This window comes from Aphelocoma coerulescens, chromosome 5 (assembly GCF_041296385.1).
Source record: "Aphelocoma coerulescens isolate FSJ_1873_10779 chromosome 5, UR_Acoe_1.0, whole genome shotgun sequence".
NCBI classification, from domain to species: Eukaryota; Metazoa; Chordata; class Aves; order Passeriformes; family Corvidae; genus Aphelocoma; species Aphelocoma coerulescens.
This window is the reverse complement of record NC_091019.1, coordinates 43,679,967-43,803,076: the sequence shown is the minus strand read 5'-3', so window position 1 is coordinate 43,803,076 and position 123,110 is coordinate 43,679,967. Positions and strand designations below refer to the sequence as shown.

Below are 123,110 nucleotides of genomic sequence, written 5' to 3'. Positions count from 1 at the left end.
ATTATTGTTATTGTTAGAGCGCTGTCACATCTAGTGCTGTTTATCAACAGCAATTCCAAGTCTGTGTTTCTGTTGTTTCAATACACCAAACTATGTGTGCTATGTGTGAATCTGGGACAGTGAAGGTTCTTACTGAGCACAGCTTGACCTGTAGTTTTGGATTGGTAAATTGCACTATTTTGAATCTGTGCTTGTGAAAGTTCTTATTGAACACAACCAGACCTATAGTGCCAAATTGATTATAATCATAAATCAAGCCCAGCCACATTCAGACCCTCTGATCTCCAAGGACCAGCTGGAAGGGATGGGCTGTTATTTTCTGTCAAATTGATAGATGAACTATCAATTTTATGCTTATATTGATTTGCATTAATGCTAGCATAGCTACTGACAGTTTTCCAGCTTTTATTTTTTGTTGTCTCTTTAATAAACTATTTTTTTCTGTGCACTGATATGTTTTACATAATTTATAGCTGGTCATTGGGAACTTAGACCAGAAATTTTTTCCACATACTCTTTTGGAGCTTTCTCATGCACTAGATCTAAGTACAATCCATCCTTTAGTGTGGGGAATGCTTACTTAGCTCCAATGTCTTAAATGTGCCTGGCAGTTTTCAGGCTTGTAAGACAACTAGGAAATCCATATGCTATCTCTGCATCATATATCACAGAGCAGTATAGCAAAGCTAAGCAAATGACATGCCCTGCTTTTTAAAGAATACTCTGTTTCTTAGCAACCTATTATCCATTATGTAGTTATAAATAATTTTTTCTCAAATATGTTATGCTTTAAAGTAGTAAAGTTATGCAGGGAGATGTACAATAGTTATACAGGCATGAAGTTGTATAAATGAAAACCTGTAGAGAATCAGAATACCAGCTTGGGAGGGGACCTTAAAGTTCATCTCGTCCAACTTTTATTGGTAAAAGCATAGTCTAGACAAAATGGTCCACATGAATCTTAGAAGTGCCAAAACATTTGGGCATCTGCCACTTTATGCAGAGATTGTTCCAATGGCCAATTGCTCTCATTGTGAAATATTTTCCTCTTCTGTCTAATCAGAATCTCCTCTGGATTAACTCGTACTGATTGTCTTTTACATGTGACTATTTGTAAAAAAAGTCTCCATCTTCTGTGTTTGCATTAGAAGCAGGCTTTGCTTCAAAGGTTTCACATCATTGTCCCACACTTCTTTGATGACCTAAATGCAATATATCTTACTAACCTATAAAAAAAGCTTCACTTTTCCTTTCCCACTGTCCTGCGTGAGGGAGCCTCTACTCCCTGCCTTCTTGATAGCACCCCAAGAATCTGCATTCCTTCCCAACCTGATCTTTGCAGTCATATGGTTCCTAGTAAGCCTGCCCCTCCTTCAGTCCTGAGTATGACTCATGCAGAAGTCACTGTATTCTCTTTCCACAAACCTAGGCTGTATCCTACGTGCAGCATAGTTTCCCCTTCTTTCTGCTCCACAACTCAAACCTACCAGACACTGGTGCTTAGCCCGATCTACAGAGCCAGCAAAGAAAGGGCACAAAGTGCGCCAGGGTCACCTTAGCCAGCAGTGGCCTGCAAACAAAAACTTCACAGAGACGACATGTCCCCCAGTTGCAATCTAACGCTTTGGCCCCTTCCTTTGCCACATGACCGGATAGTCAGGCAGCCTATCCTATGACCTGTTACACCAGCTGTCTCTGCTGTTAGGTAATCCACCGCAGAGCACCAAGAAATACACTACAGATCGGCACCCCCTTTCACTCCTGACTAACGCTGCCCCATTTTTTTTCATTCCCAAGTCTCTACAAAACAGATTGGTGAGAAGCAATATACAAGTAATTTATATCAGAAGGAGACTCTATATACTAAATGTTGTACAAAATGAAAACAGAAAAGAAAAATAAAGGAAAAAAAGGACATTTTTATCCAACTATTTAGAAGCTTCACAGTGTTGCACACCAACCACAGAAATGAGACAAAACCTAACAATGGGTCTATAAAGGTTAACAGTCCCTTTTTGAGCCTGGCAACATGGAGCCCATTCACCTAAAAATGGAAAAGTGAGCTATTCTGACATCTAAGTTTATGTACTTATGTAGGTTTGTGGGGGAGAACAATCAGGCCCACATCTTGAGGTCTGTACATTATTACTGTATTTCTGAAAATAGCTCTGAAAATGGCTCTGACTTCAGTTTCATATAGATACCAAACAGTCCAAGTCTTTACATGGAGGTAAAATAAATATCTCAGTTACTCAGTTGAAACTGCATTTGAAATTTTCATGTTATTCTGGGCACTGCTCATTGTGTTGCTTAGTCTCAACAAGCATTCTTCAAGCTTAAGTGCTGACAAACACTGCTCTGATCTCTGTTGTTATTTGTTCCTCCAGTAACTTCAATAATAAATCATATTCATACCAAATATTCTTTTCCTTTGGGTGCAAATCCTATACATAGCATATGCTATACAAGCATAACTTCTAATCACCTTTGAACTGAAGTCAAAGATTCATGGAGTTAATTATAGCTAGATTCCAAAGGACAAAGTTGAAAGCTTTATAGCAGATAGAGTGAGACTTCAGTTAATTTCTGTTCTGCAGAACTGAAGCAATGAATGTGACTACTACAAAGACAAACAATAATGAAAAAGATCTATTTCCAGTAACTTTCATTAGAATGAAGCTATTTTTGTTTGAATGACACCTTAGTAACTGTGACTACTGAAGTAGAAAGGCAGACATCTCTTAAAGCATACTAGAATTCAAAGAAGGATCAGAATTAATTGAATTAATTGAGTAGTAACTGAAATAATCTGAGTAGTATGGCACACTGGATGGTTCTTTTAAGACATGGCTTTGTAGAAGTGAAGATGTTGCATTTCCTAGACCATTCAGTATCTGCATTAATAACAAAGATCAAAGCAAATCAGAAATTGGTAAAAGTTCTCCTAATATCTATTTCATAGCAAGAACAGAACAGTTTTGGCCATACTCTTTTGAAAGCACCAAAGGACACCACACAGAATGTAGAGCTTTACAGTGTAGAATATTGCACAATATGTGGAAGAATATAGTCCATGACAAAAGCACTTTTAACAATACAGTTCTCTTGACTTTGGATGTTTGGATGAAAATACAGATCAGCTTTTATACTGAATCAAATGTCATGCCAGGAAAATACTATTTTTTAAAACAAGACTCTTTTAAGAAATAAGTCAAAGGAAGAAAAGTTACACTAATTTCCTCTTCCAGTTAGACAAATCGAAGCAGGGAACAGTCATTCATCACCCAGAGGTAAACCAGCTTTTTCAACCAGGATAACAAGTAGCAAGAAAAAGCCACTATTGCTTCTCTATTACAAGAACAGTTACAAACATGACAACTGACAGTGCATTTCTAAAAAATCATGAAGTTGTGACTTTTATTACTTTGCATCTTGAGGATAAATTTACAAGCTTTGTACACCTCACATTTTGCCATATAATAGAACACTCTCACCTAATAACAACTGCCTGAACCAGGAGAAAAAACCCCAAGACTGAAATAGCAAAGCTATATCCTCCATAACACAGATGTCTATATGTTACTAATGCAGCACTGCTGCAGCATTTGAACCCATCACAAATACACATAGTCTCAGAGAAATTCTTCTTTGACTAGGCAAACTCATTTTAAAGATCTTGGACATACATTGAAAGAGTATGTTTACCCTGTTGTAAAACAGTAATTACTATAAAATCAGCAGCTGAACCCAAACCTTATATCTGGGACCTAACCACAAGACCATTACTTTCCAGAGAAATAAAAGATGTCCCAGAAATCTATTTGTAAATTTACTGGGTTTGAAATTAAGTTTGCTGGAGGAGGGTGTTCAGTTCTCCAATACCTACTGCCTGCAGAAAAATTATGTTACGGTTTCTGCTTTCTTAAATTATACTTAAAGCTAGAAGGGACCATGTGATGGAAACACTTCAAAAGACAGGCATAGACTATACATGGTATTGTTCCCTAATCACATAAAGCATCTCTACTTCATTCTTGGAAAAAGGGAAAAACTATCATTCCTTTGTCCACTTTACTTGAGTGAAAAGAGAACAAGGCATTCCTCCTTTGATCCCCACTCACCATTGTGGGGAAGGGACAAAAGAAAATGTTTCAATCATTTCCTACTCCTATGCTATCTGCACTAAATGCTCAGAAAATACTAACTGTTCCATCAAATTTAGTCTTGAAGTTGCAGCTATTTTCATGGTCTCATTCCTATCCACAGGTCTGATATTGTTTCAGGATAAGAGGAGGAAATTTTGAAGGAAAATGTAACAATTACTAAAAGCACTACTGCTTTATGGTGCTAATAGTACACTACTGTCTTACACTATTTCTGTAGAGGAATATTGGTTGGAATATCTTTTTGAAAACCTCAGTCTTACAAAGTTATCGCACACTGATGTTTATGTTACACTGAGCTGCTTAGATCTAGGAATGCTAACAATTAATGGCACTGCTTAACCATGGTAGCAAGTTGCTTCTAATATTAAACTATCAATTACATCACCAGCTTTTTATTCAGCAACAAAGCCCCTGTATTTTCACAGTAAAAAACACCTTGCTGCCAGGAATACAATCTGAAACAACGTAATTGATCCAGTCCCTGGTTCAGCTGCCAGGACCCACCATCCTGTTGTTTTCATAAACCCTGTTGACATGCTGCTCTGAAAGCGGTCAGAAGCTTTGCACACTGACTCCAGTATCAGCCATTTAAACCTGTGCAGTAAATGCACTGCAGCAGTGAATCACACAAGCTCAAAATAAGAAACATTACAACTACTCAACACTTAATTGACAAAACTAAAATGGCTTCCAAAGGCACTTTGAAACCTGAAATTACTCAAAACATGTAAACCAGTAACATTTACTCAGTTACTCAGTATTAGAGGTTATTTTTAAAACATTGTTTAACATCTTCAATAAGGCATTTGAACTTTCGTTTGTCCTTCAAAAAACACAGCACATTAAACCACATTCTCTGAAGGAAAGGAAACATTGCTGGAAACTCCTGACAAAATAAAAATTACTCCGTTGTAGAGGCAGGGGCAGATAGGATATTGAAGTCGCAAATGGACTTAAGAACCTGAACTCCTTGAGAAAGGGGGAGCCTGCGTTTCCCACTGTCTATTTGTGCTGCACTCTATCCCCTACTAGACACATTTCTTGAAGTCATGACATTCAGCATTTCAGAACACATAAATCTGTCACTACTCTTGAGTTCAGATGAAAACTGACACACTCCAAGCTAGAACTTGGCAACTATGTTCCAGAAAAATGGGGTGTATATGGCATTTCATACACTAAACCAAGCTTACGTGTCCTTCCATACTGAAATCTTTCTAGGATTTCCTGGTCTGTGATTTGGCGTATCAGATAACAGAATTCTGTTCCTGTCAAGACAGCGTGGATTACAGCACTATAGTTTCATACTCAGTTAATTGACAATTAAGGCCCTTAAGAATAATTTTGGATACAGAGCTTGTAAGGTACAGCCACCTGCAATTGCAATTCATACTTTAAATGTAGAAAGACTAAGGTAATACACCTGTTAATAGAAAAGATCATAGGCATCGAGAGTAATCTACAAAGCCACATTTATTTGCACATGTACAGAACAAAGCAACAGATGTTACTATTTTCCATACAAAATTATATAAAAACAGTATTCACCTTCATAGATAACACTATACCACCTTTTTATTAAATACATTCAGAAAGCATTCTTGCACGCACACAACATTAGTATTAGGTAGTCCCAGGTAACTCCAACACTGCAATGTAATTATTCCTGGTGGTATGAAGGGATCAAAGATTAGTCTGCAACTAAAATAAAAATCCTGGTTGAGAAGCAAGCCACTGGCCACTTCCACTGGCCACCAAAACAAGGATCATCATTGAACAGATTAACTATATCTAGAACATAGATGTAAATAATACCAAAGCATCTGCAGAAAGCAGGTAAGAGTGGTTTTCCAGACTGATCGAGCTATCTTGGCCAGTGTTAACATTCCCATTTTATCACTGCCTGCCTAAGGATAGGAAATTTTTATAAAGCTGGAAGATAGACAGAATTGACTAAGAGCTTGCAGTTACAGAAGAAAACAAAAAGTATAGATTCAAATCAATTACTTTCCCTTCCTACCCAGCACTAGAGAGATTACTTGCTTTACTAGGTCTTAAAATTCCCATTCTTGCAAGGAATAGAGGGGAAAGGCAAAATTTTGTATTTCCCGTAATACTGCCTTCCTACATATAATCTAAAAAGGGGAATTTAATTGTCAACAGGACATCTCAAACAATTTATTTAAAATGCACATTTATTTCTACAAAAAAAAAGTGTATGATACAGAGAAATTATCACATCTACTTTAAAGGTTTACCTATTAAAATATACAGAGGATCTTAATGAGTACAGGATATTTAAAAAAAAGATGCAAAGGAGTGTTAATCTTTTATTTTTACATTTTCAGGAACTTCACATAATTTTGGTAAGTAACCTTTTACAAAATTATGTAAAAAGTACAAGAATGCCTGGTAAACAGTCTGCATTTTTCCAAAAGATTTTTTACAGCATGCAATTCTTAAGGCAGCCTTCTCTTCCTCCTTACAAGGAATCCTTTCACTCAAATAATCTTCTGCTGCAAAGATTAGGCTAAGGAAGCTTGGTCTCTTCTGTTAACGCCTTTTGTCTTTCCTGTCTGATTTACGGTCTCTTTCACTCCGTGAAGTTCTCTTGCCTGACCGACTACTTTCTGATATAGATCTCTTTCTGTCAGACCTCAAACTTTTATCCTTTGAGCTTTTGGTATCTCTGCTACCACCTTTTGAGGACTTGTGACTTCTGTCTACTCCTGAAGCATCCCTTCGCTTCCTGTCTGTGCTCCTTCTGCGTTTTCTATCTCTGTTATGCCCTCTTCCTCGGCTTCTACTTCTACTTTCACTACTGCTAGAGCTACTGCTGCTACTGTCCCTGCTGGTACTTCCACTTGTAGTGCTGCTGCTGGTGGAACTGCTCCGACTGGTACTGCTGCCAGTACTGGAACTACTTGCACTGGTAGTACTGCTTGAAGTACTACTGCTACTACTGCTGCTGCTACGGTTATGACCAGTTTTGTTTCCTGCCCTACCCCTGCTTCTACTCCTAGTCTTACTCTTGCTTTCTGCACTTGGTGTCTGATTCTGCTCTGCCTGGGCTTCAACCACCTTTACAGATACCGCTGCATTTTCATCCTTGTCTGCCTGGGGCTCTGTATCCTGAGTGGACTGAGACAACTGAGGTGACCGTGCTAGTGGCACAGACTGTGGCTGAGACAGAGCCTCAGCCACAGATTCTGTCTGAGCTTCAGGTGTTTTCTCCTGTGTTTCTTCAAGTTCAGCTTTATTTTCTATTTTGATACCTTTCTCCTTCTTGGGAGAAGGAACATTACACACTTTTTCTGGCTGAACATCACACTCTGTTTCTGGTTCTATTTCTCTGCCATTTTCATTTTCTATACGTTCTACACTACCTGCCTCATTCATTTCAGCCACATCCTGCTCATTATCCACTGGCTGAACATTTTCACTTTCTTCTTTTACAACTGTGACCTCCTCATGCTGACTATCCTGTTGCTTGTCATTCTCCCTCACCTCAATAGGCTCTTCTACTTTCATCTCTACATCATGTTTCTGTTCATCCTCTTCCTGTTCTTTTTCTGCATCACTCTGCCCTGAACCTGAACCTATTTTTCCCTTTTCCTCCCCTACCTCCTCCATTTCTACATCATTGTGCTGATTACCTGTCTCCATCTCTTCCACCTGCTGAGCCACCTTACCCTCTTCCTGCTCCTTGTTCTGTTCTTCCTTCTTTTCTTCATTCTGCACCTCCTGATGTTCTTTTTCCTTCACAGATTGTCTTCTGGGCCTGGCCTCCATTTTGTTAATCTGCTCTGCAAATTCATTTCTCCTGCTTTCAAAGAGTGCTAGGGAATAAATGCATAAATAATAGTGAAGATAATCTACAGACACTGAAGTCTATTTACCCTTTAACTATGAGCTAGTAATTTATCCAATTGTTCAACTTAGAAACACTGCATCCTTATTCTTTCTGAAGTAGCAAGCCATTCATGCATAATGAAAAAGACTGCTAGTTACCATAAGGAAACAAAGCAAAGGGGAGAGTAAGCTCAGCTGAGTATTAGAACAGTAAAGCCCTAAATCTAAGCTAACAAAAAGTTTTTGACTTCATTAAAATCAAACCAACCAACAGTATATCAAAGTAATACCTTCATTTCCTGGTATTTATCTATTAAGGTTATACTTCCTAAGGTAAACAAAAGATAGTAAAAATAAGCAAAAAGCTGGTTAGGTATTAAGAAAGCTTAATTACTGTAGGCTATCCAGACAGGTGAGCTACCTTCTCTTATCCCCCAACCCCACAAAATGAAGAAAAGCTCCTAAGAAAAAAACAAACCAATACATTCTTAGTTTAATAAAAAAAGAACAGTAAGACTACCATCAATCGGAGTATTTTAAATTGTTTTCCAAAAGAAAAATATAGTCATCCTGTGAAACAGAAATGAACACACATTGAGGTAAAAAAATCATCATAGAGTTCTAATGCTATGCTTAAGAAAATACTTCTCAAATCCTTGTAAACAGCTGCATTTCCTTGAGCCTTCACAGAATCTGGCCCTTCAAATAAATTGCTGCACTTGGATACATTTGGGTACTAAATAATATAAAGGACTATTTTAAACACGTAGCTCTGAAATTATGCATACATATCTTTTGAATTCTTGTGAGAGAATCAAATCTCATTCAATATAAAAATAAGTCACTGAAAGAGTAACGTCCACTTATGATGAACACCCATGTAAGAATATAGTTCGTCCTAAGCATGAAATTCATGTATTTAAGCAGAGACTTAAAAGAAATTTGTACACCAAACAAAGGGAGGCAAGAACAAGGGCCTCTGTATCACAAAGACCACTTACCATTCATCTTTTTCTGTGACTCTTCCATCAGCTTCTGCGTAGCAGGACACATTCTGCCAGGTATGTAGAATAAATGAGGTTTTGTCTTTGTTCTTATGTATTTAATTATTTTAGCATTATGTTCATTCCATTCTTCTTGCTGAGAAATGAAAGAAAATAACCCTGAGATACACAAGAATAGTTTAAACATGAGAAAGATCAAGAACAAAACAAAAACTCACCAACTGGGCAAGCTCAACCTTTTGCTCCAATAACCGCAGCTCTGTCTGTTTAGCACGTCTTTCTTCAAACAGTTCTCGCCTCTCGTTTTCAACTTGCTTTCTCTCCTCCTCTGCCTGCACTTCAAGTTTTTGTTCAATTTCTTGTCGTCTCTTTTGCTAAAATAAATGAAGTAGCATCTTAATTTTTTTCTACATCAAAAGAAAGTGTTCTAGTTCAATCCACTTAAAAATTTTGAATTATTTACACCATTAAAGGCATTCCTAAAAACACATTAGGAAATACCTCCTAAACTACAGGTAATGGAAGAAAAGAGTGTCACTGCTTGCTGGCACCTAATTTTTTGTTAGTTTAACTATATAGTTATGAGGCCCTGTGAAATTTCTGTCTGCTTTACTCTCTTCCAGTCTGGATTTAAATTTTCAGTATAAGCTTTAACAAGTTAGGCTTTTTCCCCTAACGGCAGAAAAATAAAAGAAATATATTTGAGGTATTAGGGAAATCAGGTATATTTCCCACTTGAGAGAGAAAAAAGTCAACTCCTCCAGAAACAAATGAAGGACTGCTGACTGGTGTTTGTACCAACAAAAATTAGATTGTGAATACTTCCAGTATATTAATTGCTAATTAGATATATTACTACAATGCAGGAATGCCCTGTTTGTATGTCCTAGACTGCCATGTGCTCAGATTGTACAACAGTTGTCAATAAAAAAATAGAATTTACTGCCAGGACAACAAAATGGCTGTGTCATAAAACTCCTCAGGCCTCTACTTTGATTTACAGCAAGTTTATATGTATGAAGAAGGAAATCTCTGTATGGATTCTCAGAACAATTTTGCAAGGAGCAGTAACTCCTCAAAGTCTCTCTGTGCAAAGACATACTACTATAAATTAGCCAGGGACTCCATGTTTCTAGACCATCCTGATAAATAGTTTTTTGTTCTAAAGCAAGCAGGCAAAAGTGAACTTTGGTCTTATGTACCATATGACAAGTTAGCTAAACCACTCAAATACTGAATCTGAAAGTAATCAATACCAGCACTGTGAGTCAGCTCTGCTGACACTATACAGAAAAGGCTTTTAAGTTTAAATATTTCTATCTGCTTCAACTGGACGGCTGAAATTACAACTTTCAAACACTGTTTTTAATCTAAAGGTTATTAGTATTAACTAAATAACCCATTTAGAGCAACAGTAAACAAATACCATAGCCTTCACAAATTAAAAGGGTATACTAGGAATAAAGTTACCACCATCCCATATACAAGTTTTTTTAAGTAATCACTACTAAGCTATGCAAAGCCTTTGCTTCAGTACAGTCACACACTCATTTATTAGAATCAGAAATTCTGGTTATCTGTACTGGAAGGGGAAAGGCATTTTTAGACAGATAGCATAACCAACCATAGATTTCTGTATATTTGGTTATAATTTAAACATCTGGAACACACCAGGATAGGCACTGCTTCAACAATACTGCATCACTATTATTTCCAGAAATAGCCTGGTGACTTCTTAAATAGTTACCTGATTAAATTCCATTTAACATTGCCTTTTTGCTTCTACAAAGATCAGAAATAGTGTTACAAAGTCACTGTAAGAACCTCTTTCTTGCCTCCCACCCTCATTCCCCTGCATTGAGAGAAACAAAAACCTACATGCACTCTCACCAATCTGCTGCACCTACAACTTACACTGTAGGGAATTTTCATTCTTACTTGAAACAGCTTAACCACACAATTTTGCTTTATTATTTACAATCTCATAGAATTTAAAATAAGTACCCTCTCAGTAGCAATAGCAACTGTGGACTCCTGTTTAAATTTTTGAAGAGTGCCCATCAACAAGCCAAATATACGTCGATTCCTGGAAAAAAATAATACAACAAAAAGAAATTTGATATTCAGTTCAAGTACTAAGTTTTTTATTTGCATAAACAATCAGAGAAACTTTCCACTGTTGTAGTGAGCATGCCACCTTATTTTCAAAGGCTCAGTAATACCCAAGGCCATTAGCAATAGAAGACATACTGACTGTGCCAATGGTCCAGGATATAATTTATAGTGACATATCATTTTGCTTATGAGTAAGACAGAGCTCTTGTCCATAACACAGAACAGCTAGCACTGGCAAAATTGGAAGCCTGCACATTTCTCATCTGGAAATAGTAACACTAAGGAAATATTTTTAAAAATCTTAAAGCAGAGAGTACTGAAGAAAAAACAGTCAAGTAAATACAGTATGAGCTATCAATAAGGCAGCAAACTGGGTTTTCTGAAAAGCATACACTTCCCTCTCCACAATCTGCTTAGACTATTAAGGAGAAATGGAGCCACAGGGGAGTGAAAGCTTATCTATCACGGTTGCCCAACAATGGGAAACTGCACTGTGGGATGAAACCAGAACTACTCTCATCCAATTAGGTGTTGTTTTGAGAAAAGTAAGTAAAATTCTTCAACAAATTCCCTTCTTCTGAGCAAGAACTAGTTTCTTGACTTTCACCTTTTCTTTCTTTTCATCCAATCCCAAATTAAGCCTTTACAACAAGAGGCAGACTCTCTTATTAGCCTTGAACATTTACCTGATTAAGAGAGAAAGGAAATGCTACTGTCTCCCTAAAGTACTACTCTATGACACTGGCACAAACCTCACATGGAAAGATAAAAGTATATTAAATACTAGAAACAGGAACACAAAAAAATTTGAAATCCAGAGATCACTGAAAGTGCATTTGTATATGAATGACATCCCAGAAGACACTGAGCAAAATCAGTTCAGTGGATGTTGTCCTCTTAAAGAATCTTCTTCTACCACAGGTCACAGAGACAAATACTGGTTTTCTCATCTCCCTAGAGACTACTGAACCAAAAAGCAGTAAAACTACAATCCTGAAGGAACAAACGTTTAGTGCCTGAAGCTCTATGAAGTTCAGTAAGAATTCTGGAAGTCTCCTTGTGAGGGAAGCGATTAGAACCTAGGAATGGAAGCAAGAGCAGACTATAAGTGGGGTTATAACTAAAAGAAGCAAGCAAAGTGCCAGTTTTCTGTGCCAGTTGATCTGTGGGGACTTATAAGAGAAGCTTTCTATAGTTCCTTATTCCAGTTCTCATTCTTCTGTTTATTTGAGGTATAATTATTATTGTACCAGGTGACTTGCAGTCTGAAGTGAATGGAGTCCAAGAGGTCAAACACAGTTGCAAATTCGATTTTCCAACACCTCTTACCAATAGAGCTGCATTTCAGCTAGAATTTTAATGAGCAACCCCTGAGACAAATAAAATACAGGAAAAAGGAGATATACATGGGAGGAATCTAAAAAGCAGCAGGCAAAATGAAGGTAAGGCTGTACACAAAACATGAAGTCAAAGTAGTAAGAGAAAAGAAACACGATGGAACTATTGTGCTTAAAAAAAAGAGGCAGAGGGAGTGAGGAACCATACCCAAAACCCTCCTTCAACCAACAAAAGAAATGATGAGCCAAGACAGCTGTAATAATCCAAGACATTAAGCTACCAATGAAGCTACAGATATTTCTGTCTTACACCAAAGATGTTAAAACAGCACTAGCAAACCTGTTCCTGTAGGCGGCCCGAGAAGTAGAATCCCTGTCAGTTATGTGAACAATGCACACATTGCTGCTTGTGAAGTATTTTGAGAGAGTATTTTTTAAATTAAATTTTATACCATTATAATAACTCTTCAACATAATCTTTAATACACAACAACCTGTGTGCAATACTTTTTAAATCTAAAGCTACTTCCTATGGTAGAACTCCAAAGTATCACATTAGTGTAAAAGAGATTTCTGCATACCTTTGTTTTCCTTTCTCATCCATATTTTGGTCTTGTATAAGGTCTCGACGTGTTCGCTCTTTGGAGGTAGCAACAACAGAAGATGGCAACGCTGGCTACAACAAAGAAAAACAAACTACTTTGTTCATCATGTTGCAGGTAGGCTTCTTGCACAGCTCCATCTACTATATGTTACCTTTTTAATATCATCATCCTCTGCGTCGCTTTCTTGGCGTGATTCTCTTCTTGTCCGACGTTCTCCACCCAGCCTGAGGAACAAAGTTAATGGTCATTAGAGAACATGTATTTAGGAGAGAATCTCTTCCAGCATGAGAAAAATACAAGCATATCTAGTCAGAAGAACCAACACTTTCAACAAAAATCTCCCCACTGTTCCAACAACTGGTAAATAACATTTTATAGACAGAATCTATTGTTGGTGAAAACCAGTGAGACAGAACAGTTTAAATTTTAATACAACTTGCAGAGTAATAAAACCAGAAGAATCTGTGTAACTACCTATTTCACTTTTTAAAATACATTTGGAATTTATTTCTTCTTTTAAATGTTTGTGCTTTTCCAGAACCTCTAAAATGGCTACTGGTATAAAGGGTCACTAGACAGATTTACATGCACTGACATAGAAAGGCTGGTACAATTTCTCAAATGGGAAATGCTATTTAAGTTACCTACTGAATACCTACGGGAGAGAGGCAGAGGGCTTACCACTTGAGACATAAATGAACTAAGGCTTTAACAAAGAACAACTTAAAATAAATAATTTAAGTAATATAAATCCTACAATAAATAATTTAAGTTGAAGTTATTTTCAGCCTTCATTTTCAGCTTTGTGGCACAGCACTTTCCCATTTCCCAGCTTCATTTTCCGCTAATTCAAAAATTCCAAAGCAAGCTTTGCTATGGTCAAGAACTACCATTGCACATTAAGTGCCCACAGCACTCAAGCTCACTATTATCAGTCACATCTGATGGATTTACATCCAGATGTGAAAGCTCAAACCCCAAGTCCATTGTCACATTGCCTATATTCAATTTACTGAACAGGAGATCTCAGTCATAATTCAATTTGTGTTCACTGCAAACAAATGTGACTACTAAGAAGAATGCAATATAGCAGACTGTACACCAAATAAAACAGAAAATTCTGAGTATCTCTGTATTGCTATATCTTTTTATTATTGCTACCATCTTTATATCACTCTAAGGTATGAAGATTTCACTGCAGTCATTTATTAACACCCAAATTATTTCCAACAAGTTTTGAATATGAAATCTCCAAAGAAGACAGTGGAAGTCACCAGTTATTAGCAGTTACTGGTTTACTGTTACAAATTTTCATTTGGAAAAGCAAGTTTGCTACATCAATTTTTGTACTCACCGACTGGATGCACCTTCAAGATCCCTCTGTTTGGCTGGGGGTCCTCCTCCACTATCTGAGAATCCACGCCTAAAAAGCAAGCACTTGTGGTCTTAGAACATGTGTAGGTTAATCCCTGGCCCACCTTAAGTTTGCACAATTGAACTATAATTTGGCTTTATGGTCATGATTAAACATAAATTTTACTCAGCACTATCACCATTTACTGTTAGTACTGCAGTGAAGTATTCAAACATACTGCTTGTGAACCGACTAATTTCACCTTGAATTTCTGCACTTATTTAACTCAGCAGCTACACTGAAACAAGGATCCCATTATGTTCAAATGATCTCATCTGCAGTTATTTTCAAGATGTGGTTTTATCTACATGTATTTTAAAATCCCTCCTGGAGCACCTACCCGTTTCATAATCACCAAGAGACTGATCTTCACCGATGTCAAAGACAAGGTCCCAGCCACCACACAGTATCTCCCTTCATTTTAACGGTACCCCTTATTTTTCAGCCAAACAGCTGAGAAGGTTAGGGAAAGCCACCCATTTCAACTTGTTGCAACTCAGAATGAAAAGGCACTTTAAATTTAACCCCCAAGGCCCTGTAGGGAAGCTCTGATGCTCATTCAAACAGCACCGCAGCGAGCAGCGGAGGCAAACGAGAAACACGACACCGAGCGCAATGGCACGAACCACTGCCAGAGAAAGGATGGATGAAACTCCACTGCCCGTTCCGCGCCTCCTTACCTTAGCAATAAACTCCCGCGCCCTCTACCTCCACCGGGGCCTGTGAGGGCTAACAGCCTGTTTTGAGGGGGCCTGAAAGAGACGGAAGGCGCTGTTAGTGGCGCCTGCCCGGCCCCCAGGGCTTTGCTGCCCGCCCGGCCCGACATGCCCGCGGCCCTTCCGCCCCGCGCTCCGCGACCGTGCGCCCCGCCACAGGCAGAGCTCCCCCATCGCCGCACCAGCGGAGTGGGGACGGCCCGCTGAGGGACGCGGGGACCCGCGGCCAGCTCTGCGCCGCCCGCCCTGCAGGCCCGACGCGCGCCCCCTCCCCCCGGCCGGCCCTTCCTTCGCGGGACAGCGGCGCGCCTGGCGCTCCTCGCCTCACCTCACATCATTGGGGTCCCGGCCCGTGAGCTTGCGGATATTCTCGTCCACGTGCTTGAGGCTTTCCTTGGCTTTCTCCAGCTGCTCCTGCAGCGCGCGCACCGCCACCGCCATCCCGCTCGCCGCGCGGCCTGGCCGGGCCCTGCGCGAGGCACCGCTGGGAAACGGGGGGGTCAGGCCCCGCCCACTCCGGTGGCCGCGGGCCGGGACGGTGCAGCCAATCGCAGCCTGGCGGCCCCCTCTGACCGCCAATCATCGGGCACGAAAGGAAAGGACACGCCCCCCGGGGATCGCCGAAAGCGCTCACCAATCACAGCGCCCAGAGGCAGACTGGCATCCCGGCCGCCCAATTAGTGGAACGCTCTGCCGACGAATCAAGGAAAGGGGCCGCCGGAGTGACATGACACAGAGTTAATAAGAACTTAAACGTCATTTCCTTCTAGCCCAATCAGAAAGCCGCTTCGAAGCCGCTTGTTCCCGCCCACCTGGGACCCATCCTGCTTTCCCACTCTCAATGGGGCCGAGGAGCCGGCACGCTCGGGCCTCGGGCGGGGGCCAATCACCGCGGCGCTACCAGAGGGGGCTGTGCTCGGCGAGCCAATAGGCGGGGGCGTTACTTGACGCTGGCTGGGGTGGCGGGTGGCGCTCCTGCCCTCGCATCCCGCCCGGAGCGGCGTGGCAGGGAAGCACCGTACTGCGCGTTATCCATGGCGCCCGGGGCAGCGGCGAGGCTTTAAACCACGCTCTTCCGCCGCAGTAGCCGGCGCCGCTCTGTGGCTCCCTGCGGCGGGCAGGGGAAGGCACGGGCGCTCTTGAAGGCAGTGACACACGCTCCAGCAGTAGGGTGGGCGGGACAGCTCCGCAGGAGGGGCACGTTCGGTTCCCGGCTCTGGCCCTCGCTCAGGACCCTGGGCTGGCTGCGCCGCCCAACTCCGCGGACTCTGCAGAGCCTTAACGCGCGAGCCCCTTTCCCAGCACTTCCCCGGCAGGGAGAACCGGCCCGGCCGGTATTGCTGAGCAGCCGCGCCTCGGCCGGGAGCTTCCGCGGGTGTCTGGTCCCGCCCGGAAGGGGCGGTGGCCCCGGCGATGGCGGACGAGGCGCTGTTCCTGCTGCTGCACAGCGAGATGGTGGCGGGGCTGTACCGCGCCGCAGAGCAGGGCGAAGGGGTGAGTGGGGCCGGGGCCGCCCCGGGGCCGCCCGGCAGCGGCCGGGACTGACGCTGCGGCGGCGGCGCCTTATGTCTTGCAGGAGAACGGGCGCTGCACCACCAAGCTGGAGAGCATGGGCTTCCGCGTCGGGCAGGGGCTCATCGAGAGGTGAGTCCCCGCCGGGCCCTGGCAGCGCCCCCGTCCCGCTCCCGCAGCCGGCGGGCGCTGCTCGTTCTCGGGGCTTTCACCTCGCCGGTAAAGCAGAGCTGCCCGGGCAAAGTGTGGTGCTTTGGGTGGACAGAGTGCGTTCCTCCTATCATCAGTTGTTCTGGCATCTCCTCTTTTCGTATCTCATTCTTGTGGCGACTTGTGTTTGCGTATCACGGGACAGTTTTAGAGTGTGTTGTTTTCCTAGTGCTTCCCGTCATGAAAACCGAGTCAGGGTGTATGGTTACTTTTAATACTTAAAATTGTCTTTAATTCTGCTTTGTGTAGGCTTTTGCATGTTTCTTGCTTCTGGTAAGAAGACTTAATTCTCTTTCTGATTTACTACTTAAGCATAATTTTATGATTGGCTGTTACTCTATTTCGGTTTTGTGACGTGCTCTCAGTCCTTGCAACGTCGCGACTGAGCAGCTCGGGCCCTTGTTTATCTTCTATTTAGATATTTTGTTGAAGATAAAACTGATGTAGCACTTTCCACCTTTCTGTATGTCAATTGTGTTTAATAATCATGGAATTAAAAGAATTTATTCTGCTATCATACTGCAGGTACAAAGATAATACCGTGTTGCTCTTAAGTTAAAATACTTGATGAATGCACAGGGAAGCTAGAATGATACTGTATGATGGTTGGAAAACTAATTTCTATAATAACCTCAAAAATTATGTTGTACGGTACCATTTAAAATTATTTCTCTGTTTAATTGGTCAGGTTATGTTATTGATATATTTCTCACTTATCTCTTAGGTTTACAAAAGACACTGCCAGGTTCAAGGATGAATTAGATATTATGAAGTTCATTTGCAAAGATTTTTGGACAACTGTATTCAAAAAACAAATAGATAACCTAAGGACTAATCACCAGGTACTGATGATGCGGAATAATATTTAACTTAGAAGATCGGTGAGAGTTTTGAGTTGCTAGTGCATTTTTTGTTTTTCTTGGTCTAGAATTACTAGATAAGAAACCCAAAATATTCCATACTTGTTTTGTTTAAAAAGTGTGGTTTTCAATATTCATATTATCATGTAGCTTTAGAATACAGTTTAGTAATTGCCTGCGATGTCTTTATTGCCACCCTGTTTGAAAAGAGTAAATGCTTTGAATTTCATATGCACTGTTGCAGAATTACAGAAAGGACGGGAATGATTACAGTTGATTAACATTTAAACAAGAACTTTTTAATCTATCTCCTAATAAATGTTAGTAAAAAAATTAGTGGAAAAGTGATGTTACTGTCTTAACATCTAAATAGAATGGCTGCCATGATTTTTTTACTTTGAAGAATAGTAAGTTTTCAGCAGTTGAGACCGTTGTACTCTATTGAAAATATTTGTGTTAAGAAACAGCTGAGAAACTTCTCAAATTTGCTTGTTGGTGACATTGTGCTGTATCCATGTGTTTTCCTATATCAACAGCCACAGTTCTTAAAGCCAGATCAAAATAACTTAAGGAGCCATTTTACTAGAGTAAAAAATCTTTTTCCTATTGAATGACTTGGTTTTCTTATGGCCATTTTCCTCTTGTGTCAAATTAAGAAAAAGAGAATTTGTACAAGGATTGTGCCAAATAAAATAGGTTTTATTTTTCAATGACTTGTTTATCAAGTAATAATAATTACCTTAGAAATCTGGGGTTTTGATTCAAAGAAAGCTGCAGTGTTGAGCTTAAGGTCTTAATTGTATATACAGCCTTAATTTAAGTTCAAGGCTTACGAAATTCCAAAGTAGCACAGTCAGTAGCAGGGAAATTACAATGGCAGGTGTAGATAAAGCTATACTGTATTTATACTTAATTTATTAAGATGCCTATTGTTGCACAAAATTGTATTGTAGAAAAAGCCACACTTTTACTTTGATTGTCTGCTGGGTGTTGTTGCCTGTACTGCTATTAAGAAAAATAATTCCCACTGAATTTCAGAATCAGAATAGAGGCTTGCAAAACCCTATGAAGACTGAGATTTGAATGTAAAAATCAGGATGCATTTGATATATTATTAAAGACTTTCTAGTATGGAGCTATTTTTTCTGATCACCAGAAGGACTCTTCCAATAAGAAATGTGCATAACCATTTTTTAGGGTTAACTGCTCATATTATCATCTAGGGGGTTTTTTGTATACTCACAGTCACGTATATTTTCTTTTGATATTTCTTGTAAGTAAAGAATCCAATTTAAACTTAAATTACATATGCCTTAATCTAAAATTTTGTTTTTCAGCATGAGATCATATATATTTTATCTACAAGTCAAATCCATTCACAGAAAATGTTGATTCTATGTTACTGCACGTTTAACTAAAACCCCCAATTGTTTTTTTAAACAGGGTATTTATGTCCTTCAAGACAATAAATTTCGTCTCTTGACACAAATGTCTGCAGGAAAGCAGTATTTAGAACATGCACCAAAGGTACCCTTCTATTTCATATGTGGGGGGGGGGGGTCTACCAGTTTGATTTGAATTACCTTGATCTATTAATAATAAACTTAAATTTTGTAATTTAATAGATACAAACTCTTCAAAAGGGCAGCTAAAGATAAGTCTTCAAAACCTGTGTGCTTTTTAGAAAGGCACCTTGTTTCAGAACAGTGGATTTGATTTATAGTTTTTATAGTTGGAAAAATGGTTGTGGTTGTTGTGAGACTTGCTGCTGTTACATTTGAGTTACTTCATGGTAAAAGCTTGTTTGCCACTGTCGCACAAATTCTTTCTCTTCGGAGAGCATGTGTTTTCAGAAACTTTGTTTGAAATTCCCAAAACACATTTGGAAGATGCTATTTGTTACCTAAAACAAGCTCCTGAGATGATGTGAATGTTCAGAAAGATAGTCCACCAATTAAAAATAGTTTTCAGTGCAGATGCTGAGTTAGGGTAATAGTTCAGGTAAGTAAAATCAGTGCCTCTGCAGAACCCATCATAGAGCACTTTGGTTCAGGTGGATTAAGAAATGGGACTCAGTTCTATTTTGTGGTTTCTTAATTCTTGATCTTAGTCCTTGCAATTGGCTACTGTCCTTGGGATTTTTTTTTTTTGTGTTTGGTGAAATGTTCCTTCTGTTTTGCAACGCACATTTTAAATATCTGTGGGCCTTTTTATTCTAAGGGATGGCCTGTGCAAGAATGCTGCCTTGGACTGTTTCTCCTTTGTTGACTTTAGTACCAGTTGCTAATTTCAGCCAAGTCTTGGGAATAATTGTTTTAAGGATATTAAGTTCCTACAGGTTTAATGGAAATAGAAAGTGACTCAGAATAGTGCCTCTAATGAGAACAATCTGTGTAGTGAGCTCCACTCTACCAAATATGGGAGCTTTCATCTACTAGAGACCTGACAAAGTCTCTCAAGCATGGTAACAAAACCTCCATGGTTTTCTGTTGTCCAAGTCTCAAGTTGTGTTCTTGAGTACTTAGTTTTAATCTTTATCAACAAGCTTCACTGTTGACACTTATTTGAAGTGCAACTTTGTATTTAGTATTTAGCATTCACCTGTGGACTAATCAGAGGAGGGCTATCAAATCTGGGAATAAAGAGTATTGTAACAGCTGAAGTTTCATCAATGCCTGCATGTAAGTATAATATATATATATAATAAGTAATGAATACTTGGAGTATTCAATTATTAGCTCACTTGGTAACTTTCCTGAGTTAGTTGCTGTTATAAGCATTTTTCAAGGTGGGATTTGTTTGAACTTTCAGACTTTCACTTTTAAAAGGATTTAGGTTAAGTACAAATAGTCACACATTTATGGTGGACATGCATTACTGGTTGAGGTGTATAATTTGTATTACCTGCTAACTAAGCAGATAATCAAGTTCAGAGCTGAGTCCATGTGAACTTCAGGATATGGCTTGCCACTAAATCCTTCAGTATTTAGAAAATGCTGACAGAGGATAAGCCTCCATGATGTTGAGTGGAAAGCAAAATGAAAAAGTTGTACTTATATTTGGAAGCATCAAATGCATAAGGATGTGTGTCCAGAAGGTTATTTGCACAAGTGAAGATCTCTCTCTATAGGAGTCATTAAAAATGTTAGTAAGTGAAGACCATTGTAACTACCTAAGCTGCTCAATTAAAAATTTTCCACAGACTGCACAAATTTTAGGTTTAGCTGAAAAAACTTCTGTGACCTGGGGCGTGTTTAACTTACCAAAAAAAAAAGAAAAGAGAAAACCTGTTCAGTGTGGAGTTAAAATTTAAATGCTAAATTTAAATAATGGCTCAACGGCTTACAATTAAATCGTAAGATTGAAATGTTCCTTACCATTTATTTGAAAAAAATTATTACAAGAAAATAATTACTTGGAGAAATAACTCTAATGGTAATAATGTGATCTTATGCTGCTTTTCTTGCAGGTAAATTTCAGGTGATGATACAGAAGATGTAGAGCACATTCATATCTGGGTATCTACTTTAAAAAGCCTTTGTGTGTGGATTCAGTATCTTGCCTCAGTCTTGTATATAAATGTAAATTATAGCAGTGTGCAGCACAATTCCAAAATATATAATAAATGCTCATCAAAATAACACTATGCTTGTGTCTTGGTATGAATTTTATTCTATACCAAAGTAATAATGTCCACATGGTAAAAACTGTGTGCTCTCTAAGTTTTCAGCTAAACATTTCAATTACCAAGAGAGCCTGGAAGACCAGAGGTGGAGTTTGAGAACAGAGAAAAATCCTGACCAAGACTAAATTTGAATAAGAAACTAATGTGTGTTGTGTTGCCCAAAATGAATGGCCAACTGCTACCTTTCCCCATTCACTGTGAACTGGGAGGAAGTGACTGCTTTTGTATTTCTTTGATGGAGCCATTAGCACGTGAGCCAACAGTTCGGTGGAGATCTTTGTAGGAATGTAGTCCTGGGCAGTACAAGAGAACTTGTTTTTACATAGTTTGACGGTTTCTCCTAAGTCCCTAAAATTAGCAGCTGTTCCTTGTGTCAGAATGATTTTATGCTTGAGGTTGTCTATACTGGGCAAAGAAGGAAGCTTGTTCTACCACGTTGTGCATAAACTCAATATTAATGTAATTGTTTTTAATTGCTAGCTACGGTTCACTTCTGTAATGAGTGTGTGAAGGAAGATCGTTAGGCCTCCAAGAAGCTATAAAGAATCTCCTCAGGACACTGGGATTTGCTAGATACTACTCGTTACAAGATTTGCATAACAATACATATCTTGCTTTAGGTAAGCATGAAAGCATCTTGTTAAAACTTCTAATAAGTTTTGCCATAAGACTTTTTTGTTGGCAGGTTCAGGCCTTTTACTTATCTTCAAATGCATCATAATAGAAACTTACAGTGTTTATTCAGAAGTGTGAGAATGCCTTGTGGTAGATTGGGTTTCTGTTTTTGAGACCAGTAACTAATGGGCTGAAAAATTAGAAAAGCTGGTTTGTTAAAATAGCACCTTTGATATAAATTTACCTTCTATGATTGGAGAAGTGTATGTTGTACAGTTGCATGGTGGGCAAGAACAGTGGAAACTGTTTTCCTAAGTTCTAGGAAAAATGTGAAGCTTATTGTGGCTCAAGCCTTTTCTAGAAAGCTGTCACAAGCTGTCTAGCTAGAGATTATAAATATGATAACCAGGGTTTTATTATGCTTGATCTTAAGGTTGTGACTAAGTTCTTATCTTTTCAGGTACTGTGAATGCTAGTTCAGATTAGCTGTAGCTGAATAATTTAACAGTTCTTGGAAACATGTAGAGCAAAATTTGAACCAGCCAAATGCTGTCCAACTTTTTACAGGACTAGCAGAGGTAAAATTAACTACAGTAGTATGGTACTCAGTGGGGATTTGCAGTTTGATTGGAAACCCTGGTTCTTATCTTGACAATTCAGAGGATGGTGGTTATTCACCTATATAAGTTTTGTTTGGAGTTGTAGGACTGGAGAAGTAGCTAGGTAGTATTCTTGCATTTCATAGGTTCTTCAGCTGCCAATTCATCCTGCTTTTAACATGTTGAAAATGTTACTAAAGAGACTAGAAATAATTCACACTGTATGTTTAGTAGATGGACATTTCAATGTCATCCTGTTTAGGCATTTGCAGTGGGGTAGACACTCAACTATCAACCTGTGCAAAATCTGTTACTTGCATCTCCAGAATTAACATTCTGTTATTGTCATTCACTTTGGTTGTTCACTTGATGCCTAAGATTACCATTCCACATGCAAGAATGCCAATCATTCAAAGACATATTAAAGATGTATCAATAACTGGTTATGGCTAATTATTATTTTAAATTGTGAGGAGGGGGATTTTAATTCTACAATGCACAGAAATCAGATGTCATTTAATACTGTTAATACTGCTACTATCAGCTGAATGCATAGTTCTTTTAATTGTTGAAGACTATTGGAACTAGAGGGTCATGTATGTACCAGTTAGATGTTGATCCTCTTGGCAAAGCACTCAGTATTAAATATATATAAATAAGCAAGGCAATGTATTTGACAAGATAACCATAGAGAAAATAAATTTGTTCATTCTGTTAATAAATGTTTCTAAAAGCATTGAATACAGGTGTGTAATTTTCACTGGTTTCTGCAACTGTTTACTAAAAATGGTATTACTACTCAAGAAGTAGTAATGTTTACATTTTACTGAAACAATTGTTTCAGTAACCTGCTGGCTATAGTTGAGCTGCTAAGCAGTGCTAGACCTCAGGCACCAAAACTTGAAAAAACACATTCAGCCCTAACTGTACAGATTTCTATAGTAAGGTTGCTGTTAAATAATACAGAGTGAGAAAACGCACAATGCTTAGGAACAGTCTTTAAAATCCTTTAGTTTTATTAAAAAAGCCCTCAATAAGTCTGTTAGAAAAAGAAGAATAATTTGTAATGTAATCTCAGACTTCACCTAATAGCAGTGTGCATAGATTACTCAGATTGTAGAAATTCCTAACCAAGAATGTAGTTTACAAAGACAAGAGCTTGAGAGATGATGCTGGACACCTCAATTACCACTTTACAATGATGGTGGTGATGGTATTGGAGACACTTGACAATCTCAGCTAAAACTCAGCTTAAGTTATTCACAGCTGTCCCAAATGCATTAGCATGGGGGTGTTCTGAAGGGACTGTGTAGTACTTCAGGTCTGAGCAGTGCAGTGTCTTGCTGCTAACTCTGATAATGCTGTTTGTACTTTGGCAATGCAAAATACTGGATGTTCCCAAAACAGCCTAGGAAGGCTCGTCAGCCAGGTCACGTTGATCAAAGTACCTAGGAATGAAGTGGAATATGGTAAGAAATCTCCAATATGCAACATATTCCTCACTTCAAGTTGTCTGACCCATTGCTTTCTAGCTCATCTTTTAGTGTCGCTATCATAATTATGGCTTTATGGCTCAGGGGCTCATCTGAAGAAAGGAATAAGCTTACTTTACTCTTAGGTTTATCTTAAGTCATTTTAGCTAAGTATATTTGCTGCATTGGCCCAGAGTACTTATAGACTTTCACTTTTAAAAGGATTTAGGTTAAGTACAAATAATCACACATTTATGCTGGACATACATTACTGGTTGAGGTGTATAATTTGTATTACCTGCTAACTAAGCAGATGATCAAGTTCAGAGCTGATATTTGTTCTTCATTCTTGCTCTCCTGGAAAAGAGATTAATATTACAACAATTCTTTTGTTACCTGTGTCAAATAGAAAAGCTATTACATGCCAATTATATGTATTTGTAGTCTTCCCTTCATTCTCAAGCAAACTTAGGACATGAAAAATAAATTATTAAGACTTCTGAAAAATGATCTTCCTTACCTGCTAAACTCACCAAGTTCTTTGCACAGTTATATTAAATCTTTACCTCCAGTACCCTGACTTCTGAGCATCGTCTTGCCAGCTGTCGAATAAGAGAGTGAGCTTCAGGTAGCAAAGGTTTTTCAAGGCATGCCAACAGTGCATAAAGCCATCTACCCTGTGAGGATTCAAGTAACAAAATTTTAATTCTAAGCATTTCCTTGAAGATTCAAACAATTCATGTTATACAGAGCAGGACTGGAGTGCAGGTCTCAAAACAAAATTACATTCAAGTGCTATATGCCATAATTGAATTTTGAAAACTGCATTAGACACTACTTGGTAGAGAGTTTTGTGTCTCTAGGTAAGATTCTTGTGAGTACTACTGGGTTCCTGGCATTTTTTTTGAATGCTGGCCAAGGTATAAATTATTACAGCTGCCACTATTACAGTCTGAAGGAAGGATTATTTTAGTAATATCTAAACATTATTACTTGGCTATTAATTTTTAACTTCACAATCAGTGAAAAAACATTCCTGAAGACTGAATGTATGAACTCAGATCATTGTGGAATTAGTGGTTAGATCTGCTTTAAGATTTGCACTGTGAAAACGTGTCCTTTTGAGTTTTACATCACTGAATTCAACTGCATTCTTACAAACTTAATTTCTGCTACCAGTCTAATTTCTTAATTTAATTGCAGTGTCTAGTGGCCTTCATTGTGGGACTAAACTAAAGGTCAATGTGCACATCCTCTGCAACATACTGGTTAAAAAGAAAACAGTCCTACACAGGAAAGAACAGAACATGAAAGGCCTTGAAGTGACTGAAAAAAAATAGTGAAACTATGCTAAGCGTCATGTAATTTTTCATTACTCTTTTGCTTTGTGGTACTGAAGGAGATGAGCTGCATCCACCAAGGTCTTCTGTAGATATGATGCCATTACACAGATAGTCAGTCTAGTTGTGGCCAAACTCCATGCCAATGTAGCCTGTCACTCAGGAGTTCTTAGTAGGTTTCATTTGTCACCACATGAATGCAGCTAAGCTTTCTGGTCTGTGCTGCATGTGGAAAGATTCAATGTGTCTTTGCCAGCACACTGTAATTGGAGGTGTTGGTAAATAGTGTGCAGCACCCTGACAGAACCAAAACTGCTGTGGTCTTTCTCCTCTCCTAAATGTTGATACTCATTGAGTCTTGTGGCTTAAGTTAGTGCAGCAAGTGATACAAATGGGAGGGGGTTTGGGCAGTACTTTCTGTGTCTGTATCTGTTACGTTTTGTAATTTTAGCCTTCCAAAAACAACTGTGAATACTCATGTTAGTATCTAATCAAGAATGTTTTGAAAGTAAGAATATGATACAACCATCTAGAGAACTCTTTAGAAAATTAAAATAATAGAAAACTGCAAACAATTTATTCTTTGTTTAATGCATTCATGTGCAAGTAGTTAGAATAAATTAAAAATTACCAGTTCTGGAGTAAATTTTTTCTCTCCAAACCAGCTTATCAGGTATTCTAAGACACTGGTTACTGTTGCCTTCAAAAGAGGAACAGAAAGAGACAATACAGTATCTGCAATGTTTTGTTTTGCTGCCCTTCTACCTGAAGGATTTTATTATAGAAAAAGTATTTCTACTCTACAGTATTTATTCCAGGTTGAAGTTACATATAAGAGTAAAGTAAGTGCTAAAGTACCACTTTTTGGAAAGAATTTTATATGAAATGAAGTAATTTTCTGTGTAAGCAAAAAGTTATGGGTAAGTAGCTACAGATTAGGAAAGAGACATTGGACTGACTGGTTGGTTGTGTATAATGGTGGCAAGTAGGAAATGTAGTAAAGGAAAGGTGTGATTCTTCTAGATTTGCAATGTACATAGAATTTCTCAAACAAATTGAAGAACTGCACTTAAAACACTAAATGAGAAATTTTAAAACATTGTAAAGCACCTGTTGGGGCATTCAGCAAAAATTTAAACATTAAATGTGCTATAGAGAAATTACAACAACAAAATACCTTCAGAACTAGTCATGAAAAATCTTTGCTAGTAAAGTTATTTGTAGCTGAATGTGAGATAATGAATACGTGTTTTCTTTCTAAGTGTACAATTAATAGAATTTGTAATAAAGAATTGTCTACTCTAGGCAAAGAAAAATAGATAAGCCTTCTGCAACAGACAGAATATGAGAAATAATGATTTAGGCAATGCCACGATATGATTCTAAAAGGTAGGCTTACCTGATTCATCCTGCTTACAATACTTAGCAAAGGGGGAAAGCCGACCTGAAAGAAATCAAGTTGGAAAATGTAAACATTATCACAAACATTTTTGTTCTAATTTAGAACATACTAAGATTTTAATTTGATGTTCAGACACTTGCAGTGATTTTGAAGTCTGTTCTGAGCTTTGAAATTTATTAGAAGAGTATCTTCAAGAAAGTTGAAGGTCCAGTGAAGTATCAGAGCACCTTGCTTCTACTGTTATTTGTTAAAGTTTTGTTTTTTCAAAATGATGCAGTGAAGAACATGTTTGTAGGGTAACACGTATGAGGAGGGTAACCACGTATCACTGTGCAACAAAACACTAAAGCAGACTATGAAGAAAGCTTCCATTCAGTTCAGTGAGAACAAAGTAGTGACTTAAGCGGATAACGGATGAAGAAATGCTTCAAATTTTGACTGAAGACATAGACTTATTTTTTGCTTCACTTAGTGTCTGCTTAAAAAGAATGTAAAATGGGACTTGCTGGGCTCACCAGAGCCTACTTTCTATTTAGCACAAAGTGGTAATAAACAAGAGGATTGTTTCTGGCAGTTAGTCTAGAAAATAGCTGCTGAAAATTAAATAGAAGCCCTATACTCACCTTCATGTAATCAATTCCTAAATTTTCATTATCAGATAGTGCATCTATTTCTGAGTATACTCTTTCACCCAAGCAGAACTTCTTCCAGCCTTCTTCATCCTCTGGTTTTGGCTGAAGTAAATAAAAATAAATTGAAACTGTGTGATACTGTTACCTTGAAGACACTGGAGAAAAGACTTGATAATACTCATAAATTGTTACATGAAACTATAAAGCAAGATTAACTGTGGATTTAATAACTGGGAAAGCAAACCACAGAGCGCTGGTGTGAATTCTACTCACCATAGTAACATTGCTGTCCAAATGTTGTGACCGCCAGTGATTCCTGTGCTTGTTCAGGCTCTGAGTAATTAAAACAAAGCCAAATCAGTTTAACTCTGCAGTTATTTTATCCTAACCATAAAAGCTTTTCGTTATTCTTAAAATGTATGAAAAGTATATTTTATGACTTTTTATAAATTAGTGGATTTATAGCCAGCACAACTGGCTAAGTATTTCCCATGCCTCTTAGCAGAAATGTAATTAAGATGCTCATGCTGGGTTTTTGGAAGTTAAGTTAAAGCTGAAGGCATTTTGAAGTCTGTTACATAAGGTTAAGCTGAGGTAGTAAGCTTTAATAGTCTTCTAGACTTTTCTGGATAGAACAATCTTAAGAAACAACCCACTTTGATTTAATCCAAAAGCACACATAAAGGCAATGTCCTATTTCCAGCAGTGGTCTGTATCTGTATTGGAGGTCTACAGAATTGTTTTAATGAAGGCAAATGTGCTTTCTTAGCACATTTCTTCTACCTGGCAGGAATCCTGTGTTAAGACAGATTGGCCTGCTTGACAGTTACTTGTAGAGAGCTGTAACTGTTCTGTAGAAATTTTTCTCCCACTCCAGTTGTTACTGTAGCTGTATAAAAGACCACTAAATATGCTCTAAGAAACAGCAGCTGATGCAGTGGTTGAACAAGTGAATTCTGATGCTCTCTTCTGGTTTTAAATACTTTTTAGGATAGTCTCATCTTCACAGTGTTAATTCTGGCACAGATGAGAAAACAATTGATTTGAGCATAAAAGAATACCTATACAGTGAATAAGCCTTTAGATGTCACTCTCCTTAGGTTTGCTAAAACCTTAGATTATGCCTAATATACAGGATGCAATGTGATCCCTTGCAGAAATGGGCTAGCTCAGTTACTGTTTACAATGTAGATGCAGTAGTACAGATCTCCTCCTTCACTAATTTTCCTCCCTGAAAAAGACATGGTACATGAGCTCATGCAGAGTTCAGTGCTAGAGCAGCTCCAGCTCAGTTGGTCCCACCTCAGATAGTCCTACAATGCAGCACCAATGTACTGTAAACATGCTGTCTGCAGCACTGAAATAACAAATGATCGCTACCTACATCTTTATTATATTTTCCATTTCACCCTGTTTGAACTACGCATAGAGAATAGTAGAATCATAAAAAGATTTGGGTTGGAAGGTACCTTCACAGGCCATCTAGTCCAACCCCTCATCCATGGGCAGGGACATCTTCAACTAGATCAGGCTCAGTGCCCCATCCAACCTGACCTTTAGTGTTTTGAGGAATGGGGCATCCACCCCTCTTCTGGGCAACCTGTGCCAGTGTTTCACCACCCTCAGTGTAAAAAAATTCTTCTGTATATCTAATCTAATTCGACCCTTCTTCAGTTTAAAACTTTAGTAAGTCTTAGCTGAACTTACAACCTTTACCCTTTGAAACTGCTTAATTTTCTGTTCTTGTGTTATTTCGAGCAGGGTGCAAATGTGTCATGAAAGATTAAACTCTGTGCTAACTCTACAACCTTACAAATATGTTTTACCAAATCAGTATTTCTCCTCATAATGGGTTGCCACCTCTATCAACAGATTCCTAAATGGACTGTGTAAATGGGCTTTATGAATCTCCTGATGGGTTAGAATCCACTTGGTTCTCAGTTAATGTTGAGTTTGGCAGAACATTTCCTGCTAGCACTACATTTTAATATAACTGCATAACATCATAGGGGTTTTTGTCCTTCCTCAACTATGCCATATCATTTAATCTAAATACTGACACATTTTTGTTGAAGGATTTCTTAAACATGACTCTCAAGAGTTTTATCAGAGGTTTAAAAGCCACACAGTATATGATCAATTAGCTTTCAAGAACTTAAAACTTGCCTGTAAACATCTATCCTGCTACAAAATCATAACATTTCTATACCAGATGTAAAGTTGTCCCCTGTAAAGCACAAGTATGTTCTATCTAGACCGTGCCAGACCCCTCACAGACTATCTTGTACCTGACGAACAGCTGAGAAATTGGCCACTTGCTGCTGCTGCCACTTCAGCGATGGAGAGTATCCTTCAGGAGCAGGCTGACATCCATAAATCTGAGAAAACACTGGCAATAATTATAATGTAAAGAGAGCTTTATAAGAAGAATCCTTAAGAACAAGAGAATCAGTAAATGTTTACTGTCAGCTAAACAATATCCATTCATTTAAGAAAGGTAATTTCATGACCACATCCAAGACTGAGTTAAGAATTTGGTTTAGACAAAACATATTCTGTTTGACTCTTCTCATATGTACATAAGAAGAAAAACTAAGTGTTCAAAATACATTGTCAAAGAATTACTTAAGGTCTTCCTTTCAGCAACTTATCTGCTTTTATCTCCCTGCTCATAAAGAGCAGGATGCTGTTGCCTTATCTGGGACAGACGGGATCAATCTTAGGCATTCTGCTTGTCAAGATAGTAAGTTGAGGAAGACAGAAGACCACAAAACCATCTAGGAAATTTAAGTCTGATAGTTAAGTAGATATAACCTCTTTAAAGATTAGCATGAAAGAATTATTAAACAAATCAAATATTTCTACTAGTGTTTAAGAATACCACTACACAGATGAGACAGATGAAGAGAATGGCTACAGAAGTTACAAGGTCATGTCAGTACTAGAAAGTTTCTTTGAGCAATCTAGTAGTGAAATCTCAGATTACATCGTTTTCATTGGTGAAAGGCAAACTTGGTCTCTTGAACTATTTGAAAGCAGATTAAAAACCAAGCTGGCAGGGCAATGCAACAACAGAAAAATCTGCTTCAACAGTAAGGAAGTTCCAATAAAATATTCCTTCCAAAAGGAAAGAAGTGGTGCTAGAATTTCATCTAACTTAAGTAAAGCTTAGCTGCACTTACTACCCTTATGCTAGATAGAGACTTAAACCCAAACACAGGTATGGAGATACCTTTCTTCTAAAATTTATGCAGGTTTTATGATAAAATAATTGTAAAATTCAATGCAACATTTGATTTCCTCAGACAGTAAAATAGTCTGCTGTATATCAAATAGTATGGGGATTATCAATTTAATCAGTTAGAAAGACTACTGTTACCCAGCAGCTGAGCAGGGGTTTCTTCAAACACAGACATTTAATTCTGTAGATGCTTTTAGAATCTAGCAGTGCTATTTAGTTATGCCAATGACTCCCCAAAATTAATACAAACATCATTATAGTAACACCTTTCTCTTTTTTTTTCCCCTCTCAAAACGTGTAAAAGCTCTCAAACTTACTGAAATGTTTACTGTCTGCTTCTTTTTCAATTTTCTTGGATCTATCTGTGCCACGACCACGTCAGGACATCGAGCTGCTTCAATCCTACAAGACAGAATCAAGTGGGCTGCATTTTTTCTTTCCTGTAACAGGTCAATATATGCCGGATGTCTCTGAAATACTCATAAAATCATGGAGGGACCAATTGAGTCCAAATCCTTGCACAGGACATCCCAGAAATCACACCCTGTGCTCGAGAGCGCTATCCAAATGTTTCTCGAACTGTCAGGCTTGGTGCTGTGACCACTTCCCTGGGGAGCCTGTTCCGGTGCTCAACCACCCTCTGGGTGAAGAACCTTTCCCTGATATGCAGCCTAAACCTCCCCTGACACGGCTTCATGCCGTTTCCTCGAGTCCTGTCACCGGTCACGAGAGGAAAGAGATCGGTACGTGCCCCTCCTGCAGGTGTGTACAGCACCGACTATACCGGCCGAGGGCAGCACCTCACGGCCGCCCCGGCGCGCCCCGACACGAAGCCCGGCCCGGGCAGCACCGGCGGCCGCGCCGCTCTCGCGGGGAGGTGACGGGCCGGCCCCGGCCCGTCCGCCCCGCCACTCACTGGACGCGCTTCAGATACTCCTGGGGCGTTCTGGGAGGCACGGTGGGGTCGAAGTCCTCGGCCAGGTCACAGTCGCCCACAGGCAGCAGCCGCGGCATCAACTCCTCCACGCCCGAGTCCATGGCCGCGCCGCCCCGGCGGCACAGCCCGCCCGGCTGCCGCAGCTCTCGCGAGAGCGGCGGGGCGGGGCCGCGCGGGGCCGGGCAGCGCGCGGGCGGCGGGCGGGCCGCGCGCCCCGATCGGGGAGCCCTGGCCTTGCGCTCTGGTGTGCCGCGACCTGCTCTGGGCATCTTGGCTGCCCTGGAAACCACCGGAGGGGAATGAAAGAAATTTGGCCAAAGAGCAGTGGCAGAAAGGGGCTTGCCAATTCACTGCCTATCAAACTAGGCCTATTTTTGTGGTGAAGAGGTGTAAATCTTTAATAACTTCTTTCATTAGGCCCTGTGCCATTATTCTAATACAAGAGGTTCTTTAAAGCTCACCCATTAGTACTCTCTTATTTTACCTGTGAATACCCAGTATTCATAATACTTGTCCCTTCCTTGAAATGCTTTGAGATCTGTGGTTAAAGTCAGTTACATAAAAGTTAATGGTTATAAATTTACATGGAGTTCCGATTCTGGAAGGGTCAATGCCTGAATTGTTGCTGTATTGGTTTATCTGAAAACTATTATGTGGGAGCACCCACATGCCAGAAAGCAATGTAGCATTTCCACAAAGGGGCATTGTTTTTCACGTAGGATAAAAAAGTGGAAGGATGATGCTGTAATCATTTACATTGTGTATTATTCCTATTACACAAAATGTCAATTAGTATATTATCTTTCCTATTAGTTCTGCAGCAAAGTCAGTTTAGATCTACTATATCAGAGTAGTTTTAGATACTTCTAAAGTAAGTTCAAAAAAAAGCAATGCCTTTTTTTTTTAATCCCCTGCACACCTGTATTTTAGCAGTTCTAAATAAACACCTACCTTAACTCCTCCTCTCCAATGGCTTTTGTTTGTTTTAAGGTGTTTCCAAAAGCACCTACGTGTACCAGGGAGTTTTCTTTCTGAAACCCGGATCTAATGTCCAAGTTGAGTATGCAGCAATTGCAGACACCACTAGAAATAAAACCTGCTTAAGACTACAGTGATAACTCTGGAAAGGCTGACTGATGATCAAGATAAAAACTTTGGTGAGTCCAGCTATAAAAAGTTAATTTCTCATACTTTAGTAATATTCAGAACTTATTTTTCCTTTTTGTTGTAAAGTCAAGAACTATGAACAGAAAGAGAATCCACAGATATAAATACACTTTAAATAATTAAATTTCTATGTTTAGATTACTTTTTCTGGAACTTTCTGTTGATACTTTTTAAATAAAGCAACATATTTTTAATTATTACAGATAGTCTTCCCCAGGTAATAAAATTGTTCCTAACATGTCTTACCAACAATGCTGATGCAATGGTAGCAAATATGACTCAGTGGAGAAAGAAGAAGATGAAACTGGAAATGTATATTCTTTCTCCTCAACTGCTTAAGGAAGAGTACTTTTCCAAAGAAAGGGTGAGCTGCATTAATGGATATGCCCTGTTGGCTAAAAAACCCAAGCAAACCTCCACATAAATTCTGCATTATGAAAAATTAAAATGCTTTCAATCTACATTCTAATGGTATGGTATGGGCAGCTAACAAAATATTTTCTTATAATGAATATATATGTATTTTCTGTTCTACTTTTTTCTTTCTCCTTGATTTTCTCTGTGGTTTGCATCATCGTAACAGCTGCAAGACTTTTCTTTAAGTTTAGAGCACTGGATTGAGTTCTTATGTAATGAAATTTAATTGTGCTAAAGACTAATTAAAAATACTGAATATCTTTTATTCGTAGTGAACTTTCAGAGTAATATACTTTCCTGTTTTCCCTTCTTGCCCTTTTGAGTGTCTTTACATGTCAGTTGCCTCTTTTTCTCTTACTTATAGAGTTCATCCTGCAGTCCTACTTCAGGACTTGCCTCTTTTCAAGGTAATTTTCTGAAAATATTTCACAAGGTATTTGAATACTTTTGAAGTTATAACACTGAGTCACTTTCTGTGCATCTGTTTGATGTTCACCGTGTTCTGGGGTTGGTCTTTTTTTTTTTTTCTTTTGTGTTCAGAGTAAGGATGTTACATGTCATTGGCAAGCTCCTGCTTAACACTCCCACAAACGGCAGTGAGTTTTGTGGATGAGGAAATTAAAAATCCCTCCCATAAATTCCGCTGTTGTTTACCTATTCATGTTTTTAGACTGAAGAGGACTGGTAAACCATACTGGAGATAGTAATGGCAAAGAAATTCTATCATAATCACATTTGACATATAAGGAAAGAGAATAAGGTTGTTTTAGTCATTTATATTTGGTTGGTGGTCACAGAATGTTTTCCAAGTTGCATTGAAGGAGGATATGGCAGTCAGTCAGCAGAATGTTTTTCAGTCCTCCCCCATGTCTGAATTAGTTGCACTAAGATGTATCAGGAAAGATAGAAGTTACTGTTCTGGCCTCTCACGACCGGCTTACTAAAAACAATTCCTGAAACCGAAGAGTCACTGTAACTTGCGTTTGGGATAAAAAGGTCACCACACTAACAAAAAACCCGGACAAACCCATACAGTAATGGCTATGTGATAGTTATTGTACAGACAGTAAACAAACATGTATTAAATATTTATAAATACGAGATACAGGATTGTTTCAGGCTAAAACACACCAGGAATATAATTTCAATGTATTTTTTTTTTCCCAGGCACTCAGAAGAAACAGGCAAACAATCTTCCAGATTAAAAAGTTGCCCTAAGTACACATGCTGGAAGATGGGTACAAGCAGGGTGAGCTCAAGGACTCCCGGAAGCGCGGCTGTTTCGGCCCGGAGAAATTCCATGCCGGACAGGGCAGCGGCGGACAGAGCAGCAGCGGACAGGGCAGCGCAACTACTGGCGGGGTCGCAGGCAGCTCCGGTACCCGCGGGCACAGGCGCAGCACGGGGGAGCCGAGCGCTGCCGGCGGGGAGAGAAAGCAAAACTGCTCCCCGTGGTCGGGATGCCTTTTCTCCTGAACGGATTTGGGATCGAGATGCAGACGACCGACCTTTAGAAGAAAGCCAAACAGGGCAGAGAACACACACACGCGAGCAGGAACCGTCAAGGCGGCGAAGCGACGGTCAGAGCTGTGCGATGGCTGAGGCCGGCCCCGCCGCGCTGGCCGGGGAGGCCCGTCGGGCGCCGGCGGGGTGCCCCGGGGGCGGGGGAGCGGCGGAGCTCAGCCCGCCCCCGCTCTCTGCCCTTTGACGTGGCGCGGACTCTCCCATCAGCCATGTTGATGCGTCGGCAGCGCCGGGGCGGCTGCGAGCGGGCGGGCGGGGAGAGCGAGCACAGCGGGAGCGGCGGCGGCGGCCGGGACGCGGGTGAGCGGGCAGGGCAGGGCAGGGCTGAGGCGGCAGCGCAGGGCGCGGGGAGCCCGAGCCGGCGGAGCTGGGGTGCCGTGGCGAGGAGAGGCGGCAGCCCCGCTCCCCGCGCTGGGAGGCACGGGGGGCACCCCGGGCCGCGGGGCCCCGCACGGCTGCCGGGCCTGGAGCGAGCGTGGTGGGAGCTCCCCGCGTCCCCTTCATGGCAGCGGGGTATCCCCGGGTGCCCGAAACTGCTCTTGGGGCCCCCGGCGGCCTGAGGGTCCGGGGCTACCGCCGGCGGCTGATTAACACTGTCCGCGGCCTCCCGGGCCGGGGGTACGAGCACCCTTCCCGTGCGGCGGGGAGCGCCCGCCCGGTCGGGGCTGGGCGAGCGGCCGCCAGCAGCCCCCAGCTCGGCCGGGGCTGCCGGCGCTCGGATAGGGCCGGCGCGGCACGGCCTTTGCACGGCCGGGGCTAAAGGGCGGCTCTCGCCGGAGCGCCTGTGGTGCTCCTGTCCCGGAGCTCTGCTGTACCTACGCCGCTGTGCCACTGACGGGGGTGCCTTGTCGTGTAGATAAAGCTACAAGAAATGCAGGCCCTACTGCTTTTGAATACGTGTTTATTTTTTAATTTAGGTAGGTTATGATACACCCCGTTTTTTAAAAAAAAAAAGTTCTCAGCGAGAGGTCTGGGAAAGAAGATTTGGAGGATGACTGCGTTTGAATGGTGAAAATGTTGTCAGCACCTTACTTTAGATAACTATTTAAACCATTCTACTCGTATATTTTAGTTCCTCCTTGGAACTGAAATAGGTTTATATCTGATATGTGATTTGGGCATAAAAAATTAATTAAAGGTTTATTATTAATCTCTTTTACCGGGCTGTTAATGCATAATAAACTGAAAGAATAGGTGTGTTGTAAGAAAAGTGTGCAATGAACTGTACTCATTTAGTGGTATTTAAACACATGGTCCTATGGGGGACTTCAGTCTGTCTGTGCTGGAACTCTTACGATGCTGTAGAGAGAAATGTTTTGATTTTATTTGTATATGCATGCAAAGATTAGGGGATATTATTTCTGGGATATTCTATATTGGGACACATTTACCTGTGATGTATAAATGTTTAAAGGTGCTGATAGTCAACCAGTGGCTCTCAATGCAATTCAAGAGTGGCTTCTTTTGTGAGACACAGTTGAGATTGTCATGGTGCAGGGTTGCGAGGTACATTCAGCCTTAGTAGTGGGAGGGAGGAAGCAAGCCAGAAAGGACTTCTGTTTTTTTCTGGATGTCATAATCTGCAGCAAAAGTAAAGCAGTGCCACCCCAATGTGGGAACTATGCAGCTGCTATTCAGCTGTTCCGAAAATCCCTTCTCTGTGGTTTCCTGAGGTGGGCAGTGTGTATTTTGTGGCATTCAGGTGTCCAAAATTTGGTGTGTACCCTATAGGCCAGGAGGGTTTGCTGTTCTTGTATAATGCAATACATCTCCACACCCATCCTAGAAAATGTGTCTGCATAGCTATAACAATGCTACTGAATGTAATTTGTCAGACCAAGAGTTCCACATTTGATGAATCATTAAATAGGTAAACATTATTGGCTCTTGAAAAGGATAGAAGAAAAGGTGGAGAACTTGATTATTAGCCACTTTTGCCTTCTTAATAGGAAATCCATACTTTACTAGAAAATAACAGTATTTAACTCGGTAAATCCAACAAATCGTTTATGTATGTGTGTGCACGTGATTAGTCAGTGCACACAGGTGTTTGTACATTGCCCTTTAAGGAGCAGTAATTGAGTGCTAAAAGTAATATCCATGTACAGCCATTTCAAACATAGAGTAAAATGTGGAGAAAATGCTTTGAAGTCCAGTACAGAAAGTGTGACATGTTGCAGTGTTTGGAGCTGGATTTGGCAAGCTCTATAGCTGATGCCAGTGAATGGCTGAAATAGCCTTAACTTGCAGTTTTCTCTGTCTTCTCAGGAAATAATTTTTAGATGGACAGATTGTTTAGTTTGTGGTTGTAGTGGAGATAGTTGCCTCATGCAGACTCTTCCATCAGTACCCCATTTTTCAGAGATAATATTCCTTCAACTTTTTTACAAAACATGGATGGATTTTGATTTATTAGGAGAGGAATTTCTTAAATTCTATATTCTCTTCAAATGCCAGGCTGTTCTTTCCTCTCTTAGCTGAGTTAATTTCTGTCTCTGATTTTTCTGTAGTAATTACAACTTTTAGATATTTTCTCTTTTGCTCAGTTTTGTCCCCTGCCCAATGGCTTTGCAGAAGTTTGAGTAAAAGCAATGGTGGAAGTGCTCTTATGCACAAAGTCCCTCATGCTCCCTACGTTGTAATTGCCATGACATGTCTAGATAGGAGCAGATTTGCTCCTAAGATCAGTAAGACATGCCCATTAAAATATTGGCAGTTGGTTATTTCCTAAGGATATTAACTGTGAAATGCAGCACTTCCCTTTGCTTTGTGTATTTTGTTAATCTGTTTTCTTAAAAGTCAGGATTAAAATAAAACCATTAAGTTAGCCTATAATTTAAAATAACTTGGAAAGTTTTTAGCTGTCATAGAAACTAAAGGTGCAATGCCACTGTAATTTTGATAGAGGTAGGTTTTGATAAATTGAGAGTTTCTAGGAGTCTCTTGTAGTGTCTGTAATGGCAGGACTAAGAATGTCAATGGGCTTGTGAGAATTCCTGATTTAAATCCCAGTTCAGGAGGGTTCCAGTGTTTCTAATAGCTGTTCATTAACTTTGTACAGTATAAATTGAGACCAAGGAGTATTACTACTTCCTCTTAGGTGTTTCATGTAGGCTTAAATCCTTAATTATTAGGCAGTGTGAGTTTAGATATTGTAGTTCTTGGAAAAACCTGTGCTATGTGTACTATAAAAGGTACTAGCATGCAGCAGATAGTCAGGTACAGTGTGTCTATAGCTGGGGAGTTTGGGATTGGGGGGAGGGAGTGCTCCTTGCTAACTTTCCCAGATATTCACGGGTACCTGTTGAGCTTTTCAGATGTGTCTGTGTTCCCCCGTCCTCAGCTTGTAAATAATCGTAGCAGAAGATTTTGAAAGCCTTAGGTCAATGCCCAAAATGGTAAATTTGAATTCAAAGAATTGTTGAAAAGTGCTTCTTTGTAGATAATGTGTCGGAATATGGCACTTGTATTTCTTACAAAGTTATTTGCTAGCTTTGCTGTAGGAATATCATGTTGTTATTTCTTTATGTTTGCATGTAGACTGCATCATGAGATAGCAAAAATATAGTTAGAAAACAAATTTTATACAGCAGTATTTTGTTTTCCCTTAGAATTCTGCTCATTGCTTTTAGGATTTAAGAAGCTCTACTCAGTGTTTTATTGACTGTAACTCAGTTACTGTATTTGAATATGTGACTGTCATTAAATGCATTCAGCATTTAGTGGATAAAAATATTTGCATGTCAACATTCTGTTAACAGTTATGATTTTATTTTAGTGATAAAGGGAGAAGTTGACCATGACAACCTTCCTGGAATTTATCCAGCAGAATGAGGACAGAGATGGAGTTAGATTCAGCTGGAATGTTTGGCCTTCAAGTCGTCTTGAAGCTACAAGAATGGTAGTCCCGGTGGCTGCACTCTTCACGCCACTGAAGGAACGGCCAGACTTGCCTCCTATCCAGTATGAGCCAGTGTTGTGCAGTAGGACCACGTGCCGAGCTGTTCTGAATCCCTTATGGTAAACCTAATGCATATGTTACTGCAGTACTTTGCCTTAGTATCTTGAGAACACTGATAGCTGAACTGTGTGAAAGATCTGGTGTATGGAAGTTCAAGTACTCCTCACATCATTATACAGCACAGACTTACAGATGTTAGAAGGTTCTGCACATAGCTTTGCATATGTAACATATATACCTAAAACATAGCTTTCATTTAGTGAGTAGTTTCAGTGTTCTTACTATTGATTAGGTATGTCATTTTTCTGGAACTATACATCTTGGGAGTTAGTATACTCTTTCATTTTGCCTCTTGAAAATGACTTGGGTAAAAAGTTACAATACTGTATCTTTTGAACGGTTGGACCCTGATATTTAATTTCCAAGTGAAATAAACTACATTTATTACTGACCTTAGTTCATTTGTGGACCAAAGCAGGTTATCTGGTTTAATTTACCAAAGCAGAAGGTGATAAACAGATAACATCAGAAGTAGGCACGAAAGAGGGTGGAAAGCTGTTTAAGCTTGAGTGATATTGGCACAAGCTCAAATGATTGTGGACTAGTCATGGGTAAGTTTGGGTTGGAAGCAGAGGAGGTGTTTCATATGTCATTCCTGTCATAGAAGTATGGAAAAGAAACAGAATGATTTCTGAGTTGGAGTTTGATAGGCATGGGAAGGGTCCTGAATGATAGAGATTAGACATGATGTCAGAGAACCTGTAGAGCAAATTTAATGTTATGAATGACTTGTCCCTGCTTGGGAGAAAAAACAACTTCAAAGCAGATGTATAATTGTGTTTCAGTATTAAACAGCTGCAGTGGCTAGTTACAGTTAACTTTTTCAGAAGCATTATCTTTTATTGAGGGCTGGAAGAAAACCAGTGAGAAGACAAACTGGTAAAGGGTCAGACAGATGCCAACATTACAGGGAACTGTGTACATTTTTTTGGTATTGTGTATGCAAGTCGTGACTGGATTTTATTTCCCCCTGAAAGGGTGATTAGAGACTCAATTTGGGGAGACTTGAAGCCTTTGTGGCACTTTGGGCTAGGTAATTTGCAGCCTCTATAACTGGTAAAGATAATTAGATAGCAATAGATTTATGTTTTGTTTACAGCATGCTGGGACTTATCTGAAGATTTGCTCTTGTGCAGGAGAAGATGTAATAGCAGGAAGTGTATATTGAGAACTATTAAATTGACTTTCCCTTAAGATGTCATTAGGATTTTGTTAAGATATCTCTGTGGCATGAAGATAGAATTTACATTTTTTATTTAAACTATCTGAATACTACTAAAAATGTAGGCAAAAGGAGGTAGACTCATCAATTGAAAACAATGTTTTTGTTATAGAGATAACTGTTATGTTGGAACCTGTTTTTTTAGGGCATAGTGTATATTCAGGATAGTCCCACACCGTGACAACTAATAGACAGAGGCAGAAAAAGATGAAAAATACAAAAGTAGAGTTAACAAGATTTGCTAAAACCATGGAGGAAGGCTCTAAGATAGGTGTGAAGCCTGTATTTTTACATTCTTATTTGCATCTTTTTCCTGAAGACCATTCCTTTTCCCTAAACACAGTAATTTGGCTGATACATCTGTGTAACGCTCCACTTATTTTCAGTTTGTAATGTGGGTATTTAGGAGAAAGTATATTAGAAGGAAGCTTTTTCAAAGTCAATGTGTTTTTTAAAATTTTAAAGAAAAGTATTGTAGGAACAGTGGAGGAAAATGAATTGATCATGCTATATAAACTTTTCCTATTGTATTTTTATAGCCAAGTGGATTATCGAGCAAAACTCTGGGCTTGCAACTTTTGTTACCAGAGAAACCAGGTAAGAAAATAAAACATTCAACATATAGAAAATACTTTTCACAAGGTGAAATGAAAATCTTGATTTTTCAAATTATATTTGCAAACTGAAATTGACAGCAAAAGCAGGAGTGTGCAACTGTATCTTCAGACACTGCATTGAGATTTTTTTAATCACAGCAATAGTGAATATCTGTTGAAAAGAAGTCCTTTTTTCACTTTTGTAGAAATTGTAATCTTTTATTTATATTTAATTTCTGTGTTTTTATTTGCAGTTTCCCCCTACTTATGCTGGCATATCTGAAATGAATCAGCCAGCTGAACTTTTGCCTCAATTCTCCAGCATTGAATATGTAGTACAGGTAAAATCATTAAATAGAATCTTGAACATCTATTGCCTTGCAGTGTACAAAAAGAATAAATTTCGGTTTTACTTCTCCACTGTACTTTAGTGACTGTGAGTATATGTGTGCTTGTTAGTAGATTGAACATTGATGCCATCAGCTGGAAAAGGAAAACATTTGAGCATTAGGGTGGCTAATAAGACTGGTTTAAAAAACAGAGAAAAAGAGAGTTCTCTAAAGGTGATACTTCTATTAGGTCTGTTTCTTTACAATGAGTTTAATTGATGTTTGTGTCAGGAGGCTGCTTACCTCTGTTGCTTGCTGAAGTAATGTCGTTCAGATTTGACTGTTCATTCACCCATCATTAATCATTTGAATTTAGGTTTGTATTTGAATGATGAGTAGTTTTAGTGCTGTCTGGTTTAGAGACAACAGCTAATACATATTCAATTCAGGTGTTTGAATTTTAGTATTCATCCTTTTTCAGGATAGAGGTTGCTTTTTATAGAAATAAAAAATAGACCTAAACCTCTAAATTGCAAAAATTTGCAATTGCAAATTTTTAATCTCCAAATTCCATTTTTGAGGATTAAAATTTTTAAGACTTCAGTGAGACAAATTGTAATCTGAATCCTCACTGGAGCCTTACAAATTTTAATCGAAGGAAGAACGAATACTTTTTGCCAACTCTTGTAATGCAAAGTAAATAGAATGTTTGCTCATAGTACAGCAAAATTAGTTTATCTAGAATAAAAAGTACAGATGGTGTCTAGAAAAAAATTCTGAGGTGAAATGCCATGGAATGTCATCAGGCTAGAATATTTTATAATTGTGAATAGCTTTATGATTGTTATGTTCACTTGGAGCAATAAAAGCTCGTTGTATATTAAAAGAGGTATGTAATTGGCTCATGCTTCAAAACTGTCTCAACTCCTGAAAGGACTTTTTCTTTTCTTGTGTAGTAAGCATTTCCTTTTTGTACAGAGTTCCCTTTGGTAGGGTATTTTTTCTGGATCCTGATTACTAATTGAGAGGGAGTTAAATTAGATGGAACATTCACATTACTGGTATGATTTAAATTAAAACTTTTACAAGATGCATCTTACTTGTTCATTTTTGATCCTTTAAATACTCCAAAAATACTGGTTTTCATATGATTATAATTATGTTTCTCAAAGCGTGGTCCTCAGATGCCGTTGATATTTCTTTATGTTGTGGATACATGCATGGAAGATGAAGACTTGCAAGCTCTGAAGGAATCCATGCAAATGTCCCTTAGTCTTCTGCCACCAACAGCATTAGTTGGTCTCATTACCTTTGGCCGAATGGTGCAAGTTCATGAGCTTGGCTGTGAAGGAATTTCCAAAAGTTATGTCTTCAGAGGAACAAAGGACCTCTCTGCAAAACAGCTTCAGGTAATGAACAGAGGCAAACAAAAGTAAATCCTTAGGATGCTAATGGTGAGATAGTCTGTAAACAAATTTTGTAATAAAATCTTATTTGACTACAGGAAATGCTGGGGCTTACAAAAGTAGCTGTTGCACAAGTTGGTCGGGGTCCTCAAGTGCAGCAGCCACCACCTTCTAACAGGTAATCAATCTTTAAACATCTTAAAATGTACCTTGACTACACTGATGTACTGGAAAACCTAGGTTTTATGACCATGAGAACAGTAAACTGACAGCCAAAGTTCTTGGTCAGGCACAAATTTACTAGTAGACTGTTCTTTCCTACAATTTATACTGGGAAGAAATTACTCAATGGGTAATAGTAATACTATCTGGATGATTTTTGGAAGTGTTATGAGAGGCATGTTATAGATACATAAATAGTAATAATGATACTTCTGTTGACTGGTGTGCTGGAAAGTGTTAATAGATGCTTTAGTGACCCTTTCTTATGCAGATATCCAGTTGTGCCTTCCCTTTTTCTCCCTCCTCTAGTCCTCTTCCCTCCCCTTTGGTCTCTCATTCAGCAATTACAGGATTTTCTTGTGTATTTCACTGTGACATAGAAGGAATTTATAAAATTACGAGAAAGGAAGACAGTTTTGCCATCTCTGCCTTGCAAAAATTAGCTGCATATGTAGATTTCCTGCAACAGCATGAAAGAGATCTTACATGTTAATTTTCCTCCTGATCTTTGATTGTCACTGAAGTAGTGAAATGTGTTTCTTTTTGAGATTCATAGGTCATCACCTGCTCTGTTCTTTTGACTAGGTAGGGTTCTTTCTGGATAGTGGTGGTATCTCTAAGTCTGCAAGTTTCAATTTTGCAAGCTCTTTGCTGAACTTCTTAAGCTGAGTGTGTATGTAGTAATTCCAAACTGCTTTATTTTGATGAAGCAGAGACATTGTTCTGAATTCAGACTAGAATCTAGAACTAGACATTTCAAATACATGTCTAATATATTGCTAGTGAGCAATTGATAAAATTTTTATTTAATAATTTAAGTCTAAACTACTTCCACATATTTGTTTCTAGATTTTTGCAACCAGTGCAGAAAATTGATATGAATCTTACTGATCTGTTGGGTGAACTGCAGCGGGATCCTTGGCCTGTTCCACAAGGAAAACGGCCCTTACGTTCTTCTGGAGTGGCCCTGTCTATAGCTGTAGGACTCCTTGAGGTAATAGCTTTAACTACAGCTGTGCTAAAATGTAGATAATTTTCTTGCAGAAAAGCTGCCACAATCAGTATGTAAAAACCTTACTAACTGATGTGTATTAGATTTGTAGGATGATTCTGATGGATATCATCCCTTACGTTAATAGAATATCATAGACATTTACACATTTTAATATGGCAAAATTGGGAATTGAATTATTGGCAGATTTAACTTTTTGGAGTGAAAAAATGCAGTTATTGTTACAATCCTAGCAGTGTGATAAATACCCATGTATCTACTTATTTTGTTCAGCTTGTAGCAAAACCCAAGGGTTTTATTTGTCTTTAATTCCTGCAGTGCACTTTCCCTAATACTGGTGCACGCATAATGATGTTCATTGGAGGACCAGCTACGCAGGGACCTGGCATGGTTGTTGGGGATGAATTGAAGTTACCTATAAGATCATGGCATGACATCGAAAAAGACAATGCAAAATATGTTAAAAAGGGTACTAAGGTAAGAGATGATCATGGGATTTCATACATATTCCCAGTAAGTAAGCATTTAAATTGCTTGGCACTGTAAAATGCTGTTAGCTATAGCAAATGTGTAAAGAGGTGAGAATTTTGAGGTTTTGTTTAGCTGGCTCTGAATAGTGATATGTCTCAAGAATTTCTTCAGAAATTTCAATATATTGAGTTAGGACTTGTCTAGATCACATTAAAGTTCTTTGGAGCGTTTCTCTTGTTTAATTCAGAAAAAAATTTTTGTGACCAAATGGTAATATCTAGTGTTGTAAGCTGGTGCTTTTAAGACAGGTGCTCAAAACTGTCTCTAGCTAGGAGAGGATTAGGCTGTAGAGTTTAGTCATAGTTAATTTGATTTAGTACATTTGGGTTGATGAACTGCATCCAAAACCTGTTGAATTCATCTTGACTGATAATGGGATCTTAAACAATTAGCTCAGTTGCAGGCACCTCTCATTGTAGACACTTGAGATTAGAATAGTAAATTCAGTTTTGTGCTGGATTTAGTACTAACTACAAATTTTAAAAGGAGGAAGATCAAAGTAATTTTCTAATTTAAATAGCAACCACAGTTCTCTTTAATGTGAGTCAGGCTCTCAGCTGATCAGAAAAAAACCCCAAGTGTTGAAAATTCCAGTCTTAGTTTTAACTTTAGGAAAAAAATACACTTTTATGTGAATAAAGTCTGATAATGTTGTTTTAGAAAAATTTTGTAAGTCTAGGATTTAATATGAAGATGAGGAGAGTTCACATTGTAAATTGCTATGAACTGTATTTTCATCTTGTATTTAGCATTTTGAAGCCCTGGCTAATCGAGCTGCAACAAATGGTCATGTTATTGACATATATGCATGTGCATTAGATCAGACTGGTCTACTGGAGATGAAGTGTTGTCCCAACTACACTGGGTATGTGTCCCATTTGTTTTTTAGTAGTATATGAAGCAGTTTTTTAGTTTTTTAAATTGTTTAACAGGAAGCACTTGCAAAAAACATTCTGCTGTTTAAAAAAAAAAAAGCATAAACACACTGATAAATTGTGATTGTTGCATTTATGCTGGAATTTTGGAATATCTTGGTCTCTGGCAGATTTGTCACCACAATTCTGAGTTTAATCAGAAGTGGGTTTGCTGTTTTCTTTTAATGTGATCTTTTTGAGGCTTGAATAACATGGATATCTTTTAAACAGAATATTTATCAGATATGCTGTTGCTGTTTTTCTGTGTGTATTTGTGTAAGTGGCAGGTTTCAGTAACGATAAGGACCTGTCATCGTTATTTTTCTTGTTCTTCAGAGTGGTACAAAACCCTCTGTTATTCTTTCTGTCTTGTTTATGCTGTTCTTTTATATATTGTTGTTTATAGGTTCAGCTAGTGGTTTAGATGACTATCAAGTACAGCTCCTGAGTTTCAGGCCAGCTTGGTCATGCTAATCGCTGCTTCTCTTCAGAGCTGTATATATAGCCTTAGCTTGGGAGCCTTCACTGTTCAGGCTATTTATGTTTAAATTTGACTTTACCTGCATATTTGACACCTATTCCTTTTCTGCATCACACTCAAGTTATGTTTTTGTTTATACTGTTTTGCTCTTTCTGTCTGCTCATGTGACTCACCCTATTTCTGTAGCCTTAATGTATAGTTTATTTCTCATACAGCTGTTCTATTTTGGTTCTGGTTACATCCTGCATTAAGGGGAGGAATTTCTGATTCTATCCATATCTATTTTCTTCTATTTTTGAGTATCCACCTGGAAACTTCTTTTGGGTGTAATGTTTGACCTACTAAAAGGTTTCAATTAACATTTTTTGATGACTGAAAATAATATCTCCCATTACTGTTTTCTAAAGGCAGGGTATGATATTTCATGACAAGTGGCAACTGTTGCAGTTACATCCACAGAGTACTGCTAAGCATAAAAATAAATCATGCTTCTGGAGCATAGATTTAACCCTGAAATAATGAGTGAACTACACAAAATACTGTAATTTGGAATAATAAATATTAAAAGTAAACTGACTTTGTGTGACAGGATCTTGAGACATCCTTAGTGTTGAAAGTCCAGTATAGTATTTTCCCAGTGAAAGATTTTGTTACATGACCTTAAGATGCCTAGGGCAAAGAGCTCACTTAAAAATTTTATCCTTAACATTGTAGCAAGTACAAATTTAACATTAGTCTGTTTTATGAAGGTAAAAATATGTCTCACAATGAACTGTCTTCAGTTTTAGTCTTTAATAAAAATGAGCTGTATAAATAATCTATTTTAACTCATGGGTTTTGTTTGTTTTGTTGTTGTCTAGAGGCTACATGGTAATGGGAGACTCTTTCAATACCTCATTATTCAAACAAACTTTTCAGAGAGTGTTCACTAAAGATATGCAAGGACAGTTTAAAATGGGATTTGGCGGCACATTAGAAATAAAGGTAAGCATACAAAAATGCAGTCTGTTAGTGAAACAGTGGAATAGGATTGCTACAAACTGTGGAATCTTTGCTCTTTTAAGGAAATCTTTAGGAAGATGCTCAACAGATGTATTAAGATTGGCCTGTACATAGCTGTTACTGCCTAGCTATCTTTCTGCAGTTCTGTGATTCTGTAAATGCGAGTTAGGTATAATGGTAGTTCCTTCTCACTTTACATTCAGTGACAGCCAAAAGAGAGACTAAAGTAAAATAAGTATCTCCATTAGAAACTAACGATGCTGTGAGCTTAGATTTTGGTATCAGTGGTTTCTTGGTTTTAGGTAGGTCAGTTTCTCTGCATAGTCCAGGACAAATTTTCTTTCATTTTCCATCCTTACCAAATCCACTCTGGCATTTTAACAGTGTCGTTTTTTACCTCCCCCATTGTGAGAAGCTTAGAGCCGAATATGCTGTAGGTTCAGGCACTGTCTTCTTTGATGTTTCTTGAAAAGTATTACTGTACCACTTTGTAGAAGAATATGAGACTATTTTCATATTTGGTAAAATTCTGTTTAAATTTTTAGTACTAGGACAAATAGTTGCACCCTCTTCTTTTTGTACACATATTCATGGGGATTTTGTTGAAAGATCCTGGAAAATGTAAAAAGGGAACTCCAGTTCTAGAGGGACGTACAGGTCACTTCAAACAGGACGGTGACATTGGAAGAATGTAAATAACTGGATCTTGCTTTTAGCTAACTATGTTTAGGACATAGAGTATAAATTCCTTGTCAGGTGTGTGTAAGCTTATCTTACTAGTCTTCAGTTTTAATCTTACCTTTGAATATTTTAATCCTTTCATTAGAAAGGAAACATTACCCAGTATACTTTATAGGCTCTTATGTTTATGAATAAAGCAGCCTTTCTCAATGTTTTAATTTATGTTCACGCTGTTGTTTAAGATACACTAGTTGGTATAGCAAACAAACGTAATTAAGAGTAGAAACTGAAAAGTGTCTCCAAATGTATCAAGTCTTATTATATGTGTAACCTTCCCTAAAGGTATCAGTCATCTGTGTTGAGGTTTCAATTATCTAATGATAAAATGAGACTGAATTATTTAGCTATGTCATGTTAATGTATATTTTTATTTAAAATATGAAGACTTCAAGAGAAGTAAAGATTTCTGGAGCGATTGGACCCTGTGTCTCTCTCAACTCTAAGGGACCATGTGTCTCAGAAAATGTAAGTAAACTTCGCTAAAAATGAAGGTAATATTCTGCTATGGAAAAATAGGATTTTAGATTTCTGGACTTAATGAGAGGCTGAAACTTTTCCATAAATGGAACAAAGTGTTCACTTTTTACTGATTTTTAAACTAAATACGTGCAAGCTCACATTCATTACTAGGTCAGATTCAATTGTATTAGACCTTGCAGATCCCTTGTTACTTGATTAGGTATGTCCACTTGTTTAGATTGTTTAAATTTGATTGCTTTAAACTTATTATACAGAAGTTACATGATGATGTAGCAGAAACCGAGTAGAAAGTGAGTTAGCATGCTGTATTGTTAAAATCAGAGCTGTCTCCTTTTATCCAAAGTGAACCATGAAAACAAATTTTTTAGGAAGAATTGACAGAACAGGAAGGCACCAGAGTTTGGAAACATCCCTTTTATCTTGACTCTGTCTTCCCATTTTTGTAGCTGTTTCACCAAATGCACATTTAATTAATTGATTGGAAGATCCAACCATTGTGGGCTCCTGAAGTAATGCCTTTAAATTATATTAGACTTAAATCATCAATTATTTTCTTATCAGATAATATTATTAACATTTGATTACCAATAAAAAAAAACAATTCCTGCAAGTGACCAAAATGTCTTGTGTTTGAGAAGTCTCACTTTTGTTCCTAACAATCTGCATAACTGAGCACTTCCCAGTTTGAAAATGCTCACAAATGGCCTGCTTTAATAAGCACATTTATTCCATAACTTATTTATGTTTGGATCTTTGTGAATTTAAAAATTTCAATATAATCAGCCTTTTTTTTTAGTGATCTGGTACTGATTTTTCTCATTTCATTGGCTGAAGAGATTGCATATATTTCAATAAAAGTTAAAAACACCAAAAATAAGTTAAAGGTACATCTCATTTAAGCTACATATCTATTTCATAGAAGGTAATAGGAAATTCGGTTGTGAGATTGTTGCTTTGCAATTATATAATGATTAATTTATATTCCAACCCTCTTTTTGTTGAAATTATCTGAATTAAAATTTGAATATGAATAAAATGAGAGTGCATGTAGCTCATTTCAGTGATAACTGGACAATTCCTCTAGCTATAATGCTTTCAAGTGAATACAGGTGCAGTGGCAATATTGTCAGTGTAGTTTTCCTTAAATGTTTTATTTGGCTTCACTGTGTCCATTATGGACGATGGATTACTTTAATTGGTTTTGCTGGATATTTATGTTGCTTTGATGCCAAAAAGGAATTGTCAGTTGAAATACATTGCTGTCTGAGTAGTTACCTTGTTAGTTACTTGAGAGTGTGTTACTACATGAAATACAGCGTGTAAGCTTGCTTTCAGTTTTACTGCTGTGCCTTAGAAGAGTCATTCCACTTACATGTGCTTTTTGCCTCTTTTGTGACTGTATAAGCAAAGTCTGGTACTTTTTCCTGTTTCTTGCATTTTCAATTTTTTTGTAATGCCAGCTCCTGATCTTTCTAATGTATTAATTGTTTAAAACAGCAGTCTCTTTTCTTTATTATTCCTACATTCAGCACTGCAGTTGTTCTGCAGGAGTGTTTGTCTGAGAAGATGGCAGAGTGACCAGGGAGAAAGCTTGTGACAGAGTAGTTGCAAACAGTTACCTATAATGGCTAGATGCTGTATTTCACAAACCAGGAAATACTTCTGGTTTATAAAAGTATTACAAAATCTTTCTGCAGGAGATTGGAACAGGAGGCACTTGTCAGTGGAAGATTTGTGGTCTTAATCCTACTACAACACTTGCACTGTACTTTGAGGTGGTAAACCAGGTAATAAATATTTGTCTACTTGTCTGCTAAATACAGTAATTTTATTCTATGTGACTGTTGAAGCTTGTATTTTTGTGTGATTTCCCCAAGCACAGTAGCAGGGATAAAAATGATGTTGCCATTTTGTGTTGTCAAAGTTTAGAGGTGGACACTAACTGCTTAATGATGGGCTAATCTTCTTGTAAGTGATAATGAGAACTGAGGAACCTACTTATTTTGGATAGAGTTTATAGTCTCTAACTCCAAGTTTTTCTTTCACTGTGTTACTTATTAAATGTATTTTAATTGCATTATATGAAAATGCTGTAATGGGTATATTTAAAAGTTCTTTTCAGTATTTCTCTGATGTTTTAGTTACAAGGTAATTACTACATAGTGATACATTTTAATTTATTGCTCAGTATTTGCAAGCAAAGATTGGTTTCATTGAAATGCATCAGGGGCAAAACAGGTTTCCTGTTTCCCTGGGGGGCTACTAGAAAAGAGGATGAAAACATGAGGAGCAAGTGTGCTACTCATTCTCACACCATTTCTTGTTCCAAGAAGCAGCTGACTATAGTTTCTATATGTTTGGTATGCTGTATTTCATAGTTTGTTATCTATGCAGAGGTTTGAAAACTTGGAACTTACCTTAGCCAAGTTTCAATTCTACTTTTTTGCATATTTATGTTGGGCTTGTTTTATTAGTAGCTCTAAAACCGGCCTAGTCACAGTGTGTAATAGTTGATTTCAACTCCTCTCCTCTTCTGAATTGCTTACATAGTGTGTAAATCTGTATTTTCACTGAGCAGAGTTTTGAAATTTCAGTTTATACCTGGATTTCAATCTTTGTTTTGATAATACTATTGCAGATTCATTAGTGAACATTTTAGACTAGTATCAGTTTTCTTATCCTGTAATTCCAGTGAATCATATGGTGTTCAAATAGAATGTGATGGAACCAGGAATTACAAGGCCCCTTGGGAAAATGTTGTCTCTGTAAGGAGAGAGCATTGGTTGCTTTAAGGATATCTGGTGAAGCCAGCAAGTGCTTCTAACACCCCTTAACAATCTCCAAGTTGATTATCTGTGTTTAATAAAGGTACTCAGCATAATAAAAACACCAGACAATGCATTTAAATAACTGGGGCTGCCTATTGCAAAGAATGTTAGGATTTTCTAGTAATTAGTTACAAGTTTTCAAATTGTACTGTAAAATCTTGAGATTCCCTTTCATTTATTTTCCTTTTGTACTTAGCACAATGCTCCCATTCCTCAAGGAGGGCGTGGTGCAATCCAGTTTGTGACTCAGTACCAGCATTCCAGTGGACAGAGACGTATCAGAGTGACCACAGTTGCCAGAAAGTATGTTTCACTTGTGAATACTTTTCAAAAAGTCACGGTATATATATGCCTTTTACTTTGTAGATTTTGTAAGCAGTCTCTTGTTTGAGACAGTTGCCTCTTTTGTTCTGTGGACTGTTTCTTCTCTGAGAGGTTACAGTGGCTGTATAATGTTATTATAGCAGTGCTCTGAAGAAAGCCAAGTGATTTTAGACGAAGGGGAAGCTTTGAGTGAAATTCTGTGGCCTGAACTGAAGAGATGTTTGGAATGGCAAAAATCAGTTCATAACTTAACTTGAGAGTGCTAACTGCAGTTCATTGGGATGTAAATACCTGGTATTCTGTGTATAACCTTTACCTGCAGTTTCCTTGATTCAATATACTTCACAATTTTAGGAAATGGTGTTTAATATCTTGAAGACATTTTTCAATGTCCAGTGACATTTATTTACTCTAAGTTGAAGGAGATCATTGCTTGGTTAATTTGATGGAAAATTCAGTTTATTGAAAAAAGCATTGCCCTAACTGTTGATATGACTGTGTTGTTAACATAATTAGTTGTATTAGTAAAATCTTGGTGACTGATGAAATGGCTGATGAATAGTTTACTCTGTAAGTTAAAAAGAACTGGCAAAGTGCGCAAGAAAATTTCTTATGTGGGAATATCGATTAGATTCGTGGACGGTGTTTTCTGTAATAACCAATTAATTATTTAAAAAATATGATAGCTGTTCTATTAGTGACATTATATTTTATTTCACTGGTTGCATGATATCTGTACAAATAAGGAACATTTCTAATTAAAGAATGGTTAACTGGGAGGCTGCTTGTTTAATCTACCCAGTAGATTTTTTGAAGCTTCAGCATGAGTTTATTAAACTGCTAACTGTTAAACTTTCTTTGCCTTAATTTTGAAGGAATATTTTGAGGTTGGATTTTTTCCTTTCACTGTGATGCAAATCCTTGTATTTTTATTTTGCAGCTGGGCAGATGCACAGACCCAGATTCAAAACATTGCTGCATCTTTTGACCAGGAAGCTGCTGCAATTCTCATGGCTAGATTGGCAGTGTACAGGGCAGAGACAGAGGAGGGGCCTGATGTGCTGAGGTGGCTGGACAGACAACTTATACGACTGGTAAAACGAGCTGTATTGAAAGAGTCAGATTGGTTTCTTGTTTGCAGACACATAAATGACTGCTGTTCAGTGATGGTTTCTTTTAAAATAAAAGCAAAAAATGAACTGAATGCTTAATTTCTACATGAGGCTATACAGAATTAACTAAGATTTTCTATTTTAAATTAGAAAAAGAGCAGGTGTGTTTGATTTTTTTTGGTGTTTCCTCAGCACATGATAATTAAGAAGAATTTAGAGAAATTATAGCATGTGATTAGCAGAAATGAAAGTTTTCTCTACTTTCTGCTGCTTATAATGATATTGTAGAGTAAATATTTTTAGCAGAAAAAAAAGGCGAAGTATCTAGAAAAACCATATGGAATTTTTTTTATTTTCAAAAGTTCAATTTTCTGCTTGGTTTTTTAAAAATTTATTTTTTATTTGTAAGTAAGCATTTATTAATAATTTAATTTTGAACAATGTCTTCTGGGCTGTTTAATCACCTAACTCTGCTTAGTGATTTTAGAGGGGAAAACAACCAACACACAAAGTTGTTGAAGGCTTGTATTCAAGAAAACGGCTGCCTGTTAAAGAGAGAACTTGTTGTCAGTGTTTTTGCTAGGTTTCTGTTTGTTTACAAAGTTGTAAGCACTACAAGTCACGTGTCTCTTAAAACCCAACTTCCAGTAATGGCATGACCAAGCAAAGCATATTTCTTAATATAGATTTTCTTTCTCATTTCCTCCAGTGTCAGAAATTTGGAGAATATCACAAGGATGATCCAAGCTCTTTCAGATTTTCAGAAACATTTTCACTTTATCCACAGGTGAGTTTGTCTATAGGAAGGTTTGTCTATAGGGATAAAAGAGAATGCTCAGTGAAGAAAGAGTCCTTGTAGCACTGAGTACAATAAGGTATATCAGGATGAACAGAACCCCTGCCCCCAACTACTGTCTGGCATGTGACATTAGGAAAATCACTTCTGTTGTCTGTGCTGCTGTGTCCCCTTTTGTCCTCTGCCCTTAAAGTTAAATGTCTAACTATGTAAATTTTTTGTTTCTCCTACAATGCAATCCTTATCTCACCTGAATTTGTAATTCATTTAATGGCACTTTTTAAAGGGATGTTCTAATCAAGAAATTCAGAAAACATAAGAAAATAAATGGGTTTGCTTTTTTGTTTCTCTCCCATGTGATTTGATACTGAAAAGAAACACTTTTCTGTGAACTTGACCTTGACAGTATCAAACTTTGAATAGTTTCTTTGCTAATAATCCATTCTGATAAATTTCTCCATTCTGATAGCTCCAGACACTTCACTTTTGGACTCTTCATACACTCCCATGATATTTCTGTTTCAGTTCCCTACCAGTCTGTCTGTAGGTGTTAGGTGTTGCGTAGAGATTGAGTCAGCATGTGGAGAATTTCTTTCAGCAATGAAATCATATGCTTTTACTAGCAAAGTTTGACTTTGCTATGGTTAATGTTTCTTTTTCTGTTCACGTGCTATAACTTACTTCATTCCAGAACATCCACCTCCCTCATAGGAACAGTAGAACTTACAGTAAAGGAAGGATTTCAAAGCTGCTTTGTAGGTTTTCCCATTCTGATGCCTCTCTTACTGTCATGGGAGTGTGTAAAAACTGGCAAACGTGCATATACAAATTAGAAATGTTAAAGGAGTTGGAATTCAGTTTTGTTGTGGCATTGGTCTCATGTAGTTTGTGGAAAATACCTCCTCCTTGTAGAACTGTCCTTTTTATCTGTCAAAGTTCAAACCAATGGTTCTTGTTTTGCAGTTCATGTTTCACTTGAGAAGATCTCCTTTCTTACAAGTTTTTAACAACAGTCCGGATGAGAGCTCCTACTATCGTCATCATTTTATGCGTCAGGATCTGACCCAGTCTCTTATCATGGTTCAGCCAATTCTTTATGCCTACTCTTTCAATGGACCTCCAGAGGTATCAGTAAAATAACTCCATAGTGGTTTAAAAGGCGCTTTGTTGAGAAAGAGGTGATTGCTGTCTTCACCGTTACATGTTACAAAATGTATTGGTTTAAAATTTATTGTATGAGAAAGAACATTCATTTAATTTAAAACAGCTATGAACAAGGTGTATCTCAGAATTCTGATGTAGCAGTCTTGAGAACAAAAGTCACTTTGTAAAGACGTTATGTTTTAAACTAAAGGATGGTACTTTTTTTTTAGTTTTTGAGAGCATTTTTTGGTTTTGTGGTGCCAGAATGTAAATGTAAACAAAAATAGTTTTACTTAAAAATGTACTTTTGCTGTTGCCTGAAAGAAAAGTTGAGGTTTTTTTAAATGTACAAAATTTCCTCTATTTTAATGCCTTAATCCAAAGCTTCTAATTTTGATATGGTTCCCATTATGTGTAGATTTAGTACAGAACCTTCCAGGTGACCTTGTCATGGCACATTCTGTATAAACCTAAAAAAAAAAGCTGGTCTTCCAAGAAGCTTCTGGAAGAAGTCTCGGACAGCAGATAACAAAAGTTGTCTGTTACTTAAAAGAGAGTGAGGCAGTGAAAACAAATGTAGTAGTCAAGGATCTTGGCAGGTTGGATTTCTAACTTTTTTTTAGGAATTTTTTTTTTTTTTAGTATATTTATGAGGATATAAAAAAAGACTTTTAGAAGTGGCGTTTAAATTAAAGTAATAAGGTGGTTTGTGAAGAGCAGCTTGCAAGTGTAAGATCACTCTCCCATGTATGAAAAACAAGTAGTTCCAATGGTGGTTGAAAGAGAAATATGATTAAACAGGAGCTGATGTCTCAGTGTATAATGAATAATAATATTTTTTCTTGATTCTTGGAATAGTTAATATTTTTGTTATCTCTAGTAATACTGATTCAATTAAATCATACAGCACCGATTCAGTGTCTCCACCCTTAAAAAGGTGATTTAAAACCTTAAATATTACATTAAATTTCATAAATCATGAGTATTTACTATATAGAGTATTGGGGGATATATATGCACAGTAATAATATGCTGCAAGAACAAGACTAAAAAAATCCCAAACAACTCACAAACCCCAAATCTTGTATTTGAATAACTGCTGAATCCTTATGCATTGAAATACAATTCAAATTAATGGCATTGTGTGGGTAAATAGGGAGGTACTTGAAAGACTAGAAAAGTGCATGATAATGAAAGGGGTTTCAGCTCTTGAATACATTTTTTATTACTTTCATGAACTTTTATATATAGAATCAGGCAAGATAACTTCAGAATGAGATTCTGTGGGTTGCAGATGTGTAACATGAAAAGGAGCAAATACGGAGCTTTAGTAAGTGATTGAAAAAGTTCCGAAGATTCAGTTACTGATTAAAAAATCTGGCAGTGCCATCTAATTGCTCAGTTCATCCATTGATGATTTTTAAATTTATTTTTAAATCTTAGCCTGTTCTTCTGGATAGCAGCAGCATTTTACCAGATCGCATTCTCCTTATGGACACATTTTTCCAAATCCTTATTTATCATGGAGAGGTAAGAGTTGTCATTTCTTACATAAATACTTTTTTTCTGGAGGAGTGCTACATTATGGAAATCACTAGAAGTCAGGCTCCAATTCTAATGGACCTCAGTGCTTGACCTTTCTTCTGCATGGCTGGCAGCAGAGTCCCAGTTTGTGTTTGTAGTTTGGTAGTTTAACACGTCTATAGGCAAATACCTGACATGACTTGATGTTTTGGTCCTGTTTCTTATGATGAGTTTGAGATTAATTAGCTTCAATATGCAGAGTATTTGTTTAGATCAATATTTTTCCTACTTTAGAGTGTTATAGCCTGCCTCGCCCTCCTCCCCACTTTTCACTATTTTAGATTGGTTTAAGTTGGTTCTTCAGGGACAGGAAGTCAGAACAGCAAGTTCTATAGTCACCCTTTATCTATGTCTGTCCTGGAGGAATGGAACTGCACCTGGCAGTTAGGCAGGTAGACATTCCTTACTAATATAAGTTAAAGTGCTTGTGACTTGCTAGTGCTCTGCCTTCCTGGAGGAATTGAGCTACTGCTTTTTACTACTTTGCAACTGTAAATGGTTTGCAGCTGAGAATTTGAAAAATACTGTTCTGGATCATGTGCTTGTAGCTGCACTGATAAAAAGATTTACTAAACTTCAACACTTCTTAAGTAGCAGAATGTTATCTCATTTTTGTAAGGTGCTGTCAGTAAGCAGCAGTGGTGGGCTGCTCCCTGAGGGAACGAGAACAGGGAGCGAGCATCATTGCAAGGCAGGCAGGGTCTTATCACTGAGGACCTATCCCCACTGTACCTGAGCAAAGCAAGCAGAGCAGTTTTGAGCAGTAGCCAGACTAAGCCTTCAGTCCAGATCACCAGACAAGTTGATGGGGATGAGGGAGGTCCAAGTTCTGGCTATGAAGTCAAGTTCCTGAGTGCGGGTCCAGATCAGTAGGGTACATGGCCTGGTACAGGCATGTGGCTCAGACAGGAGCCAGGAATGAGACCTTCAGTTTAAAAGCAGCTGCCAAGCAGAGGAGGGAGGACCCTGCTGAGGGTCCCTCCAGGTCTTTCCTAACAACTGCCTGTATCAGTGAGCTGACCTTGAGCAGCCAGCTTCAATCCTAGAGGGTGGGGAGGTTGTGCTACAGACTGTGAAAGATACCAGTGTAAATACTTCTCATATATCATAGACATGCATATGAGAGAAGTGTAAACAATATCATTGACCTCCTCCAAACAAAATATTTGGCATATAAAAGATGACAAAAAAGAGTAAATACAAATGGACCACAAATTGTTAAGAGTTTGAAAAAAAAAAATATAGTAGCGTGTTACTTGCACATCTTGGCTTTTAAAAATTAACTTACTATAGAGCAGAAAGGGATGAGTGATAGAAAAGAGGCCAGCAATGGCACATTCTCCTCTGAAAAGACCTGTGTATTCTCTAAGAAAGTTGGGTGAATCAGTTCTAAACTTCTGTCTTTCCCCTGTCCCCAGACCATAGCGCAGTGGCGTAAGTCGGGGTACCAGGATATGCCAGAATATGAGAATTTCCACCACTTGCTGCAAGCTCCAATAGACGATGCCCAAGAAATTCTCCATTCCAGATTTCCAATGCCCAGATACATTGATACAGAACATGGAGGAAGCCAGGTATGGTGAAGTATATATTATATAATCTGGGAAATGATGTGTTAATTATGTTGTGATATATTTTTGGTAGTAAGCATGCATTTCTGTGCTAAAATATACATAAATTGCAAATCAATGTTTTGAATTTTAAAGCTTTTATAGAGCAAGATATTTAAGAGTAGGTTTTCCCCTAATTTATGAATCCTGCTATTTATTATTATTTCAACCGTACTGACTTGGACTCTGATTCTTTGAGTAAGGTGTGTAGGGCAGAAAATACAGTACTTGTCTGGGTCTTTGAACCAATACCAGAATTACTCTTTTGTGTTATTTTTTTAAAACTTACTAATTAATGTCTTGTTGATACTCACATTTGCTTGTTAGCGCTTGAAAAAGACAAAAGCTTGTTTTCAGCTGCATCAGAAAGTTGTTAGCAGTTCTTCATTACAGCTGTGGAGTCCAGTGAGTGGCTTTGTTTACAGAGGTGCTGTTTGCAATGTCTGTATCTCCAGATAATAGAAATGACATATTTCATACATACACAACTTTTTTCTGAGTCCAGGAAAATTCTATTTGAGAAGATTAATTTATTGTCTATATTTTTTTAAAGGCTCGTTTCCTGCTTTCAAAAGTAAATCCCTCACAGACTCATAACAATATGTATGCGTGGGGACAGGTGAGTATGAATCTGCTGATCAAGCTTGTATGCATGAATTTTTCCCTCCTATTTCAGAAGGCAAGTGGCACATTATGTACATATAAGTAATAATTCGAAGTTTTGAAACTAAAAAAAAAAAAATGCAGTTTTGGTCTGATGTGACCAAAATTACAAAAGCTAAGAAAAATGGGCTTTATTTCTTCAGACAGAAATGATCTGGTTTACTATTTTAAGCTTCTGTTAGGCTGCTTTCATGTCTAGCCTAATTTATTAGACAGTGTTGTCTTAAGACTGGGTTTGATGTTTGCCTGATAGAGCCCCTCCAAGGACTTTTTTGCGAAGTCAAAAGTAGAGAGTTTATTGAGGCAACAGATAAAAAGATTTGGAATAGTCACTGATAAGTGCACTTACTGCCTTAGCACTAAATATACTAAGGCTAGACAATGATTGAGTAAGCTAAGTTTACAATTTACAATTCATTAAGCTTAACTTCACCAGTAATTAAGTTTAGTTTCATTCTGCTAAGTAGCAGAGAAGCAAATCTTACCAAAGAGTATTCCTGCTTTGGAGGGAGAGGGGAGCAAAACCCATCAACCTGTCTGAGAGGTAGAATCATATTCTTGTCCACACCATGGAGGTCTTAAAATACCAGTTTTATACCTGCTGTAGTGAAATAGGATTGGTTCCCTGTTGCTGCCGTAAAAGATTTTCATATTGGTGGGTGTGTTTTTTCTTAAATAAACAAGTGACAGTGAGGGCTTCGGTAGCTTTGGCCAGGCTGAGCCGTCTTGTGGATGAAAATGTGCGTGTATTGCTTGAGGGCAGAAGAGAACTGTAACACTTCTGTGTTGCTTCTTCCTCCACCTGGCTGAGCCATTAATAAGGCTGCTTGACCTTTGCCTGGTGGCCTCCTCTTCAAGTCAGCATGTTGCAGCCTTGTATTGTTATCTCCTTGTCCACCTGTCTCACAGAGCTTTAGATCTCATCCCTGTAAATACCTTCAAAATACTGGAAATGAGACTGCTTACCACACATAAAGGCTAAGGGACTTTCTTGCAATAGGGGAAATAAGTGTTGAAGGTAGTTATAAGCAAGAACTGGAAAATACACCAGTGCCAGTGTACTGACATTTTCCAGAATTTCTGTGGCCTGTTTGACCAGGAATCAGATTTCAAGCCTTGTCTTTAGGAAGGAAGTTATGTTCAGAAGTTAAACATTCTGTAGCAGCTTGTATTCTTGAATGTTGCATCTCTGTTCCATGTTCCTCTTCCACATTCAGCTTCTATAGCGGGAGGAGAAACACTGCTGTGGGTGCTAGTGCAGTGTCATCTTCTCATGCAAATGTAATGGCATCAGACATTTGAAGCTATGTATTAACTGTGCTCTTAGAGTACTCTGCTAAATGGTGTACAGTGTTGAAGTCATGAGTGAGAAAGCTCTGTAGTAGTTTTATGGCAGTCATCTTTGTCAATAACTTTTATCAGGGTACATTTTCATAGGAATGAATTTGTTTAATGAGGCTTCTGGCAGTGAACAGCACTGAGCTCCAGAGTGAAAATACTTGAAAATTCTTTACTGAGTCAGGTCCAGCACAATTTGAACACAAATCCCAAATTCTTTTGCTTCCAAAGTTGGTAATCTAACCAGCAGTTTGTTAGTGCTTCTCTTCATCATGTTTCCCCTTGACATACACACAAATCTTGTAGTTTGGAAGATCTTATTTTTAATCTAAGCATTACCTGGAATTTTTAAAGTTTTCACATTTCCAGCAGTACAGGACAACTGTTTACTGCTTGTTTAATTAATAAGCAAATGAAACAGTATTCTAAATGTGAGTACAAGAAAATTCTTTAACTGATCTGTAAGATAATTTTTCATGCTGGACAGATGAGACTCTGATACATCTTACAAAAGATAGTTGTCCGTTTTAATGCTGAAAAGAATTCAGTTCTAGGGTAACATAAAAAATGGTGTACTAACCACCCGGGGGCATTGCAGTGTGTGTGCTCAAGATAATATGCTCTTGTATTTGCAGGTTTTTTGTGAAAAAAGTTGAATCAAGTACTAATTATGAAATGAGAAATGTGATGTCTGGGAGAAATTTCAAACTGTTTTGCATCTTGCTCTTTTTTTCTCATGACCTTTATGATTGTTTCATATTTTATTTTTTGAACAACTGAAAGTCACATTGACCTGAAGAGGGCACCCACACACCACTGAAAATGTATTACAGGAGCTGATGAATTGCCTAGTTTGGTTTTTAATATTTCAAGTAAAGGTTTTCTGTAAACTTTAGCAGGCAGGTAGGTGCCTTAGTAGTATAGAAAGCATTTCCAGAAAACAACGATACACTTTTTGTGCATTTCCATTATGTGGTTGGTGTTTGAAGGTGCAGTTGAAATTTTCAAAAAGGACCTGTGAATGCTGTTTGACAGCTGCTGAACATGAGCCAGTGTGTGCCCAGGTGGCCAAGAAGGCCACTGGCACTCTGGCTTGGATCAAGAATATTGTGTCTAGCAGGACCAGGGGAGGGATCATCCTCCTGTACTCAGCGCTGGTGAGGTCACACCTCGAGTCCTGTGTTCTGTTCTGGGCTTCTCACTGCAAGAAGGGCGTTGAGGTGCTGGAGTGTGTCCAGAAAAAGGAAACGGAGCTGGTGAAGGCTCTGGAGCACAAGTGTCGTGAGGAGCAGGTGAGGGAGCTGGGGGTGCTTAGTTTGGAGAAAAGGAGATTCGGGGGAGTCCTTATCACTCTCTACAACTACCACAAAGGAGCCAGGTAGGGGTTGGTCTCTTCTCACAGGTAACAAGCAATAGGAAAAGAAAAAATGGCCTCAAGATACCAGAGGACATTTAGATTGGGTGTTAGAAAAAATTTCTTCATAGGAAGGATTGTCAAGCATTGGAATGGACTGCCCAGGGAAGTGGTAGAGTCACCGTTCCTGGAGGTATTTAAGAGATGTGTAGATGTGGCACTTAGGGACATGGTTTAGTAGTGGGTTTGGCAGTGCTGGATTAGTGGTTGGACTTGATGACCTTAGAGGTCTTTTCTACCTAAATGATTCTGTGATTCTTAAATAAGAGATCTCAGACATGGCATTTGACAGGCTTGGAAGTAGAGCATCCTTTAATCTCATATTGCTGCCATCAGATGATAGATAATTTAGTGTGCCTTCCCTGAGAGTGGCTGTGTATTGTAGTGGTCCAAGAAATCTTGCTGTACTTGATCATTAACTGAGAACTGTTTCCGGCCAGCTCTCAGGAAACAGCACCAGTTCTGAGCATCCTTGTTAAGACTTTTATGTCTGTCTTTTGGAAGACTTTACAAGAGTTCTGACAGCTCTGGTTTAATTTGGAGATATGAATTCTTAGTACCTTTGAAAACATTGAATTGTTGAGATTTATAGGAATTCTTCTTACATCTGTAAATGGAAGTAGTGGTAGACTGCTCTCAAAAAACTTAAGGGAGTTACTATGTAATATTTGCAGAGTTGCCAACTGCTGGCTTATTTTGAGTGTAAATTTGTTCAAAAATAGTAATTAAAACATGACCATTTTGAACTTCTTGGATTTGTGAAAATACTTCTGAGGTCAAAAAGTAAATTGCAAGAATCCACCCAAAAGGTTTTTTCATATCTTTTGTGATCTGATTGCTTGTGACTTTCAGATGCTTTTGGTCTTTCTCTGAGGTGGTACAGAGCTACAGGAGAGAATAGGCCCAGTTCTCTTTGGGAAAGCCAGATGACCTCCCCTTGGTGTCAAATCAGACCCTTAGGGGATCTGTTTCCTCCTTTCACCGTTTTGTTATGTCTGAGCTTCACTGAGTGATACTGATTTGTTGGTTGTGTCACTTGCATATTACTGTTTCTCTCCCTTTTGCTCTACTGAGGTAGGAATGATGCAGGAACTGTCCCATGGAAAGTTTGTAAGTTAATATTTGGCAGCTGTCAAAAAACTCTAGAGTTGTGTATGGCTGATGTAAAGATCCTGTGATACAGCAAGTCATTGCTGTATGTGTTAATATGTAAGAGAATGTAGTTGTGGTTTATGCTTGAATTCATGTAATGTATGAAAATTTATGTAAATGTACAGTCTGCTGGGATTTTTTGTCAGAGAATTTCAACAATGATACGCTTCTTAGGTCTTGCTAAATTTATAAAATGTTTATTCAGTGGAACATACTGTGCCTTAAAATGCTTTTTCTTCACAATGTGTATAATCAGTTGTCCTTTTTTCCCTTCTTTCGTAGGAGTCTGGAGCACCCATTCTTACTGATGATGTCAGCTTACAAGTATTTATGGATCATCTGAAGAAACTCGCTGTTTCTAGTGCTGCCTGAGATTCTGCAGTGTGTGGAAGACAAACTGCGGCCATATTTCAGCTTTTTCCTCCTTTACCCTTTTCTGTGTCTCTCTTGACAGAATGCTCTGATATGCACAAGCTGCCTGACTAGATGTAAAGCAGTGTTGTTTTCAAAGAAAAGCTTTTGTTATCAGCAAATGTTTTAATGTGAACTGCAGTTTTTAAAAATCACAGGTAGTAGATTAAGTTATTGGCAAATAACTTCAGGAAAAAACCAGTCATTTTGGTTACTGTGGTACTAAAATTACTTTGAGATCATTTGCAACAACTTCGAGATGTGATTTCAGTTTCTTGTTTAAATGGTTGGGGTTGATTATGCTCTGCAGTACAAAGGCCTATTGAACAATAAAGGAAATCTTTGGTGATGTCTGGCTTTCCAGACTGCCATATAATTACTTTTGCTTACTCAATTTGAGCATGAAGTGAACAAAGCTACAACAAAAAGCATATAAGAATAGTATTAACTCAATCTTTTGATTCAGGCTTAGGAACTTTTATTTCCTGCAGAGATATTATTGTTCATGTATTGTTTATTTTAGGGGTATTTAATTTCAAGTATTTCTTCCCATTTACCCTATTTGATTCTTTGGGAACAGAGTTTTTCTTTATTTCAACATAAAGAATTTGAACTGAAAAGGTATAAAATCCACTGTTGCACAAAATTTAAATCCACATGTATTGTGACCAAAGTATCTATTATCAAACACAGTAACAGGTGAATATGCTCCAAAGTTAACACTTTCTGTTTGAGCTAAGAAGAAATCCTACACTACCAAAATGAACTAAGAGTACAGCCTTGATTTTTGTCTTGGTGAGTATACTTAAAAATAAAATTTACCTTTTTTATTGTTGCCTTATAATGTTATTACACTAATGCATGACACTGCACATCTGCTTTTTGTTTCTGCATCCTTTTTGTTAGGAATTCAACAGGCTATAGTTCTTGTTGAAACAGTATTACGTAGAATATGATGTAATTAATTTGATATTAAGTTCACACTTGATTTTTTTGGGGGTGGATAAATTAGTAGGCTTTCCCATTTACTTGTTGAAGTTTACACATAAAACAGATGTTTACATAGGTAATACAACATTTTGACAAGCAAAGATGTGAAGTGTGGTAGTGGGCAATAAAAAACTGTGCCAAGTCTAAAGGAATAGAGAGTTCATACGAAATTCAGTTGTTTATTGGTATGATAGACATGAGGGTGGTTTTTCTGTTTTCTGTAAATTCTTAAAAATTTGATTGAATCATTTGCTCTCCATTTCTTTGATCTAAATGAGATGAGCTCCTTTTGCCACAATGCAAATAAAATACGTTTTTCTCTCACTTCTTGTATTTATTGCGCTGGTTTATGTCAGTTCTTGAAATAAAATGTGGAAATAAAGGTAGTAGTGATAAAATTTAGAATAACTTCACCTTTTTTGTTCATGTAGTAATTGGTATCAAACTAATTTAACTTCCAGAGGTACTGAACAGTTTATGCTAGTGGCAGTTTAGAAAGTGATAATTCAGTAGCCTTTTTGACTTTCTTTTATTTTAGCTAATAAACAGCCTAAATTTTATTGTAACACCAAATATGTCCAGTTTATTTGATAGTTAGGTACAGTTTGCCTAATAAATCAAGTCATCACCAAGTCATGATAATGAATGGGGTTTTTTGTGCTTTCATTCCTATCCTTTAACCAGCTTTCACCTTGTAATGGCTTTTTAAAAATTTCTTAGCAATATTAGCTTATCAAGTATTTAACATTGTCAAAGACTTTTTGGAAATCCAAGTATGTCTGATGTATCACCTTTATCCTCCTGCTTATTCACCTATTCTGAAGACTCTGTGGTTAGTGAGACAGGATTTTCCTTCCTAAGAAGCATGCTGATTCTTTCCAAAATGTCGAGTGGTCTGCCAGTCATCTGGCACAGTGACTGTCTGTAATTGTAGTTAAAAGTGTTCAGTGGCACATCTGCCCTTCCATGTCTCACTTCCTTTAGAACTCCTTAGTGAAGGCCATACAGTCCTGTTAACTTGCAACATCTCATTCATCTACTTAATCTAATACCTGCACATTGGCATAGGTCAGGTGAGCTACAGGAGGGGACGGAAGCCATTTGTTCACTGAGAATTGATCAACATTTAAAATAATGCATTGTAGGGTTGCGCTACAGGAGAAAGTGGTTTAAAAAAGATAAATTGCTACAATTTGAAGTCCTTGCTAATGTCTGTATTACTGGGTTTCTTGGTGAAGAGTTTCTACCAGTCTCCAATATCTGTGACACTCAGGGTTGGTCTGATTGCTTTGAACATTTGCTTTTGGCTGGAAACAGATCAGAAATCAGAGGAAGAGTTGGTCAAATGTTTTTGAGAAAAAGACTTGGAAGATATAGCCTTCTGCAGAATAAGGGATAAAACAGTTCCTGACTGTTAAGGACTGGCAAGTTAAAGACTGAAAATTATCCTTGGGAGTCAGAGGTAAAGGAACAAGCAGATAGGTGCTGCTTTCTCCACACTGTTAGGCAGGCTGTGATTAGAACAGTGCGAGATCTGTTCTAGATCTAAAGTTCCTCACTGGACATACATAGGCCTGAAGCATTGCCATCTGGGAAATACGTTTGTCTCAGAGAGCAACATGGGAGATTCTGAAGTTAAAGGTTTGCCAGGGTCATAAAATCAGATGGAGCTCATAGCAATGCAACAGCTGTTGGTGTTCTTTGATATTCTTGTGTCTGGTGTTAGGACATACAGAAAAGCACATTGTGATTGACAGTGCTTACATAGTGCCTGGTCTATAAGGTGCTTAGTTATAACCTGCTGCCTTTTTCTCTGCACACCTTTACAGGCTGTACATGCTACAAAACCATCTATATTTTTCTTCTCTTTCCAGTGCCTTAAGTCCTGAACTTGAGTCTGTTTATTATATATCTATATGCCATTGATGTGTTTAGATCAGCCCACAACACAAAGCTCCTACAGTCAGTGTCTTAAGAGATTAGATACCAGTTTCCTGGACCTTTTAAGTGTGAGAGCTACCCTTCATTCAGGAAGAGAAATGGTGGTTAATTATTTTGAAACAAGCCATTTTGAGCAATAGAAGCCATTCTCTAAAATGTGGATGATAATTTAATATATATAAAAACCTTTAAACTCTGAAGTATTTCTGACTGGACCTCAAAACGAGAATTGTTGCCATCCACATAGGTATTTAAGTATGCTGGAAGGAAGGTCAGAACATCCTTGACAGTGCTCTGCTCTTTCACTAGCCAGAGATCAAGCCTCTGCTGTTTGGTTTCTTGCTGACTCTAAGCTGTTGTGATAAAGAGCCTGGCTTGGCCAAGAGGCTGCCCCTGCTTTACAGGACTGTGACTGGAACAGTCAGTGTGTTAAGAACCTTTGGAAATACTTGACAGTAATTTAATCTGTTACAATATAGCTCCAGGGTCTCTTTTTTTTGGAGAGTCTAGGATTGGGATTTTTTTAGCTACTCTCAGTTTCACATTTTCTGTTTTTTTTTTTTAATACCAACCATTAATAATTTTATTTCCTTTTCCTGGGATAAAAAGGAGTGGATTGTTAACTGTAGACTGTCTTCTCATGCTTGGATGGGATAACTCACAGGTTTAGGCACAGATTTAACAAGCTCAACCAAAATTTGAAGTTAAGTTGCTTAAAGGCAAGTGGATTTGCCTAGAAATAAAAATACTGTCAAATTCCTAGAACTTCACATCTTGGTCTGTGGAACTGTGACATCAATGAGTGGTCCTATGGCTGCCATCAATGTTAGGAAAATTGCATTTTCCAGTGTTCCCTCTTTTCCTTGGTTGAACAGAATAGTTGGTGAACAGTGATGAGAAGCCTATCCTGTTCAACCACATCTGAGGCAAATGACTATGTTACCTCCTGTCAGATTGTGAAGCACAATAGAATTGAGCTCAGTTTAGCTTTCGGCATTTTGTGTTCATACAAAAGTTAAATGTTACATGAAAGCCAACAAGCCTGAACAGAACAGATGGAAAAATTAATGAAGCTGTTTCTCTGCTCTGAATTTAATCTGAAATCTTGGTTAAAAGAGCAGATTGTTCCTAATAGTGTAAGCTTTTGTCTGAAGGAAGAACTGTGATGCTAAAAGATAAACAATTGGATCAATGTCCATAAATTGATTTTTTGGCAAAAATTAAGCAAAATAATCACTGCATGCTTTAACAAGGGAGGCTGTCTCCAGATCCTACAGATTGTCCATTTTGTGTGTCTTTCCGTCCTTTTCTATGACTGCCTGGAGGTATCTAGCTGTGTGGTACACTAGCCATGAAGGGGGGTAAGACTTTGCTTGCCAGCTAATGTGTGTGGAACAAGCAGTAGACTGTTCTTTGGCTTTCCTGGGGAGAAATATGTATGTTGTGTCATGGTCTGAAGTCAGCTTAATGCATTGGAACTGTGCACATTTTGGGAATGGTTCTCTGGCTAGAGAATGGCCAAAGACCAATATACCTTACTAGAAAAAGAACCTGTGTCTCACAAAGTCCTGGCATGGCAACCCTGTCCTGTTCTCTCTTCCTGAATACTGGGAACAGACAACCACTCACTCAAGGGATTAACAACTTTCAAAGCATGTGTATAAATTACATGATCAGGGTAACTTGGAACCATAATGGTTGTTGAAGTGGGGCCAAAATAAAATTGGGATGGCCTCTGATCTCCCTGAACATGTACTTCCCTCTGGGTTAGCACTTGCCTCTTTGTGGTTACCAACCTTTCAACCTCAGGAGAGGTGCCAGTGACTCATGTACCAGAGTTCATAGTCTACAGATAGCATATGGAACTGCGTTGCTTTTACAGGGTTGTTAGTAAAAGTTTAGCAAGGGATCATAGCTATGTGTCACAAATTGAAGCTGGGCAGAGACATAGATGGCACTAGATTGGTATGAAGTAGCCCTTGCATTTAATAAGTACCAAAGAAGAGGATTTTATGTTTTTAGCATTCAACTGTGAGCTCCTTTTCAGTTGCATACCATGAGCTGGTGTGGATTTTGCTGTTTTCTCGAGCAGCACAGACATGTTTGAGTCTTGGCTCTGCATTGTTGTGAACATTTTAAGGCCCTATCCTGTGTGATCTGAAGCAAGTGCTTCCATGGGGGACGGGTTGTTTTTTCCTTTTTTTATTGTGTTTCTTTCTGCTACATATATCAGCATAGCAGGATAGCTTGAATTACTAATTGAAACATGAACAGTTTAAACTGAGCTATCCTAATCTGCAGACATGTCACACCTGGCTAACGAAGTAGTTTTATAAGGAATTTATAGCACTGCTGGTCTTTGTTCATCCTTGAGTGTACTTTTGTTATCCCTGTTTTTTAAAAGGACTTGAATTGGATTTTTTCCAGAAAACTCACAGCAACTTTATAGGTGGGCAAAATACTACTTGGCTGTGTTTTTCTGGCATGCTGTGAAAAGAGCATGCCAGAAAGAAAAGAGCAGCGAATGACCCTCAGATCTCTTCTTGCTACCACAGTTGCTGTCTGCATGGAAGCCCAGCTGCTGACAAACTCCTGTTTGTCCAAGAGCAGATGTGAAGGACAATCTGCAAGGGGAGACACTGACAGCTGGCCAAGCTGGGGCTGTTGGTGTGGCTCATGGTTTCAGGCAATGCTGCCAGTCTAGTTGGGATCAAAATGTGACCCTCCCACACAAATTGCTATAATATTTCCTTCTACTCTAGGTTTACACCCTGCACTGAGGAGGAAATAGCCCAGATGTGGTGTGAGCAGTGCTTGAGCATGGGGGGGATATAATTTCTCATTTCAGACTTGCTCCCACTCACTTGCTAGAGGAGGAGATAAATGGAGATGACACCCTTCAAATGATGGCATTGAACCAGACAAATGGAACTGTTCTTCATTTTTGGCCCTGTAAAAGCAGAAAATGAGAAAGCTAACTTACTGCAGAACTCTGAAGAATGCATATTTTGTCATTTAGAAGCTGAGGGTTTTATCACAGTCTCCTTGAAATTAAAACCATTTGCAGAATATCTAGTGTTTTCTCACTGGAGTGCAGATGGGTCTGGAAAAAAGGATTGCCATCAGCTAAGTCCCCACAGCCATACTTGCATAACAGAGCCTTTGCTCAGGCGGGTCTATGTTTTGCTGTTTCCTCTGTGAATGTCAGCCACAAAAGATGTTTTAACATCTATTGAAAAACTAACTTTTCTCACAAAAATGTAAGATAAAGTTTGCTCTGTGATATGGCAGAAAAAGCAGCTGAGATCAAAAGCATGTGAGAATGTCTGGGGTTCTCTGCAATAGCAAAGAATTTTAAGTGAAATGCCTAGGTGACAGAACAAGTTAGCCATGTGAAATGCAGTACCTTGGAGGTCCCTGCCAGTCTAACCAGAGCAGAAAAATCCTTGCTATGTTCCAATCGGGAAGCTAATTTAATGTGAAATGCTAGCAAGACACCCTGGAGCTTTCATTTGATTATGAGCACCAGTTTGGCATCCTAGAGCAAGCAGTTGTTAGTGGCTGTTTCCAAAGGAAGGCAAAAAGGCCCCAGAAGCACAGCTGTGCCATGAATGGGTGGTGGAGCAGACTACTGCAGCCCTTGCAGAATAGGTTATACAGTATGTTCATGGCAAAAAGATCTTTACTCAGTTCTGTTTTCTGATTTTTGGCCCATCAAAAGCAAATTGAGCCAAGTGCACTGTGATTGCTATTTTTATAATTTGGCTGACTACAAAGAAAAGATGGTTGTGCTGAAATTTTACTGCATAAATGTTCTGCTGTTACTTCCTTTCCTTTGTGAATAACTGAAATTGCTTTACTTTGTACTTATGAGATGTGTTAGTCACATGTTGACAGGATACTTTTGATCATAGGTGCACAAACTGATGGCTGCAGCTTCCAGATCAAAGTGATTAAGTGATTTACTAACCTAATATCCTCTTTCTGGCTGAGGGATGTGAATGAATTTTCCTTGAGAAAGGAAGAATACAATCCTGATAGATAGCTGTAGAAAAAGGATGGATTTGGTAATTACATGTGATCTGCTACAGGATAGAGAGTCCTTTTACTGTATATGGTACTTTTCACAGAATCACAGGAAGGTGAAGGTTGGAAAGCACCTCTGGAAAAGACCTTCTTGTCCAACCTGTTCAAGTAGGCCCACCTACAGCTGGTTGCCCAGGATCTTGTATAGAGGGCTTTTTTTGACTTGAGAAGGAGTTGAAAATTTACAAATTTAAAGACAAGTCTTTGCACAGGCTCCTGTTATCCAGCATAATTGTAGCCCAAATGGAAATAGTCCCACAAACTGCAGGAGGTGGACCAGAAGCTCTCTGCTTCCTGTGCTCTTTTTGGCGTGGTGCAAAACTACATGTATAAACACACAGGGAGTATTTTTTGAAAGATGATTTTAACTGAAAAGGTAACACATGGGCAGGACACTTTCAAAGGCTTAATCCATCTTAATCAGTAGACTGAAAGCAGATTAAACAAAAAATTAAATTGTTCCATGTAAGTATCTGAAATACATGAAGTGACAGGTCCTCAGAGTAGGCCAGTATCATCTGTATGAAAAATTATACTTTGTCCTAGTTAAGTAATGTATATAAATAAATCTGGATTTATTTTTCGAGTTGCTATATTTGGTAATGTATGACATAATGCCATTCAAAGCAGAGCTTGAAATAACTTGGTATTAAGTTGAACAGAATAAATAGGACATCTGTTTTAGTCAGATTTCTGCAACTTCTTAATCTTAGATGCAACCATTTCATTTGCTGATAGAAATATATATCAAAAAGATGTAATATTTGAAATACTGCATTGCACATTGCAGTTGACAGTTCCCATGTCCTTGCAAGAAGCAAAGAATACTTTTACAGCTTCTGCCTCCAATCTCACAAAGAAATGGAATACTTTGCTTTTGCAACTTTGATCCCAATGGAATAAGTGGTTGCTTTACTCTTTGTGTGGATCAAATGTGTGTGCTAATCTCCTGCAGGATCAGAGCTTTGGTTAAAAGAAAATGTTATTTTCTGAGATGAGTATCAGTACTTAATGCTAACGGATAAGCCCTTTCCACCACACTCTGGCTGCTATTGCATGTTTTTGTAGGATTGCAGTAGCAGGCCAACTGCAGAGAAAGTAATAGTAGGGATTTGCAGCTTCCCAGTGAGTGAGAGTATTTTCATCACTGCATTACCTTTAGCAAACCTCCAGACGGCAGTAGATACATGAAGCTTCTGGTCTGACTCTGGTTCCAATTAGTTACTGGTGTAATCGAGTGTCTTTGGTTGTTCCTCTTTTACAGCCTGTTGTGGTTTCACTCCAGTCAACAACTAAGTACCACTCAGCAGCTTGCTCACTGCCCACCCTGCCCCTGATGGGATAGGGAGGAGAATTGGAAAAAGGTAGTTTATCTCATGGTTTGAGATTAGAACTGTTTAATAATTGAAAAAAAATTCAATGAAAGTTGCCCTGCTCCTGCAGTCCTACAAAAACATGGAATGCAAATGGCAGGGCTTATCTTTCTTTAGCATTAAGTACTGGTACTTGCCTCAAAAGACAGCATCTTCCTTTAACCAGTAACAACAATAATAATAGTAATGAAAAGGAGAAGGAGAGAAAGGAATAAAACCCAAGAACAACAGGTGATGCACAGTGCAGTTGCTCACCACCTGCTGACTGATGTCCAGTCCATCCCTGCGCACCAGCTGGCAGCTCCCGGCCAGCTTCCCCCAGTTTATATACTGGGCATGGCGTTCTATGGTATGGGATATCACCTTGGCCAGTTCAGTCAGCTGTCCTGGCCATGCTCCTTCCTGGCTTCTTGTGCACCAGGAAATGTCCTTGACTTTGGCTAAGCATTACTTAGCAACATCTAAAATATCAGTGTGCTATCAAACATTATTCTCATACTCAATGCAAAACACAACACTGTACCAGCTACTAAGAAGAAATCTAACTTTATCCTGGCTGAAACCAGGACACATCCATAAAAGTATGGGCCTAATCAATGTAGAATTTCAGTTAAATTCACCTTCAGTTAGGAAAACACAGTAATATTTTCTTTCTTTCCTTTTTCACTCTGGACTTTTATGATAAAAATGACAACACTCTAAAGTAAACAACGTGTCATAAGCATTTTTGACGTTTTAAGAAATGATATAAAAGGAGCTACAAAAAACTGATTTAAAACTGAAACTTCCCTAGGTGTAACAAAGCATATTCTTTTAAAAGGGTGAACTTTTAAGATGTGCACAAATAAACACAAGAGAGGGAATTCAGCACAATGATCCTGTTTTGATCCTCATCTTCTAACAAGTGTACAAAATAAGAAGAAACTGAATACACAGGCACTGATTTGCATGTATATTTCTCTTTTTTATATCTGTGAAAAGAGGAAAACAGACTGTGGTTGACTAAAGGAAATCTTTTGTGTCTATGGGCTGGTTGCAGTCTTCCCAAAATATTTACTCAACTTGAACTAATATAAGAAGACAATTATCTAGAAGGTCTAAAATGACCAGAAGAAAACTTCTTAAGTTTTCTTAAGTTACGATTTTTAGGATTGACTGAACACTTCTGATAACTCCAAGTTAATTTGTGGGGAAAAAACCCCCCATGAAATACATAAAGAATTATTAGGTCAGAGAACAAGAGGACCATTACACCTAATCACTGTCCTAAGTCTCGTACAGTTAAGCAGTTCTGCAAAATACTCTGCTGGGGGCTGTCCCCTGGCATGAAACAGGTAAAACTACAGTCTAGTTGGAGACTTGTCACCAACCTTGGTGTCCTCCAAGGTTCAGTACTGGGCCCCATACTGTTTAACTTGTTCATCTGTGACTTGGATGAAGGGGCAGATGCCTTCTCAGCAAGATCACTGACGACACAAAGTTGGGAGGAGTGGCTGGTACCCCTGGGAGGGTGGATCCGGGCCCTTGGTGGTGCTGAGCAATAGGACAGGAGACAATAGGCAAGAAACTGATGCACGGGAAGTTCCACCTGAACATGAGGAGGAACTTCTTTAATGTGTGGGTGACTGAGCACTGTAACAGGTTCTCCAGAGAGGGTGTGGTGTCTCTCTCACCAGAGATATTCGAGAACTGTGTGGACACAACCCTGTGCCATGTGCTCTAGGATGACTCTGTTTGAGCAGGGAGTTTGGGCCAGATGACCCACTGTGGTCCCTTCCAACCTTATCCATTTTATGGTTCTGTGAGAACAGGCAAACCTGATACAGGAGGTTCGAAGTGCCAGGAAAGAGAAGCAAATGATTGTGGAAGGCTGGAGCAGCTACAGGTTCTTTTGCAGCTGAGGCATGGTACTTGTGACTTGTAGGTATTATGGGAGAAGTTCTTACAATGATAAAACTGCTGGCTTTGATGCATGGAGTCACTGTGGGGTGCATATCCTATTCACTACTGCTCCCTTGTCCACATAGCAAGTAATTTCATTAGAGAAATAGAGCCCAGATTGTCAGGGCTGATCTGCCCTTTGTAAATCCACACTTTTCCTCGCTGCCTACTTGTCCTTCAGTTGTTTGGAAATGGATCCTCAGAGTTGTGCTGCATGGTCTTTCTAGGGACTGAGTTGAAGCTGGCCAGCATTTAGTTCCTCAGATCCTCTGCAGACTTCTTAAAGATGACTGTAATATTTAGCCCCTTTCCATGGACTTCCCTGAATCATCATATGTTCTTATGATGATGTGGCTTCACAATCATATCACCCAGGTTTTAATCATCCTTCCATGTGTTCCATCTATCTCTGTAGCCGTGAATATACCCAATATCTCTAAATAGTCCTTAACTCTCTTACTTCTGTGTTTCCTCATTCCTCAAACTGCAGGTGTCTATGGAGGTCTGGAATGTTTTGAAGACAGAGGCAAAAAAATCTTTCAGTATTTCCCTGTTAAACACCAGTTTCACATTTCCTTTGAACCTCAGTTTGCTACCAGGCTGCTTACAGAATTCTTTTCCTTTTACCTTTTATGCCCCTGCGCAGCTTGAGCGTCAGCTATGCTCTGTCTTTACTGACACCATCCCTGACTCCTAAGCAGTACTTTATACTCCTCCTTTGCTGCCTGTCCTTGTTTCTGCTTTTTAGAGTCTTTTTTTTTTTTTTTTTTCATTTTAATGCATTAGCTGTTCCTTGCTTTGACAATTGGGCCTTCTGCCAAAGTTTTTGGTTGTATACAAAAATAGCCTTTAATTAGAATTCAAGGGTATTTTTTTTTTTTTTTGTACATCTCTCCATTTATTATTTTTAGACTAAGTTCTGCCATTGGCCAACTCACAGATCTTGTGACCTAGTTTTTATGACAATCCTACCCTGCCGAAGCCACTTTAAATCTGAATGATTCCCCGTTTCTTCATTCAGTAATTGGGAGTTTTTACTTTAATGCAATGCAGATGTAGTTAAGGTGACATTCACTTGTAACCTTTGCAAGATGAAAATGTAGCTCAGATCCAGCTGACCTATTTTTATTCAGATTGCTAATGCACACTTCAATATTTTTTAAGTCTTTAATGTGATACAGCATGGAATGTGTTTATTGTACATGCATATTGCATAAGGCCATGGCTTTTGGTGGACTCAGCTTTTGATAAAACAATGCTTTTATCTTTGAACACATTACTTGAGGTACACAATTGGGGAAAAGAAAACCTTTGTTCCACAAATATCAGAGTCTTTATTGTTAGCATGGAAGGCTCAGGTCACAAGAATTTCATTTGGATAGAAGATTTTATGAATGTGAGGACTATAGGCACCCTGTTAAGTTCTTCCCATATCAAACAGAATTGAAGATTTTTCTGGGGGCAAAAAGAGTCATTGAAGGTCAGCATATCGAGTAGTGTGAAGTCAAGACTTGTTCCATGCCATGAGTAATAGGGAGAGTGGGCTCAGCAGTGAAAAAAAGGTGGTTTTGACTGTGGGAAAAATGTATAGGAACAAGTTTATAGTGGTAACTTGTGACCACTGAATGATTTTTCAGATTCATTACTAGTAGTGAGAACTTATTGACCTTGTGTTTTGGTAAATAGCTTGAAAAGTTGTTTGCCCTTTTTTTTTTTTTTTTTTTTTTATTCTTTTCATTCAAAACAGAGAAAGTTATATAATAAAAAACGTACCCAGAACCAGGCACTGTAAAACTACCTTCTACTACAGGACCATCCAACGATGACTTTGGTAAGGGCAGGATTTGATTTCACTTCCCAAGCAGCTGTTGTGTGCAAAGGTTAGGCTACAGATAGGAGCTGCTGCGCCGTGAAGCAGCAGTTCTCGCCATGTGATTGAATTAACTAATTTCCTGAGCTGTGGCTACAGATGTAGAGGCTCAGGCTTGACTTACAGCATGAAGTATCTGTTGGAGAGAGTGAGCTGTGAACCCACAGAACTCTGGGAACAGGCACTAAGACATTTGTTTGGTATAAGACCTAATTTCTGCTTATTGTATTGGTTCAAGAGCCTGCCCTGCACCTGGCCTGGCTGTGTCCTTGCCGTCCGCCCTCCTCCCTCCTGTGAGGGCAGCACAGCCTGGCTGCTCTAGCATCAATTTCAGGTGGAAGGAGCATTTTTCAGGGCATCCTGTCAGAAGCTGAGGTATTTGGCTTCTTCAGTCTCCTACAAAGTGCAGGAAAACCCGTTCCTGCAGCACACCCTGCGGTGGGTTCACTCCTGCTGTGAGGCGAGTCCTCGACTCCACTGTGGACACCTCCAGCCCAAAAACACTCTCCCTGCTGGAAAGCTATTGGGGTGCCATGACAGGGGCTAAACATGGTCCCCTGTGCACTCTAGGAGCACATCTCCAGGTACAGGGTTCCTTGCTGGGAAGGGGCCAGCACAGCTGTTTTCTCCCTGGAGTGAGGTCACCAGAGAGTCCGCCCAGGCCTCAGGTGCCACATGCGTGGTGACGTGGTGAATGTCAGATATGTGAGGAAACGTGGGGTGGCTGTACATTCCTGGTGACTCCCTTAAATGTACCAGCAGGACGTGAGAAAGATTTATTCAAAGCTGCCCCATGACTTCATAATGAGGGATAGGTTAGAGAGCATGTCTGCTAGGTCTGCGTATGGTGCCGCCCTCATGTTGATGCCACCATTATTCACCCAAGCACCAGACAGAACCCAACTCCACTCTTAGCAGTGATTTTTTTTATTATAGAAAAGAGTGCTCATTTTGCTATTTTCTGGAAAAAAGGGCAGTTTTGACATTATCCTGCAACCTGAGAAGGAAGAAAGGAAGTAATTTGGAGAGAATTTCTTGCTTTCTAAAGTACCAATGGCTTAACTTCGCTGTAGTTTTTGTACTGCTGTAAAATAGCTCACAACTGTGGCCTGAAGCAGTAGAGCAGATTTTTATGCAGCATTGTTCTGCCTTCAGTGCAGCTCCATTATTCAGTGTGACTGCATCCTCAAACGGGATTAGATGAGAGCGTGCTTGAAGTGCAGTGCTGATTAAAATCAAACCCATCTACTTTCTTGTGTATTCAGTACACGGCTTTTGGAACATAGCATGACCTATCTTTAAATTAAATAAAAAAGCAGAGTCATCCAGTGGAGGTCTGAATTGCCATTATCTACGGTTTACACCAGTCATAAATGACAGGAATTAAGATGTTTTTGCAATAAATAGGAAAAAACATATAAAAACAAAATTATAGCACCTAGGATTACAGACATCTTTCCTGCCTAGAGCTACTGCGCTAAGAAGGCTATCAGTGGGAAATAGACGCAGATGAACAAAAAATATAGAGGTAAATGATGCTATGTTGCCTTTACATTATTTAATGGTAAAAGATAGAGGCAACTGAAAACTCATGAGGTCTCAGATAGAGATGTCAGGGCGACTGATCTATTGCTCCTTGATTACTTTTCTTCTTTCAAGCATTTCAAGTAATTGGGGCCACAATCTATGAAGCGATGCATTTTTCTTTCTGCTTTTCCAGGTGTGCAAGTACCAGAGGCTGCTGTAGGTGAAAAGCCCTTGGAGATATTGTTGACTTTGCTGGGTAGCACTGTGCAGGTAAATTTTCCAGCAGAATACTGCAAAATTTTGTTGGGCAAAATTTGCTTTTGTGATCTGACAAGATATAAAACTGTTTTCTCAAGGCAGAGCTGGAAAAAGCTTATGAGTTTGAGTTCTTATTTCCTAACAGGCCGAAACTTGTTATCTTGAGAATAACAAGCTTGTAGATGCTGAATTTGTAGATGGCTTGTAGATGCTAAATATCTTATTAGATTAGCATTGCAGTCTCTGGGCCTAATCTGGATATTTATTTGTTGTGGTGCTATATTGCTTTACTGAAATGGTGAAAGGACTAAAGCTCTGCACTATAGGATTGGTTTATTGGCTGTATAATTACAATTGGTCAGAAATATTTTGGGAGAAAGTACTAATGAATGTTCTTTGTTGGAGGAGAAGCTTTGTATTCAAAGTTTCTGATTTAGGGAGCCACACCAATCCTTTAGTTAAGACTAGCTGAATAGCCAAGGGGACTACATTGTGAATGCTCTAATGACACAGTTTTCGTTTTAGTAAGGAGTACATGTTAATTTCAAAAGTTGTGTACTTGTGCTAATTTTGTTTCTTTAAATTAAATAGGTTTTTATGACAAAATTCAAGTTGCAGAATGTTTTAAAGCGCTTCCATATTGGAATAACTGCTCAATGGATGGATTTTGTGGTTTTGGTTTGTTGGTTTTTTTGTTTTGTTTTGTTGTTTTTTGTTTGATTGTTTGATTTGTTTTTGTTTAGCTTTGCCACATGAGTTGAAACAGTCTTAATCTTTAAAATGTTTATGACATAGTTATTAAGTATATTCTTTTACCTGCTTGTAGGTAGCTGTATATGCTTAAACAAGGCAGTGGTAGGGCTTACAGTCTTGCCCTCTGTGTTGCATCAGTCTTCTTTTTTCTTTTTCTTTCATAGTAAATATATATTCTAAATCCTATCACAAGCCTTCATTACATGTGTCTATGTTATAGCTCTGTTATTTTGTGCAATAAAAGCTGTTGCAGAAGGAAAAAAGCCCACCCTAAATTTGGTTAGGACAAAAGCTGATTATATAGAGGCTTAATTTACATTTCATTTTTCCCAATAGGTTGTGCAAAATGGCAGTAGCTCAGTTATTTCTGTAATGCAGTAATCCTGTGCTTTAAGAGCAAAAGCTGTAAGTTTAGGTGAGGCTAAATAAAATATGAAAGGTAGAGATGTTAGGAAAAACTACAGTTGTTTTTTGAGTAATTACTACTGCTTTCTGCCTATCTGAGTCCTCACAGAAACAAGAGATCTTTTGCAAGAGACTGATTGCTAGATTGTTTCCACTGTTGCCATTTTCATTTAAGAAATCCTTTTGAGTTAAATGAAGTTACAGGATAGTGAGATTAGCAAAAAGACCAGAGGAATAAACACACAAAATCAGGGCTGTTAGGGCTCAGTATTTTTTTATTTACTGTTTTGTTTTCACTTGTAAATGACATTTAGTTACAGTGTTTGGAGAGTTTGTCTCTTAGGCACCAAATGACACTGGAAAGACAAAAGGGAGGCTCCTGAACTTTCTTAGAGATTAATCTCCCAGCTGAAAGACATTGTGAGACTACAACTTCCAGTTATCATGGAATCATAGAATCATAGAGGGTTGGAAGGAACTTTATGGTTCAGTGAAGAGAAAATAATGTCAACATCTGAAGATATTAGAAACATTGATATATGTGTTGCAGCTTCCTTCTGACTTCCTTATTTTATAGATAGTCATACAGAGGTTAACATACTTAACCAGGAGCCTATGTCAAGTCCTGGCATCACCAGAGATGGCTTTTCCATCTCTTGAATATTAATCTGGCTCCTTAAGAGAATTGTCCTTCCTGTATGCTCCTGAGGCCCAGTTGGAAGGTTGCAAACAATCCAATTCAACATGTTGATCTGGAAAGTCATACCCCCATAGTGTAAAAAGTTCAGTGTCTGAGCTTAATTCTGGGTCAACACTGCTCTGGCTACGTTCAGTCTAAGTAGAACTAACCATGAATACATTTCTGCAGTTGTGTTTTTTCTTGGGAATATGGCTCTTGTTATGCTGCCTTGCTTTCAGGTTAGGACAGAGTAATAATCTCATCTCCAAATAATGATAAGGAAAGGAAAATATTTTAAAATCTTTCTTCAGACCACTGAAGATCTGCTGCTAAAAGCCAACAGGTACTAACTTCTCAAGGGTGTGCTGGATTCCTTTGCAGTCACTGTAAGGTGAGAGTGGATGCTACTTTCAGTGAGGCCTTTGGGTTTCAGTAGTTTCAGCATGCACTAGACAGAAGCCTCTATTAATGCCTGAATTCCAGACATTGTAATATGAGCAGTCTCATGGCACAACTGGATAAGAATACAGGTGGATAACTGAGATTCTTAGTTTGAAACAATATAGATAGATCTCTTCCCATAGGGTTTTTAAGAAAGGTTGCCTCTTATAAACATAAGGATATAAACCTGTGATTTAATTGTCTTCTTCCCATTATACAAGTATTCTTCATGGTGATTTCACCCATTAAATCTTTATTAATTATTTAATAGGCAACTTTTATGAACTACCTTGAATGTGTTTTCTTTTTTCTTCTCTGTTAGCAATGATTTGTGCCTGATTTATTCAGAGACTATTGACTGAGCATATTAAGATGAAAGAATCTGTCATAGACATTTTTCCTTTAAGTCATGAAATTAAAAAAAATCTTCTGTAAATGAAATATAAAAGAGTATGGGGGAATCTATACAGGTGGGCTGTTTTTTATAGTATTTTATAAATGATAATAAATTACTTGTATGAGTATAACCATTATACTTTCACCATTATAATTTTCAATCAATATGTTTTTGTTAGACTTTTTTCCCACTAGGCTCTTAAAAAAAGATTATAAAACAGGCACTGATACTCTTTGTGATGATGTGATAACTTAGTAATGTAATAGTATTAGCAAATCCAATGATCTTCATACTAGAAGAGAGGAACAAACTCAGTTAAATGGCCTGTTAATAAGAATTAGCTAAATGGCTTTGTAATCTATTTTGTAAAGAAAATTTTTAAGAGCTTTCTGGGAAAATCTACCCTACTCTTGATAAAAGGTGTGATGCTAAAGACAGGCAGCAAAAAGACAGTGATGTAAAGGACAAAATCTTGCATCTTCTGACACTAACAGGAGATGTACCGAACCCAATCTCTCTTACATTGCTCAGAGATTGAAAAAGTAAGTTGATTTTGACTTTCTTGAGTAGCTAACCACTGCAGGAATACAAGGGAATCAACTCTAGTGTCTTGGACAATGAGTCTGAAGAACAGAGTACCTCCTGAAGGTGTTAAGAGCATGCTCTCAGCTGCTGTACTCAGCAGTCTCTGGCAGCTCAGGACCATTTATTCTCTTTCAAAATTCAGTGTTTTATGTCCCTGCAGGCATCCTTTTAGCTACTAAGGGTAAGAGATGGTACCTTTTTCATCTTCTATGCATTTAAGATGCGTGGAGGGGCCCTTAACAAATAGCAAAAAACTGATGGAAAGCTTCAAGCAATCAGCTTGTTCGGAAGAACTGGGAAGAAGAGGTAGCCTGTCAAATAAAGAGAGATAATAATAATAATAATCACAAAAATAGCAATAGTAATAGTGGTTGATATATAGTGGGTTTCTTTGGACTTCTTTTGGAAACATGATAAAAGATCTGTTTATAGATGTAGTGAAGTGCTATAAATCCTACTGGACTTGTGAGATCAAGGGTTTGTCAACAGGAGCATAGCTTACTTGAGGTCGAAAGGTGTTGGTACATCAAGTCATGTATCTGAAGTGAGGAAGCTTGAAGATACAAAATCAGTAGAGGTAAGCTTTACTTTATATTTTCAAATAGTTGTTCCATTGTTTCTTCTTGGACTGTGGATGTTACTACTGCTGTTTGCCAATTGATATATTGTCACTTTCTGGTACATTTAAAATAAAGATTTTAAGTGCATACTGCCTCTTTATGCTGATGAGATCTTATGTTGAATTTAAACCTTTGATGTGTCACTAAAGAACACAACTGACAAAATTAAAATGCATACTGAGCCCTTAGCTTTGTGGCTGCTACAGTGACTCATTGCTGTATCTGAAATATCACTGCTCCTAAACCATTTGATCTGTAATTACAGCTGACCAAGTGCACCCTAAACCCTGCCCCACTGCAGATATTGGTGTTATGCTATGTAGCACCACAGAAAGTCTTTTGTGAAGTTGCAGCTCCAGACTACCCTGATCCTGAATCTCTTGTAATATTATGACCTTCATTATTCTATTTTTCACATGATGCTTGATTTATCTGTGTCTTAGGCCTAGGCTCCTAAAAGGTAGTAACATTGACAGAGCTGCAAGTGTTTGCTGGTCCTCAGCAAGAATCTTCTGGATCCTCTTATGCAGGCATTTGACTGCTCCAAACATTTGGATTTATGCAATAAAGCAAAAATTAAATAAGAAACATCAAAATTTTTCCCTATATTCATGCTGTTATTTTCTGCTGGGCTCCATAGGAGACTGATAAAGTTCCTGCAGGATTAAAGACTGTGAACACAGTTATTTAGAATTCACACAGTCCTGTAAGGTCTGTCACTCGACACAGATGAGGATTAATAATGTTTTAGAATGAGTTTCAGGTCTGAGACTGATATGGCAAAGTCCTGGTTGCTGTAACTGTGCATGCATCTCTGGTTGAAGACTATGTATACTTCAATGTGGAAAAGGCATGGTTTTCTTCTTCAGACTGTCAGGACACACACATAGCTGAAGACACAGGTATGCCTGAGTTTTGAGGGGAGAGTGACATCCTGGGTGTTCCTACTATGTAGGCCATAACACTTGGAATTCCTTTTATCCTCCTTGTAGTAATTAGTTTTCATAATGCTTTTCACAGCAGATATAGAGACAGGAGTCCTAATCCTTTGACAATCCTTTTTCCTTGAGTTGCAACATAAACCAATTCTAACTTTTACCATCAATGTTGGAAAACAAATCGGTTTTCTCATTATCTAATTTAATGTTACCTGAACATTACAGAAATCCTGTGACTATTAGTCTAATACATATTGTAGACATGGAGGGAGGTGAAAAAAGAATCATAAGGCTCTGCAGAATGTGAATACAATTGATTTTTTCCCCTCTGCCATCAAAGAGTACAACAAAAGGTACAGGTTCACAACTGAAGTACAGCAAGAACAAGGAGTGAGACTGAGGTATCTAGAGAACAAAAGTGTCTGTGGACCTAGTGAAATATGCATGAATATATGGGAAATATGTGTCAAGTAATTTCATCTACCCAGGGAGGCTGGGAGGCTTGCCAGTTTAAACAGCCTTAGTGTTCAGAATCAGAAAACTGTCTATTTTAACATCAGCAACTGATTGTCTTAGACGCCTTTTTGTTTAATAACTATTTTTGTAGAATGGAAGATGGATGGTGCTTTATTAGCAACAGAGTTTGAAAACGGAGAACAGAGAAAATAAAAGAACAGAGGCTGGCTTAAAATTTCTTGAATGTTAGAAATTTTCTGACTTTTGGAAACATCCAAGCTTTTGCTACTCTCTGATGTCTAGGGCTTCTTAATGGCAAAAAGGGCCATTGTTTAAATGTGTTTTATGTACCTTGAGTTACAGTTGCTCTTCAGTTCTTGAGTTTGCTGGCATGCATGTGCGTCCAGAAAATAGTCCAAATTCAAATCACCGTGTGGGGTGAATGGAGTAATTGTCCCCACTGTGACACTGAAAGAGGCACAGAAGACCCTGTGGACATGAAACTCCTCAGACATTTTCTTTGCTCATGTCAGTGTACAGCCTGTAGTTAGCAGTGGTGAACGTTTTCAGCCTTGTTGCACTTAGAGCAAACCTCCAAGAGAACAGACTGAAATGTCACGATAAGCCTCTGGTGGTCCAACTGCAAATCTGAACTTTGGTGGGTAGGGAAGTTCTTGACTCTTCTGCACAATTCGCATCCCTACTTGTTCTTTCCCCCAGCTCTTTTCTGTTTCAAAGTTTTTGGGGAGTTTTATCCTAGTTGAAATCCTCTTCAAGCAAGATTTAAGCAAGATTTAAACAGCCCTTACCTATCTCAAAAAGTCTGCAAGTAAAAAATAATCATACGGTGTGGAAGGGAACCAACATGTATCAACTAAAAAAGTGGAATAGCAAGTGGTAGATGCTGCTGATGGCAGCAGAAACAGAAATAGCCCAGTGAAATATGGTGTGACTTTTTTCATTAAGGAAATGTACCACACTGATAATATTTCATATGAAATGAAGAGTCCACTATCTCAGCTGTGGTTAGAAATCCACCACATGTGTTTTGTGCAAGCTGCCTCCAGCTTGGTTGCGCAGACCAGTAGTTAAGAAATTCCTCTGAGTATGGTATGATGTGGTAGGATGCAGGGAGAGTTTTGTCTGTGCCACTGTAGATATTTCCTGAGTCAGCCAAAGGATGGTGTGTGGATGCAGGCCAGGAAAAAAAATGAAGCAGCTGCCACTTACTGCTGGCAAGTAATTTTCCTTGAGGAATTTCTGGTGTGACTGCATGGTCTTTATGCTTAACTTGACAGGAGGAGAGAAATCTTTATTAGTCTTTGGGCATCTTAATGGTGGTATCTTGTAGCAGAAAAACTAAACTGAACTGTTAAACTCCATTTTCCACAACACTACAGCTTTAATGTCAAGATGAAGATAATCTGATCCCAAAAGAATACTCCCCACCTTCTTGAGGGGAAAGTGTGACACCTCAATATTCTGTCCTGAAACATATGGCAGTGTAGTAATGATCTTCAAATGCACAAAACCAAAGCTGATTGTCATACTCTGTAGAGCTTCCTGTCTAAATTCAGTGCTCTCATAGGATTATTACACAACTCTCCTCAGACCCACAGTAACTAAGGTTGCCTTCTGATGTTTTTTGGACAGTGGACTAAATTCCACTGCTTCTTGAAGTGGTAGTCTAGAATAGGTCCACTGTAGTTAGGGATCTATCTCAAATGATGGTACTGTACTGATTATAAACTGAGTAAAGGTTTGAAGTGTTAACTTGTCTGTTCTCAAAATGGGTCTGTAGCTCTTGCCTGGGCCAAGAGCTACTACCTAAACTATTACCTGTTGTGGTAATAGTTTTTGTGATAATAATTTAGCCAAGTCAGGCCTCAAGATTTATATTTATTTTAGGTTCCTTTTTTCTTTTTTAATTTTCAGCTGTATTGCTAAAATTGTTTTGAGAAACTTTTGATTTGCTTACAATTTGGTCTATGATGAGGTGACCACTGTCTCAACTGCAGTAGCAAAATCACTCTGTGTGCATGTTGCTAACCCAGTGTTTTCTGGCTTGTTTCAGTGGTAATGATTGCTTAGATTTAATGGTTCTTACCCATGTATAAAATGAAATAGCACTGGATATGTGCTATATATAGCACTGGACATGTGTGAAATCTCCATACTCCTCTTAGAGCTTGAAAATATTGTGTCATACCTGTATAGGCATTCCTGTTAAAGGAAAAAAAAAAATTCTAAACAACTCAGTCATTATGGTGGGATTTTGTATGCTTGGAGAAGCATAAGACCTTGAACAGAAAACAGATAAAATAGAAAAAAACAGCTTTCAAAACACACCAACAAAATTGTTTGTTTAAAAACATTCACTACAAATACAACTGTACAACAGCAGACATGAAATGGTCTTTCAAATATATGGGGATTTAAGTTAAATGTAAGAGTAACAGATTTTCTATCCAAGTATGTTTCAATCTTCAGCACATTAATTTCATCTTTCCAGATGACCTTTGCTGAGTGAGAGTGGGAGTTCACATTTGTTCCTGTACACTATGGGCAAGGATCTTGAGTTGGAATGCCATGTACTGGTGCTAGCTCAAATAATGCTAAGATTACTTTAACTTGTGCAGGGATTCCTTGAGTGGGGAGGCTGGACCAGATGACCCACTCTGATCCACACCAACCTGACCGATTCTGTGATTCAGCCTGAGCTTTTCCTTTCACTAGCTATCAAAGGTAAGATAAGGTGAGGTGTGTTTTCATCCATACCAGCAAATCCTCCAGGACCACTCTGTTGCTTCCATGTTCCCAAAGTCTTATTCTTGGTGTATTATGCAAGAGTTTCACTAATGCAGATAAAATGAAAAGTTGTAATTACTGTGTTTTAATGTAGCCCACTTTTCTTAAGCTCACCAGACTCAATTATTTTCCTACCCAGGCTTAGCTGATTTGCTATTCAACATTTTTATTACTGCTCAATATCCACAAAGGGTTTTCAGTGACATGACATATGAATAGATATCTGTGCGTGATTCTAAAACCTTACACCAAATTTCTGGCTATGACTTAAAATATTCAAGTAATTCTGAAACTGCTTATAATAGCAACAGTAACTGTTTTTTGACCTCATCTCTGGTACATAAGCTGTTCTGTGCAATTTTCAGTCTAAAGCTTTAGTGGGTGAAGCAGACCTGTTTATTAACTAATCCTATGATAAACTGCAACAAAGATGGGAAATATTCAGGACCATGTAAAATTTTCAGGTAAATGCAGTATTATGCAACTTCCATTATAAAAATGCATCTACATCTAGGATAATCTTGTTACAATAAATAACAGTAAGTTATTATTTCTCTCCTTGTAACTCTTTCAATCTTCAGCCAAGTCCCTGCAAAAGTTACTGTTTGTTTTTTTCCTTTCAGTTGGCTTATGCAGGACAGATTTCTGACCATCCTGGTAGCTTGAACTGATTCTCTCACATGGGAAATATGGGAAAATCTCATTTCTTAGATGTAAAACAACAAAAGACATACAAGATATCTCATCTACAGCAGTTGGCCATGTGCAAGTTCCTACAGGAAAAAAAGACAGCAATCTTCCCGCGTGCTGATCAGACCTGGTTAGGTTTTAAGTTTACTATATTGACTGAACTGCTTTGATAATGTTCTTTTCACTCTTTTTCCTCTTTCTATCAGCCCTTCTTTGTATCCTTAGAAATGGGAACATGCTTTCAGTCACAAAGTACACAGAGTCAGACATTTCTAAACTATGCTGTTGAATGGAAGCTAGTGTGTTTGACTGGGAGCTAATTACAGTTGTTGGGAGATGGCTCAGTGACAGGCCCACTGGGAAGTTATTTTGTCAAGTCATTTGGTGTTGTAAGTGATGGCTTATCCGTGCTAATTAATTTACAAATGATGTATGTTAGAATGAATTCTGTTCCAGTAACAGGAAGGATTTTAATTCTCCAATTAGTTTCATTTTGGCTGACACAATGGTATGTTTTTTCTGGCACTAGTTAAGGACATTCATAAGGAGTGAAATAGAAATGCTTTTTGTTTTTGGAAGTGTTCTCTGATGCTCATAAATATTCCATTGACTTTTATTTTAATAAATTAATTTCAGATATAATGGAGTGGAGTATCAAGTTAAACAATCAAAAATTGTTTTTCCATCAGTTTTCAAACAGAGAGTATTACACACTTTTCTAAAGAATAAGCCTTGCTGCTATGGTATTCTTGATATAACTGGTATCTGTGTGTTTTGATGGTTGACTGCTCATTAGGAGGATTCTGAACAGGCCCCTGTGGACTGATTCAGAAGCTGGAAGACTTCCAGATGGTGAGCTCAGACTTGGCACCTCCAGCATTTGAACTTATTTGTAGATGTTTTGTCATTCACCTTGTGTTTTTAAATTAGCATTTCCTCACCCACCTCATCAAAGGAGGCCAGTTGGCCCTGCTTATCTGCATGACTGGTTTCTCCCTGCTTGCCCCCCTGACTCCTGCACCCAGTTCCAGTACCTCCTCTTAAGAGGAAAAATGACCTTTCTGTGGATGAGAAGTGTGAATGTTTTATTTCTAGCTTATTAACTTTCGGGACAGTTACAGATTCTGTTTCCTGCCAGGATGGGAGGTGTTTGCATTTAGCTATACAAAGTTTTATTAATATTTTTGGGAGCAGTGAATACCAAGGGGGAAGTGGAAAGAGAGTGGAAATAATCTCTGTGTGCAAGTATTACTTCAAAGTAAGGCAGCTGGCACAAGAAGAGATGAACCTCTTGAACTGAAGGAAAAGAAATGGAAGTGTTTCATTTTTCTGTTTGTTCATATAAAAATGTTGAAATGTCATTAGTTATTTTAAAATTTTAATTAATATTTATTTACTTTTTAGCATGACCTCTTTCTAAGGGTGATTTTCCAAGGTAGCTGCAAAGTATCAATGCAATATAGCCATATTTTGTTGTGTTTTTTGGTGGAAGGGAAGTACCAGTATGGGACTTGATAGCAGAAGAATTTCCGTAAGTGAGATTTCCTCTAATAGACTGGTGACACCAGGCAAAATGGCAAGCAGAAGGACAGTGGGAAAGTGCTTAAACTTTGAGAGCCACAGGAGGAAAGTTTAATATGAAACACTAAGAGAACTGATGAAGAAATGTGGGTGGGAGAATATTTGAAAAACTACTAATCCCATCTCAATACAGATGGTGTTGGGAAGAGTTGGAGCGTATTTTTAGGGCTTACTAGTAGGTTTTTCATCACATCTGATCGTGCACCCACTTATTGCTGAGTTAGTACATCCCCTGGAAGCAGGAAAGATCATTTGATAAAGCTGCTTAAGCAAACTATTAAGGAATGTGCTGAGGTTCTTGGCTTCATAGTGACAGAGTTTTTGCTTACATGCTCTACTCATTATTTATTATATTTTCTAATTTTTACCTGCACTTGTCATTGCCAGGATTCATGACTTGTGGTCTAAATATTAGAGACCATATTAAATGTTAAATTTGAGGCTTCATCACAGATTACTAAGAAAGCTAGTGCTGAAAGCTACAGCCTCCCAGATAACACAACCAATCTACCCTCCCTGACCTCCACTGGCTAGCTAGGAATTTCTAAAATTAGTACGGGAATGATCTCTAAAGGAATTTTGCTTCATTGACACTTATGCTGAAATATTTAGGTTTCTCTCTGGAAAACCTGAAATTATATATTTAATTGAATGACCAGCTTTGGATAGATGCAATGCAGTTGTTAATGATGCAAAATTCCATAGTTTTTCTATGGGGTGGTAACATATGTCCCTGTGCTCTTTACTAATCTGTGTTCTCCCTTGGAGTGATGAGCCTTGAGCTCTGTCACCCGTGCAGCACCTCGTGCTCCAGGGCACTGTGGTGCATCACAGGAGACTGGGCCTGCTTGAAAGGTTTGACCCATAGAAGTGACTGAGGGTATGAAGTACCTGGAAGACAAGTATTATGAGATGTTATGAACAATACGTAAGAGACAGACCTGTTGAGTAGTCTGCCATTCCCTGGAATGGTCTCTTGATCAGGAACACCTACCTTAAGCCCTTGAGACTTTCTGAACTGGAATCTGACTCCTGAGCAATGCAAGGCAAGTGATAAACTTGCTCATCCAAGCCTTTGTAGCAACTGTAGCAAAACTCTTCATGGGAAGGGAAGAGGCGGATCACTGAAAAGTTAATTCCTCAGGGATGCCCAGGCTAACAGAAAACCTTAGCACCGAGTTATAAGAGGAAACCTCCACCCAAACTCCCTTCTGCATCACCAGCAGAAAAGCAATTTCATTGTAATTGAAAGATTTTGCTGTGTGGGGTGTCAACAGATAGGAAAGCCAGGCACTAATGTTCTAGCTCATGCCAGATTGGATTGCAATTTAACATTTAAATGCGTTAGTCTGTCTATAAATCTATTTGTGGCTATTTCTGATCTTCCCCTGAGAAAAGCGAGGAAGAGTTATCTATAAATCATGCTGTTACAAATGTCTTTTATTTTCCTGGTTTCATGAAGAGAAAAGGTATATTTGTTTCTTCTTTCCCCTTCACTTATGCTTAAAAACCAGCTTTGGTTTTATCTTTGTTAAACAGAAGCGACCTTTCTGTTCGTAACTAGGCTGATAATGTTGTGTAAGCATTTGGCAATGGCTGTGTGCTCTGTGATTTGTGTCAGAAGCGGGTAGGTCTCTTCTGTCAAAGCACCCATAGAAAGGTAACTACGCATTCATTTGCGCCACGTAAGAACAAGCATGGAGGCTTATCTGCTCTGCCTTCTCAGCAGTGATGTGTCTGTGCTGCTGCTGGGGAGCTCTGGGGTTCGAGTTTCTGGGGTATAAGATATGACTGCCATTTGCATCCTTTACCAGCTGCCCTCTGACTTGCCAGTAAAATGGACTGGTTTATGTTTTCTGGCCATCCCTAATCTTCTCCTGGCATTTAGTTGCACGTTAGCAACAGGATGACAGAACATAGCCTCAAGCTGTGCCAGGGGAGGTACAGTTTGGAATCAAGAAGAATTTCTTTATGGAAAGAATTGTTAAACATCGGAATGGACTGACCGGGCAGGTGGTGGAATCACCATCCCCAGAGGTGTTCAAGAAATGACTGGACGTGGCACTTAGTGCCATCAAGGTAGTAATCAAAGATTGGACTTGATGATCTGAGACATCTTTTCCAACCTAAATGGTTCTGTGATTGGCCCTTCTGCCTTTTACAGGGACCAGTGTTAAGAACCTGTATTATTACAGGACAGTGTTATAAAGCTGTTTAATTTAGAAAGCAGAGTTGTGTACTTGCAGAACCTAGGGACACAAGACCTTGAGTGGAGCTGTGAAAAATGGAATAAAATCAATATTAATTTGTTTCAATTAGTCAAGGCCCCAGTAATGCTGCTGTGCCAGGTTCAGTCAGCTGTGCTAGAAGTGGTGAAGTGAGTACATCTCCCCCACTTCTCTTGTGACCAGTCAGAGATATCTGTCTGGAGTCCAGGAAATCTTATGCTGTTAGCTGGTGCTGGGTGGAGGAGAGCTTCTAAGACTTCTATTCTAGGCTAACACTGAAGAGGTTTTCGTCTGAATACATGTTGCCCAAATATATTTTTCTTTAGTTTGCAAGCTTTATTATGTTTTGGGATTTTTTTTAAGATGGATGGCATATTTTGTTTTCCATGAGTGTTTGGGTGGGAGGAAAAGGAAAACATTTCTCTTAAAACCTCCTAGTAAAAGGAGTACTCTAATATTTTATGCACTTTTCATGTTGGCATTTTAAGTATTGGTTTACCAGTGGCTGTACTTAATCTCAGTAGAAGGATATAACTGGAGTTTTCTAGGTTTTTTTCTTTGGTACAACAAATCCTTTTGTTTTGGCAGTGTTGCTGCCTGTTTTGCAGGTGGTGAATCTGTTCTCTTATGGGCAAGTTTCTTTCGTATGCTGAGATTGTGCCTTAAGGGCTTTGGAGAATTACTTCAGTTTATTATATGTGCCTTTAGGAGTGCTTCAACAGCTAAAAACCCAATCGATGTAGAGAAGGACAAAACAAAAGTGTATCTTTGTTCCTTTAGGGGATGACTAGCTGAGCTAACGACTGCAGTAAAGACAATTGCACCAGTCAGTGCAAAACTGCAACAGTTCACCTGAGACCTGACAAAGAAATTCACGACACAGATGAAGAAGGAGGCAATACGAGGGACAGCAAACATAGAGTCTGTTGTCCTTCATGAATGTTGAGGATGTAGGTGAAAATTGGTTTGGGGAATGAGGGGAGCATCTCTGAAAGAGGGGGACACCTTGCTGACTTTCTTGCCTTTCTGTTAAAAGGCTGAAGAAATCTGAGCCACTCTCTGTTCCAGGTGAAATGGAGCCAGGAACTGTGTTAGGGAATCTAGGCCAAGTACCACAGTGTACTTGTAGTAGTTGCCATAATCTCTTGCAAACCCCATGTAGAGCCTCAGTCCCACTCAAAAATAATTCAGGGTAGAAGTGATGAATTCAAAACCTGTGAAATGACACGTCTTTGTAGCATTAAAACCTGGGACTTGGCACAAGGACATGCAAGTATGCTTTAGGGTGTGAAGCTGTCTGGGATAGTCTTAGAGGATGGGAGGAAGCCAAACCTAGTGCAACCTGTCCACATTGCCAGCTGGGAGTGGATCTTGGCATTGATGTGTCAGCTCTGAAATATGTTTGTGCACTTCACTGGAATACACTAGCTCCAATACGCCAGAATTATGCCAAGTTGACAGCAAGCTGCGGTCCTGTAGAAGAGCTTGTCCTATGCACTTCTTTGGGACTCTATACCTCTGCTCTACTTCCAAAACAGACTTGCAGAATGTCTCTGCAAGGACATCAGGCCTTTGGAAATGGTCCACAGCTCCTGAGGATTTTATCTCAGCTATGATGTATCAAGCAGCTATGTAATGGTGCAGAAGTGCTCAGTGGTTGTTGGAAAAACTAAGCCTGTGTTGAGAAATACAAGATTTGATTAATTTTTGGGGAGTGCTGCTCGTATGTATTTCTTTATAGAAACAAACATTTGCAAGACCTAGAAGGGTTCTGGTAAAATATCAGTAAATATCAAGTGGCTGAGAAAGGGGAAATTGGAAAACTGATCTAAGCTGCCAATGGGAGGGCCATCTTCTCACAGGTATGATTTAGTTTTTTGCTCTGTAAAAATTCAGTCACAAATACTACAAAATATATAGCATGCTCTGTAGCAGAAATGTGTTACTTTGAGTCTTGTCATTCACATTTGCTAGGACATCTATGAAATTGCAGTGGTTTTTTTTCTAAATTATTCCCCCAAGAAATCTGGTGGCTTTTATATTTAAAAAAAAATAAATTAAAAAAAAAAAATTATGTTGCTAGGTTTTCATTTGTGTGGACTTTCTAGACACAGCTGCAACATGAAAATATAGCCTCATATTACAAATGAAAGTGCAACGAAGCAGAAGAAACTCGATGAGGCACCATGAGGGTTTCAGCTTACAACAGAAGTTAAATGAATTTATTGGTACAAGAATGTTTAATAAGCTGATAAGTTCCTAGTAGTTCTCCTGTGACCTTTCTGGGATCAAGTGAGTTCTGAATTCACTGCCAGTGTTTCCTAGGTAGAAATTCAAATAGATATTGAATGCATTTTCTATCTAAAGTAGAAGTGTTCTAAAAACATGGTGGGAAGGTGTCAATTCTCTAACCCGAGTTTCCAAAAACCATTTATGTCAATTTACAACTGATCTCTATCCTGCTTGGCTCTCCCACCTTTTTTCTGTTGGTCAGTGCTTGTATCTGTGGTTGGGTTTTGTGTGTGGCCAGATTTATTTATCTGATGATTAGGAGAGTAGTCTGTAAGATCATGCCTTAAATTCATGACATAAGCTTCCATTGGCCAGGGATCTGCAAAAAGTTTGAAAATCCTGCTGAATGAGTTAGAAACTATGAAAATAAGAAATCATTATTTCTGTAGTCTAGATTCCTTACAACCTTTTTTCTTTTCTTGAGTGCCTGTGTCTTAAATCAATTTTCTTTCTCTTGGGGAAGATGCATTTTTTTTTAATAAAACCAAACTTGTATAGATATGAAAGAGGGAAAAAAACTTGATGATTTCTAACTGTGATATTGCATATTTCCAAAGCTGTACAATGATATTCATGATGAAAATTATGTGTTAAACCAAAGAAGTTGGCAATAACTGAAATTGCCCAAAATCGTAATGGGAACTGAAAGGAACAGAACTTCTGAAATTGCATCATATCTGTGATAGTATTTGGCATTAGGGAAAAAATATTCTAGGAGAGTTTTGATATCTTACTTTAGTTTTTTATTTCACACTCTTGTTGCTTCTTTAACTCTGGGAAAATTAATAAATGCATGACTTGAATTTCTTCATTCTTATGGCATGGTGAGTTATCTGTCGAAGAGTTTACCTGTGTTATGGCAAGTTGTGTCATTCTGATTCCTTCTCAGAGAAGAACTAGTTTACAAGGCTGAACAACTACAGGATATAACAATTAGTGTCATTGTCTTCTCAGTTCTCCCTGAAATTGATTTTTTATTCTAAAAGATCAATAACTGAAAGTCTGGGAGGATAAATGAATGGAACATTTTACCATTGAAACAGGATATTTCGGCTTGATATTGGTTTGAACTGATAACTTCAGAACCTGCTCAGATTATATGTGTACCATTTTTTCTTAAATAGAATGCTACTTTAAAAACTAATTATATCTGCCTTTTTTTTTTTTTTAGGTGGAAAGAGTGCTTGTCAATGATCTCAACTCAGAAAGCTTGAGGGTTAGTCTGTCTTCCCTATACCCAACGCCATACATTGGAAAAACTTGATCTTAAGTGTTCTCAGAACCTAATGGTTGGATAGAAGAGGACTAGAGAGTCCTGGATGGCCCTGGTAAATGTCAAGGACCTGTAGCTTAACAACTGACAAATATTTGACTCGCAGTTTAATGACTAAAACATCTGCTATCACTGTAGAGCTGATAAGTGGGAATTCATATATGTTTTACTAATGGTTGCAATAATTAAAGGAAACCATATGCATTTTTCAAGTGACTTCAAGGTATTTTGCTAAAAGAAACTTTTACACAGATCTTTAATAGCTGCAGGAAACTTCATGGTACCAAACATGGAATGCACGTTTTTCAGAAAGAGTTGGATTGTGGCTCTAGGCTAACATGTACTTCTAAATATCAATCTTGTCATCCTTGAATCAGAACATACAGTGCAACAGTGATCCCATTCCTTCCCAGTGGCAACAAAAAGTCCATGCTCCTACTGCAATGCAAGCAATAAGACTTACGGTTAGCTGTTCTGCGCTGAGGTACTAATAATAGCTAAGTCATGAGTTTGGAACTAGAGTGAATGGCAGACGATGCAGCTGAACTTTTCATCTTCCTCTACTTGCACTGTTTCATACTAAGTCTAAAAGCTTTGTTGTCCTCACTTATAAATCTAACTTAGAAATTCCAAATTGTTATTAGAGGGTTTTTTTGTTTGTTTTGGGCAAAAGATATTAAAGACAGCATATGCAAATGCTATCTTTTGCCAGTTATGATGGGGAAAACCTACTTTTCCTTAAACAGAATCAAGTCTCACCTTAAATTACATGTGCCACTGCTTAGTTGTGGTCCCCTTCAGAAAGAGGGACTGTATAGGCAGAGGAACCTTGCTGTAGAGGTGTAAGAAAGCATGGAAAGACAGAGGAAAGGATAAAATTTAAAATATACCTACAGAATACAGAACCTCTGAGAGAAACATTGGATTTCAATGTCAAGGCTTAGGTACTGACCAATGGAAAAAAGTTGAAGACGTGAGGAAAGACTTTTTGTTTCCTTTTGAGTTCTCTGGCACTCCGAAGAAACAGGATTTTGTATGTTTCTTCTAAACAAAAATACCAGACTTTGTTATGTCTTATCTTCAGTAAAATCAACCCACATATCTTTGTTACTTTGGTTTCTTTGGATCAGATAAGTTACAATAATTGTGGATATTTGCTCAGTAAATCTCTTTGCTTGCATTTGTCCTACTATTTCAGTGTGCCCCCTTGTTATGCTGGAAGACATTAAAAGAAACCATTGTGACTTCTAGTAGTCAGTTCAGTCTCTGAACATTTTATGTACAATGGTATTTACTGTGACCAACCTAAACAAAGAATCCCCAAAATTCAAGTCAACTACATCATGAAATATTGACGTAAAAGTATTATCTCAGGGGAAAATATGAATATAGGGCCCAATTTTCAGCTATATTAAAAGAAAAAATGGATTAGAACTAAGGAGAATCTGCTTTCTTTTTCAGCAGAAAATGTAATCAGGAATCCATTTTGTGGACAGTATCTCATATAAAATAGAAATATGCAGTTACTAGCTGGAAAGAATTAAAATCAATGAATCACAGGAAAAAGTGGTTTAATGGCATAGTGAAAGAGGCAGCTATGTGAGGGAGGCCTTAGGCTGACAGAGGAAGAATATATAAAGGAAGGGAAAAGCAAATGTCACAGAGAACAAGAAAGTCAACACATAAAAATTACACTGCAACAGCAGATAGAATATTTAAGTGTATTGACTGTATTGAAAGATGAAGGCCATAAAAAGGGTTGGAAGTCTGACTTGCAATGCACGTACAAGGCTGAATGGTTGTGTCCTTAGGTATCCATTGACTTGTGCAGATACAATGTTCTATCCCTGTTAAAAGAAATATTTTGGGAATTCTGGGGCCACTTTACAAGGGTTGTCAAAAGATTTTCATCATGTTCAGACCTTTCAGCAATCTTTGAAAGAATGCAAAGATTCTTGGTTACTACTTTTACACTGAAAAAGAGTGAGAAAGGCTTATGATTGATGTGTTTAGAAAGAAAAAATACTACAGTAGTATGATAGCATCTCCTAAACAATCTCTTCTTTATATTGATGATGGTTTATAAATAGCATAATCTGTAGGATGCTTTTAAAAGAAATTGTTAATAAATCTAGAGGTGAAAACTCAGTTTTAAAAGATGATGTATTTTTCCTGTGTCTGCACATCATCAGGTAGTCAAAATATCAGCCCAGTGCTTCTTTACGCTTGTTTTTAATACGTTCAGTTTTCTTACCAGTTTGTAAATCTATCATTACTATCTGTGACACATTACCATTCTGCCTTCCATATCTAAATCAAGGGAAGCTTAGACTGGATATTAGGAAAAATTTCTTCATTGAAAGATTTTTCAGCCTCTGGAACAGGTTGCCCAGGTAAGTGGTGGAGTCACCATCTCCTGTAGTTGTAGCACTTAAGGACTTGGTTCAGTGGTAGACTTGGCAGTGCCAGGTTAATGCTTGATGATCTTAAAGTTCTTTGCCAACCTAAATGATTCTATTATTCTATGAAATTACTTGGTTGAAAAAGGAAGTGGCGCTTGGTAACACTGCAAATGTTCAAAATTCTTATTGAGTCAGGCAGTATTCATGATTGAAACTTTTCCTGTACCCATCTGGGAATACACTGTTCTTGGAGGGCAAGCTCAGGGCTGAGGGTGGGAAGATCTGGTTTCTGTTTTAAACTTTACAAATAGCAGTGATCCTGGGGCCATGAATCTGAGCTTCCTGCAACCTGGAACACACAGCTGTAATATGAAACTGGGGTTCTGTCCAACTTCAGGATTTGTGCTTAGGAAATCACAGTCCTAACTTAAACTTCTATACTTTATTTTATAAAGATGTGAGGCAAGAAATAATTTTAGCTTGAAGAAGAAAGAAGCTTAAATTGTTTATTATACACTTGCCGTGCTATTCCTTTCCTAGGGCGGTGCAATGAACACCACAATGCAGTGCTTTGGTACTGCAGTAATTTGTACTACAACGTTGTTTTTTCATTCTTTCCTGTTTTCTCCTCTTGAAAGGAGAGTGAAACTCTAAGAATTTTTTTTTGACATAAAAACATGGGCCAAAGTTGTTTGTGACAAGTGCAAGTAATTGAAGTTTCTGAGACTGAACAGATGACTGTAGAACTAATATCTTTCTTGAGTGCAATTAGTTCAATATGGAACATGCTGATTGGAAATGAACAGTGAAATTAGCAAGCAGCAAAAGATGATGATGTGAGCTTTCTCAGGGTCAGTAATTCCAATTCAAGAACAGTCTTGCAGACATGTGAAAACTCCTTTTCTCAGCCCCCAGGCAGTAAGATGGTTTGGGATTTGTCCAGTAATTGTTTAGCCCTACTGAACATATGAATGGCTATGTAATCTCTGTGGTGGAATCTTAGTGCAAGGGAGAAAATCGAAATGAAAGCAATAAAATAAGCAGCAATACAGTAAGGAAGCTGAAAACTGTTTTGGAAATAGTCATAGAAAGAAGAAAAAATCTTAGATGATAAAAGTTGTGAGCTATTAAAGGGAGCAGAATTGTACAATCTATTGTGCTGTGAATCCTTGAAATAGGTTATTCTTATCCCTAGTCTACTAATAATCCTGAAATGTTTCAAACCAGTGATGTTCATTGTTAGAATGGTCAACTAAGAGAAGATACTGACAAATACATGAAGATGTTTCTCCCTTTGTGTCCCTTCTCCCTCTCTGTGGCTTAGGCCTGCACATTTTGCCTATGTGGATATGAATATAGTGAAAAGTATACCTTGTGAAAGCAGTCAATTCAAAAGTTATCAGGGATGGAGAAAGTAAGGGGCCATACAGAAAGTGGGTCATTTTATTTGCTCTCTTTGGGTATGGATACTTTCTCCTCATTCATGTCCTGCTCCCCAGAGTGCTCTACTGAATGGGTAGGCACATTTTGATGATGTACCTCTGGGGAGGCCATGGGAAAGGAAACAGAGTGCGTTCTGGGCAGGTTACAGAAAATGTTCCCTGTTCCAGGTGAACTCAGAGGCACTGAGGATTAATACAGAGAAACTATTCTCTTCTTGCCAAAAGAGTCACTGGAAGCAGTCTCTGAAACAATCCTGAACACTTAATTTTCCCCTACCACCCCATGTCATGTTGTTCCCTGGCTGGTAGTTCCGGTCTGAAACTTTTGTTAACTGCTTTCTACGTTCTCAATCTCTGCAGAGTTCCAAACCATCTATGCACTTTCTAATTGCTTAGTATAACTTAATTTTTTAATTCTGTGGACTGAACTGTACAATTTTCTCAAAGAAAATACCTTTGTGAAAATGGATGGCGTTCATCTGTTCATTCAGTGTGTAAAATGGACTGGAGATGCAGGTATATTTTTAGATCAGTCATGCAGTAAAATTGAACTTATGAGTAACGCTTTCATATAACATAAGAAAAGAAGTAATTGGACTGAATAAGTCAATCTGCAGTGAACAGCTGAACCTAGCTGCGTTTATAGATATTTAAAAGCTTATCAAAGCAAAATGGAAGTTAATCTAATTTAAAGAAAGCAAAATAACACCTACCTTAATCCCATCAAGAGACCATGACTTGCAATCTTCAGACATAACAAGCTTTCTTACCATTCCTGATGTGTTGACATGTATGAAGCATTGTTCCCAGGATGTCTGTGTTTAGATAACACATCTAAAAGCAGAAATTAATATGCATTAGGATTCCTTTTTTTATAAGTAACTCCAGTTTAACTGCTTTCTTGGGTTGAACAGTAACTAATGATTATCTGAGTCATATTTTAATACCATAGCAGCTATGAACTTAGATACTACTTTAAAATAATAAGCAAATGCTATTTTAAATGCTGGTTCATGCCTTGGCTGTCACAGATGCAGAAGCTGGAGCAGACTATTGTCAAATACACAGCATTACCATATTGGTACCAAAGTTGTGTGGGAGGAAATGCCATCCTGTATCAACTTTTCCAAAATGTAACTTCCAGCCACTTCTCTGCTACGTGGAGCATAATTGCATTTTTAGGATAGTCTTTTGCATCTTCTGTCAGGGCACTTTCCATTTTGCTTACAGCCTTTCTCCTAACTGGAAACAGAGAAAGTCTTGCTTTTCCTGTTTTCCTGTTTTCCTGTGTTTAATTTCTCTGTTGTCTTCCACTTACAAGATGGGGGAGATGGCAAAAAGATGAATGATTTTGAGGAAAGAGATAATATTATGCTGGAAGGGATATATTGCATTGGTTACTTCTGATAACCAAAGCAGATGTCAAGGCAGAGCAGGCAATGTAAGTAATGCTGTATCTATCAGGACCTACTTTGGATGATCCTGACCTGACTGAATCCTTTTTACAGTCTGGACAAACCTCACAAGTAGCAAGCAAACACTTCTGCAAGTTATGAAATATTGCCTCTCAAAAAATAATTTTTCACAATATAAAATATACTGTTTTCTGGAATGTTATTAATGGATCCAAGCAGCAAAGCTCAAATAGTGACCTTTATTATCTCTTAGAAAACCTGGTTTGACACCATTCCTTGAAAGCAGTGGTAATATTTGCATTTAAAAATGACTGTCTGGTGAATTAAGACTGTGGAATTAAAACAAAAATTCTTCTCACAATGTTTTCACTCCTCCCACCAAAAGTAATCAACCAGCTGACCAAACCCAGAAGTCATCCATGTCCTCTGCCCACGTAACTCTGTTTTTATAGAAAGAAATATTTTGTTTGTAGTAATTTTTACTTTGTATTCAGTTTCAATTATTATAATAGTCTTTTCTTTTAACTTGCATGTTCTGATTACTTATTTTGCTTCTCTGAATATCAGATACAAATAATGCTGTTTCTCTTCTCTGCAGTGGATAGTTGAAAATTTTGGGTAGCTGAACGGCTTTTAACCATAACAAGAAAATCCCAAATATTTTCAGAGATTTCTGTTGAAAAAGAATCAGTTGTTACATGTCTACATCTTTCTCCTGAGATCAATAACTTCACCTCAGTACTTTTTCATTCACACCACCCACCACAATTTGCTATTCAGATAGCCAAAGTATACCTGCTGTAAGTGAAAGCAAATATTAACACAAGTGCGGTAGTTTTCTTTTAAAATGGCAAACAGAGACTCGAGTTCCCTTTTGTCCATGACCTTTTCCATAGCCTCAAATAGAATCCAACTCTTCCACTGAGTAATCAACATGAAGAAATAATGAGGCACACATGAAAAAAGTTAATATAATAAGGAAAAAGACTTTTTATCATAGCAACTGACAGTGCTATTTTATCATATGAGAGAGAAAACACGTGGATGTCTGTTTGTTGAAACTGGTTTATTGTTGTGTGTGTACACATGGTGCTAGTCAGATTAGGCAAAGACAGCAATGTGTAACTTGAAGAGCATAACATTAATGACATTAATGAAAACTTAATTGTGAAACTCTAGCTATTCTGTAGTGTTTTTTGTTTTCTTTTTATTTTGCTTTCCCAAAAAGCTAATAGTATAATGGAAAATCACAAAAGTGAATCACAGAATCACAGAATGGGTAAGGTTGGAAGGGACCACAGGGGGTCATCTGGTTCAACCTCCCTCCTCAAGCAGGGTCATCCTAGAGCACATGGCACAGGATTGTGTATTCCAAACAGTTCTTGAATATCTTCAGTGAGGGAGACTTCACAACTTCTTCGGCAACCTGTTCCAGTGTGCACTCATTTACACAGTAAAGAAGTTCTTCCTTATGTTCCAAGGCAACTTTGGCACAGGAAATTTTAGTCCAGACTTCTAGAGCTCAGGAAGCATATCAGCATTGAAAATGGGACCTTCAGTTGGAAACCCTGAGCAAGTTTTTCCAGAAGTTACCATCTCTGCAATACCCAGATGGGAACAAACACGCAAGAATAGGAGTGTGTGGTTTCAGTTAAGGTGTTCAGAGTCCCATGAATTGCAAATCTAAGAATAATATTGCCAGTAAAATGTAGTTATTCTGTTCCAAACTGTGAAAATTATATTATTAACAAATAGCTTCAGGGCTTTCTGAGACCTTTATATATCTCGATATGTTCTGGTTTAATATCATTGACTGCTACAAATAATACTTTTCTTATACCACTCTTGGCTTTGAAGCAGAAATTCAATGTTGGTGTGCCACAGAAGACAACTTTCTTTCAGTATCTGTTTTAGGATTTTCAATTGTGAGTTGAACAGATACTCTGAATTACTTATTATTGTACTCCAGTGATTCCTAAAAAATCAATGATGAAAAATGACATAATAGGGTTAGGTAGAAGTAAACAATCAATTTTTAAAATGTAAAAGGAAACTTTACTCCTGTGAATGTTGTTGTTTTTACATAGTTGTTGCTATGAAAATTGCTGTACTATGGATATGCTTCCCCTGACTAGCAACAGTTCAAGTGTGTACTCATCAGGCAGGACAATAGATATAATTTAGTCTTGATGATTGTTCCATTGTGATTAGTAATGAAAACACAAAGGAAATGAGTTCTCTGCATTTTTGGGGGTTGGGGATGGGGGGATGGGGGAAGATAAAAATACCAAATAATACCATCAACTCATCAGGAAGGGATACAGTAATCAGAAAAATTAACAGAAGAGGCTCTTAAAGAGGGCTCACAGAAAAAAGGAAAGGAAGCACAGCAGTAGGTTTTGGTGGGTTAAAGTGTTTGGGTGTACTTTTGAGGGACGGGCCAGAACCAAGAAAGCAAACTGCTGAAAGCCCACTACTCAGAGGACATCCAGATACTTGTAGCAAAAAACTCCATCTGTTTATGCCAGTCCTTCTGTGCCTGTTTTTCAGTCAACTCTTAATCTGTGAGAAAAATTCCCTTTTGTTCTATGGTGTCTTTAGATTATTTAAGAGCTTTAAAGAACAAAATTAATAAAGAGGGAGGAAAAGGGAGAAATAGAGACATTTTTAACAATGTAGAGGAGAATGGAAGTAGAATGTAGGAAAGATCAGTGCATGTACATAATAATTTCATTCTACTCATATATAATCCTGGGAGCTGAGTAATGATGTGGCAAAATTTAGCAATGACACTAGATTTTCAAAGCAGTCAGATGAAAGGCAACTCAAAAGTCTCAGCTTTTGTGCTATCATCACCTTCTATGCATGGGTCAGAAAGTGATCTATTACTAATCTATCTACTACTATCCAGTAAAGATCTTACCATCGCTATTTTTTTGCACTATGAAGTACTAGGGAATAGTAGGAAAGAAGCAAACAGAAAATATGAGGTTACATTTATGTTTTTTTTGTAAAATTGTGTCTGTTCCATCATATGATTCAAGTCCCCTCTCCGCATGAGAAAAGTTTAAATAGTGTGGAGATATTCAGAGTGGAAGAGAGAGGAGGTAGACACATAAAAGGGATTAAAAAATCCAGAATGTTTTGAAGATGTAAAAACAATAATCATCCACTGTTGAGCATAAGGGTTATCCAACAGTAGATTTAAATAAACAACAGAAATGTAGAATTTTTGCATAGTTTTTCAAATCTCATCAAGATTTTCCACAGGACTCTAGAAATTAACAGAGATGAGCAATTGTGAAAATCAACGTTAGAAAGATTTCTCAAATTCTATTAAATACAGTGCTAAAGTGTCTGGCTTGAGAACCAAAATGATATCAGTAAACTTACTGTGTTCCTACAGACCCTTGCTCCTGGGAGCAAGGGGTGGGTTTTGGTGATTCAATTAGTCTCCATTTAATGAATTGAAGTGAAAGAAAATGAAGGAAAATGTTAAAAAACCACCAAAATTCACCCTGTCTTGGTTTATAGATCCAGTGATAGGAGGAAATTCTTTCTAAACACTGCTGTCACAGATACAATTGTGTCTTCCAGGTTAAGGCAAACAGAGTGTGGGGATGTTACAGCCAGGTGGTGTATTTCCTAATAATCTACATCCTTATGTGCTTTATCCTATAAGAAAATAGCAGAAATTCCTCAGAACATATGTAAAGCCTATATCTGCATGCACCTTTCTGTGTGCATCAATCAAATGCTTCCTGAAAAGTTGAGCTTTATGCTAGCAAACTTTTACCATTTTTTGCTTACAGCCCCAAATTTACATTATGACCCTATTCTCCGAGCCCAAATCCAAAATGGGGAAATTTGCATTTCAGGAAAGTATGTGGGCAAGAGAGAAGAGCCTTGAGCCTCCTTCAGCTTGAAACTCTTGCACCCAGACCTGCAGTGCAGATGGCTTGGGCAGTACATCCATCTGGTCTCTCTCCTTTCTTTACAAAACAGATGGGGAAACACCTCTTGCTGGAAAAAAGGGTACTGAAACCACTGGATTTTCCTGCTTGCCCTTTTTACAGATCTAGGCTGTTGGGAAGAGGTGGAAAATAGCTTTTGGGATCAGGAGGGAGGAAAGAGTAGTTACCTGCTCTCTAATACTTCTGACAGTTTCAGCAGTCTGGATTTTTGAATCAGGACTTGGCAAATAGAGAAGGTACCTTTGCTGTCACTGAGGCAAGGAATAGTTGCTGCTAAGACTGTGCAATGAAGCTTACTTCCTTGTTTCCCCTGGATGCTGGACATAGCCAGATAGTGCTGCTGAGGTCAGAGCATCCTGATATGACAGAGCAAGAGGAACGCTGTGATATAAAGCATCTAATGTCCTGAATGTGGAGGGAGACTATTTGCTGAATTAAAAACACAATAAACCCTGAGGTTACTCACAAGGTGTGTAAGTGGTCTGCTATGCCAAAGACTGAGAAAGTCCTGGGAAAGGGTAGGGGTACAAGACAAAAGGAAGGAAACTGCACAAAGCATAGCAAGAGGAAGGGACAGGTTTGAAATATGCAGACCTGTCACTAGGAAGAACTAGTGTGGCTAGGTCTAAAAAGTGCTTTTTGGCTTTTTATCAGTTGCAGGTCCTCTCTGCATATGCTTCCTACAGCTGAAGAATAGCAGCCTAGTGCCTCCTGCTAGGCATCTGCTGAGCAGCTGTGGATGTAGGAGATGAGCAATGACTTTGTACATCTCCATGCACAGAGACCCTTTCTGAAGTTTTCTTGGCAATCTGTGTCTTTTTGCATAGCCACTGAGATTCATTTATGCAGGGAGAGTTTTGATATTTGCAAGAATATAACATGTTTTTTAATAAAAGTGATCTGCTTTTCTATTCTGGTTCTATACATATACTCTCAATTAGGGCAGTAAAGACAAGTAAGTGACTAAAAAGAACATACTTAAGATTTCTTTTGATTAGTGAAAGTTGCAGTGCAAAGTACAAATAAGCTCTTTCCACTGGCCTCATATTAAGAAGAGTAGACTTTGGCATTTTGTGTGTGTGTATGCTACAGAAAACTGATGGTGATAGTCTCTTGTTGAAAAACAGCTCAGTTTTGGTCCAGAGCATATGTGAACATACTGTCTCTCAGCAATTAAATCATTGCTCATATGCTCTTTTTATGACAAGAGAATTTGTAAATATTGCTAGCCTATTATGAAACAGTCTCAGGGAAGAAAACCAGGCTGGCATAAGTTTCTTGCTGTTTCACTGTCAGAAATAATAAAATATTATTTTTTAATTTAAGTTATTCATAATAATAGTTTCTGCAGAATTGCTTAGAGCAGTATTTAGCCTTTAAAAAGGTTTAATATTTTCTGCTTTGTTTGAGATAAAGTTCATATGTTACTGTAAAAGAAGTGTTAGTTAGTTTTGCTTATGCAATGTCCCTTAAACAGGAGATTTAAAATTAATGTTGACTACTGTTACAGTAATGGTTATAGTATTACATGCAAACTGCACAGCACTCCAGCTAGACTAAGTAAAATTATCCAATATAATGATATGATAATCTTCAATGATATTTAAAAAACAACATAGATATAAGCAACCTAATGTTGGTGCCAGGTAAACAAAACAAAGTGAAATTTAATAAAACCTCAACAAATGATTGCATCCTTAACCTCAAGTATGGTTACTAAAGCATGAAAAAGCTCCAGATTGGAATGATGATGATGATGTGTAGTAACTCTGATCCAGGTAAAACATATTTTTCTGGGTGCAGTTCAAGGTAGTAAGGCAGTGGACAGATTGCTGGTGGTAATCTGCACGTGAAACACACTGACTTAGTGCTTGCTATCTAGAAGTCTTTTAAAATTGTGATGGATTCTACAGATTTGAAGATTGATTCAGAGAGCTAATGTGAGTCGTATGCCAGACACTTAAAAGAGAGAACAAGTCTTGCAGTCCCAAAGAAGCAGTTTCATCCAAGAGATGCTGAAGAACGTTTCCATTTGTGGAGAAAAATTTTAGTTGCATTAGTAATTAGTTATAATTGAAAATACATTTTTTTTTCCTCCTTTTCCCTTTTTTGCCCTTTTTTTGCTGCTCCCACATCATGCTGGCCATTTCTGTCCTGGGCTGTTGATCACCCTGACAATTCTCTTTATTATAATTCCTTTATTTCTATCCTCCATCCTGTGTCATGTTTTCCTTGGCCATGCAGCCTAGTGTTTTCCTCTTGGACCAATTTGAAGACTTTGCAGTGCTGCTTCCTGCAACACTTGTTCTCCTTAATGACCAAAACAAACAATACTTGTAAATTCGAACAAACCACACACAAATTAACAAAATATTCAGAGAGCACCTAAAAATTAGTCACACTCAATTATGTCTCCTTCATGTGGAACCGACTTATTCACTGTTTTTATTTTGGTACAAATGTTTAGGTGCCCTCTTCACATGTTCAGTTCCTATTTGGGATAGAAACCTTGTTCATTTGGTTCTCCTCCGTGATATTCTGGAGGCTCCCACTCCCCACTGCTATTACTGTGTATTACATCGGTGCCACCTTCTGCTCTAATGTGCTTGAGTTGACAGGTGCTAAAAGTTTGAGGCATCAGCTAAGCTTTCAAAAGTAGTGCTTATAAACATTTCAAAACTTCTTGATCTTCCGGAATTATTATTAGTATCTTATGACACCCTTGGAGACTACACCAGAGTAATCTGCAGTTTGACAGCAGTTCCTTCCCCATCCTCCACTTCCAAATCAACAAAACTTTCAAAGAAGGAAGTTCTTCCTTGATCTCCTTTGCTATTGAGTTATGCTATGTAGCAGTTCGTAGCAATGTTTAAATTAACTCATCAGGCAGACTGTATTTCTGTGATCATTTCCAGCCTTCAGTTTTTCCAGGAATCTCATTCATGTCCAAAGGAATGTGTCCTATATTGCTGAAATCTTTGATATGCTGAGACAGGGTAAATCATACCGGTTAAAGTAAGAATATTAAGTAGGGTAACAAATATGAAAAGAAATGGAGCTGCTCTGTTAGTGGATTTTAATGGGAGTAAAAAAAAATCTATATGTTCTTCATCCATATATTTTGCAGGAGCAGCGATAGATAATAAAATATTGAAGAACACAACATATAATGCAGTCTTTTAAGCATTTTAACCTATTACTATCATTTTTCCTCTGTATTTTTAGAAGTTCCATGTTTTAACTGATAATCTACCCATTCACCTGAAACTCCTTTTTATTCTATCTTGTCAATAGGAAGCTTAGTACTTTAGCAAATCTTACAGTACCTGAGGCAATTTCCTTTTGATGGTTGAAATCAGAGGCAACTGTCCCCATTATTTCTGTTGTTTGGATTCCTAAAGAGCTGAAATGTATTCAAATGTTATATTGAGTGGAATAATAACCATAGAATTGCTACGTTTGGAAAAAAACTCTGAGATCATTGTGCCCAACCATTAACCCAGAACTACCATGTTCACCACTAAACCATGTCTGCAAGTGCCCCATTCACAAGTTTTTCTAAACATTTCCAGGGATGGTGATTCCATCACAAATAATGATGATAATGATGTAACAAATAAAAAAATAACTTTAAACAACCCTGCCAGTGATGTATCACTTTCAAAGCAAACTTCTCGGACTGCTTCAGGTATGGTACTCCTCTGCTCTTTATTCCTAATCTTGCAGAAGCGGATCCACAGAACGAAGTTTGTCTCTATAAATACTCTTGTCTCTATAAGTACCCTTGAGGTACTCTCATCTATTTGCTGATAGCACTCTTCTTCCCCTTAAAAGCCTCATTTCAAAGAATTTCTTCATAAAATATACCACAATGCTACTTAAAGTGTTAATAACTCTTGTTTACATAGGTTGCCTACATTGTGAGATCAAGGTACATGAGCTTTGTTCTCTTGTGCACTCTTGAGTTAATTTTGGGGATCCGCTCTTCTTTTCAGGTTGATAGCTTTTCACTATTAACTGTTTAGAATATACAAGGGCTGATGAATAACTGGATACTGGAAAGGGAAGTTGGACAGTAGGAATAACAAGGTCAGTGGAAGACTTTATACCACTATGTATCAAAGCTGAAGGCTGAAGCCTGATCTAACCCTTGCTACTCTTGGCATGGGAAGAGGAACAAGGATATGACCCACACAGAGCTTTGTTTCTGCTGCTGGAAATGGGGGAGGAAGGAAAGATGGTTATTTTTCCTAGGAGTAGCTAGCTTGATTCTGGCAATGGTGGCTGCTCCATATGCCCAAACTACTCCAAAATTAAGACCTGTATATGCAAGCAGATGTCTAATCTTCAGAAGTGCCATGTATGTAGCAACTCTTTCTGGAGCAAAATGACTGGCAGACAACATAAAAATCTTTATGGTAGCTCTGGTGATTAGTATATGATCTTGCCGACTTGATTTTAATTTCAAATACTGTTCTTTCTGGTAGTTGCTGTTATTTCAATGAGAAACTCAGTAAATAATGCTTGATCTTTTTAACATTGACAAATTTTGATAATTTCAAATGCTCATGGAAAATTTAAATGCCTAGTTAAAGCTTTTAACATTATGATCCTGACTGCTCAACATCATAAGCATCTTACCCAATTATTTTTGTCAGAAAAAAGTGCGAACACCTAAGACAGTTCTGCAGACTAACTTGTAGAACTTGGTCTTGCTTCACAAAGATCACTTTTAAGAAGTACTTACTAAATGGAAGCAGATTTCACTTGAATAATTTTCTGCTCAGGGATAATATAAATGTTTCTATTGGCAACTTATTTTTAACTTCTAAGCTGCATTCTATGTGCACTTCCACAGCATAATCACTGCTTAAATTTTGAAAGGCAATGTACAGAAAGTCATATAATGAAATAATAAGGGTTTAATTTTGTATAAACCACAAATAGAACATGAATGCCACTTTAAACTTGTTCTCTACCATAGATTTAGATCAAATTGGCTTTTTTACTACCCCTGTTTTCAAATTCTCAAAACTAAATCTGCGATAAAATATAGACCTCTTAAAAGGCAACAGGACAGATACATCTGCTCAAATATTTGGATAGACTTGTATTGAAAAGGGAAATGAGACTGAACCTTCTTTCATTTCAGTGGTCATATGCGATTGGCTTTTTTTCTCAAACGTTGTTGTGAGGGGAGCTACTTAAAACCTCGAATATATTCTGGCTTCGGGGGCATTTTTCACAATTTATTGCATTGCTACATTGACACATGCAATGGTGATACAGTTTAGACACAGGGAGTTGTCTGGGTCACTTGATCATGTGGCATAGCAAAAATTCCTGGTGCAGGCAGCATGTAGTCCTCGAGCAGTTTAAGGGCAACTGCTGCTGTTGGTGCAGTGTGTGGGAAGGTGGATAATACTTCCTTCAATTGCCTTGGCAGCATGGTTCAGCTCCCCAGGACCTTCCTGTTATTCACTGTCACGCTTCCACCCTTTTCCAAGGCAGAATTAGCTTACTTTAATCTCTTCCTCAAGGAGGGTTCTTGTTCTGGGCACACAGCTATGGAAAAATATTAACAAAATAATCTCTAAGGAACTTCAGCCTGAATGCCTGGAAATATTCAGTATGAGACAAAGCTAGTGATTAGAAATGTATCTGGCAGAGACTATGGGATTTCTCCATCACCCAGCTTCCCTCTTTGTGAGCACAGGCAGGTTCACACCAGCATTCATGTAATTGTGTCTTAACTGCTGCTGCTTCTTTGTATAAAGGCTTCAAACAGTGTTTTTCTTACTAGCCTTCCTAGCAGATGATCCCATGGCACTAGGATCTGGGAGCCTCAATATGATGAATTAGTTTCCCCCTCCAGTATCTTTATAGACTGAAGATACCAACTTGGTAAGAAGAATTTCATTAGCTTCTTTCCACTTGTGTGTGTTCTTTCTTTTTCTAATGTTCTTAGTCTTCAGCCTTACCAGAAGGTTATGTAAGTTTTTCCAATATTTACAAGTATAATGATTGCTAGTAAAACAAACCTGGCCACAAAAATCTCATCTTGGCAAAAAAGGCTAATAGGGAACAAGGATTAATCAGGATTCTTCTAAACTTCAACCTTACAACCTAGCAAAGATATTAAACATACCTCATTTAGCACGCCCATTTGTAATATTGCTATAATGTGAAAATAAGATGTAGCAATATAAGGAATAGCAAGTGACTGCAGGAATCTCTACAAGGAGAAACTGAGGTCCCTACTGTTCTCTTCCTTTTGGCACTGTGCTCCTTTGTCATGGGTGAGTAGAATGTTGCCTGTGCTGACTTTGGTCAGAAATAGAAAAGATTCCTCAATTTATGAATATTTGCTCTTTTTTTTTACTCAAATTTACATATTTACTTGTACTTGAATGAACTAGTGAGATATTTAGTGGAACACATTATGGATGTAGAATATTTTTTTGTAAATAGGAACAAATATGAACACATCCTTATTTTCTTTCCTGTAGTTAACTAGATGAACTTACAGGGAACCAGAGCAGTTCAATGACTGAGCGTTAAACCTCTGTTTCTTCTTAAAAGGCACAACCAGAAAGTATGTACCTCTTGTGTCTATAAAATTTTTGTGAACCTTAATGAATATTGAGAATTGCAGAGCAGCAGAATTGGTCAGCAGCTATCTGTATTAGGTCAGAAAATGTTAATTTGTTAAATTTTTTCAATCACACAGAATCAGATTTATTTGTTACAGATGAAAGATTCTTAATTAAATGTATTTCAAAATCAAATCTTTGGCAACAGTAGCCTAGTGCAGCTGCTTAGAAGGGTTGTAATTAAAAAATCCACTTCATTCTTTCAAATATTAGGGCATTTTTATCACCAGAGGGCGCTATCCTTCCAGGCTAAGATTAAGCTGTTCTTAGATGGGTTTACATATAATTTTTCTAATTTAAGAAAAAGGATATCAGGCAATACCATTTCCCCCCCCCCCCCTTACTTATATGTTCATTTAAATAACTACATTCTGATCATCCTCTCCTTTAAGTTTTTCATATTTCTATAGGAAAATATCCAGACTGATGTTAGACTAGTTTTTGAAACCCGAAAGGATTTGCAGAAAATATATGTTGTTGTGCACTGGCAGAGACCTCTTTGTCACAATTCAGCTGCTATTATAGGAACAGACCTGCATTTGAAAAGCTGCAGAGTATTCCTTCCTGTCTCCTCACAGAGGGATTGTTTAGGCTGCTGGTCTGTTTTTATTCTCCCCAACCAACCATTGCTCCAGTAGTTCACAGGAGAGGTGGCTGGCAGGTCATGTTGACCACACCCCAGCATGAAGTGTTCCTTTTTGCAGGTGGGTCCTGTGGGGATTTTTCTCTTGCTGACTCTTGTGCTCCAGCGACCTGTTCCAGCACTGCAAGGACTTGCTATTTGTCCTCCTCTCGAGGGAGTGTGGGAGAGAGTAAAAGTCACAATTGATACAGTGGTGGCCATACAGCAGCAATAGGCTGCAGCAACATGAATCCAAGGTCTTTCCTTGTAGCATACAATGATATTTTGCCTTTTGTATGTAGTATTATGCACTAGAAGCATTCGTGCTATGAATATATATGTTATCTTTAAATGTTTTATTTGTACATTTCCTATATTTGTGTAATTCCCTTATTAACCAAACAAGACTTTAATTAGTCCTTTGGACTACAGACATTTATTGTTTGTGTCATTACTAGCTATGTGTTAGTCCCTCCCAAGTTCTGATAAGTCAGTTGCATGGGTGTAGCAGTAAGACATCACATCACTTAGAATTGCCTGCATAAGACATATCCCTTGGATTTGCTTGCATTGCATTAGCTGTGTTACAATTGTGGACTGAGTTATTTTCTCAAATATTCCAAAGATTATGATCTTGAACAGATGATACTAAAACTCACCTCATTGCTAGCGGTGATGAATACCCACAGCTCTTGCTTGTAACACGATACTTGGAATTGTCAAGTTATTAATCCAAACTTGTGATTGCCAGAAGGAGAGATGAGTGCAAATGGTTCAGTGTTTTTTGTTACCTTGCAAATCACTGCTGTTTAGTCCAAGTAGTCCAACTAGTGACAATAAATACTTCAAATTTAAGAAGACTAAGAGACCACAGCTCTCCAATCCTACACAATTTTGTGTTTCACATGTAGCAGCAGGCTATGTATGAAGGAAGGAGCTCCTGGTGTAGTGTGATGGAAACTTCTACCAGGGAAGTGCCACTTGTGCAATTGTTGCCTTTATTTCTGGTCCTGCTGTGTTTATTCTTGATCTTGATATTGGTGTCTTCAAAACAAGGGGAAAGAGCGATGCTGTTGGAGGTTTCTGTACCTCCAGGCCATTGACTGGGAGAAGAACAGACAGCAAGAAAATCTGATCTCATGGTTGACTAGAAATGTGATCCTTCATTTAAGGGCAAAAGAAGGATTTACTTTGTGGAAGGGAACTCTCATAAGGAATGGTCTGAAAGAAAAAAGAAATTTAATTAACCTTTGCTGCCCATAAAGTTTCCCATGGTGTTCATGGGTATGTCTTTTAGTAAAGCAGTAAAGCAGATCAGGTGAAACTACCTTTTCTCTCTTCTCCGAGTATGTCCTTTTAGCATCAGGCCTAGGTAAGCCCCTTATGCCCAAGGGGTTCCTGTGGCTGACTTCTTTTGTTCCTGAGCTGCTTGATCTGCTTTTGACTGGTCAGAACAATAGCTCTACATCCAGAGCCGTCAAAAACCACCATGTACAGTCACAGGGAACTGCTTGCACAGAGCAACATGTTATTTGTTTTTCCATAGGAGTTTTGCAAGCAAAAAGATTAAAACAGTGAATCCTTAGATGCACACAGCCTTATCTAAATTTGGCTTAGGCAGGTCCTTGCTGCCCAGTTACAATCTGCTTCTCTGGAAAATCTCTTTTTTCCATGCTGTGGCTTTTCAACTGTTTCCAAGTAGTTCTGTTTAAAGTTTCTGCTGAAGATTTCCTGTTCAAGAGTTTTTCTTCATGCTTTTAATCTTCTTGAAGAAGAAGCTGTAGAAAAGCATCAAAAGAAAACATAGCCTCAATTTGCTGCATGATTACAGCCACCAGTGGTCTTTGGCTCTAGTTCTCCAAAAGTAACTCAAGCTGATCCAACTTCTTGAATAACTCTTCTTGGTTAACTACCTGATTACTGAAATCATCAAAACAGTGGAGATGCAACATTTGTTAGGCCTAAAAAATGTGGCCTATGTTTGTCTTACCATACCAGAATATTGAAAGTAGGAATCTATTTTTCAAAGTATTTCTAGCTATGATGTAATTAAATGGCTGTGGGTATTCTAACAGTCTACACTGACAGTAACAAATGTCAACATGATTGTACTTTCTCTATTCAGGAAATGCTCTAAAGTATTTTTCAAGAGGTCTAATCCTTTACTTATTTTATGAATAAAGTGAGTGGTATAATTATTTTTGTTTGGAGAGATCAGATTTGAGCAAAATCTGAAAATCCCAATCAGTTTTTGAAGAACTTCTAAATAATATAAAATGCAGATAATACATTACCTAGCATAATACCGTACATGATTAATGTCCCCAGAACTTTGCAGTCACTGGTATTTTCTTTAATGAGAATGACACTATCTTATTCTGAAAAATATCTTGCTGTTGAGAATGTGGGTGATTAGTGTTTGATAACATATCCTTTCTAAGCATAGTAGAACTTGCAAGATCTGAGCAAACTGACAAGATAACCTTTTGTCTTTAAAAATACAAAATGCAACAGAAACCACCTTTATAGAAAGGTATTCTTGTATTCTGGCATCAATATGCAGCTAGTTGCTCACTTATCACTACAGTTGGTTTTGTGCCATTTGCAGCATTTGTCACTGACTTCTGTGGCAGCTGGTCTTTATGGATACAACTACAGTCTCTTTCATTGTATAAATATATATGTTTTTGTATGGGATAGAGAGATATAGATGCATGTGTATGTATGCAGTTGCATAAAAATACCTTCCTCAGCCACCGCATGTAGCATCGTAAGGCTGCATGATTGAAAAACATGTTTGGTGAGAGTCCTTTTACTGTTTAAATATCACATTGAGGTGGGCAGACTTTAGAAGGAGAGTTTAATCTTCAAAGACAAAGTAAATTCATTAAGTACTCTCATCAGTTTTCTTCCCCAAGAGGACAGCAGTGTTGAAACCTGCTTGTGGTTTTGGTTTTTAACGGCTGCTTTGTGTTTAACACCTCAACAGCAAAATTGTAATTCATTGCATGAGTTCTTTGAGTGACCTGGCTTAAGTATGCCAAAGAATTGCTAAAGATTTGAATAGTTAATGATGCAAGTTTTCTTCTGCCTTTTTGCTTTCCTGTGGCAGTTAGGTACTGTTGATATCCATCCAAGGAAAATGCATCTGAGTTTGAGACTGTGCAACTTTCAGTATTGTTTATAGGTTCCCACCCTAGCTTTAAATGAGGAAACTTGGGCATTGGTAGAAATCTTGCTGCAGCAACAGAAGGCTTACCATGGGTAATTTACTTTTCTTGGAAGTGGGATAAATTATCATGTGCTGAGCATCATGTGTCCATGTCTGGGCAGACTCTCATACTCAGGCTTTCTCATTTCAAGCTTGCTAAGATCCCTACACCATATGGCAGTCTGCAGGACAACTATGGCCCTTTGAATTGAAATTGAACCAAAACTGAATATTAGAAAGGTAGTTTTGAGTTGCAGTCAAAAAGCAGCAACCATGGGATAGTTGGCAATGAGTAGATACTGGAGGAAGCTCCTCTCATTTTAGAGAAGACAGCTGTTCTCTCTCTGACGGGACTCTGCATGGAATAGCTGCTTTGGGGATGAAAGACATAATGCAAAACAAAACTTCAGGAGATCTAGCTTCATAAGGCAAAGTTTGCCTAAATCTGACCGTCTTTTTTTGCCTACCTGGCAGTTTACTTTTTGCAAGCTTGAGGGAGATGCCTTGGGTCAGAAATACAAATTGAAGTAAACATTTAAGGATATGGAAGCTGAAAAAGAAGAGAAAAAAGAGCAGAGAAATGTTATATCCTCCTGCTAGTGCAGAGCTCTGGTTTGCAACCCACCCACCTTCTGGATTACCATTCAGATCTAATGCTTTATATGCCTCAGAGTTATTTTCTCCTGTGCATTCCGTTATGTAATAATGAGTATCAAATATGATCTGCTCGGCTACATAATCAGCAGCTGAACTGAATTTGTCCCACTACTGAAGAAGAGGTCTATGTGCAAATTTGCATACTGTTCTTACAGTTGTTCCTGTTGTCTCAGCACTTACTCTGTTGGTCCTCCCTTCTGGGCAGTCTGCCTTTAAAAGATAAGCACTGCAAGGGCTGATTTAAGGGGAAGAAGTCAAAGTTTTGCTGTTCTTATAGGATGTGCTTTTGCGATTTAGATATGCCAACATGGTGTTAATTACTGCTTCTTTAACAGCTTAGGTGAAAGAAAGACCAGCATCAACTCTTCCAAATTTTATTGTTCTTAAATTTCAGATGGTGTATTGCTTCAGTAATTACATTCAGATTTTCAAATCTCACATAATGGATCTTGAAAGGAAAAAATTACAAATATTTTGTGAAAGCAGAAACAGTTCTGGATATGTTCTCAATACAGGCACTCAAGTATACAGGGCCCTAATTCTTCCTTGTCTCCTGCTTATACAGTAGTTTGCATCACTGTGGGAAGAGAGTATCCGGTAGAATTGGGTAGCATTTCAGTTGAATACCCATATACATGATTACAGTATTGTCATGGGTTAGCATGTGAGGCTATGGAGGGTCAAGCTTTTAGTACTTAGATGGAAATCCAAAATTTAAAAATAATATTTCTATGACTCATCTTTCCACCTGCACAGTTGCCACATTATGATATATAGAAGATACTTCTTTAACATCTCTAAAATTAGAAACGAATATATGTTGAATGTCATAATATTGTAGAATCTCTCCACTAAAAATTTCAGGGTGAGATTCACAGTTCTTTGGCTTTGGCATGCTACCTCTAGTGTAAGGGCTTTGTTACAGAGTAGAACTTATCCTCTGCTGAATTTATTTGAATATAAAAATCTTACCTTCACTGGGAAATTCACTCATTAGTGATGCCATATTCTGTTGCTTGGAAGTAGCAGTTAACTCCATCTTGTGATTTATTATTGCAAGTTTATATTTGCCTTCATTGCATGGTGCTTTTGCAGGTCTCCATTTGCCCTCCCACGTTGCTCAGACCACCTGGTCTATTACCTGTGTGCCTGTAACTGCTCTGCAATTACACAGATAGAGCATTTGTGCCCGTGTTTAAATTCTGGGGAGCAATGATGTTCAGCTCTTCCTGCTTTCAAGTTCTAGCAATCTGTACAATTACCATGGTTTTCTTTTCAAGTCTTGTTTTCTTGCCTGCATCCAACCGGTTCAACAACAACAAAAATGATCCCCAGAGGACAGAGAGCTGGGAGGGGGAAGCAGTTCTCCAAAATTCAGATATGGTGAGGATGCTAATGCTGCTAATGTGGATGTAGAACAGAGCCATAAATTCAATATGTATGTGCTGTGTCAGAACTCATGAATGTGAAACCACCTTGCAGTAAAACTGGACATCTGCTTTTTGGGGGAGCTGGAACAGTGAAGGGTTCATATCTGATAATGAATTAGTACAGTTTTAGCACAAGGCTAGAGTGACTGTTTCACCTTGGCATAGGTGGTACTCAAAATAAAGACAAGGCCCATGGGTGAGATCATGATTTTAGATTCAGATTATCTGGTAGGCAGGAGGCAGCCAGCACCCTAATGTCTTGTCCATGTCCCCCACAAGGCTGCCAGCAGGCTGGCAGAGGGACCAGTAAGCAGCATGGTACTGGCTTCTGCTGTAAGTCGGTCCTACAATGAAGAACCACCCATTCTTTGGTTTTCTTCCTGAAGCCAGAGGCACACTGGATCATCCATAGTGTGCCAGGCACAGTGCCTTTCATGCTGGCTTTCTCCCTCTCTTCCTCCCAGCAAGTCCTATCTGGCCGTACATTGCGTTCAGAAGCTCTCTGTGCTGGTGCTAATTGAAGGAAATCTTATAATAGAAATGTGTTTGTTGAGGGCATGTCATTCTGTAGTTCTGCAATAAAATATGTAGTACATAATGTATTTTAATTAAACCGGAAATTAATTCAATTAATCAGTACAAGTCCACCCACCCTTGCCTTTGTAATATTGTATGCTCCAACAATAAGGAAACTCCAGATAGGAAAATTGCATATCTTCCTTAACAAGACACTAACACTGTTGACATTTAGTGTGCTGGACACTCACTGAAAAGCAGCATTTATTGAATGGGGGTTTCTGAGTGTGTTAAAGAAACAGATGCTTAGACTCATAAAGTGGTTGAGTCGGCCCTAACTACTGAAGACCAAGGTGCTTTCACTTTCCTATCATGGACATTGTCTATCTTCTCAGAATGTCAGGGGAGGGACATTTCACTGACTCGTAGTAGCTGACCTCAGTCTTGCTTATTTACTTGGGAGTGTCATGTACAATTTTTTCCCTTGCTGTTCCTGGTCTTAACCTGTCACAGATGCCCAGTCTGTTGCATCCATTCACTTGGATTTTGTGGGTAGGCACTTTCTTCACTTTGCTGACTGAGGACACAGGCCAGGGGTATGTCCTCTAGTACTAATGGATCTGCATGCAGTTTGTTAATTGTTTGCCTGTCTTCAGCATCTACGTCACTCCTGATAGAACCATCAATACTTACCTTGGCCATGTACTCTTTAAAGCTGTGGCTACAGATACATTAATGTGAAATGGAGTTTAAGAGAGTAGCCATCCAACATGCCCTGAGCTCACTATGACAGTTACCCCACCTGACTGTCTGAATGTGCAAACTAGAAAGTTCTTATTATTGCAGATGCTGGCAAGCTCTGGTGTTCAAAGAAATTATCCATTTTGGTTAGATAAAATACAATATTCTGATGATCAAGAAGATAAATTATCCATCAAACTCTCAAATGCCACATAGCTGAAGGTAAGAGATAGTTTTCCAAGGCTGAGAGAAAGGAGACAAGACCAGAGACACCAGAGGCCTGCCTGAGACAGACGAAGTAATAGAAAAGATTTTTTTCTGTCAACAGGGAGAAAAGAAAAATCTCTCAGTGACAGGCAAACCGCCAGAGAGAGCAGGTGGCAGCTAGTGGGGATGAACAGGCAGATCTTATTTCTATAAGACATACTCTGTGGAAGTTGCTCTTCCAGTGGATGAAAGTGAACTTTTGTTGGGACACAGGCTTGGGAGAATGTCCCATTCTGAGCCTCAGTGCCCCAAAGCCAGAATGTTGATTTTTTTTTTTTTTTTTTTTTTTTTGGTACAATTTTCCTTAAGACAAGTCACTGCACAGCCTGTCATGTAGTTCTCCTGTTCAAAGTACCACCATCACCAGTTTACAGAAAACTGTCCTGTCTCAATTAAATTTCTGGCAAAACCTTTAGCTTCATGCTTTAACAAAGACTTTTTGGCACCTGTATCTGTGGATGAATGACACTGTCTGGGATTTGGTACAATATACACTGGGCCTCCCAAGACTTGTGTCTTTGTCTTACTCTATGTGCTCTCTATGATGCACTAAGGGAGCCCTGTAAGATGGAGGCATGTCTGTCTGACCATCTGGGTAGTCTTGGGACTGAAGGGATGTTTGGGTGGCACAGAAATACCATAACTCTTCCTGCAACTGACTTTTGCGGAATAATTATTTTTCATTACTTCTATTGTTTCTACACATCTGGGACTTGGAGCTGTGACTCAGGAGATGCAGTAGGTCACAAGCTGCTTGCCGTGTTGTATTGTAGGTGTCTGGATCAATAAAAGCTGATTACACCTTTATCTTCCTGTGCCCAAAGCAGAGTCTAACCAACTAAAAGATGGAGATGGCTTTCTGGGGGGGAACTTCTTACATCTTGGCTCTATTCCTTGTATAGATATGTTGGGCTTTTTATGTGTGAGCGAAGTGAGCTCTGTCTCGGATGCTCTGAACTCAAGCCTGATATTTATGGCATCCTCATCTCTGGTGAGTTAGATGGGACAATTTCTGTTTTAACTGCGTAGAGGAAAACACTGTTCAACCTTTTTTGTCTCACATATTAACTTCTGGCTAATCACAGCAATATCTAGACAGTTTTTTTTATTTTGTTTTGGTTTTGTTTGTTTATTTTTCTGGGAGAAAAAAGTCACTTTTATAGTAAAGATGTAATTTAATAAATGGGTTAATGTTTAATGAGTTCTGACTCACGTTAGATGGGAGATAGAGATTGTAAACAAAGCATAAATCCTGGATTTCATAGCTGTTAATAGAACTCCACAGTCATTACATAAGTTGTATTACAAATCATAGAAGAGTTTTTTTTTTAATTCTACATGATTTTTACTGACTGAGCAATTTATTTCATTTTCATCAACTTACACAAACAACAAACAGCAATAAAACATAAATTCAGTGTTAAATTTAGACATGGCAGAATATATATACAGCTTCAGTGAACAAAGAAGCCGGTGGGAGTGGAAGGTCAATTAACCTGTTATTACTTGCTTTGATGAGAAGGATAGAACTTTCAAGACTGGTGTGTATCACACACAGTGTGCCCAAGGATTATACAAGCAGACTTGAATAGAAACGCCAGAAGGTGATCAAGGGACAGGATCTGAAACTTATTGAAAGCTCTTCTTTCATAATTTTTTTCTGATTATAGCTAAAGATTTGTAAAAAAGGGAAGCTGAAAGAGAAACCCATATTTTTAAAGATATTGGTTCTGAAACTTTCAGCAACTGCAAATATTCAAACATGACTAATAAACGTGTTCTGGTTATCACACTTTCACCTTCCACTTGTAACATCAGGGAATTGTTAGAGAGACCTGTATTGTTGTTGTTCTAATAGGATCATGTTTCTAATGATCTTCAACTTGCTCCATGACACTCCTACTTATAAAATTTAGCTGGTTCTTTTTTTAAGACAAATTACCTACCATAATTATGTCTTTCTGGTTGCCTACTTTGAATGAAAAATCTGAAGGGCATGTCAAAATGCATAGCTTCAGCACAGCTGTTTATCTCTGTGCAATACTGAAACAAATACTGAAATCTATTACATTACTGCATCTGACTCGGAGGTTGGAAAAAATAAGAAGTTTCTGAATTTCTTAAAGGAACCCTGATATCAGAATTTTTGCACTGTTTTCAAACAATGTTACTGGCGTCAATATTAGTTATCTGAGTTATGATTCATGATGCTGAGAATACAAACTATGTGAAAATGGTTAGGAAAGAGAGCTGGAGAGGAAATGGCCTCAAGTTGTACCAGATGAGGTTTAGATTGGATATTATGATAAAATTTTTTCACAGAAAAGTTATCAAGCATTGGAACTGCTGCCCAGGGAAGTGACTGAGTCATCAGTCCTGAAGGTATTTAAAAGACATGTAGATGAGGCCCTTGGGGACATGATTTAGTGGTGGACCTGGCAGTATTAGATTAACAGATGGATTTAATGATCTTAAAGGTGTTTTCCAACCTAAATGATCCTATGAAAATAAAATAATCTATCAGTGTTATGTTCTGTAGCGGGAGGGCTTTTTTTCACCAGTCTCCTTTCTTGTTTTTGCTTTAAATATAATTGAAGGTTACTGTCAATAAAAAGTGGGTGGTTTTGGTGTTTATTTTTGGGGCTTTTTTTAATACATTTTATTTCCTTTTGAACTTGACTCTGGAGTCCTGCAGTAGCAGAGCTCAATGAAGAGGAATAACAAACCAAGCACACTGTTTCTAGGCTTCCTTTGTGTTGCCCAAGGGCAATCGACTTTGTGTCCAAAGATGATTGACTTTTACTGTTTTGTAAAAGACTTTTGACCTTTTCATTTTCCTTGTTGTCCAGATACTTCAAGGCTGTTCTACTTCAGACATGACTTTTGACATGCTCAGACTGTTTTGAAATGCAATAATAAGGTATAGTGCTGCTGACTCTTTTGTCACAGGAGGCAAAAGTAGTATAACACAACTGGGATACAATAGGCACATCCACGCAGTGATGTTACAAGCCCCGTGAATATAGAATATCCCATCTGATTTCTTGGTGAAACAAAATAGTTGCTAGGAACTCCAGCTGTTGTGAGGCATATCCTGTCTTGAAGTTTTGGGGTTTTCTGGGGGGAATGTTGTGCTTATTTTTCTGTCTGTTAGAATGTACATGGTACTAAATAAAACATGCAACACAAACCTACAACAAAAACTTATAAAAAAAAACGGTTTACCCAATGCAAGTCAAATAAAATTTGTGCGTGGCTTTATTCCCCATTTTACTCAGGAAAGAAGATATGTTATTATGTTATTTGTGGTTCAATTCTTCCTGATGTGATCTCCGAAAAAGAGGAGGGTCTAGTTCTTGTCTCCTGGCTTTACTTAAGCAAAAAACTATCAGGAACATCCATTCAGTCTGATTTCTGTAGTGAAACATGTGAAACATGTCTCATATAGTAATGATTAGGGATGAGTGGGTCTTGTTACTGTGATGGGTCCGTGCCTTTCAGGGAGGTGGATGGCAATGCTGTGGGGGGAATGGGCAAGGCAAGCCATGAATGCACAAAACTTTTGGTGTAGTGAAACCCCTTTTTCATGTTACCAGTTGTACCCTGTAACCTCTTAGAGGGTGAGCTGCTCTGCTGCTTTTGTTACATCCTTTTCTCATATGCCTCTGCTGTACTTGAGAATCTGAGTTCCCTTCCCTTGCTTTTACCCAATGATGAGTATGTCAGTGATTAAGACAGTTTCGCCAAATCAGCTAGAGTCCAGATGAAATCAGTCAGCATCAAGCATGTGTCTAAAGGCTTTTATGCAACAGAGCATTTATAGAAATTAATTTGGAATAAGTAAATAAGTTAATTCAAAGTGGGCTACTTAAAGTCACCTTTAATTCCTGTGCAGATGTTACTATTCAAAAATAATAAAGTCTCATTCTATCTGTATTAGTTCACTTGAAGATGAAATAAAGCTAAATCTTTGGGTGTTTGATTCTAAGAACTTGATTCAGTACAATTTCTGTTCGATGACAGAGGTGAAAACTATAAATACACCCCAGTGCTCTTCCAAAGCATCCTTCTGAAGTGTACTGTCTTAAACTGCTCTGAATTCGCTAGTCCTTGGGCTGGCTTGGTTTTAGGGTAGTGTACAGCAGTTATGGGTATGTTAGCAGATACAGCTGCTTATGACCCTTCTGGCATACAGGTGTGCTAGCTGTGTTCCGATATGGGCAGAGGGAATAGACCCTTTCTACGTATCTCCATCTGCTAACGTAGTAGTCTTCAAAAGGAGGCCTCCTACTAATTTTTCTACCTTTCTTTTCGTATAAAAGCAACATTAAAAAGCAGGAGCAGATGAAGGACTGCTTTCAGTATGTCCATCCTCTTGACGAGATGTAGTCATACAGCCTTTAAAAGGAATATAACCAAAGATTGAAGACCATCCCTCCTCATTGTGATTTATCACTGCAGCTCTTGCTGACAGGTTTGCGGAGTAATCTAGAAAATCGAAACCAGAAATTCAGAAGTAAAAAGGTTGCTCTTGCCTATCCCTTTTTGTAATTCTTATTCAAATAAAAAGAAATGCATTTTGAAGCCAGCATTTGAGATGTTCTGATCATGTCAGATGCAAGCCATGACACCAGATGCCCCATAAGAAATATTTATTGGCAAGCACTCAAGTGAACGATAAAACTAGATTAGTAAAGAATAACAACCAAATAAAACTAGAAGGAGCAACTCTCAGGTGAAGATACACTTCAAAAGTCTGACTTTCTATGGACCAGATCCAAGACATGCCATAATATATCTGCCTGCAAAAGTACATCATAGAATCATAGAATATACTGAGTTGGAAGGGACCCATCAGGATCATCGATATCCAACTCCTGGCTCTGCACAGGACACCCCAAAAATCACATCATGTGCCTGAGAGCATTTCCCAATGCTTTTTGAACTCTGACAGGCTTGGTGCTGTGACCACGTCCCTAGGGAGCCTGTTCCAGTGCTCAGCCACCTTCAGGTGAAAAACCTTTTCCTCATATCCATTGTAAACCTCCAGACTCAGTTTTGTGCCATTCCCTCAAGTCTTTAACTGGTCATGAGAGTGAACAGATTGGTACCTGCCCCTCCACTTCCCCTTGTGAGCCTTTCCTCTGGGCTGAACAAACCAAGTAACCTCAGCCACTCCTCATACAGCTTCTCCTCCAGATCCTTCACCATCCTCTTGGCCCTCTTTGGACACTCTCTAACACCTTAATGTCTTTCTTATTTTGTGGTGTCCAAAACTGCTCACAGGACCTTGAGATGAGGCTGCACCAATGCAGAGCAGAGCAGGAAAATCCCCTCTTTTTGACCGACTGGTGATGCTGTGCTTGATTCCCCCAGGGCAAGGATGGCCCTCCTGTATTTATATATATATATATATATATATATATATACACACTCACATCATATATCTTTTTATATATACACATATATACATATATATCTATAATATACATATAATACACACACGCTCATGCACACATTAATATATATGTATTTACTGTTCACTAGAAACAGATTTTAGGTGTTGTTCAAGCGTTAGCATTCTCTGTATTTCTGTTTTTCTCATTTGTTACCTACTTTGCTGTATCCCTGTTTTGGAGTTGTTTCATTCTCAGTTGGTTCAACATAAATTTTAGATCCTATATGCTTGTTTTGGTAGAAGTATTTCCTGTTTGATGTCAAAGTTAAATAGCATCTTGCTGTTTTTTTCTCATGTTTTCCATACTTAAATAGATGCTAGGCCAAGATGAAGGTAATTGTGTTAAATAGCAGAGACAGGTGTGTGATATTCTTGTTCCAACTGTGCTGGCTAGTGCAGGGCAGAAGGTGAGATACAGCAAAGAGCTTGAGTAGCAAGTCTCATGTGGGCCAGGCTGTATGGCTGAGAGGATCAAAGCTTCTAGGTCAGGACTGAGCACACCCACTACCTGACTGGTACTTGTGAAATCTGGGGCCAGGGAAAATGTTGAAGGGGATGTAATCTGAGGTCTTTGCTGTGAGTCTAAAACAGAGTGAATGTCCTCAGACTGGACAGCCTGTAGCTGGTAAGTGTTCCAGGTAACTGACTTTTGTTACTTACTAGCAGAAGCACAATACCTGTTTCTGAGTGTGTGTATGGATCCAGCATACGCTAATTCATCAAATGTTGTTGCAAAATTGCTGGTTTGGGAAGTATGCCATGAAGAAACTTAGTTTTACAGACAGTATAATTATACAGCTGTTACAGATATGCCTGTAAAGCACAACTTACAAGAGATAGTTTCAAATATGTGCTGCATTTCTTTTTCTTTTTATACCTTCTAAGTGAAAGGAAGTATGGACTAATGTATAGCATTCGCCTCATTTTTCCATTTCTTTGGCTTGTATACTTATTCATTTATCTGATTTTGTTCGAAAGGAGAGAGAGTAGCAGAAAAAATATTTATTAAAGTGTATTTCCATAACATAGTGCACAAGGGCTGTAAGCAAAGGCTATAAATGTTAAGACCAGTTTGTAGTGTAAGTCCTATAGCTTCTGCTCCCTTTTTGATGCAGACTCTCTGCAGTCAGTGAAGGCTTTGGCAGTAGTATTAAGCAGATAAACTGAGAATTGTGAAGCAAAAATTGTGGGTTCTTGTGATTTAAGCTCTCACAAGCTAAGAAAAACTTACTAGCTGTAAGAGTAAAAAAGGCCTCTTTTATTTGCAGGTCTGGCTCTGAGAAACCTTTCATCTGGGGGTCTGTTGCTCTTACCACATAGTGTAGTGGAAAACTACTCTTTTCCAATAGAACTTCCATTTATTTTGGAAAGGTGTGCAGTGGGTGTGTGTGTAGGCTAAACACTGGATCATGCCACATATTAAAATTGAAGCCAGGAATGCGCTTGAGGAAGTGTTAAGATGGTAGGGTACATTCATAATGTTACAGGAATATATCTGTAGTTCAGGGTACTGCCTTAAAATAAGGGATGATCTGATCCCAATTGATTAGTTGCAGTTTAGGAAATAAAAAAGGGGAAAGGGGGCCTGCAGCTAGAGGGTGATAAATTCTGATCTTCTTCTAGTAATGATTCACACCAATGTATAAAAGGGCATTGTTATTGAAGGCAAGTGATCCATACTGTATCCTAGTGTAATATTCTGCAAATAAGTGAAACCAACACATTTCTCAAGGTTGATTCCCTTCTTTATTCTCCCAAATAAAGCATCTGCACACAATCAACTCTTGAACAGAGTGCCTAGGAGAATGCAGCATTTAATTGTTATGCTGAAGGGACAATGCAAGAAGAACAAACAATTAGATAAAAAGGGGTTGAAATTCTGACAGAGAGGCTAAGATAATCTTTGCTGTGCTAAGGATTACAGCTGCCACTAATTTAGTTGCATTATCCTTCTCATTGCAGATATTTAGGGATGGGTCTTCTAAATTACAGAGAACAAAAGCATTTCCACTATAAAAACAAATTTTATCATAAGA

At 38.4% G+C, this 123,110-nt stretch overlaps 4 protein-coding genes across 4 annotated transcripts; 2 read left to right on the top strand and 2 right to left on the bottom strand.

Moving 5' to 3' along the window:
• Nucleotides 1–5,620: 5,620 nt before the first annotated feature.
• On the bottom strand, nt 5,621–15,699 carry PNN (pinin, desmosome associated protein). The gene is made up of 9 exons (XM_069017848.1): nt 15,538–15,699; nt 15,174–15,245; nt 14,434–14,502; nt 13,231–13,303; nt 13,056–13,150; nt 11,027–11,108; nt 9,241–9,396; nt 9,020–9,158; nt 5,621–8,005 (listed from the first exon to the last, which is right to left on the bottom strand). Exons 1-9 carry the CDS (start codon nt 15,648–15,650, stop codon nt 6,720–6,722), a joined length of 2,085 nt encoding a protein of 694 aa, XP_068873949.1. The 5' UTR covers nt 15,651–15,699; the 3' UTR covers nt 5,621–6,719.
• A 417-nt stretch (nt 15,700–16,116) lies between these two features.
• On the top strand, nt 16,117–21,437 carry TRAPPC6B (trafficking protein particle complex subunit 6B). Its single transcript, XM_069017847.1, has 6 exons — nt 16,117–16,703; nt 16,786–16,853; nt 17,656–17,773; nt 19,235–19,318; nt 20,379–20,472; nt 21,261–21,437. Exons 1-6 carry the CDS (start codon nt 16,623–16,625, stop codon nt 21,290–21,292), a joined length of 477 nt encoding a protein of 158 aa, XP_068873948.1. The 5' UTR covers nt 16,117–16,622; the 3' UTR covers nt 21,293–21,437.
• A 2,239-nt stretch (nt 21,438–23,676) lies between these two features.
• GEMIN2 (gem nuclear organelle associated protein 2) lies at nt 23,677–31,850 on the bottom strand. Its single transcript, XM_069017846.1, has 10 exons — nt 31,694–31,850; nt 31,095–31,179; nt 29,825–29,914; nt 27,810–27,869; nt 27,528–27,638; nt 26,902–26,946; nt 26,134–26,202; nt 24,729–24,839; nt 24,461–24,519; nt 23,677–24,138 (listed from the first exon to the last, which is right to left on the bottom strand). The coding sequence occupies exons 1-10, from the start codon at nt 31,813–31,815 to the stop codon at nt 24,099–24,101; spliced, it is 792 nt and encodes a 263-aa protein (XP_068873947.1). The 5' UTR covers nt 31,816–31,850; the 3' UTR covers nt 23,677–24,098.
• A 3,178-nt stretch (nt 31,851–35,028) lies between these two features.
• SEC23A (SEC23 homolog A, COPII coat complex component) lies at nt 35,029–63,468 on the top strand. The gene is made up of 20 exons (XM_069017845.1): nt 35,029–35,122; nt 38,601–38,842; nt 40,605–40,662; nt 40,916–41,002; nt 42,163–42,399; nt 42,495–42,574; nt 43,468–43,612; nt 43,949–44,107; nt 44,911–45,026; nt 46,417–46,540; nt 47,684–47,764; nt 49,477–49,566; nt 50,804–50,910; nt 51,872–52,025; nt 52,753–52,830; nt 53,803–53,964; nt 55,426–55,512; nt 56,985–57,140; nt 57,730–57,795; nt 62,026–63,468. The coding sequence occupies exons 2-20, from the start codon at nt 38,622–38,624 to the stop codon at nt 62,113–62,115; spliced, it is 2,298 nt and encodes a 765-aa protein (XP_068873946.1). The 5' UTR covers nt 35,029–35,122; nt 38,601–38,621; the 3' UTR covers nt 62,116–63,468.
• The last annotated feature ends 59,642 nt before the right edge of the window (nt 63,469–123,110 follow it).

Coding starts and splice junctions, on each gene's coding strand:
- PNN (XM_069017848.1), bottom strand. CDS start 15,650: ATGGCGGTGGCGGTGCGCGCGCTGCAGGAGCAGCTGGAGAAAGCCAAG. Junction 15,246..15,537: donor CGGGACCCCAATGATGTGAG/GTGAGGCGAGGA, acceptor CGTCTCTTTCAG/GCCCCCTCAAAACAGGCTGT. Junction 13,151..13,230: donor AGGATGATGATATTAAAAAG/GTAACATATAGT, acceptor TCTTTGTTGTAG/CCAGCGTTGCCATCTTCTGT.
- TRAPPC6B (XM_069017847.1), top strand. CDS start 16,623: ATGGCGGACGAGGCGCTGTTCCTGCTGCTGCACAGCGAGATGGTGGCG. Junction 16,854..17,655: donor GGGCAGGGGCTCATCGAGAG/GTGAGTCCCCGC, acceptor CTTATCTCTTAG/GTTTACAAAAGACACTGCCA. Junction 17,774..19,234: donor ACCTAAGGACTAATCACCAG/GTACTGATGATG, acceptor TTTTTTAAACAG/GGTATTTATGTCCTTCAAGA.
- GEMIN2 (XM_069017846.1), bottom strand. CDS start 31,815: ATGGACTCGGGCGTGGAGGAGTTGATGCCGCGGCTGCTGCCTGTGGGC. Junction 27,639..27,809: donor TGGACAGCAATGTTACTATG/GTGAGTAGAATT, acceptor TATTTACTTCAG/CCAAAACCAGAGGATGAAGA. Junction 26,203..26,901: donor TTGTAAGCAGGATGAATCAG/GTAAGCCTACCT, acceptor CCTCTTTTGAAG/GCAACAGTAACCAGTGTCTT.
- SEC23A (XM_069017845.1), top strand. CDS start 38,622: ATGACAACCTTCCTGGAATTTATCCAGCAGAATGAGGACAGAGATGGA. Junction 43,613..43,948: donor TAGCTGTAGGACTCCTTGAG/GTAATAGCTTTA, acceptor TAATTCCTGCAG/TGCACTTTCCCTAATACTGG. Junction 47,765..49,476: donor GACCATGTGTCTCAGAAAAT/GTAAGTAAACTT, acceptor ATCTTTCTGCAG/GAGATTGGAACAGGAGGCAC.